At 51.2% G+C, this 139534-nt stretch overlaps 4 protein-coding genes, 1 non-coding gene and 1 pseudogene across 19 annotated transcripts; 3 read left to right on the top strand and 3 right to left on the bottom strand.

Annotated features, from left to right (window-relative positions):
• Positions 1 to 19059: 19059 nt before the first annotated feature.
• Positions 19060 to 46922, top strand: RHBDF2 (rhomboid 5 homolog 2). Of its 11 annotated transcripts, none has more exons than XM_066381286.1 (20): positions 19060 to 19124; positions 20248 to 20344; positions 30318 to 30517; positions 36017 to 36183; positions 37351 to 37475; positions 38171 to 38366; positions 38451 to 38654; positions 39607 to 39735; positions 40078 to 40196; positions 40316 to 40513; positions 41285 to 41396; positions 41603 to 41677; positions 41836 to 41997; positions 42339 to 42448; positions 42583 to 42646; positions 42738 to 42832; positions 43041 to 43116; positions 43685 to 43785; positions 43964 to 44117; positions 45297 to 46922. In XM_066381286.1, the coding sequence occupies exons 4-20, from the start codon at positions 36040 to 36042 to the stop codon at positions 45714 to 45716; spliced, it is 2484 nt and encodes an 827-aa protein (XP_066237383.1). In that variant the 5' UTR covers positions 19060 to 19124; positions 20248 to 20344; positions 30318 to 30517; positions 36017 to 36039; the 3' UTR covers positions 45717 to 46922. The 11 variants fall into 11 exon arrangements, with proteins under 11 accessions (XP_066237383.1, XP_066237388.1, XP_066237389.1 ...); XM_066381287.1 differs by lacking the exon at positions 19060 to 19124 and adding an exon at positions 19131 to 19350; XM_066381291.1 differs by lacking the exon at positions 30318 to 30517.
• A 117-nt stretch (positions 46923 to 47039) lies between these two features.
• On the bottom strand, positions 47040 to 50022 carry AANAT (aralkylamine N-acetyltransferase). 3 transcript variants are annotated; one of them, XM_066381298.1, is made up of 4 exons: positions 49941 to 50022; positions 48864 to 49103; positions 48500 to 48654; positions 47040 to 48122 (listed from the first exon to the last, which is right to left on the bottom strand). In XM_066381298.1, the coding sequence occupies exons 2-4, from the start codon at positions 49048 to 49050 to the stop codon at positions 47820 to 47822; spliced, it is 645 nt and encodes a 214-aa protein (XP_066237395.1). In that variant the 5' UTR covers positions 49051 to 49103; positions 49941 to 50022; the 3' UTR covers positions 47040 to 47819. The 3 variants fall into 3 exon arrangements, with proteins under 3 accessions (XP_066237395.1, XP_066237393.1, XP_066237394.1); XM_066381296.1 differs by lacking the exon at positions 49941 to 50022 and adding an exon at positions 49407 to 49503; XM_066381297.1 differs by lacking the exon at positions 49941 to 50022 and adding an exon at positions 49407 to 49503 and having other exon boundaries at positions 48924 to 49103.
• Positions 50023 to 56781: 6759 nt separating this feature from the next.
• TRNAV-CAC (transfer RNA valine (anticodon CAC)) lies at positions 56782 to 56857 on the bottom strand. The gene has a single exon. It is a non-coding gene; the product is annotated as a tRNA-Val (tRNA).
• Positions 56858 to 69291: 12434 nt separating this feature from the next.
• UBE2O (ubiquitin conjugating enzyme E2 O) lies at positions 69292 to 118965 on the top strand. Its single transcript, XM_066381283.1, has 18 exons — positions 69292 to 69757; positions 104624 to 104683; positions 104796 to 104906; positions 107242 to 107339; positions 107846 to 107909; positions 108537 to 108680; positions 109138 to 109247; positions 109385 to 109535; positions 109799 to 110271; positions 110739 to 110893; positions 111160 to 111272; positions 111365 to 111493; positions 112135 to 112224; positions 113098 to 113794; positions 114081 to 114217; positions 116282 to 116485; positions 116578 to 116635; positions 116782 to 118965. The coding sequence occupies exons 1-18, from the start codon at positions 69341 to 69343 to the stop codon at positions 117450 to 117452; spliced, it is 3882 nt and encodes a 1293-aa protein (XP_066237380.1). The 5' UTR covers positions 69292 to 69340; the 3' UTR covers positions 117453 to 118965.
• Positions 93536 to 94543, top strand: LOC136403307 (charged multivesicular body protein 4b pseudogene; annotated as a pseudogene).
• An 877-nt stretch (positions 118966 to 119842) lies between the features above and the next one.
• Positions 119843 to 126041, bottom strand: SPHK1 (sphingosine kinase 1). Of its 3 annotated transcripts, none has more exons than XM_066381281.1 (6): positions 125473 to 126041; positions 122064 to 122267; positions 121583 to 121735; positions 121401 to 121495; positions 121202 to 121317; positions 119843 to 120940 (listed from the first exon to the last, which is right to left on the bottom strand). In XM_066381281.1, exons 1-6 carry the CDS (start codon positions 125480 to 125482, stop codon positions 120130 to 120132), a joined length of 1389 nt encoding a protein of 462 aa, XP_066237378.1. In that variant the 5' UTR covers positions 125483 to 126041; the 3' UTR covers positions 119843 to 120129. The 3 variants fall into 3 exon arrangements, with proteins under 3 accessions (XP_066237378.1, XP_066237377.1, XP_066237379.1); XM_066381280.1 differs by lacking the exon at positions 125473 to 126041 and adding an exon at positions 124317 to 125084; XM_066381282.1 differs by lacking the exon at positions 125473 to 126041 and adding an exon at positions 123665 to 124295.
• Between the last annotated feature and the right edge of the window lie 13493 nt (positions 126042 to 139534).

Here is a 139534-nt window from a genome sequence, read left to right as displayed (position 1 = left end):
GAATCCTCCACTAGGCTCTTCATCCTCCACAGCTCCCCCAGGTGATGCCCAGCCCTGCCCCCGGCCTGAGCAAAAGATCAAAAGCAAGTGGACTCAGAGAGGAGGTACAGAGGGACACAGAGAGAGGGGGTCCCTTCCAGAGGAGCCAAGCTGGAAGTCCTGAGAACCCAGGGACCTGAGAAACAGTGAGGGAAGAGGCCACCAGGGGGCGCCGACAGCAGGGCAGGGTCCAAGGAAGATGAGAGTTGAAGTAGCTAGCTGCTGGTGGTGGGTGGGAGAAACATGAATAACTCACTGTGTTGATTTCCTGTGGCTGCTGTGAACATCATCACCACGAACGAGGGGGGGGGGGGCTTATTCTCTCACTGTTATAGATTCCCAACCTCTGCAATGCAGGTGTGAGCAGACCTGCTCCCTCTGATAGCTCTAGGGGAAAATCCTTCCATGGACTTATTGTTTGTGCACGGCCCCCCAGCAAATTCCTATGTGACACCTAACCCCAAATGAGATGGTATTTGGAGGTGGGGCTTTGAGAGGTGCTTAGGTCATGAGGGTGGAGTCCTCATGACTGGAATGAGTGCTCTGATACATGAGACCTCTGAGAGCTTGTCCCTCCTGTCCGGTGAGGGCATAGCCACCTCCTGCAATGTGTCCATCCGGCTATAGGGCAAAGCTTCCTCCAAACGTGTCAGCCCCAACTCCAAACTCCCTGTGGCCTCCAGGTCCAAACTGGCAGCAGCTGATGGGGGAGGTTAAGGAAGTCCATGGGGACCTGGGGTCTGAAACTGAGGGAGGAGGCTGAAGGCTTCTCACAGCTTGGGGGAGAGAGCAGGTGTTTGCAGACATAATGTCCTTAGTTCCTGATCCTGCACTGAAATCAAATCCATCCGGGTTGAGGTGAGGGGCCTCTGTGGTCCCTGCTGGGCAGGAGCAGTGGGATCAGCCTGCGCCAGTCAGTTCTGCAGGAGGAGGAGACTGAGCCTGCCAGGCAGAAATACAGACAAGCCTTGGGCAAAGCTCCCTGCACTTCTCCTCAGGGGGTCCAGGCTGGGCCTGTGGGCAGCAGGACTTCAGATCAGTGACAGGAGACCCAGACTGGTTCCAGATCTCCCTGACTTGCTGGGCAATGGTGGGCAAGTCTCACACCCTTTCTGTTAAACCCCAGTTACCACAGCCTAAAGAGAGGAGGCAGATGACTGCTGGGACCCACTGTTTCTTTAAACATATTTTTTTTTTGTATTTTTCTGAAGCTGGAGATGAGGACGCAGTCAGACAGACTCCCACATGCGTCCGACTGGGATCCACCCGGCATGCCCACCTGGGGGCGATGCTCTGCCCATCTGGAGCATTGCTCTGCCGCAACCAGAGCCATTCTAGCGCCTGAGGCAGAGGCCATAGAGCCATCCTCAGTGCCCAGGCCAATGTTGCTCCAATGGAGCCTTGGCTGCGGGAGGGGAAGAGAGAGACAGAGAGGAAGGAGAGGGGGAGGGGTGGGGAAGCAGATGGGCGCTTCTCCTGTGTGCCCTGGCCGGGAATCGAACCCGGGACTCCTACACACCAGGCCGACGCTCTACCACTGAGCCAACTGGCCAGGGCGACCCACTGTTTCTTGAACTGTTCCTTCCTCTGCCAGACCCAGAGTCTCTCCCAGGAGTTATTTCAAGGGGAGCTAAAAATGGGGTGGTCACCAGACCCCACCCCAAAACACACCAGAGATCAGGGCTCCAGGCCACAGTAGAGGGTGGGAGGGAGGGCAAGGACCAGCACCTGGGAAGAAGAAGAACACAGACTAAAGACCTCTTTTTTTTCAATTATAGTATAAGTATACATTTCTAAATTTTCATTGTAAAATATTCCCGAAGTACCTGTGACTATAGTAAAGCATGACAGCCTCCAGGGGCTGTCCAGGGCAGTGCTCAGGTACACAGGCCCCACGTGCCGGCCGCAAGGCCCTGAGCAGGCGCCTTGAATTTTCTGTGCCTCACTTACTCATCCACGCAATGGGCTATTTGGGAGAGTCAAATGAGCGCAGTGTGTTTGAGCACAGAAAGCGTGAGGGCAGCAGCTGGCACAGAGCTGTCATCAGCAGTGCTGTCTGTTTTGTTGTCCCCTAGTTTCCACTCTCACTTCCTTCCCTGGGGCAACCACAAATGCGTAGTTATGTGCCTTTCTAATCCTTTTTCTATGGTTGTGCGTCTGTGTGTGTGCACATGCACGCGCACACACTTCCTTTAGGTAAATGAAATCATACTTTAGGAAATTACCAGTATTCTGCAACTCATCTTTTCTCTCTACGTAGGTTAGCTCGCCTTGGAGATCGTCTTACTCCGTTACTGCTTCTCTAGCAGACTGCCGTTGACAGGAGGGCCTACAGCAGCTGAAGTTACTGCTCACAGCTCTGGAGGCAGGACATCCTAGATCAGGGTGCCAGAGGTCCGGTGCTGGTGAGAGGCCTCTTCCAAGTTGCAGACCTCACCTCTTACTGTCCTCGTAGGGTAGCAGGCGCTAGGGGACTTTCTGGCCTCTCGCATGAGGGCTCAAACCTCATTCATGGGGGCTCTGCCCTTGTGACCTAAGCACCCCCCAAAGGCCTTACCTCTGAAATCATGACCTTGGGGATTAGGTTTCAGCAGATGACCTTTGGCCTATAGCAGAAGATCTTTCCAACTCAGTGAGTGGAGGAAGGCTGTGGGGCAGCTGTGTTAAGCTTGCTCACTGGTTTACCAGCTGCAAGCCCTCTGCCTGATTAGTCCGTGAGCACGTGGTGGTGCCACGTGAGTATGGCCTTTATAAGGCTATGGGTGCTTGTGCTCAGGGGGAATGCCAATGCATGGATTGCCTGCCCGCCACTGTGAGGGGCCATTTTGCTGTTTGTTTGCCTGAGAGGTGGTTTCCCCTGCCTGTGTGCTTGTCCGCAGTTGTGATACTTTATTAAATGGAATGGCCCAACCCTTTCCAGCTCCACAGTTTTTCTACCATCTGCCCGAATCCAATGTGAACCTGCCTGGCCTCAGCCACCGGGCAATACATGCTCCAATTGTTAAATTTGGTCAGTGAGCCCTGGCTAGATAGCTTGGTTGGTTGAAGTGTCATCTGGAAGCACAGAGGTTGCCAGTTCAATTCCCAATAAGGGCATATGCAGGAGCAGATCAATGTTCCTGTCTCTCACTTCCTCTCTCTCTCAAATCAATAAAATAAACATTAAAAACAAACAAACAAAAAAAGAAGCCAAAAAGAAATTAGCCAGCAGGAGTCCTTTCTAGCTAGTCCCTGTGTCTTTTTGACATGACCCCATTAATCTTTAAAAGCCTCCTCTCCTTGCTATCTACCACAAACAAGATGTCCCAGGCTCCCCAAGCACTTTCCCTGCCCCAGGCAGGAGCCAGCCATTTCTTCAGAGGGCCCTGGTTCCTTCTAGAACGTCTGGACGCCAGGGATTGTCATAGGGTTAACTTGCCTTTTCCTAACTACTGTATTTCTCTATATTCATTTTCTACTATATCCATTGACTATTTTCACATACTTTTCTATGAACTACCTATTCATAGCCTTTATCTAATTTTCTGTTAGATTATCTTGTAATTTTAAACTTGATGTGTAGGACCTCTTTTTCAGTTTCAGGATACAGGGGATCCTCGGGTTATGACACAGTTCCATTACTACAACAGTGACGTAACCCGAATTTTGGTGTAAGTTGAAACATACCCTAGCCTAAGTCACTTACCTATCCTAAAACAATTGTAAAATCATAATCTAGAACACAGAAACACAACTAACGCACAGAAAAAGGATAAGAACATAAATATACTGTACCATACACTGTACTCTAGTAACAAAAAAAATAACAAAAAATGAGTGCAAAAAAAATTCCTTATCTTTATTCCTGTGTTTGGCTTGCACCCTGGAAGGGGCATTGCAAGCTGGGAGAGAGTGTCCTATTGAGAAGAGGAAGCTGGAGAGGCAGGAGATCCTGCAGAAGGTGCTGGAGACACTGGGTCAGGTGAATCAGGATTGCCTAAGGAGCATGCAGCAGATGCTGGAGATGATTCTACCAGTACTATAGATATTTCATCTCGAGAACAAAGAGACTTTTAGTAGAACTTACTCTTTCTGAATAGACTCCCTATTCCTGGCCTTGAAGCCAGTGTCCCAGACTGTAGTCTTGGGCTAGCTTTGCAAAGTTGCAGGTGTTCTCAGAATGTTTCTCCCTGAACTAACCTTATAGATAAACATTGTAAGAAAGCTTGTTTCACTGCTTTGTTTTACTGTTATGCTTTCTCTCCTCCCCATTCCTCAATCAGTATGTAATTCTCCCTATAAAACTTAACTCCAAATTGCAATTGGGGTCACATTGATTTGTACGACTTAGGTTACCATGTGGTCCACGTAGCCAACTAATTAAAGACTTCCTAATTTCCTTTTCTTTTTTTTTTTTTTAAAAGTACTTTAGCCCTGGCCGGTTGGCTCAGTGGTAGAGCAGCGGCCTGGCGTGCAGAAGTCCTGGGTTTGATTCCCGGCCAGGGCACACAGGAGAGGCGCCCATCTGCTTCTCCACCCCTCCCCTTCTCCTTCCTCTCTGTCTCTCTCTTCCCCTCCCGCTGCGAGGCTCCATTGGAGCAAAGATGGCCCGGGCACTGGGGATGGCTCCTTGGCCTCTGCCCCAGGCGCTAGAGTGGCTCTGGTTGCGACAGAGCAACGCCCCAGAGGGGCAGAGCATCGCCCCTTGTGGGCAGAGCGTCGCCCCCTGGTGGGCGTGCCGGGTGGATCCCGGTCGGGCACATGCAGGAGTCTGTCTGACTGTCTATCCCCGTTTCCAGCTTCAGAAAAATACAAAAAAAAAAAAAAGTACTTGCCTGACCTGTGGTGGCGCAGTGGATAAAGCGTCGACCTAGAAATGCTGAGGTCGCCGGTTCGAAACCCTGGGCTTGCCTGGTCAAGGCACATATGGGAGTTGATGCTTCCTGCTCCTCCCCCTTCTCTCTCTCTCCCTCTCTGTCTCCTCTCTAAAAATGAATAAATAAAATAAAAAAATAAATAAATTTAAAAAAGTACTTTATTCCATTTTTTCTGAGGAAGGAGAGAGAGAGAGAGGAAAGGAGGGAGAGAAAGAGAGAGAGAGAAGGGGGAGGAGCAGGATGCATCAACTCCCATATGTGCCTTGACCAGGCAAGCCCAGGATTTTGAACCGGCGACCTCAGTGTTCCTGGTTGATGCTTTATCCCACTGCGCCACCACAGGTCAGGCAAGGCTCCTAATTTCTTAATTTGGCTAATTGATTGATTGTGTGGCAACTCGTCACACAATTATCTCTCTGTTCCAATACAACAGAATAACAGCCCAAATCTATTCCCAATAGCCAGTCAGAATGACCAAGCCTTAGCTAAGACTAGGGTGACCCAGAGGAAGGCCAATAAAGGGTTCAGAACAGCACGTGTGTGAAGAGTGGGCTGCTTGGAGGGAGGCAGAGATTTCAAGACCACCATGGGTGAGGGGACAATGACACAGGAGAAGAGAGAGCTAAAAAGTACATACCCTGACTCAGGGGAAAAAAAAAAAAAGTACATACCCTGAGTCCCAGGGGTCTGAGCTCTTCACCCTGGACACTGGATGCCCCAGCATTTCTCTTAGGTGACAGGCAGCTCTCAAGGTGCCTGGGGTCTTGTAGCTCACAAAGACCCAGACAGAATGTCACTGGTACCCCTTCCTAGTCATGTTGTCCTAAAAGGCAGGCAGGCAGAATGGCAGAGACAAGAGTTACATAGGCTTTGGCGTTCTTATTTCTTACACTCTCACAGGCCCTTCTAAGCGTGAACCCGAGGCCTTATGCCAGTAACCCTTAGGCAGGACTACCAAGTTTCCTGGTGAGAAAGTGGGCAGAGAGGGAACAAGAGGAATTGTGGCTTCTCCAGGTTTCCCCTGCCCCCAGGTGGGGTTCCTTGATGCAGTACCCCAGAGACCCACTAGACAGCAACACTGCACCACCAATATCGACTGCTGACATCCAGGAGGTAACTGGTGCCCTTCTCCTGAAAACCCCTCCATTTTATCCTACCCACACAGAATCCTTCCTGACTTTACCTCTGGAGCCTGTGAGTGAGGGGAGGTAAATCTGGAGCATAGATACAGAGGCTATCTGGGGCTTGTGTTGGCCAAATTTTAGAAACAAAGAATGCTTTCTTCACCTGTCCCTTCCAGCCTGCTGCTCTGCCCGTCATTGTCCCATTCCCTAGACCAGTGGTTCTCACACTTTCTGAAGTCGGGGTGCATTTAAAATCCTACAAATACCTGTAGGTGCATTATATACAAATATCTGAGAAATACGTTATAATAATAATTCAAATATAGTAAGTTATAATAAGTCAAATATTAAAGAAAAAAATAAAATCCAAGCATGCTTTTATGATAATTAAACAAAATAAATACAACAAATTAAATATATTCTGACATTAAAAACATTTTTATGTTATATTTTTTGAGTTATGCTTTTTAGAATTCATAAAAAAGAGGGGTTAAAAAATTAAAAAATGGCCTGACCTGTGGTGGCGCAGTGGATAAAGTGTTGACCTGGAAACACTGAGGTTGCCGGTTCGAAACCCTGGGCTTGCCTGGTCAAGGCACATGTGGGAGTTGATGCTTCTAGCTCCTCCTTTCTGTCTGTCTGTCTGTCTGTCTCTCTCTCCTCTCTAAAATGAATAAAAAATATTTTAAAAAAAATAGAGGCTGCCTCTGTCTCTTTAAAAAAAAAAAATTAAAAAATGACAAAAAGTTATCTTTTTATATATATAGATACATTCTTAGTAAGGTTTAGTAAATTCGGCAGGTCCCAGCACAAATGTGTTAAGTTTTTTCATTCTTGTGTTTATGAGAAACATGAGCCTGATGTGTCCTAGCGATTTCTTCAATGTTTGGGCATATGTTTGAAAGGCAAACTCTCATTTCCTTGTCAATACATTGAAGAATTCCTCTCTTTTTACTCTTAGTTGTGTTGAGGGTAGAAAATCCTAATTCACATAAATAGGATGTTAAAAATTGTAGTAAAATGTTCAAAGCTTTTTTAGATATTGCCACATATTCTTCTTTTATAGAAATCCAAAATGCTTCAAGAGACAATTCCTTATGTTTAATCATCAATCCACGATCAGGGGATATAGCTGCCAGTTCTTCTTCTGTTAATGTTAAGCCAAAATCACTTGAAGCTTCCATGAATAGGTTTCTAGTCCAATCAAATTGTTCAGTGCTAAGTGATGGGAAATGCTATAAATTAAATTCTGCGCTCAGTGGTAGAGTGTCGGCCTAACGTGCAGAAGTCCCGGGTTCAATTCCCGGCCAGGGCACACAGGAGAAGCACCCATCTACTTCTCCAACCCTCCCCCTCTCCTTCCTCTCTGTCTCTCTCTTTCCCTCCCTCAGCCAATGCTCCATTGGAGCAAAGCTGGCCCGGGCACTGGGGATGGCTCCATGGCCTCTGCCTCAGGCGCTAGAATGGTTCTGGTTGCAACAGAGCAACGCCCCAGATGGGCAGAGCATCGGCCCCTGGTGGGCGTGCCGGGTGGATCCCGGTCGGGCGCATGCGGGAGTCTGTCTGACTGCCTCCCCGTTTCCAACTTCAGAAAAAAAAAAAAATTCTGCCCGTCAGCCTTCAAGTCCTATTTTATTTACATTTAATTTTTGCCCACTTCCAGAATTGGATTCTTCAATATCACGCTTCTTTTTGAGAAGTCTGTCCATTTTATTTGGGTGTATTTATCTAAAAATAATATAATGATGTGTTAATAATAAATATGATAATGTGTTAAAAAAAAAGAGCGGTATTTCCATAATAAAATGGTATAATAGAGTAACTATGTTTATTTTTATATCTGGGCACATGCCGCGAACCAGCGCAGCTAGTAATTCCAGGTCCCGAGTGGGAACAGTGCAGAATTAAGAAAATACAGGGTCTGGAGGGCCCTGTAATTGCTGCTGGCAAGAACAAAGCGTACCCAAAAACTGCATCTTGTTTTATTTATAGGGCAAAGTGAGGCCATTAGCAAATCAATGGTCTCTGATCACATTTCCAAGGCAACCTAAGAATTTTACCAAGTGCAGAGAACCCCCACCATACATATCATCTTAACTTTACACCAAAAGAGGGTAGAAGAAACTTGCCTCCAGTCTTTCTGGGGAACATGGAGGGTAGTGTAAATAATCCAGTACCACAGTTTAACAGCCTTTTGCAACCTAATCATGCAAGTGAGATGGGGGGTTGGGCAGACTGTCAGTTTACAGCCAGTTCCCCACACCTACCTCTGTCCCCCAAAAATCTAAACTCCAAAACCCTATTGGTTTTTTGGTCCCCAACAGGCACATATTTCTCTGGAATACCATAGGGCGCACCAGTGCGCCCTGGCGCATACTTTGAGAACCAGTGCCCTAGACCCTTAAAGTAGTGGTGGAATTCAAATAATTTTTTTATTTTTTAATTTTTTTTTTTTTTTGTATTCTTCTGAAGCTGGAAACAGGGAGGCAGACAGACTCCCGCATGCGCCCGACCGGGATCCACCTGGCACGCCCACCAGGAGGTGATGCTCTGCCCATCCTGGGCGTCGCTCTGTTGCAACCAGAGCCAGTCTAGCGCCTGAGGCAGAGGCCATGGAGCCATCCCCAGCGCCCGGGCCATCTTTGCTCCAATGGAGCCTTGGCTGCGGGAGGGGAAGAGAGAGACAGGGAGGAAGGAGAGGGGGAGGGGTGGAGAAGCAGATGGGCACTTCTCCTGTGTGCCCTGGCCGGGAATCGAACCCGGGACTCCTACACACCAGGCCGACTCTCTACCACTGAGCCAACCGGCCAGGGCCTTTAAGATTTTATTTACTCGTTGTAAAGCCATTGGCCGCGGCCACCATCACAACAGCCTGGCCCATGCAGGTTCACATTGGATTCAGACAGTCGGTAAAGAAACAATGGAGCCAGAAGATGATGGGCCATCATCTTTAATCCTAGCTTGCACCCAGCGGGCAGGTAAAAACACACACTGGGCTCCAAAACCCACTCATTCAGTGCTCACAAAGCTAGTGACTTATCTGAGTTTCCTAGAATCAAAGGTTTCTAGCTCACCAGACTTATTCACCTCTGTTCCCCATCTCCTTCCTTCTCCCTGCACTAACTCTGCACAAACTGGCTTCTCCCTCAGCACTCCACCATCTTGGCTGTTTCTCCTGGCCTCCTCCACGTGGCCTTTCTCTGCTCTGCTCTCTAATGCTAATCTCAGGAACTGAGAGAGCAAGCTCCCATTCTGCCCTCATTTTATAGTGTAGAAATCAAAACCTTTAATCCAATATACAAAATAGGGAAGTCTCTAATACAAAGTCACTTATCAGGGGCATGATGGGATTGCACCCACATCAAAAAGGGTGGGAAAGGCTTAGTCCTAAAACTAAGCCCCAGGCTACAAGCATCTTGCCTGCCTATAGCCCGCTCCCAACACACATTAATATCATCTGGGTGACGGGCTTCCATGTGGGCAGCGCCATGTTTAACAAAGTGAGCATAATATATTTTATCTACCCAACATTCATTTTTAGAGAGAGGAGATAGAGAGAAAAGCAAGGGAGAATAGCAGGAAACAACTTGTCGTTGATTCTCGCATGTACCTTCCAGTTAAGCGCAAAGCCTCAAACCAGCGACCTCAGCATTCCAGGTTGATGCTTTATCCACTGCACCACCACAGGTCAGGCTGATTCAAATAATTTAACTAGTTCTCTGCCCTAATGACTTTTTTTTTTTTTTTTAATTTTTCCGAAGTTGGAAACGGGGAGGCAGTCAGATAGACTCCCGCATGCACCTGACCGGGATCCACCCGGCATGCCCACCAGGGGGCGATGCTCTGCCCATCTGGGGCATTGATCTGTTGCAATCAGAGCCATTCTAGCGCCTGAGGCAGAGGCCACAGAGCCATCCTCAGCACGAGGGCCAACTTTGCTCCAGTGGAGCCTTGGCTTCAGGAGGGGAAGAGAGAGACAGAAAGGAAGGAGAGGGGGAAGGGTGGAGAAGCAGATGGGTGCTTCTCCTGTATGCCCTGGCTGGGAATCGAACCCTGGTCTCCTGCACACCAACCGACGCTCTACCACTGAGCCAACTAGCCACGGCCCATATTGCTTCTTGACTGGAGTCCTCACTTGCAGTTTTTTTCACTGATGGACAGAATGAACATTACTACAGTGCTTAGAATACGCTGTTGTACCTGACCTGTGGTGGCACAGTGGGATAAAGCGTCGACCTGGAACGCTGAGGTTGCCGGTTTGAAACCTTGGGCTTGCCCAGTCAATGCACATATAGGAGTTGATGCTTCCTGCTCCTTTCCCTTTCTCTCTCTCTCTCTCTCTCTCTCTCTCCCCCCCCTCTAAAAATCAATTAAAAAAAAGAGCATAAAAAAAAAAAAAAAAGGCCCTGGCCGGTTGGCTCAGCGGTAGAGCGTCGGCCTGGCGTGCGGGGGACCCAGGTTCGATTCCCGGCCAGGGCGCATAGGAGAAGCGCCCATTTGCTTCTCCACTCCCACCCCCTCCTTTCTCTCTGTCTCTCTCTTCCCCTCCCGCAGCCAAGGCTCCATTGGAGCAAAGATGGCCCGGGCGCTGGGGATGGCTCCTTGGCCTCTGCCCCAGGTGCTAGAGTGGCTCTGGTCGCAGCAGAGCGACCCCCCGGAGGGGCAGAGCATCGCCCCCTGGTGGGCAGAGCATCGCCCCCTGGTGGGCGTGCCAGGTGGATCCCGGTCGGGCTCATGCAGGAGTCTGTCTGACTGTCTCTCCCCATTTCCAGCTTCAGAAAAATACAAAAAAAAAAAAAAAAAGAATACGCTGTTGTGCAAATGAATATTAAAAAAGAGTAAGGAGCCTGACCTGTGGTGGCGCAGTGGATAAAGCGTCGACCTGGAATGCTGAGGTCGCCGGTTCAAAACCCTGGGATTGCCTGGTTAAGGCACATATGGGAGTTGATGCTTCCTGCTCTTCCCCCCTTTCTCTCTCTCTCTCCTCTAAAATGAATAAACAAATTAAAAGTTAAAAAAAAAAAGAGTAAGGAGCCTGACCAGGTGGTGGCGCAGTGGATAGAGTGTCGGACTGGGATGCGGAGGACCCAGGTTCGAGACCCCGAGGTCACCAGCTTGAGCATGGGCTCATCTGGTTTGAGCAAAAGCTCACCAGCTTGGACCCAAGGTCACTGGCTCAAGCAAGGGGTTACTCCATCTGCTGAAGGCCTGTGGTCAAGGCATATATGAGAGGGTAATCAATGAACAACTAAGGTGTTGCAATGCGCAATGAAAAACTAATGATTGATGCTTCTCATCTCTCCATTCCTGTCTGTCTGTCCCTGTCTATCCCTCTCTCTGACTCTCTCTGTAAAAAAAAAAAAAAAAATAGTGAGTAAACAAGATGGCGATGGAGTAGGCGGACGTAACAACTCCCACCTCCCAGAACCAAAGTGGATTACAAACTAATTTTAAGAACTATCATCTGGAAAAACCAACTTTGGACTAAACTAAGAGGACTCTTCAACCAAGGAACACTGAAGAAGCCACACCGAGACTGCTTAGTGTATCCCAAGGTTCTCTTCACCACGCCACAATTGCAGAGCTCCAGGGAAAAGCAACCTGGTCTCATCTCTCCAGGCAGAGGAGAATAGAGGCTCCATCTCCACACATGCTGCAGATGGCTTTTCCAGTCTACCTGAATCATTACCAGGTAGAAGCAGCGGTCATTGGGACTTGGACGTGAGCTGCAAAGTATAGAATGTGACAACAATTCCAGTGCCATGCGGACTTTTCCTGGATGTGGACTTTTTCTGGACTCCTGCTCCTTGTGACAGCTCCTAACAGACTGAACTGGGGTTGGGTTGCATTTGCAGGGATTTGGAATGGTGTTGGTGCCAACTTGGACTTGGTGAACATGTTAAGGACACTACTCTTTTATGGATTCTTATTGTATTGGCCAAGAGTTTGCTTAAAGGCTTTAATCACTGTAAAAAAAATAAATAAATAAAATAAAATAAAATAAAAAAAATATATATATATAGAAGGCTGGATAAAGAAGATGTGGCACATATACACTATGGTATACTACTCAGCCATAAGAAATGATGACATCAGCCCTGGCCGATTGGCTCAGCGGTAGAGCGTCGGCCTAGCGTGCGGAGGTCCTGGGTTCGATTCCTGACCAGGGCACACAGGAGAAGCGCCCATTTGCTTCTCCACCCCTCCGCCGCGCCTTCCTCTCTGTCTCTCTCTTCCCCTCCCGCAGCCAAGGCTCCACTGGAGCAAAGATGGCCCGGGCGCTGGGGATGGCTCTGTGGCCTCTGCCTCAGGCGCTAGAGTGGCTCTGGTCGCAACATGGCGACGCCCAGGATGGGCAGAGCATCGCCCCCTGGTGGGCAGAGCATCGCCCCTGGTGGGCGTGCCGGGTGGATCCCGGTCGGGCGCATGCGGGAGTCTGTCAGACTGTCTCTCCCTGTTTCCAGCTTCAGAAAAATGAAAAAAAAAAAAAAAAAAAAGAAATGATGACATCAGATCATTTACAAAATGGTGGGATCTTGATAACATTATATATGGAGTGAAATAAGTAAATCAGAAAAAACCAAGAACTGCATTATTCCATACATTGGTGGGACATAAAAAGGAGACTAAGAGGTGGTGCAGTGGATAAAGCATCGACCTGGAATGCTGAGGTTGCCGGTTCAAAACCCTGGGATTATCTGGTCAAGGCACATAGGGGAGTTAATGCTTCCTGCTCCTCCCCTCTTCTCTCTCTCTCTTTCTCTTTCTCTCTCTCTCTCTCTCTCTCTCTCTCTCTCCTCATCTCCTCTCTAAAATGAATATATAAAGTCTTAAAAAACAAAAACAAAAACAAAATAAAAACGAGACTAAGAGACATGGACAAGAGTGTGGTGGTTATGGGGGGGTGGGAAGGAGGGAGAGGGGAAGAGGGAGGGGGAGGGGCACAAAGAAAACTAGATAGAAGGTGACGGAGGACAATCTGACTTTGGGTGATGGGTATGCAACAGAATTGAGTGACAAGATAACCTGGACATGTTTTCTTTGAATATATGTACCCTGATTTATTGATGTCACCCCATTAAAATTAATAAAAATTTAAAAAAAATCCCTAGGCCCTGGCTGGTTGGCTCAGCAGTAGAGCGTCGGCCTGGCGTGCGGGGGACCCGAGTTCGATTCCCGGCCAGGGCACATAGGAGAAGCACCCATTTGCTTCTCCACCCCTGCCCCCCCCTCCTTCCTCTCTGTCTCTCTCTTACCCTCCCGCAGCCAAGGTTCCATTGGAGCAAAGATGGCCCGGCGCTGGGGATGGCTCCTTGGCCTCTGCCCCAGGCGCTAGAGTGGCTCTGGTCTCAGCAGAGCGAAGCCCCAGAAGGGCAGAGCATCGCCCCCTGGTGGGCAGAGCTTCGCCCCTGGTGGGCGTGCCAGGAGGATCCCGGTCGGGTGCATGCAGGAGTCTGTCTGACTGTCTCTCCCCGTTTCCAGCTTCAGCAGAAAAATAAATAAATAAATAAATAAATAAATAAATAATCCCTAAAAAAAAAATAGTAAGGAATGTGAACTTGTGATTTCCACATTGGGCAGCTGCCCAGACACCCACCTTAGGGAGAACCCCGATTATGACTGCCATTTTAACAACCAGTTTGATGAATACAACAAAAAATTAGGTATCAGTTCTGCTGAACTGGTGCGAACTAGCTGAATCCCACCACTGCCTTAAAGTAATTTCTCACTGGCCTCCTACCTTCACCCAAACCAACTTGTCCTAAGTACAGTCAGAATAACCCTTCTGAAATTGGGTGTGGTGGTGTAGTGGATAAAGAGTCAACCTGGAACACTGAGGTCACCGGTTTGACACCCCTGGCTTCTTTGGTCAAGGCACATATGGGAGTTGATGCTTCTTGCCCCTTTTCTCTCTCTCCCCTCTCTAAAATGAATAAATTAAAAAAAAAAAAAAGAAATTGGGTATGGCCCAGGATGGCTGAAAAGTGTGGGCCTTGGGTCCAGCACCAGCTGTGTGGCCTTGGGCACAGCCCTAAACCTCTCTGAACCTTGAGAAGGACCTCAGCATCCCTTCATTCAGTGGAATTTCATTACATGTGTTCTAAAATTTTAAATTTCAGCTAACAAAGAGACCCCTAATACTTTACTCTCCTGGGCAAACATAGGGACACTTCAAAGGCATGTTATCAGAGTCCCCTCTCTCTCCCTCTCTTTTCTTTTGCTAACTTATGACTCAAGTTCCCTTTCCCCTTTTCTCCCGAGGATCACAACCATGTCACATCTTCTTGATCTGAGTGTCACAAGGAAGCCTCGGGATTGCTGTGTTGGGGAGCTGGCCAGGGTTGCTCCCTCTTCCCGTCTTCCTGTAAAACAGGGCTTACAAAGGGCAAAGGCGCTTCCTTTTAAAATTCTTGAGTGTGTGGTCTAGTCCACAGCAGCCTGCTTCCTCGTCCACAGAGCCTGCCCTGCCTACCTTGCAGGATTGCTGTCAAGATTAAATTATGTAAAAAATAAATTTAAGAAATAAATAAATAAAATCTTAAAAAAATATTAAATCATGTAATCATGTTTGAGGAAACACTTTTCAAAAATATTAGGTGCTATTTCCCAGCTTGAAATACAAACCCTTTATCCTGATGGCTCAAGCCTCCAGCACATGCCCACCTGCCTCCGCAGGATTATGGCCCATCACCCTCCCAACACATCCTGTAATGCAGCCAAACTAGGGGCCCAGAATTTCCCTACTGTAACCAGGCCTTCCTTGCTCCTGAGTCTCTGTTCTTTTCTTCCCGCTTGAAACCCCCTTCCTAAGCCCCACCTGTCAAAATTCTCCCAACACCTTTAGGCTCAATAAAATGAAAAATTTGGATGGGGTCCTGGGCAGTTGGCTCAGTGGTAGAGCGTCGGCCTGGTGTGCAGGAGTCCTGGGTTCGATTCCCGGCCAGGGCACACAGGAGAAGCGCCCATCTGCCTCTCCACCCCCCCCCCTTTCCTCTCTGTCTCTCTCTTCCCCTCCCGCAGCCAAGGCTCCTTTGGAGCAAAGTTGGCCCTGGGTGCTGAGGATGGCTCTGTGGCCTCTGCTTCAGGCGCTAGAATGGCTTTGGTTGCAACAGAGCAACGCCCCAGATGGGCAGAACATCGTCCCCTGGTGGGCGTGCCGGGTGGATCCCGGTCGGGCGCATGAGGGAGTCTGTCTGACTGCCTCCCCGTTTCCAACTTCAGAAAAATACAAAAAAAAAAAAAAATTTGGATGGTATTTTTTTTTTTTTTTGTATTTTTCTGAAGCTGGAAACGGAGAGACAGTCAGACAGACTCCCGCATGCGCCCGACCGGGATCCGCCCGGCACGCCCACGGGGGGGGGGGGACGCTCTGCCCACCAGGGGGCGATGCTCTGCCCTCCGGGCGTCGCTCTGTTGCGACCAGAGCCACTCTAGCGCCTGGGGCAGAGGCCAAGGAGCCATCCCCAGCGCCCGGGCCATCTCTGCTCCAATGGAGCCTCGGCTGCGGGAGGGGAAGAGAGAGACAGAGAGAAAGGAGAGGGGGAGGGGTGGAGAAGCAAATGGGCGCTTCTCCTGTGTGCCCTGGCCTGGAATCGAACCCGGGACTTCTGCACGCCAGGCCAATGCTCTACCACTGAGCCAACCGGCCAGGGCCTGGATAGTATTTTTTTGTAAGTTATATAGTAATACCCTCATTTTGTCAAATAAAATGCAAGTTTCTGTCTCCCTCCTCTCCACCCCACAACTCCCCACCATGCTGAGTTACTCCACAAATACACTTTCAAAAAGTGTTTGTGGCTCTACCAGCATATGTACGTATGTGCCTTTAAATGTAGGAAAATGGAATTATACTAAACACACACCTCACTCTTTTCATTTACTGTCTCCTGGATGTATTCCCTGCAGCAGAGAGAATGGCCTCCCTGCTTTTTTTTTTTTTTTTTTTTTTTTTTTACAGAGACAGAGCGAGAGTCATAGAGAAGGATAGATAAGGATAGACAGACAGGAACGGAGAGAGATGAGAAGCATCAATCATTAGTTTTTTGTTATGACACCTTAGTTGCCCACTGACTGCTCTCTCACATGTGCCTCGACCGTGGGCCTTCAGCAGACCGAGTGACCCCCTGCTCAAGACAGCAACCTTGGGGTCCAAGCTGGTGACCTTTGCTCAAACCAGATGAGCCTGCGCCCAAGCTGGCGACCTCGGGGTTCGAACTTGGGTCCTCCGCATCCCAGTCCGACGCTCCATTCACTGCACCACCACCTGGTCAGGTGGCCTCCCTGCTTTTAACAGCTGTGTGACATTACCACAAATTATACCCATGGTCCCCTCAAGGTGGACAGGTGCTTGTTATTGCAGCCAAGGCTGTGATAAGCACCACTGCCCCTCCATTGCTGAGCAGGGTGCCATGTTTTAGAAAAGTCCCTGACATGGACCACCAGCATGAAATGCTCAGGTGTAGAGCGTTTGCTGGAGTGTAATGTCAGACTGTAACTGGGTTCAAACCCCGGCTGTTCCACCTGTGTCTCCCTCTGCCTCAGTTCTCTCATCACTAAAATGGAGATGATAATGGAGCTATCCCAAGGATGACATGAGACAGCATATTATAGCGCTTAGATCCGGGGAAGGGCCCAGAGCTGCTGACCACACTTCTCCCTCCCGTTATAGGGCCTGTGTGCTGCCATCTCCCCTAGACAGTGCCAGCACTATCCATACAGGTCCTGGTCTTGGTCGCCTGTGTGCCCACTGCACCCTGAGTCCCTGTGTTTGTTCTGGCCCATCCTGCAATATGTGCCCACCTGCGGGCAACTGTCTTAGGCTTGCTCGCTGGTTTACCAACTGCAAGCACTGCTTGATTAGTGCGTAAGCACCTGGTAGAGGCACGTGTGCACAGCCTCTATAAGGCTATGGGTGCTTGTGCTCAAGAGAGATAGGGGATTGCAGATGTGCGGATTGCCTGCCCTCCACTGTGGGGGCCATTTTACTGTTTGTTTGCCTGAGAGGTGGTTTCCCCTCCCTGTGTGCTTGTCCACTGTTGTGAGACTTTATTAAACGAAATGGTCCAACCCTTTCCAGCTCCGCAGTTTTTCTACCATCAGCCTGAATCCAATGTGAACCTGTCTGGCCTCGGCCACCAGCTTTACAGCTCCCCAAGGCCCAATAACCAGGGAGGAGAAGGTGAAGTGCTCTTCTTTGGACAGTTCCCACAAGAGCCCTGCCCCCTTGCCATTTCTTAACCTCCCACACCCCTGTCCAGTCAGTGATGGAAAGGGGTGGTGCTGAGGAGCTCTGTGAAGGGCCAAGGTTTTGGCTAGCTCATGAGACCAGTAGGTCTTCACAGGTCCAGACCTCTTCCCCCTTCTCCCAGGCCTGAGTCTTTCTTCAAAATCTGTTTCTCAAGGAGGAGTGAGATGATAGCGGCCCAGCCAGGGCTGGGAAAGGGGCATCCAGACTTTGGAGTTGTCCCAGCCTGCCCTCTGCCACACACAATCCCCCTTCACAGTTGTGTTTGCTAGCTCATTAGGTAAGATTAAGCCAGGTCCTCAGCCACACTATGAGGGAGAAGGGCAAGCAGATCCAAGCCAAGGGTGACCTTGGCACTAGCAGGGTTCCGCCCAGATTCTGCACATTCTGTCTGCTTCAGCCAGAACCCACGGGGGGTGGGGGGCGGATTTGAGTGGGTCCAGTCCCTGCCTTTGGGAGGGAGGTTCACGAATTTTGGCCCTGGCTGCTGGGCAAACAGGAGGTACCCCACAAGAGTGGTTGCTGTGGGGTGGAGTGGAGGAGGGAGCAATAACCAGCCCCAACCCCAGAGGAGCAGCAGTGCTAGGGGAGAAGCTGCAGCAGAAAAAGTCAGGAGCTGTGATTGCCTCAACATTGAGTCCTCACCTGATAACATAACAGTAATAGCAGTAACAATAGCAGCTGCTAACAGTTATAAGCTTGCCAGGTGCCCTTCCAGGGGCTTTTTATAAGAGGCTAGGCCCATTATTACCCTCATTTCACGAGTCAGTTAGGGGAGGCTCCAGAGCGAGCCCTCACTGCCTCTGGTAAGCACCCCAATAGCTAACAACACTGCCTTGTTTCACAGGTGCTTTTTACTGTGTCCCCATCATCAACCACGTGAGAAGGCCTGGCAGGCTTTGCTACTTTGCAAATTAAGAACCGGCTGGAGTGGCCTAGGCAACCCCGAGGCTGACCCCGCCACCATAGCTGAATCGGGCCGAATCTCCGGGCCTCGTCCACTTCAGAAAGGTTGTGTATTGTCGGCCCAGAGGCAATGAGGGTTTTTACGCTATCTGCCTTAAAGGCTTATTCCTATAACTCCCTCCAGAGACCCCCACCGCACATGCAGCAGCCTGCGTGATTGTCCCTGCGGCAAACACCCTGCACCCTGTTGTCAGAGCCTGCTCTGGGCTGGGAGCCGGGGGCGGGTGGTAGCGGGGGAAGTTGAGCAAGACCGGGCTCAGCCTGGGAAGGGGCCTCTGCCCAGGAGGATGCAAAGGAGGGTGCATTCTTTGTAATGGAGCAAAGCGGCCGTGGCCGAGATCAGAAGGCTTCCCGGAGGCGGGAGCTGCAGCAGGATTTGGAGTAGCCGACATGCTCCAAATGTGTTTCAAGGAAAGGGTTAGGACTAAAAGCTTCGGGGTAGTGGGCCCATTTGGCCTGAGAGTGAGGGTGCTGGACGGAGGGGAAAAGGAGGTGGCTGTTATTGGAGTGGGTTTTCCTGGGGGTGACGTGACGTTAGCATTTGAGACCTAGATTATGCGCCTTGTGAGATTATGAGGTGAGGACGGAGCCCGGAAGACACCAGCTCCGGCGCAAAAGAGGGTTCTGCTCAGGCCGAGATACCCCCTGGACGGAGTCGGGTGGGACAGGCGCCACCACTCTGAGGAGCGAAGAACACCACGGGGCGGCTAAAGCCGGCTAGAGCTCGGACTCCGAGAGCCGAGCCCCGCCCCGAGCCCCGCCCCGCCCCGCCCCTGACACTCGCGCGCAGGTAGGGAAGAGGCGGGGCGCTGGAGCCCCGCCCCCAGGAGCCACGGCCCAGCTGCTCAGCTACGCGGCTCGGAACTGAATCCGGGGACGAGGGGCCACAGGGAGGTGAGCAAGGGTGACAGGCGGGGCTGTGCTCCTCATTGCAGAGTCTTTGGCGCCGGAAGGGTCCGCGAGGTCGTGCCCAAGCCCGTCGTGGGGCGACGGTGCGTGAGTGACGACGGTGCCCGCCCTGCGGAGCTCTCGGGTCCCACGTGGGCCAAGCCGGACGCCAGAGGTCGGGCTGGAGTTGGACTGGGCTGTGAGACCAAGTCTTCCAGCCCCTGGGGCTCAGGTGGGACTAGACGCCTACGGGGTCTCTGGGCCAAGGGCTCCCCAATGTGGGGACACATTGATTGGGCAGAAGTTTAAAGCCCCGGGAGGAAGAAAAGGGGACTGCCACAGGGCAGCACCACACAGTTCCGCCTTACCCCAGAAGGGCGTGGAATTCGGATCCTCCCCTCCTCTCTCTGGGATGAGCAGCCCGAGCCAAGGTGGAAACAGGTGTGGGAGTGTGGGCTCGCACAGAAGGGCTGTTCCTGAGCTCAGAACTTGGACACGGGCTTTTTGACTTCTGGATTGAGGGTCTTGGAAAGGTTGGCCACTGTTTTGGGGTTCGTGTAGAGAGGGAAATATGTTCCCACTCCAGGATGGAGGGGGAGCCAGGTTCGCAGCCCCTGCCTGAATGGCTGAAAGACTAAGGGAGCAAATGAAAGGTTCCGATGTCTCAGGAGGGTGAGGCTTGAGGGAGTGAGTCCACATGTGGGCTGGCTGCTGTTTCCCAAGTGGCTAGATTTAGGACCCCTGTGTGTGACATTTGCTGGTAAAATGAGCCCAGCATCTGTGTTATGATTCTGACACTCTGTAGGTAGGGCAGAGGGTGGTGTGGAAACTGAAGCTTGAGGCTCTCAACCACAGGGGTGATTTTGTGGGCCAGGGGATGTTTGGTAATATCTAAGAACGTTTTGATTGTCACAGCTTAGTGTTGTTGCTATTTGACGTTGAGTGTGTAGAGGATAGGGATGCTGCTAAACATCCTACAATGCATGGGACAGCTTCTACAACAAAGAATCATCCAGCTCAAAACATCAGTAGTGCTATGCCAAGGTTGAGAAATCCTGCTGCAGCACCTGGTACATCAAGTGACAGGCACACCTCGTTTTATTGTGATGCGCTTTATTGTGTTTCACAGATGTGTGTTTCACAAATGCAAGGCAAGACCCTCCATCAGTAAAAAGATTATGACTCACTTAATTGTGGTTGGGAACCAAACCTGCAGAATCTCCGAGGTATGCCTGTACTTATCACTGACTTCCCCTCCCTGCCTCAGTTTCTCTTGGGGTTTGTGGAGAAATTTGTAATAAACCTAGATGAGATAAAAGGTAAGGAGATGCGAGGGCAGTTATTCCCCTAGCAAGAGAGGCTGCCTTTGGTGCCGCAAGCCTGCCTCTTCCTGCTCAAACCATGGGCCCTGTAGGAAGTAGGTCTGGGTGGCATGGGGAGGAGCTGAGACCAGGGTCAGGGAACAGTCCTGGAGTAGTTCACCCCAGGGCAGCCTCCCACATAAAAACTCCGATGTCCCCTGGATATCTTTTCTCATAGATGCCCCCAAAGCTGGATTGCTGATGCAGGCATAGATGCCTGATGCCATGTGACCTACTGGAATTTTTCCTTTCAAACTCACACCTAACTCTCTTCCAGTATTTACACCAGAGAAATCACACTCGGGATATAACAAGGCTCCTTATTCCTCGTGGCTCCCCAATCTGCTTCCCTCCTGCGATAGGAAGTTCCATTGTGGTCACACCAGAGTGTTGTGGTGTTGTTAGCTGAGCAACAGTGAGAGATGGAGAATATCCGAGTCACAGAGCAGAGGAATCCCCGGCAGGGATGACTCTGAATTCACAAAGGCAGGTTGGGGTGAAACAGGTGCCCAGGCCACCCCCCTGCCCTCCTTCCCCTTTCCTGGCAGTATCCATTGCCTCTTGTCATGTTCACTTCTGACTTTTGAACCCTGGTAGGATGAGGACAAGTGGCAATTTCTGGTTTGACTTCTGCATTTTGAGTAGGGTATTTTATTTTATTTTTTTGTCATTTAGCTTTAAAATGCTGGAGTGAGACTGCCATCTTTTTAGTAAAACAAAAACCTCAATAGTGGCCTTTTCTATAGTGTGTCCCTTGAAGCACCAGGCAGTGCTCAGACTTACACAAAGCTGTTCAGGAAGTAAGCGGTAGAGCCCAGTATTGAACCTGGGCTGCCCTTTCTCAGGCCCAGCCTTAAATCCTGCGCCACCTGCCTGTAAAGAGACCACTAGGTGACTCCTACCTGAGTTGCTCATTGCTGAGCTGTAGCCCTACCTGCTGTCTCACACACACTCACTGCCCAGGATGGGACTTCTGTTCCTGGTAGAATGACTTGCACCCCCCCCCCATACATTGCAGAGACCATGGGCTCGGAGTCTGGCTCTGGGTCAGCAGTAGTGTTTTTACCATGGCCAGGAGTCTGGACACTCCATGGCTTTTTCTAAGGGTTCCTGTCATCTTGTGTAAACTCTGCTTCACACTAGACACCAGGAAGAAATCGAGGGTATGTCTGTATGTTCATGTCTGAGTGACCTGGTGCTTCCTTTTGGATCAGGATGAGCAATACTGCAGTGAGGTGACCCCGGCCCCTGCCTGCCCCACCATGCAGTATCGGGGAGATGTGCTCCCCTGGCCACCTCTCCTCCCCTGCACATCCCTGTGGGTCCCTGTGCCACCCTCTCTGGAGCAGGCCTTAGTGTTGCCCTGGCCACCCCTAGGGATTTCCAGAGTGAGCTCACACATTCACTCCCAGTTCCCTATCCAGCTGAGCCAGGCTGAGGAAGGACAGGAGGGGACATCAGGGCCCTCTCAGGGTGCAGGCTGACCTGGCTGGTGGGGGGTAGGGGGGACAGCAGAGACTGCCAGGCAAGGCAGCTCCCAGGACACAGGCCAGGAGGCAGTGCCATGCCTGGCCTGTCTTTAGGGAAAACAAGGGCTTTCCCCAGATTGCCCATAAAGTTACTGTTGCTTCTCTGTGGCAGTTAGGTGGGCATAAAGAAAAATTCATCTTGTCTTCTCCAGGGGACTAGAGAGCCATCATGGCCCCATTTCCTCATTCGTGAAATTTATCCAGGGACCCACTTAGAAGCAGGTCATTTGCAGTTTCAAAGCTCTTGGAGGGAAGGTGCCACGGACCAGTGTGGCTAGTAATTGTCCAGGTCCTGAGTGAGAATGGTGCAGAATGAAGAAATAAACTCAGAAAAACGATGGGACAGGGAGGTCTCTGCACAGCAGATAGCTTGCAAGAGTGAGTCTCCATCCCCAAACCACTTTATTTATAGGGCAAAGCAAAAGTTATTTGCAAATCAAAGAGATCTCTGATACAAAGTCCCATTTCCAAGGCAACCCAAGAATTCTCCGAAGCGCAGAAGCCCCTCCACCCTGCATGACATCTTAACTTCACAAAACAAAGGATAAAAAGAAAACTGCCTCAGTCTCTTGGAGGGACATGGGGGATGGGACAAGTAGAAACACTCCAGCATCACAGCTACATGGAGGTGTGGGGAAGAACTTAGCCTTTAGCAACTTAAGCAAGCAAGTGAGGTGGAGGGATGGGCAGCCTCTCAGCTTACTGCCAAACCCCCACATCTCTGTCCTCCAAAAACCAAAACCACAAGGACCCTGTCAGCTTGCAGTCTCCAACAGGAAGGACTGTCCCCCCTCCCCCAGGACGGTGTTTGGAGCTAGGTGGATGGTCTAGAGGCCTGGAGGGTGTGGGGAAGCTGTGGGAGGTCAGATGCAAGGCCCAGAGGCTGGTGGGCACAGTGGTCTAGGAGAGTATGGTGAGTAGGATGAGGGTCCCTGTAAGGCCAGGAGCCACCATCGTGGCCATTCACATGCAGGTTCCCATTGGATTCAGGCAGACGGTAAAGAAATGGCGGAGTCGGAGGATGGTGGGCCATTCTGTTTATTGGTGTCTCACCAAGACAGGCAAACCACAAGAGAAGATAAGGGAAAAGCAGAAAACCAGCTTTTCCCATGAAGGGCAAGGGATCAGGGAGGCCCCTGCAATGGTGATAGCAGGAACCGAGAGAGCAAGCTCCTGGTCTGCCCCACTTATATAGTGTAGAAACCGAAAACCTTTAAACCAATATACAAATAAGGAAGTCTCTGATACAAAGTCACTTATCTGAGGCATAATTGGATTCCTCATGAGAGGGCACCACCCACATCATGCAACAGTCAAGGGTGTGGGGGAAAGCTTAGTCTTGAAACTAAGCCTTAGGCTATAACAACCTGGCCTGCTTACAGCCTGTCCCCCACACCCAATACAAACTATAAGAGAGCAAACATATATCATATTTAAAAACTTATTTGACCAACAGTCACTTAGTCTGTGCCTCATTTCCCCAGCTGTATGGTACCCATACAGGTCACATACGGGTCACAGTAGTCTGTGTGGGAGGGTTGCTGTGAGAATTCCAGCGGTGGTTGGTGTCAAGACTTGGGCCCAGTGCCCAGCCACACTAGGAACATGGCAAGGGAGCTGTCATGATAACGGTATCATGAGTGCTGTTAGTAGCGTGTCTATGTGCCCTTGGCACAGACATGATGACAGAGCCGGTACCTCATGGGATGGTACCGGTACCGGTACTGGATGGAACGTGCTGGGGAATGGCAGTACTACTGTTATTCTATAGCAGTGGCTGGTCTGGGTGGAAGTACTGCAATGCTGTGAAGGCTGAGGGAAATGAGGGTGTGTTTCGATCTTGGAGTGGAGGATCAGGCTGTGAACTGCTGCCTGTGAGCATGTGTGTCATGATAGTGTATGTGTGTGTGTGGGGGGGAGTGTCATGGAGGCAGTGATGCTCAGCTCTGCTCTTGGGCTCTGAGAGCAGGGCAAGCTACCCAGAACCTTGGTTTTCTCCTTTGATTCCTACATATGGCCCCAGAGCCTGTGCTAAAAGCATCCTTAGGTGATCCTGCCCCTGCTGCCCAGCAAAAAGCACCTTTTCCCTGTCTGGATGGCTCTGCGCAGGTCATGCCTCTAGTGTGGCCCCAGAAGGGCTGGAAGAGAAGGTGGGGGGTCTGCTGGAGCAGGACTCGGAACCAAAGTCTGACCTTATCAGCCAAGGAAGACAAGATAAGAACAGAGAGAAGAGAATGTGAGAGCCCTTTGATAAATTGAGAAGTGCTGCCCAAGCCTTGGGTGTTGGCAGTTCTGCTGGAAGGGATGGGGGGCTCATGAGTCAAAGGCCAGACCTGGACTGCTTAGAGTCACCACACTCGGCCTGTTCTTTTTCCACTTTATCTCACTGGTTCAAGGGTGACAGGAGGCTGCAGAATGTGGGCAGATCACAGCCTACCACCTCCTAACTATGGGACCTTGGACAGGCAACTTAACCTATCTGAACCTGTTTCCCCACCTGTCAAATAGAGATCTTTGACCTCTGAGTTCTTGGCTCAAATATAGAGACCCACTGAGTGATGATGGCAGAGGTCAGCCAGGATAGCAGTTACTGGCCATTGACAGGGTACCAGGCGCTGTGCATTCATGATCTCATGTCATCTCTATTGGATTCCGGGGGGCGGGGCATCATCCCATTTCACAGCAGAGAAAACTGAGGCTCAGAGTGATAACATGCCCAAAGACTTCCCCCAGGGTAAGTGATCAAGTCAGTATTTGAGCCTTGTTCCCAGCCCCCCAGCCCTCAGTCTTCAACAAGAGAATCTGTGCTGCCCCAAACAAAGCAAGGTAGGATAGATGAGCAGTGATGAATAGGTAGGTTTTCAAGTCCCCCTGGTGTGGGTGTCCTGGATGGTCCTGTGTCCAAGTGCCCTGAAGCCCTAGCAGCCAAGGGGCTGGGGCCAGCCGCTTCTAGGGAACTAGCAAGCTCCAGGGCAGAATTCTGGGAAATCAGGTTTATTAGCTCTTTAATGACTATTTACAAGCTGAAAAGTATTTGCTTGGCATGCTTCCTTCCTGGTGAGCGGCACCCAGCTCCCTTTCCTGAGTATGTTGTAGCATGGGACCCAGCGCCACTCAGGGCCTGACTTCTGGCTGAGTGACACCGGACCAGGTTCTTGCCTCTCTGTAAACTATGGCAAGACTTTGCCCCTTAGCTGTGTGAGCCCGAGCTAACAGTGACAAGAGCACCTAGATTTTAGGCCCTTGGAAGGCTTCTTAGTCTTTTAAGCATACACAAACTGAGCTCAGAGATGTTAGGTGGCTGGTCCAAGATCACACAGCATTTAGAGCTGAGCCTAAAACTGTCTCCTGACTTGGAAAGTGCTTCTGTGGTCTGGAGTTCGGCTGCCAGTTCCAAAGACCAGTGAAAACCCAACTTTTGGTCCCCCAAGATCCCTAGAGAGGCAAATCTTTGAGTGTTTGGAGCAAAGTCCAATTTATGGTGTCCAGTGGGGCAGACTCCCTCTCCACAAATCCTCCTCTCCTCTGGTATCTGGCCCACAAAGGACCATCACTTTCTGGAACCCCCGGGGGCCACTTAGGTCCCTCCCCTTCACAGCAAAGCTGGGATGGAACATGCCACCCTCCCAAAGGAGGCCATGGCTCATGCGCTCCCTTCTCTATGATGCCCCAGCTGAAGTTGCCTCCAGACCCTGGAGCTGTTGCTGGCCTGCGGTGTGGAAGGGCACTGTTCCCGGCCTCCATCCTGCTCCTGTATCCCTGCCTAGCTGCTTTCCCTTTGTTTGCTTTGACCAGCAGCTTCTAGAGTCCAGAGAGCCCCAGAGGGACCTCTGGGAGGGCCCCATGTGGGTAGGGCCCAACACTGTGTCCAATAGGGACACCCGGAGGCACTCTCATTTCCACTGGTGCCTGCTCCTGTATGTTGTCACCAGCTACATCACCTTAGGTCGTGGGGAACATGTGGCTCGTGTGCTCCCAGCACAGCTGGTTTCCCGACCCAAGGAGCCCCAGAGAGGATGGGGCATTCCCACCTCTGCCAGCCCCACAGCGGGTGTGTGGCACTGAGAAGGCCTGATGGGTGGTACAGAGTGGCCTTGGGGTCTGCAATGCTCTAAGAACATGGCAGCCCCCGCCCCCATGTGCTTACACTCTGTTCTTGCCAGCACCCTGCTAACTCTTTGCAGCTTTCTAAAAATGACTGGTTCCCAGAAGGGCTGTGGGAGGGAAAATCGAGTTTCAGTTTCTGTGGCAGGGAAGTGGGGAGACAGGCCACTTCCTCGGCCCCTCCCCCTATCATCCTTTGAGTCAGCAGGGGACTGGGCAGGGCAGCCCAGCCTGCCTGCTTTCTGGACTATTTGCCAGCCCACAGCTGGGAGTCTGGGCCAGCTGAAACTACAGCAGGAGATCCCCTAAACTTCCGATCATGCCTAGTGGTTAATAATGGGCTGCTACCCCTTGTCCGCTGGCCTCTCTCTCCCTTTTGTCCCCAATTGTGGCCATAGGCAGTTTGGGCCCACCTGTCACCTGCCTGCTTCTGTCCTGGGCCTACCTACTGCTGGCTCTCAAAGTCCTCAGAGTCTGAGGATTATAGAGACCCCACTCACCTTTAGCGAGACCAAGGAGTCTTTTTTTTTTTTTGTATTTTTCTGAAGCTGGAAATGGGGAGAGACAGTCAGACAGACTCCCGCATGCGCCCGACCAGGATCCACCCGGCACGCCCACCAGGGGCGACGCTCTGCCCACCAGGGGCGATGCTCTGCCCCTCGGGGCGTCACTCTGCCGCGACCAGAGCCACTCTAGTGCCTGGGGCAGAGGCCAAGGAGCCATCCCCAGCTCCCGGGCCATCTTTGCTCCAATGGAGCCCTGGCTGCGGGAGGGGAAGAGAGAGACAGAGAGGAAGGAGGGGGTGGGGGTGGAGAAGCAAATGGGCGCTTCTCCTGTGTGCCCTGGCCGGGAATCGAACCCGGGTCCCCCGCACGCCAGGCCGACACTCTACCGCTGAGCCAACCGGCCAGGGCCGAAACCAAGGACTCTTTAGGAACCTGCTAGTATGTACTGGTGGCTGGCAGGTAGAGTAGAGAGAGGAGGAGGGGACTGGAGCCAGACTCCTTGGTGCAGGTGGAACTGGGAACAGGGTGAAGGGATAGGGGTGGGGGCCTTCCCGCATTGTGCCTGGATGGCACAGTGGTGCCTTCGGGGACCTCCCTGGTGGACACCTTGCCTACCCTGGCTCTGTGTCAGGACAGGGCTTCCCTGGCAGTGCCCAGCCCCCCCCTTTATGGGAAGCTGGCTTCTGTGGTGTCAGCAGGTGGGTTCTATCACATGTGCCACGTCCTGTCTGCTGCTCGCTGGCTTAGGTTCCTGGGCATGAGGGTGGTGGGGGAGCAGACTGGGTGGGATGGGGTGCTTTGGTATGATTTGAATGTTGCTCTTCACTTTTTCTTGGATCTGCCCCACTTTTACTCCATGCGGGACCCTAAGCTTCCTCCCTCTTAGGAGTCTCCTAACTACTCTGGGGATGGGGCTGAGGCTGAGGCTGAAGACCAGTTTTGGGGAAGGCCCCATCAAGGCCAGGATCCAGCTTAGGCAGGTGGCAGTGGCTTAGCCGTTAGCCAGGAGGAGCAGGTCCTCAGACATCTCCTTATCCCACTCATGGGCCTGCTGTGGCACGCCAAGGGATCTTAGAGCAGCCTATGTGACTGGGCTGGGCCAGGAGGAAGCCCAGTCCCAGGATGTCACAATTTCCTGCAATGAGCAAGCACTTCTGGGGTGCAGGAGATAAGTGTTGGGCGGGGCACTCCCGAAGTTCGAGCCCTTTTTCTGCCTGATCTCTGCTGCCTGGGCTCCTCCAGGCCCTAGACCAGGTTATTTATGCAGGCATACAGAGGAGGAGTGACCACCCCTGTACTGACACCCCCAACCCTCACTCCTTGAGTCCTAAGGAAGGGGCTGGGCTTCTGATGCACCTGCCCACTGTTTCTGTGCAGGTTGGGGCATGTGGTCACAGGAGCAGCGAGAGGTCACAGAGGAGAGGGGCTGGGGGAAAGTGGTGGTTTTATACCAAATGTGTGGGCTTCCAGGGTATCAAAGCTGAGTCATCATCTTATCCAACTCCCTCACTTAACAGAGAAGGAAACTGAGGCGAAGGGGGAATGGTGCTTATGTGCCAGGACCCAGTACTGCTTTACAAAGATGGGGAAGGTGGCTCTCCCAGGTACTCTACTCCTCCCCAAACCATGTGCCCCCCCCCATGCCTCTGCTCTCTAAGGCCAAGCCACTTCTCAGAGCCCCCAGGATTGCTCTGGGGTCTGTCCTATCTTTCTAGTCCTTCAGCCTGGGGTTTTGTCTGTCTTTTTCCCCATCAGATTGGTGCTGATGCCAGTAGCTCAGTGGGTCCTGGGCCAGGGTCCCAGGCAGGGGTGGTAGGCTGTGGGATAGGAGGGCTGGCTGGGGAGTCTGGTCTGTGCTGGTTGAACAAGAGGCCCACCAGGGACTCACCCTGGGAGTATGAATATCCTACATCCCCAGCCCTGGTCCCAGGCAGCACTCAGTAGAACCTTCCAGAGGAGGCTGCTTCCTGGGCTGGCTACAAGATGGGGAAGGTGACAGTTTCTGTCCAGGGTGGATGTGCACTGACCATCTGCAGCATGTGCCCACCCTCCTACCTGCCTTCCATCTAGTTAGCTATTGATGGGGCTGTCAGACCCAGTGCTGCTCAGGGCTATGGGGACATACTTACATGCAGGTGAGAAAGTGGTTGATTCTGTCTAATGGTGACAGGGCAGGCTTCCTGGAGGAAGTGACATTTTAATTTCTTTAAAGCAACTGGTAGATGTTGACCAGACAGCCGAGGTGGAGTCTGGCATGCCAGGTGCAAGGCCTCAGATAAGAGGAGGTGGGGTGTGTGGGGTGTCTGGTGGGGTATGGGGGCAGGTTTTGAAAAGCCTAGGGTGCTGACTCCCACGGTGGGGGGGGGGGGTCACCTCTGGGTTCCAGAAGGATCCTGCCTGTTTTCTTGACCTTTTTAGAGCTCTGGCCTGGCAGCCCACACTCACCCCAGTCATCCTCTCCTGCCTGCCTGCCTCCCTTCTTGGTGCCAGTTTTCTAGGACAGTGCTTACCTAATGTCCTCTCTCTGCTCCCTGGTCCCAAATGAGGCCAAGCCGGGAACTTTCCATGTAGTTTTCTTGGATGTGTCCCGGGAGTGGGCTCAGAGTGGCATCATCATGTGGCTCCCAAGATTCTGATGAGACAGGCTGCCTTGAGGCATGGGGCCAGGGCTCCAAGCACTTGGCGTATGGAAGGAAGGATGCCTGAGCATTGGTCATGCCTTAAAGAAGCAGGATGTGTCCTGAGCCCCCAGTTCTGCCTGGATGCCTCTGCAGGGGCCCCTCCATACCCAGAGTTCCCTTATCTGTAGTTGGAGGACTAGGCAACAAAGGCTATCATGTAAAACAAAAGGGGTGTTGCCCTGTGTGCTCAGGCAGCTAGATCTGCCGCCCCCCCCCCAGCCTCTGGTTTACCCCATGGCAGTTCCTCAGCACTTCTAGGTGCCCAGGCCCCTGAAGAACATTTTGCAAAAGGTTCAGATGCTGATTAGGTTTCCCTGTGGGCTGGACTCTCCCCTTGGTCCCCTGACAGGGGCCCTTCCAGCCCTGAGTGTGCCCCAGCTTTAGGTAGTGTGTGGGGCACCAGTTTCCCAAGGAGACCTCATGCCCTGGAGCCGGAGTGACTTGAGTCCCAGTGGCTCTGCGCCCCTTTCTGGCTGTGTGAGCTTGAGTGTTACTTGGCTCCTCTGAGCCTTCATTCCCCTCCCACAAAATGGAAGCAATGATGACTTTTGCCCCTGGGTGTTGAGAATAAAGTGGGATAATGCATGGGAAGGGCGGGCAAGGCCTGGGACACCTACAGACTGGACCCTGCCCTGCCCCCTGCAGCCCTTGGAGGTTCTATTCAAGGGCCTGCTCTGTGCCCTGCTGTGACTGCAGGGTATGGCAGGACTTCTTTTAAGTTAAATGTTTCTAGTAAAGTTATACTGAAACAAAAAAAAAATACCATCTTGGTTTTGGGTTCCCAGCTGAGAGTGGAGTTTTGGGTAAACACCCTGAGGCTAGAGCCCCGCTCGCTGCGCTGCCAACCACAGAGACGCTTACTTGGAGGAGGGTGGGGAAGAGGACATGCGTCCTTGAATCCCTCCTCGAGGTTGGAGGAATGACCCTCCACTTTATAGCTGCAGAGACTGAGGTCTGGAAGGTGTCAGGATGCATGGTTCTGACATGCCCTCTTGAGCCCGCCCATCCTTTCTTAAAGGCTTGCAGGCTGTGAGCACAAGGTCACTGCCCTCCTTGACCTGGAGCTACCTGTCCATCTGTCTCTGCATGTGTCTACCTCTCTGCACAGCTGAAGCTTGTCCCCAGAGCATCTGTACAGAGTGAAGAAAGGATTAGAACATGCTCTAAAGACCTCGGTAACAGACCCAGGAAGCTGTAAGCTGAGCCCAAACTCTGAAGGTAGGAAGCTGAGTAGCTGGGAGGGTGGACCCATTTGTTTGGTTGTTTGTTTGTTTTGAGACAGAGGGACAGGGGACAGACAGACAGGAAGGGAGAGAGATCAGAAGCATCAATTCTTCGTTCTGGCATCTTAGTTGTTCATTGATTGCTTTCTCATATGTGCCTTGACAGGGGGGTAGAGGGGGCTGCAGCAGACTAAGTGACCCCTTACTCAAGCCAGTGACCCCTTACTCAAGCTGGTGATCTTGGGTTTTCGAATCTGGGTCCTCCACGTCCCAGTCTGACTCTCTATCCACTGCTCCACCGATGACTGGTCAGGTCATTGTTTGTTTTTCAACAAATAAATAGTGTTGCCATCTGTGGGCCAGCACTCTTCTGGCGGTGGAGATGCAGTAGTGAATACAAGGCAGCTACTTTAGGCAGTTAGGGAGGGCTCCTTAGAGGAGGTGCTGCTCAGACTGGGACTGGAATGATGAGAAAGAGATACCTACTCTATTCTGTGATGTTCTGTGAGGTTCTGATCTGGTGATGGAGGGACCAGCAAAAGCAGAGGCCCAACATTTATGGAGCACCTACTTGAGACATTTTAATTTTTTTTTTTTTTTTGGTATTTTTCTGAAGTGAGAAGCAGGTAGGCAGAGACAGACTCCCACGTGGGCCCAACCGGGATCCAGCTGGCATGCCCACCAGGGGGTGATGCTCTGCCCATCTGGACCATTGCTCCATTGCAACTGGAGCCATTCTAGCACCTTAGGCAGAGGCCATGGAGCCATCCTCAGCACCCGAGCCAACTTTGCTCCAATGGAGCCTTGGCTGTGGGAGGGTAAGAGAAAGACAGAGAGAAAGTAGAGGGGGATGGGTGGAGAAGCAGATGTATGCTTCTCCTGTGTGCCTTGGCTAGGAATTGAACCCAGGACTTACACACACTGGGCTTACGCTTTACCACTGAGCCAACTGGCCAGGGCCTTGAGACATTTTATAAACAGCTTTATTGAGATATAATTCATGCCTGACCAGGTGGTGGCGCAGTGGATAGAGCGTCGGACTGGGATGTGGAAGGACCCAGGTTCAAGACCCCGAGGTCGCCAGCTTGAGCAAAGAGCTCACCAGCTTAGACCCTAGGCCTCTGGCTCCAGCAGGGGGTTACTCGGTCTGCTGAAGGCCCGCGGTCAAGGCACATGTGAGAAAGCAATCAATGAACAACTAAGAAGTCGCAACGCTCAACGAGAAACTGATGATTGATGCTTCTCATCTCTCTCCGTTCCTGTCTGTCTGTCCCTGTCTATCTCTGCCTCTGTAAAAAAAAAAACAAAAAAAAAAAACTCAAGAGATATAATTCACAAAAAAATTCATTCCATTAAAGTAGTAGTTCTCAAACTTTTTGAAGTCGGGGCACATTTAAAATCCTACAAATAATTGTAGGTGCACTATATACAAATTTCTGAGAAATATGTTATAATAATTAAGTAAAATATTAAAGAAAAAAATATAAAGTCCAGACGTGCTTTTATGGTAATTAAACGAAATAAATACAACAAAATTAAATTTATTCTGACATTAAAAAACATTTTTATGTTACATTTTTTGAGTTCTGCTTTCTAGAATTCATAAAAAAGAGAGGTTAAAAATTTTAAAAATGACAAAAAAGTTATCTTTTTATATATATAGATACATTTTTAGTAAGATTTAGTAAATTCTGCAGGTCCCGGTGTGAATGTGTTTTTTCATTCTTTTGTTTATGAGAAACAGCCCGATGTGTCCTAGCGATTTCTTCAATGTTGGGGCATATATTTGAAAGGCAAACTCTCATTTCCTCGTCAATACATTAAAGAATTCCTCTCTTTTTACTCTTATGTTAAGTGCAGAAAACCCCACCATACATATCATCTTAACTTTACACCAAACAAAGGATAGAAGAAACTTGCCTCCAGTCTTTTGGGGAACATGGGGGGTAGTGTAAACAATCCAGCACCACAGTTTAACAGCCTTTTGCAACCTAATCAGGCAAGTGAGGTGGGGGGTTGGGCAGACTGTCAGCTTACAGCCAATTCCCCACACCTCTGTCCTCCAAAAATCTAAACTCCAAAAACCCTGTTGGTTTTTTGGTCCCCAGCAGGCACATATTTCTCGAATACCATAGGGCACACCTGGAAATCTTCTAGGGTGCACACTTTGAGAACCATTGCTTTAAAGTGTGCAACTCAGAGGTTTTTAGTATATTCAGGTATGTATAACCATCATCACATTAACTTCAGAACATTAAAGCAATTGAATTTATTAATTTTAGAGACGGGAAAGGAGAAAGGGAGAGACAGAAACATTGCTCTGTTCTTTATATGTCCTGAGCAGGGATCGAGCCCACAACCTCTGCATATTGGGATAGTGCTCTAACCAACTGAGCTATCTGGCCAGGGCCTTCAGAACATTTCATCACCTCAAAATATCACCCACGCCCTTTAGCTGTCACCTCCCCCCGCCTCCCAGCCCTGAGCAGGACTCATCCTTCTGTCTCTAGAATTTCCTATTTGGACTTTCATGTGAATGGACTCCTGCAGCATGTGTGTGTTCTCTGTGTGTGGCTTCTCTCGCCGAGGACAACGTCCTCCAGGTCCATCCATGTTGCAGCATGTGTTGAGGCTTCTCTTCTGTCAGTGCCTGAGCACCTATCTCGTGTGTGACTGCAGTGCATCCGGGGTGTCCATTTGACTGTCAGTGGCCATTTCTGTCATTTCCCCCCTTTGGCTATTATAAACACATGGCCTTGATAATCCTGAACAAGTTCTGTGTGGACATACTGCCCGAGTGTGTGGCATGGTCACTCATCTGATGCTCAGGAAGGAGGGCGTTATTCCCCTGTCATAGGTGAACATGTGGGTGGCTCGTGTGCAGGTCAGGCCCAGGCTGCCAGGCTTCAGTCTGTGCTTTTTTTTTTTTTTTTTTTTCTGAAGTTGGAAACGGGGAGGCAGTCAGACAGACTCCGGCATGCGCCCGACCCGGATCCACCCAGCATGCCCACCAGGGGGCGATGCTCTGCCCCTCTGGGGCGTCACTCTGTTGCGACCAGAGCCATTCTAGCACCTGAGGCAGAGGCCACAGAGCCATCCTCAGTGCCTGGGCCAACTTTGCTCCAATGGAGCCTTGGCTGCGGGAGGGGAAGAGAGAGACAGAGAGGAAGGAGAGGGGAGGGGTGGAGAAGCAGATGGGCACTTCTCCTGTGTGCCCTGGCCGGGAATCGAATCTGGGACTCCTGCACACCAGGTCGATGCTCTGCCACTGAGCCAACTGGCCAGGGCCTTCAGTCTGTGCTTTTCAACAGGGGTCCACAGCAGCCAGGCAGACAAGAGTGGGCATGGAAGCAACAAAACCATGCAGGGCCCAGAATTCCCAGTGACAAGTCTGGACTTTTATGTGAGAACAGGAAATCCTAGGACAATGTTGAGCAGGGAGTGACATGGTGTGATTTGTGCTCTTTTTTGTTTGTTTGTTTCGTTTTGTCTTTTAGTAAAAGAGAGAGGTTGGGGTGGACAGACAGGGACAGACAGGAAGGGAGAGAGATAAGAAGCATCAACTCATAGTTGTGGCATCTTAGTTGTTCATCAACTGCTTTCTCATATGTGCCTTGACTGGGGGCTCTAGTCGAGCCAGTGATGCCTTACTCAAGCCAGCGACCTTGGGCTTCAGGCCAGTGACCATGGGGCCATGTCTATGACCCCACACTCAAGCCAGTGACCCTGTGCTCAAACCAGCAACCTCAGGGTCTCAAACCTGGGTACTCCGCATCCCAAGCCGACGCTCTTATCTACTGTGCCACCGCCTGGTCAGGTCGATTTGTACTTTTAAAGATGACTTCTGGCCTGACCTGTGGTGGTGCAGTGGATAAAGTGTCGACCTGGAACGCTGAGGTTGTCGGTTCAAAACCTTTCACTTGTCTGGTCAAGTCACATATGGGAGTTGATGCTTCCTGCTCCTCCCCCCTTTCTTTCTCACTCATTCTCACTCTCTCTCCTCTCTAAAATGAATAAATTAAAAAAAAAAAAGATGACTTCTGCTGGCCTGACCAGTGGTGGTGCAGTGGATAAAGCATTCACCTGGGAACGCTGAGGACACCAGTTCAAAACCCTGGACTTGCCTGGTCAAGGCACATAAGGGAGTTGATGTTTTCTGCTCCTCCCCCTTCTCTCTCTCTCTCTCTCTCTCTCTCTCTCTCTTGTTTCTCTAAAAACACTGAGTAACATTAAAAAATATATATATCTAGGCCCTGGCCGGTTGGTTCAGTGGTAGAGATCAGCCTGGTGTGCAGGAGTCCTGGGTTCAATTCCCGGCCAGGGCACACAGGAGAAGCACCCATCTGCTTCTCCTTCCTCTCTGTCTCTCTCTTCCCCTCCCACAGCCAAGGCTCCATTAGAGCAAAGTTGGCCCGGGCACTGGGGATGGCTCCATGGCCTCTGCCTCAGGCGCTAGAATGGCTCTGGTTGCAAGAGCAACGCCCCAGATGGGCAGAGCATCGCCTCCTGGTGGGCATGCCAGGTGGATCCTGGTCGGGCACATGTGGGAGTCTGTCTGACTGCCTCCCCGTTTCCAACTTCAGAAAAATACAAAAAATAAAAAAGTTCTTTAAAAAAAAAACTAACAATATTTTTCCTCCATGGAAAGAAAAAGAGTACCAGACAGGTGGCAGTTTCAGTTACCTTTGAAAAAGGAGCTGAGCAGCCATGGGGGACAGGGACAGATGGCTTTCTAGTCTGAGAATTAGGCTGAGCTACCCCTTCCTCCCTCCCAATCCATTGTGGCACCTTAGTTGCTCATTGGGGGGGGGGGGGGCTACAGCAGACCGAGTGACCCGTTGTTCCAGCCAGCGACCTTTGGGCTCAAGCCAGTGACCATGGGGTTGTGTCTATGATCCCTTGCTCAAGCCAGTGACCCTGTGCTCAAACTGGTGAGTCTGTGCTCAAGCCAGATGAGCCCACACTCAAGCCCGTGACCTCGGGGTTTTGAACCTGGGTCCTCACTGTCCCAGTCCGATGCTCTATCCATTGTGCCACTGCCTGGTCAGGCCAGGGATACCTCCTTTGAGAACCAAGAAGCACCTTCCCTGAGCACAGTATAGTGTGGGGCCGGTGTTTGTGGCCAGGTATACCAGATTGCTCCCCAGCCATTTGTCCTCCCCCAAGCCCTATCCCAGGGTAAAGGCTGGGCTCGGCCACCTGATGGCCAAGACAACCACAGCTGGTGGCCAAGATCTTGGCAGCTCCCCATCCTTTGTCCTTCTTTTCCTTTCTGCATGTGGTCCATGCCTGAGCAGAGACCAGAAATGGACTAAGATGAAGAGATGGGGACTTCCCATTCAGTCTCTGCCACGTGGTTTAGTGTCCAGAGTTAAATTACAACCAACTTTTGGCTGGTTGTTCTCAGTCTGGGCTGCCTGCCCTACGACCTTGGTCCCTCTGACCCCTCCGGTTCTCATCACACCTGTATACCCACTCCCCTTCTCCTTTCCAGCCTTCCTGCCCCCACTGCCCACCATGGCCTCTGCAGACAAGAATGGCGAGAGCATCTCTTCTGTGTCCAGCAGCCGCCTGCAGAGCCGGAAGCCACCCAACCTATCCATCACCATCCCGCCACCTGAGACCCCGGCCCCTGATGAACAGACCAGCATGCTGCCACAGGTGATTAATGTGCCCACATACCTTTTGGGCAGTTTCACTTCCTGGAAGAAACTTTCAAATCCTTCTTCATGAGCACTGGTGCCTGTGTAGCCCCTGGCTTAGACCTGTACCCCTTTTTCCTGGTCCCAGACATCACAGGAAGTAGACCCTGAACTCAGGAGCTCCATCTCACAGTGGTCCAGGAAAACTAGGAAATGCTGTCCCTGAGAATGGCCTTGTCGGTCCCACTTGGGACTTGGCTGTTTCCACCTCCTCCCCCTGGCCTTTCTGAGGGGTGTGGGCTGTCTTGGACTGGGGTGACCGGGGCATGTGTGTCTTCGGCATCAGCATCCTGACCACATGGCGCCCGGTCCCTCTGAGAAAGGGGGAATGAATCAACGTTTCCAGCAGGCTGGACCATTGGTCCATAAAAAGCTCATTGAAAACTGGCTCGAAACAGCGTGGGCTCCCACACAGCCCTGGACATAAAGGGGACCTGTGTTGGTGCCGCCCACTCACCCCAAGGGCTCTTTCAAACATACAGAAACAGACCAGGACATCATGGTGTGACAAGGGAGCACTGAATAACGAGTCAGGGAAATGCATGCTCAAGTTTTTTGGAAAATGGTGATTGATTGTTGATTGAGTGATTGATTATTTTAGTGAGAGGAGAGGCAGAGAGAGACTCCTGCATGTGCCTTGACTGGGATTCACCCGGCAAACCTACTAGGGGGCAATGCTCTGCATCTGGGGCCCTTGCTCTGTTGCAACCAGAGCCATTTTTTTAGTGCCTGAGGCAGAGGCCATGGAACCATCCTCAGTGCCCAGGTCCAACTCGCTCTAAATGAGCCTTGACTGCAGGAGGGGAGGAGATGAGAAAGAGAGAGAGAGCGAGAGCAGCTAGAGGGGGAGGGTGGAGAAGCAGATGGGAGCTTCTCCTGTGTGCCCTGGTCGGGAATCGAACCCATGACATCTACATACCGGGCTGACAATCTACCACTGAGACAACTGGCCAGGGCTGAAAATGGTGATTTTTATATTGAGAATGAAAACAGCTCGAGGGTACAAACTGGTTTTGAGGGTTTTTTCTCGTAAGGTTTTCATGGTGGGTGACAAAGAAGGCATAGCCCATGAAGTCACTGTGTGTGCGCACGCCTACCCTCTGTGCTCCCCCCCACCCACCCACAGAGACCCAGGAATCCAGCCTACTTGAAGAGTGTCAGCCTCCAGGAGCCACGAGCACGATGGCAGGAAGGCTCAGAGAAGCGCCCTGGCTTCCGCCGCCAGGCCTCCCTGTCTCAGAGCATCCGCAAGTGAGCACGCTGCCTGCTCCACCTGGCCACCCCCCAGCGGCCCTGTAGGTTCACACAGGGCCTGTCTTGTGTCCACATTCCAGAGGGTGTGGGCAGGCATTAATGAGCAGCCTCTCTCTGCAGGGGTGAACCTGGGATTCTAACACCAAGTTACAGTTGTGGAAGCTGAGGCCCAGGGGGATATGTCCTTTGCATAAGTCACAGGTGGATTCTGAGGGGGTTCAAGGAACTGGGGCGGGCCCCTACTGCTCAGATTGGCTCCCAGAGACCATCTCAGCCCAGCTCCTTGGTCTCTAGACTTTATTCTGCCTCTGCACATCTGGCTGTCTAGTACTGAACCAGGGAAGCTGAAATGCCCCTGTTACTGCACACACATGTGCCCAGTCACTTCTCATCACCTCCTGCGTGTTTACATGCACCAACTCTCACATCACCTCCCCTGCACATGTGCACAGTCATTTCTTGCCATCCTCCTGCCCATGCATGTGCCCTGTCACCTCTCATCACCCCCTGCATGCACACACGCACCGTCAACTCTTAAATCACCTCCTCTGTGCACAACATGCCCTGTCACCCCCCCCCCCCCCCGTACACATGCACAGTCACCTCAAGTCATCCCCCTGCACATGCGTGTGCCCTGTCACACTCCTCGTAGCTGCATGTGTACACACACACACACCCTTCTCTGTTCGCAGGGGCACCGCACAGTGGTTTGGGGTCAGCGGCGACTGGGAGCTGGAGCGGCAGCAGTGGCAGCGCCGGAGCCTGCACCACTGCAGCGTGCGCTACGGTCGCCTCAAAGCCTCGTGCCAGCGTGACCTGGAACTCCCCAGCCAGGATGTGCCTTCCTTCCAGGGCATCGATTCTCCAAAGCCCTGCAAGATGCCCAAGGTGAGCTCCACTGGGGGCCAAAGGGTGGCAGATGACTGCGCCCAGGGGCCCTTCAGTTCTGCTCACCACCTCCCTCCCTTCCAGATTGTGGACCCGTTGGCCAGAGGCCGGGCATTCCGCAACCCCGACGAGGTGGACCGGCCCCATGCCCCACACCCACCACTGACCCCAGGGGTCCTGTCCCTCACCTCCTTTACCAGTATCCGCTCTGGCTATTCCCACCTGCCTCGCCGGAAGAGGATGTCTGTGGCACACATGAGCTTTCAAGCTGCCTCTGCCCTCCTCAAGGTGAGGTGCTTCCCCCCTCTCCTCAAAGCAGCCCTCAAGGCTCACCCAGGCACCTCCCTCTATGCGTAGGCAATGGATGCCTGGGATCCCTGGGCAGAAAGGGGGCCCACAGTCCAGCAGCCAGGCTCATGTCCTAGCCCCAGTTCCCTCCTGAGCTCATGCTGGCTCTCTAGTTTGGGAAACTGGTTTTGCACTGATACAGAGGCTGGGAACGTGGGAAGTAGAACGTTAGTCAGCACCCATCACCCATGCATACTGAGCCCATCATTCGTGCTCGGTGAAGGGGCTGCAGAGTGAAATAAGTCAGTGTCACTACCCTGAAAGAGCCCCTAGCCCAGGTGAGGGTGGATGTCACTACTTGGTATGATAAGTGTAGGGGCAGCCCAGAGGAGATGCTGCTTCATCTCGCCCAGGAGTGGGGCTGATGTCAGGGAAGACACTTGAACTGAGCCCAGAAAAATAAGGAAAAGTTTGCTAGGAAAGAAAGGAAGGGAACAGCATTCTCAGCAGAGGGAATGGACTGTGCAAAGGCCTAGAGGTAGAAGGAGGCGTGGCCCTTTGGGGAGCAGCAGGCCGGTTTATGTAGTTTTAGTTACAATGTCAGGAGATGGGGTCAAAAAGGTGGCAGGGACCTATCGTGCTGTGCCAAGAAGCCAGGAATGGGGGATATGGCCCAAGTCTCAGGAATAAGGGTGCATGATGAGTGGTGGAGTACCGGCTGCCCAAGCCAAAGGGCAGGGTGTTGCCAGGGAGAAGACAACAGCAAACCATGGAGGAAGGGATGATACATTCAGGGCTGTGGAGAAGCTGGTGCCTTGTTCCTGGCCCTCTATGCTCTGGGCAGGGCCCCACCTCCCAAGGTATTATCCCCAGGAGGGTGGGCTTGACAATTTCTTTGGTATTGGGGGCACCTGAACTGGGCCTGATGCCCGTGCCTCCACCTTGTGCACAGGGGCGCCCGGTGCTGGATGCCACTGGACACAGGTGCCGAGCGGTCAAACGCAGCTTTGCTTACCCCAGCTTTCTGGAGGAGGACGCAGTCGACGGAGCAGACACATTTGACTCCTCATTTTTTAGTAAGGCAAGCACGGAGTGTGGGCCCTCAGGGCAGGTGACATAAGAGAGGTGACCTGGCTGTGACCAGTCCCTGCCAGGAGCCCCTGGGAGAGCCACAGGTCCATTGATGGGATGGAGTGTGCCACCTTGTGGATCTCCTGGATCCTGTTGAACAAAGCAAGGACCCAGGTGTGGGGCAGGATGCCAGCCAGGAAAGTCACCATCAGGGCCCACATACAGGAGCCCTTCACTTCCTTCTCAAAGAGCCTGCTTGTCCTTCCTTGTCCTGCCCTTGAATTGAGCTACAGGGGGACCAGTATCAGGGACAGTGACTCCTCACTGTCGCTTCTTGTGTTCCCCACCCTAGGAAGAAATGAGCTCCGTGCCTGACGATGTGTTTGAGTCTCCCCCGCTCTCTGCCAGCTGCTTCCGGGGGGTACCACATTCAGCCTCACCTGTCTCCCCCGACGGGGTACAGGTCTCTCTGTGAGTTCTGGGGAGGCCCTCCTGCTGGAGGAAGGTGGCATAATGAGGAAGGTGCTCCCCAAACCAGTCTTTCCTGGGTTATGTGAGGTGGGCATCAGACTGAGAGCCTCCGTTCCCAGCAGGAAAGAGTATGGCCATGCCCCGGTGCCTGCAGCCAAGCGAGGCAAGCGCATCGCCTCCAAAGTGAAGCACTTTGCCTTTGACCAGCAGAGGCGGCACTACGGCCTGGGTGTGGTGGGCAACTGGCTCAACCGCAGCTACCGCCGCAGCATCAGCAGCATGGTGCAGCGGCAGCTGGAGAGCTTCGACAGCCACCGGTGAGCAGGCAGGGTGCCGTCCTGGGACCCCTCCACTCTGTGAGCACCTGCGGAGGTTCCTTGGGCTTTCGTTGCCCCTTCCCCACCCTCCCCACTTTTTGGGTTCCCAGGCAGCAGTCAGTCAACAAGCATCCATTGAGTGCCAGCACACAGGCCCTGTGACAGAGCCTGAGAGAGTGGAGCATGGAGGGCCGGGTGGATCAGAGGGACATTGGAAGCTATGACCATTAGTTGAGGGGACTCTGGAGCAGGACACATACAAAGACATTGGGAGAAGCCAGAGAATTGGTGAGGGGCAGTTCTCACAGAGTGGACCATTGATAGTGACCCAGTAGACATTAGACCTCAAATTAGTAGTAACAGATGTGGTGAGTGTCCTAAGGAGGATGACAGAGAGTGGGAGTGAATAGCTGGAGGAGGCGCAGGGTGCAGTCATGATGGGCAGCAGTTAGCTGGCTGGAGAGAAATGGGAAGAGCATTCCTTACAAAGGAAGCAGCATGTGCAAAGGCCCTGTGGCTGTAAGGAACTGGAAGAGGAGAGTCAGGAGACTAAGGAGGTGGGTGAGTGCAGCAGGGCCTTGCTGTGAGAGGAGGCTGATACTAGACTATCCCAAGTGCAACAGGAAGCCATCCAAAGGTTTCAAGCTGGGAAACATATAGAGGTGCCTTTTAGAAGTCACTGGTAAAGGATGAGTTGAAGGGAATAGAAGTGGAGCCTAGGGAGCAGGTGAGAGCTAGGTGTCCAGGTGCTGACCCTGGCCTCTACCCCAGGCCCTACTTCACCTATTGGCTGACTTTCGTCCATATCATCATCACACTGCTGGTGATCTGCACGTATGGCATCGCGCCTGTGGGCTTTGCCCAGCACATCACCACCCAGCTGGTGAGTTGGGCTGTGGAAGTGGGGCTCTACCATGAGGGATCCCAGCTTCCCGAGCAGCTTCAGTATTGTGAATCCCTTCCAGAGCAACATCCTGGCCTTGGTGGGATGGTGTGCTAGGCAACCAGTGCTTTGCTTCTCGGTCCCTTCCTGGGGGCCCAACCCTGGGATAGAAACCCCTGACCCCCTCTTTTCCACCTCTGCACCAGGTGCTCAGGAACAAAGGTGTGTACGAGAGCGTGAAGTACCTTCAGCAGGAGAACTTCTGGATTGGCCCCAGCTCGGTGAGGACCCAGGAGATAGCATCTTAATCAGGAAACTCTGGGCCCTATCTCCCCCAGCTGGGCAGGGTGGGGGTCAGTTTGCCCAGTAGCCGTCTTCATCGGGGGAGACTCACTAGAGCAGGCAGGTCAGAACTGATCTCACTCCCTTTCCCCCACAGATTGACTTGATCCACCTGGGAGCCAAGTTCTCACCTTGCATCCGGAAGGACCAGCAGATTGAGCAGTTGGTGTTACGGGAGAGAGACCTAGAGCGGGACTCGGGCTGCTGCGTCCAGAACGACCACTCGGGCTGCATCCAGACGCAGCGGAAGGACTGCTCGGTGAGGGAAGAGGCTGCCATCCACCCTGGGCCCCCACACCGCATCTATTTGCTCTGGCCTGGGGAAGGGACACTTCAAGGACAGTGACCACATTTCCTCTTGCTTCCTCTGCCTTCCTTGGCCTCACACACCCTGTACGTGGCCCAGCAGGGGAGGATACTGACCTCCCCAACCCAAGCAAGTGAAAGCCCGGTCTTAAGAGTGTCACCCAGGGGTAAGGGTCTGAGAGATGAGACCGAGCCCTGGAAAAGAGGGGAAGAGTCTTTACCCTGGAGGCTCCCTTGACCACTTTGATGGGTGTGGCCCTGTCCTAGCATGACCTGCTCACCTCCATCCTCCAGGAGACTTTGGCTACTTTTGTCAAGTGGCAGGATGATACAGGACCCCCCATAGACAAGTCCGATCTGGGCCAGAAGCGGACGTCAGGGGCTGTGTGCCACCAGGATCCCAGGTACAGTCCCAGGGTGGCTGTCTGAGATGGGGTCAAAGATTATGTCTGCCGCGAAAAGGGACATTGGCATTTTGGTGTGGCAGGCTAGGGGACTCACAGCCCCTCATTTTTCCCACTCTGACCTTTGCTTCCAGAACGTGTGAGGAGCCAGCCTCCAGTGGTGCCCACATCTGGCCTGATGACATTACCAAGTGGCCAGTGAGTATTCAGGGCAGAGAGTAGTCTGGGAAGGGCAAGGAGGAGGCTCCTGCCACACAGGCCCACCTCCACCCCCATTCGTGCCCCACAGATCTGCACAGAGCAGCCCAGGAGTAACCGCACAGGCTTCTTGCACATGGACTGCCAGATCAAGGGCCGCCCCTGCTGCATCGGCACCAAGGGCAGGTGAGCCAGCCCCTCTGCTCCTCCACCCACGCTAGGCTGATATTCTCCCTTTCTACTCTGGGGCCACTTGTGGTGGGAGCAGAACAAAGGGGCAGGTCTGTAGAGGGGTACCACCTTCCCACTGGATAGTGCTGGCGGTGGCTAGGCACTGGCTCCAGGCAAGGTGGGCATTGGTACGAGAGGCCTTGACAAACCCTCTGTCCTCCAGCTGTGAAATCACCACTCGGGAATACTGCGAATTCATGCATGGCTATTTCCATGAAGAGGCAACACTCTGCTCCCAGGTGAGATGGGGCCCTGATCATACATAAGAAGCTGGGCAGGCCCTGGCCAGCTGGCTCAGTGATAGAGCGTCGGCCTGGCTTGCAGAGGTCCCGGGTTTGATTCCCGGCCAGGGCACACAGGGGAAGCGCCCATCTGCTTCTCCACCCCTCCCCCTTTCCTTCCTCTCTGTCTCTCTCTTCCCCTCCTGCAGCCGAGGCTCCATTGGAGCAAAGATGCGCTGGGGATGGCTCTGTGGCCTCTGCCCCAGGCGCTAGAGTGGCTCTGGTCGCGACAGAGCGACGCCCCGGATGGGCAGAGCATCACCCCCTGGTGGGCAGAGCCTCGCCCCTGGTGGGCGTGCTGGGTGGATCCCGGTCGGGCGCATGCGGCAGTCTGTCTGACAGTCTCTCCCTGTTTCTAGCTTCAAAAAAATACAAAAAAAAAAAAAGAAAAAAAGAAGCTGGGCATGGCAGCGACTAGAGCTGGCTTCATGGGTGCCCTCCTGCACTGGGTATCAGCTCTGTCCTTCATATCAGGGCCTCCAGCCCAGCTGGATCCCAGAGACTGACCTCCATGCACTCGCCCCAGGTGCACTGCTTGGACGAGGTGTGTGGGCTGCTGCCCTTTCTCAACCCTGAAGTCCCAGATCAAATCTACAGGCTCTGGCTATCTCTGTTCCTCCATGCCGGGTAAGGCTCCTCAATGATCACCCCCCCTAGGCCCTTGTGGTGGCTGTTCACCTGGACTCCCAACAGAGGGGCCTTAGCACCAGGCACAGCCAGCACAATCCTTGGGATTCCATAGCTCCTGAAGTGCCTGCTGGTGGGCAGACGTGAAGGCTGATGCTGCTGTGTCCCCCCACCCTAGCCTGGTGCACTGCTTTGTGTCTGTGGTCTTCCAAATGACCATCCTGCGGGACTTAGAGAAGCTGGCTGGCTGGCACCGCATCTCCATCATCTTTATCCTCAGCGGCATCACAGGCAACCTCGCCAGTGCCATCTTCCTCCCCTACCGGGCAGAGGTAGGGACTCAAGCGGGGCAGGAGAGTGGGGAGGGCAAGCTCTGATGCTCCCTACCCCTCTCACCCGGTCTGCCAGAGGGACACACGGCCTCTCCCAAGCCAAGCTCAACAGCAGATGGACTGCTAAGCTGGAGGCTTATTGGTCGATCCTTTAATCCTGGGTGCAAGGGAGCATATCCCTGAGTCATGCTTAAATGGCACTTTTCTAGATGCTGTTCTGTTTCTCTGCTTCATGACCATGACCACGACCACTGCGTACCACCATGTCACATATATCTATAGGTTGAGCCATAGGAAAGTGCCAGTGTGTGAATGTTCTTGACCCATAAGAATGACAATTTTTGCCTGACCAGGTGGTGGCGCAGTGGATAGAGCTTCAGACTGGGATGCGGAGGACCCAGGTTCGAGACCCTGAGGTCACCAGCTTGAGCGCCGGCTCATCTGGTTTGAGCAAAGCTCACCAGCTTGGACCCAAGTCGCTGGCTCGAGCAAGGGGTTACTCGGTCTGCTGAAGGCCCACGGTCAAGGCACATATGAAAGAGCAATCAATGAACAACTAAGGTGTCGCAATGAAAAACTGATGATTGATGCTTCTCATCTCTCTCCGTTCCTGTCTGTCTGTCCCCATCTATCCCTCTCTCTGACTCTCTCTCTGTCCCTGTAAAAAAAAAAAAAAAAAAAAAAAATGACAATTTTTCCCCATTGGTAGGCCTGAGAGGAAGAGGGGGGATCAGTTCATTGTTCCACTTAGTTGTCCATTTAGTTGTGTACTCATTGATTGCTTCTCGTACATGCCTTGACTGGGGATTAAACCAGAGATCTCGGTGCACTAGATGAACCTTATCCACTGAGCCACCTGGCCAGGGCAGGAATGGCAGTTTTTAATCTGTTCACCCTAATGCTGTTGCCCTGTTCAGCATCTGACCCCTCTCCAGGAGCACTGGGCACAAATAGAGCACTTAGAAGGTTTCCACCTTTGCTAAAAGGGTGGGTGGAAACAGCCCAGCCTTGTCCTGTAGCTCCAGCTGTCCCCTGAGCCCTGGGGCCTCCACACTGGCAGGGACTCCCAGATAGGATGACCCAGGTCATCCCATCCAGTTCCCAAGCCCAGCTGTGACCAGGGCTCCCTTGCACACCTGGTACCTGGAAGTGACTCGTCTCCCTGCCCACTCTGCCCAGGTGGGCCCGGCGGGGTCCCAGTTTGGCCTCCTCGCCTGCCTCTTCGTGGAGCTCTTCCAGAGCTGGCAGCTGCTGGAGCGGCCCTGGAAGGCCTTTCTGAAACTGTCAGCCATTGTGCTCTTCCTGTTCGTGTGCGGCCTGCTGCCCTGGATCGACAACATCGCCCACATCTTCGGCTTCCTCAGTGGCTTGCTGCTGGCCTTCGCCTTCCTGCCCTATATCACCTTTGGCACCAGCGACAAGTACCGCAAGCGTGCCCTCATCCTTGTGTCGCTGCTGGTCTTTGCTGGCCTCTTTGCCTCGCTGGTCATCTGGCTCTACGTTTACCCCATCCACTGGCCCTGGATCGAGTACCTCACTTGCTTCCCCTTCACCAGCCGCTTCTGCGAGAAGTATGAGCTGGACCAGGTGCTGCACTGACCACTTGCCCAGCAGAGCCGGGCAAGGCTGCTACCCACAGCACTGCCGCTGACACAGGGACCATACTCGGGACAGGCTGCCTGCCTGCCTGCAGAGCACTCTGCCCGCACTCTGGAAACCCACCAACAGGGTGCCCAGGCCTTGGTCCCTGGTTCAGAGACGGCCATAAAGGCAAGTTCCTTGAAGGACTGAGGTCCACCATCTCATGTGTTCCTGTCCCTGGCTGGGGAGCACTCTGTGTACCTGCTTCTCTACAGCTCAGGGCTCACACTCTGACTCACTCTGCTGTCGGGACCACCTCCTGGGGTGGGTTTCTTTCTTCCCAGGGACATCAGGCTGCTGCCACCTCCCACCCCAGCCTCTGCTGGTGCCTCCTCTCCCACTGTTAACTGTGAGCGTGCCCTTTCCGGGGACATGGCTAGGCATCCTACCAGGTTCCCACTCTTGCCTCACCGCAGCCCCCTCCCTGTTCCTCCTCCCTTCTCTGCCCTATGAGCCTGTTCACCAGTGGCCTGCTGAATCTGCCCATAAGGTAACCACATATTGGGGAGAAGCTTTGGCCGTACTCTGGGCAGAGAAGCAGCATGGAGATGCAGACTAGGAAGCCAAGAACCTTCGCTTGTTTGTAACAAGCAGAGGCTGTGAGCCCTGCCCTCCTCTGCTCCCGACCCAGTCGCTGCTCTGCCTCCTGGGGCTGGCTCTGACCACAGCCAGCCTGTCACCCTCTGCCTTACTCCTGTCCAAGCTGGGGCTAGAGTGGGGGCTGGCCACCCTGAGGACCCATTCCCAGGGCTTACCCAAGACACAGTCACGCCTGTTTTTTACTGGTTTATAATATGGTTCTAATTTTTAAAAGGAACGCTAACTTTGTATGGATGATATTTCAAATGTATTAAACAATATTCTTTAGGCAACATCTTCTGACCTGAGGCCTCAGGGAGACTGAAAGCTAGAGCCAAAATGGGGGAGGGGGGGACTCGGGGACATGGGCTTGGCTGAAAGGGACAGTGAAAAACTTGTGGGACTATGACTGGAACAGAAACCACGTTGGGATCACATGGAGAGCCTTAGGGGGGTCCCTTGAGGGGTTGGACTTAAATTTTTAGACCTCTGGCATCCTCTATCCCAGGGGTCAGGAACCTATGGCTCGTGGGCCAGATGTGGCTCTTTTGATGGCTGCATCTGGCTTGCAGACAAAATCTTTAATAAAAAATTAATAACATTAAAAATATAAAACATTCTCATGTATTACAATCCATTCATTTCCTACCGCTCATGTTCATGGTTGCGGGTGGCTGGAGCCAATCACAACTGTCCTCCAGGTCAACACCAAATTTTTATTAGATAATGCATAACGTACACAGGCCGTTGTATGGCTGTCATGGAATTATATTTTAAAATATGTGGCGTTCATGGCTCTCTCAGCCAAAAAGGTTCCCGACCCCTGCTCTAGCCCCACCTGCTTGTAAGGGCCATGAGAGGGTCGGCAGGGCCAGGGGGCGGGCCACAATGGACAACTCCATTCACTGTACCTGTGCCTTACCCAACCCTTTGCCCCATGCACCAGAGCCACCCAGGATGTGATGGGCACAGCTACTTTATTACTGTGGGTAGAGGACCTGGGCTAGCTTAGCTGGAAGGAGAGGCAGCCTGCACTTTTCTGCTCCCAGCTATTCTCCCCGCCCAGTTCATCTCAGGGCTGAGATTGAAGAAGGGATATCCTTGGGCCTGGGAAGACAAGAGCAGGGCCCTGGTACTGAGCCTTCATGCCTCCCTGGGGAGCCACCCATTGGTTCCTGTAACACGAAGGGATCTGAGGCAGGGCTGCAGGACACCTCCCACTCTCCCAGTTGCCACCCCCATCTCAGGCACAGTTTGGAGTGCAGGAGATTCGAAGGGTCTCATGAGGACAGACTGCAGAACACATCAACTGGGAGAACTGACCTGTTCTGTTTATTTCACCCCTCCACCCTGCTTGGGACTCATAGCCTCCTTTCAGGCCCAGCTCAGCCAAGCTGGGGGAAGCCAGCTGGGAGAGGCTGGGCTGGAGAGGAGCCCACAGCCTGCCTTTCCAGGTCTCCCGCCCGGCCTCGGGCAGCCAGCTCAGCAGCTGCACCTCCTCATGGAGGTGTGGTGCCGCAGGGAGCAATGGAGCTCCGTGAAGGCCAGTGAGCCCACAGTGACCGCACATGGGCCCACAGGGTAGAAGCCAAACTTCTCGTAGAAGGGCACCAGAGCATCCTCACACATGAGCACGGCCTGGTGCACATCCAGCTGGCCACCCAGGTGGTCCAGGTACCGCCACAGCAGGACGGAGCCCTTGCCCTGCTGCCGGAAGGTGCGGTGCACAGCTAGCACGTGCAGGTGAACCATGTGGCCCCCGGGCCTGTGCAGCACTAGTGACTCCTGAGGGCAAGTGAGAGGCATGAGTCCAAGTCACCTCTGCGGACACCTGTCTCCCACATCACCCCCCCACACACATGAGTAGGTGCCTCCTGAATGCCTCCAGTCAGGGCTCCCTCCCCCCAAGGAGGGCCCCAAATTGGGTTGATACCCCAACCTCATGGCAAAGCCTTCATGAGGGCTTTTGACCCCAAAGAGCCAAGGCCTCTTGCTCCAGAAGAGAACCTGTGGCCTGGAATCATGTCTGTTTGGAGGAAGAAACCCATTCTGGGCCCCTCCCCTCGTCCGGTTGGCTGTATAAGGAGCCAGGGCCAGGGGTGGGGGGCTGTTTTGCAGAGACCTTCTGGGAGCTGGCCATTACAGCCTAGCTGTGCCCTCACCTGAGTTAGTCTTGCCTTGTCCCAAAGCGAGCCAATGATGAAAGCCACGAGGCGGCCCTCCTGGAACCAGCCCAGGGATAGCTCTGGACACAGGGTCAGGAAGTGCTGGATCTCGTTAAGATAAAGGGGGCACATGCCCGAGACGGAGATGAAGGCTGCAGCAGGAGGCAGAGGTGGTTGCTCAGTGGTAACCACACCGCATTCCCATCCCCCAGCCCCCCTCAGGAAAGCAGGGGATTCAAGGCTAAACACAGAAACAGTCTGATATTCTAAGGTCCCAGCGACAAGGACAGGAGATGCAAGGTGCTTCTCCCCGCAGGGCAGCTGCAGCACTGCAGGACCGGGTCCTGTGTGGGTGGCTCACCTTCACGCTCAATCTCAAACACACCAGCAGCGTCCTGAGGGGTAAGGCAGCGAAACTCACTGGCAGGGAGTGTGTGGCGCCGCTGGCAGCTTGGGGACCCTGGCATCCCAGGTGGCAGGTGCAGGGGGGCCACAGGTGTTGGGTAGTAAATGCTCTGCATGGACAACCTTGCCGTTGGTGTTACCATTAGGCACCCAGGCTCAGGAATTGGCCTCTGCAGCAGAGAAGGGTGCCCAGTGCCTGTTGGAGAGCAGTGCGGGTCAGAGGTCTTGTCCTTTTCTCCAGGAGGGACAGGCAGAGTGATGGTGTGTCTTGCCATGAGGCTAGCATACCAGATATCCCCTGCTTCGCCCTTGCTCACTGGCCGAGGCCTTTGACACTTTTTGTTTCTCCCCTGATACGTAGACATACGGTTCTTAGAGGAAGCCAACCCCCCTTAAAAAGCCCAGGGCTTTCAAATTCGCCCTTCTTTTTCTCCCCATGCCCCAAGCAAGGTACTCTTGTTCCTCAAAGCTGGGAGCCAGGGGTAGGAGTCCCACTTACCATGATGTGGGCCCCCCCGTTCACACGAAAGAGCCATTCACCCTGGGCACGCCCCACAGGTGCAGGAACCAGGAAAATCTGAGACACTAGGTGCACTGCTGTAGTAGCAGGTATAGCCTAGCCTCATGTGACTTTCTCAGAGTTCTAATCCCCCCCCAGCCCCGCCTCCAAATTATACCAGGCAGGGCTAAGCCAGCAGGGCTCCTTCCCCATGGGCCAGGATCAAATGTCAGCATGGCCGATGGACTAGGAGGGGATTACAGTGGCAGACAGAGGCCCCACGGTTTGGGGAAGAGCATGGGACTAATCCCTTCTGTGGTGCAACAGAACAGGTATTCACCCTCTGTCCCCTGGAGGCCAGGGCAAGCCCCTCCTGAGGGTCCCTCCAGCTCTGGCCACCAAAGAGTGTTACCACGTAAATTCTTGCTTGGTGCTAAGCCCCAGCAAAAAGTCTCCTTTAATCTGCATGACAGACTGGCCCAGTGAGTATTAACCCCATTTTATAGAGAAGAAAATGGACTCAAGTTAAATAACCTCAGTGAAACGGGAACAGCAAGCCCACATCTGCTTCCCCATTACACGCTGTTTCCGCCTGAGCCACTGGGCCCAGTGATTTCCCAAATGGCCAGTTGACATCTTCATGGTTCTTCTGGTCATCAGACATGTCCTCAAGTCAGAAGTCTACCAAAGCAAAGGAGGAAATTCCAAGTCTGGTACCAGGATGTACAGGTAGGTATTACTGGTGAGCCTGAAGAGGAAGGGGCTTGTTTGCTGTGTAGACAGTGGCAAAGCCACTGAAAGGGTTTGATCACTGGACCAAACCTTTCTGTCCTACCCTTGTAAACCACCCCCTCCATCATTATGTATGTAACCAAAATCTGATTCCGTAAGTGTGACTCTTTTGGTTGCACTCTGTGGAAAGATCCCCAGATCCAGGGGTATGGGTCAATGCTCATGCTTCCCCTCTCCATCACATCTCCCATCATCACTCTCCAGCTGTCACAAAGAACAACTCAAACAAGCAAAAGGCCCTTTGAGATTTATGCCCTCCTGCCATCCCCAATACCATGCCTTGCCTCCCATGCCTGCCATCTTCCTGAGGGACTAAAATAACCCCGACGTGGTGTGGCCACCACTCTGGAAGATTGGGCAGCACCTACTAAAGCTGGACACACACACACTCACTCTCTCTCTATCTCTCTCAGACCCACAATCTCACTCCACGTACCCACCGAACATTAAAGGAGCAAGAATACTCTCAAACTGGAATCAACCCTAAACAACCATCAATCATAGGAGGGACTGTGGGATATGCACAAAACAGAAAATCACCCAGCAGTGAGAGCGAACAAACCGATGCCACACACAGCACCATGGACGATGCTCACCAATGCCCCAGCGAGTGAAAGAAGCCAGAACACGAGTGGTAGGTACCGCATAGCCCCATGGTTTCTGTTCTGTTTCGTGTATTACAATCAAGAGAACAGCTGCCCAAGAGGAGCTTTGGGGTGCTGGATAAACTGAATGCTGACTGCTTGGGGGATGGCAAAGACTCATCAGGCTGGATACCTGTGCACTTTTGTGTCTGTATGGTCTATTGTTTACTTAAATATTAGGGAGATTGCTCTAATCTAACAAGTCCACCCCAAAGTTCCTTGACTACAAGTGACCTTGGCTCCACCCCATTCCCAGCGCTGCCTCCCCTCCTTCGATCTTGTCAGCACCAAGCGAGCTTTACCTCTGGACCCCAACAAGCTGCCCCCTACTCTTCGATTCCCTCCTCACCACAGACACCCCTCTCAGTCCTGAAGACTGCCCTGGCATCCTTTCACCCCTTCATCTCACACCCCTCCCTCAACCTTAGCTCTTCCCCTACCAGTACCCACTCCTGTCCTCTGCCATATACACCCCATGCTCCACCAGAGCCTACCTTCTACACCTGAACAGCAATGCTGACTCCCAGCCCCCCATCTCAGGACATCCTGTTGTCTCACCTGTAATCTGGGAAGGACCATGGTGCCCGCCCAGCCTGGTACTGCTGGGCCCATGTGGTACTGACACTGCGGTGAACCTGAACCAGCTCAGATGCCCCCAAATTCATCCCTTTCTCCCAGTGTCCCTTTGCTGTCTGAGGCCCAGCAGGACCCCCTCTGACTGCCACCAAGCAGCTCCAACCCACAACAGACCTCTCAGAATTGACTAGAAAACCTCATCAGGCTTCGCCTTCAAGCCCACCAGGAAGAACATGTCCAAGACCTAGGCTGGCACCTTGTAAAGCCAGTAGCCACGGCCACCATCACAGCCGCCTGGCCCATGCAGGTTTGTATTTTTTTTTTTTTTTTGTAGGATTTTATTATTTATCCTAGAGAAGAGAGAGAGAAGGGAGTGGGGCAGGAAGCATCAACTCCCATATGTGCCCTGAGCAGGGAAGCCAGAGTTTCGAACCGGCAACCTCAGCACTCCAGGTCAGTGCTTCATCCACTGAACCACCACAGGCCAGGCTGTTCGCATTTGATTCGGACAGTCAGTAATGAAACAATGGAGCCAAGAACTGGTGGGCCATTACCTTTAATCTTAGCTTGCACTTGGTGGGCAAGTAAAAACACACACTGGGCTCCAAAACCCACTCATCCAGTGCTCACAAAGCTACTGACTTATCCGAGTTTCCTAGACTCAAAGGTTTCTAATTCACCAGCCTTATTCACCTCTGTTCCCCATCTCCTTCTCTCTGCACAAACTGCACAAACTGGCTTCTCCCTCAGCACTCCACCATCTTGGCTGCTTCTCCTGGCCTCCTCCACGTGGCCTCTCTCTGCTTTCCTACAGCATGGTCTCCTCCTATAAAGTAATCCCTCTTCTCCCAGAACAATGGGATCTCTCTTCCTTTTAAAACCTTTTGGCACAAAAGCCCTCCCCCAACACATATTAATATAATCACACCCATCCCAAGCAGTCACCTGGGCAATGGGCTTCCATGTGGGCAGTGCCATCTTTAACAAAGTGAGCATAATATATTTTATCTGCCCAACACACCTCCAACCTCAAGATCCCAGAAAAGGCCTCTGTCTTAGACTCTTTGGCTCCCTTGCACCCCCTAGGGGCCCAACACCACCACCTGGCAAGGGAGGCTGGTCTTATTCTCTCTAGAAAATACCTCTCTACACACAGGCAATCCCAGAGAACAAGACAGTATAAACATGGCAAAAGTGCAGTGGCAGCATAGGTGAGTGGAGGGTGACCACGGGGCCTCTCTGGTCAGCTGGAAGAACATCCACCATCGAGAGAGGATTATGGGCACAGAGATAAGTATATCTTCTTCATTAAAACTAAGGGAAACATCAAAACATTGGCATCAGGAGTAACAGCATTTGTCTCTAGTACTATTCTAGTCTTGGTGAGTGACAATCTGCTGAGGTATTTCGAAACACCCAACCACCTTAGACACCAGGGTGTCCTCCCCACAGGAGCTATAATCAAATCCATCTGACCAACACATTGGTCTCAGGAGATGTACATTATGAGTAAGGCTCCTAGATTTAGCAAATAAAAATGCAGACTGCCTGGTAAAACTTGAATTTCAGATAGGCAACAAGTAATTGTTAAGTATGTCTTGTGCAACATTTGGGGCATACACTAAAATACTGTTTATCCAAAATTCTGATTTCACAGAGTGTCCTGTTGTTGGTCAAATAAGTTTGCAAATTGATATATATCTTTGCTCGCTTATAGTTTGCACTGTGTGTGGGGGACAGGCTGTAAGCAGGCCGGGTCGTTATAACCAGAGGTTTATTTTTATTTTTATTTTATTTTTTTCCCACAGAGACAGAGTCAGAGATTGGGACAGACAGACAGGAACAGAGAGAGATGAGAAGCATCAATCATCAGTCCCTCATTGCAACACCTTAGTTGTTCATCGATCGCTCTCCCACATGTGCCCCGACTGCGGGCCCCCAGCAGACCAAGCAACCCCCCACCCACTCGAGCCAGCGACCCTGGGTCCAAGCTGGTGAGCCCTGCTCAAACCAGATGAGCCCACGCTCAAACCAGCAACCCCGGGGTCTCGAACCGGGGCCCTCGGCATCCCAGTCCGACGCTCCATCCACTGCGTCACCACCTGGTCAGGCCTGAGGCTTAGTTTTAAGACTAAGCTTTTCCCCACATCCTTGACTGATTGTATGATGTGGGATGGTGCACTCTCGTGAGGAATCCCATTATTCCTCAGATAAGTGACTTTGTATCAGAGACTTTCTTGTTTGTATATTGGATTAAAGTTTTGATTTCTACACTATAAAGTGGGGCAGACTGGGAGCTTGCTCTCTCGGTTCCTGAGATTAGCATTAGAGAGGAGAGCAGAGAAAGGCCACATGGAGGAAGCCAGGAGAAGCAGCCAAGATGGCAGAATGCTAAAGGAGAAGCCAGTTTGTGCAGAGTTTGTACAGAGAGAAGGAGATGGAGAACAGAGGCGAATAAGGCTAGTGAGCTAGAAACCTTTGATTCTAGGAAACTCGCTTAAGTCAGTAGCTTTGTGAGCACTGAATGAGTAGGTTTTGGAGCCCAGTGTGTGTTTTTACTTGCCTGCCAGGTGCAAGCTAGGATTAAAGGTAATGGCCCACCAGTTCTTGGCTCCATTGTTTCATTACCATCTGTCCAAATCTAATGTGAACCTGCATGGGCCAGGTGGCTGTGATGGTGGCTGTGGCTACTGGCATTACACCTGTGTTTTATCTGGAAATCAAATTTGTGAGGTCTGAGAGAGAGGGGTGGTCAGCAAAGGCCCAGGGAAGGGCAGTGAGAGCCAGGAAGAATGGCACCATGGCATGGCGAGATCTAAGCCTAAGTAGATTGGAGCCCTTGGCCTCTAAACCTCTATAATGTACATTCTGGTTTGAGGCCACTGGTCATTACTGTCACCTATTCAACCCTTCTTGCTTCAAACCAGCTGTTCTCACTCCTGGCTGCACATTGGAATCACCTGGAAGCCTCAAAAAATGCTAACAACCTTCCTCACCCTCAAGCTTCTGGTTTTAACTTTTTTTTTTTTTAGATTTTATTTATTCATTATAGAGAGGGGAGAGAGAGAGAGAGAGAAGGGGGGAGGAGCAGGAAGCATCAACTCCCATATGTGCCTTGACCAGGCAAGCCCAGGGTTTTGAACCGGCAACCTCAGTGTTTCCAGGTTGATGCTTTATCCACTGCGCCACTACAGGTCAGGCCAAGCTTCTGGTTTTAAAGTTCTTGGGGAGAATGTTAGGAGTGCAGCCCCCCTTCCCCCAAGGATTCTAACATCCAGCTGGGGCTGAGAACCACTGCTCCAAGTGCACATTCTCCAAGCAGCCTTATGGCCATAACTGTTATAGAGTACTGCAAAGCCAGAGGCCAGGCCACTACTACAGCCACCCGGCCCATGCAGGTTCGCATTGGATCCGGACAGTCGGTAAAGAAACAACGGAGCCACAAACTGGTGGGCCATAGTCTTTAATTCTCACTTGCACCCGGCGGGCAAGTAAAAACATACACTGGGCTCCAAAACCCACTCACATTCAGTGCTCACAAAGCCACTGACTTATCCGAGTTTCCTAGAATCAAAGGTTTCTAGCTCACCAGCCTTATTCTCCTCAGTTCCCCATCTCCTTCCTTATCCCAGATACAAACTCTGCACAAACTGGCATCTCACTCAGCACTCCGTCATCTTGGCTGCTTCTCCTGGCCTCTTCCATGTGGCCTTTCTCTGCTCTCTGCTCTGCTCTCTCCTCTAATGGTAATCTCCGGAACCAAGAGCCCAAGCTCCCGCTCCGTCCCCATTTTATAGTGTAGAAATCCAAACTCTTAATCCAATATACAAAATAGGGAAGTCTCTAATACAAAGTCACTTCTCTGAGGCATGATTGGATTGTACCGCCCTACAGCAAAAAGGGTAGGAAAGGCTTAATCCCAAAACCAAGCCGCAGGCTACAACGATCCTGCCTGCCCAGAGACACACATTAATATCACCTGGGTAACTCCATCTTTAACAAAGTGAGCATAATACATTTTATCTGCCCAACAAGTACCGTACCCTAGATTCTGAAAGGCACCATACCTCACTTCATCGAGTCCATGTAGAGACACCCAGTCCAGATGAACTTTGAAGAGTTATTGAAGGAAGAAATTTGTTAAATATGCTGGCCGCATATGGCTGTCACAGGGCATAACAGGCCCAAATCGTGTGCGCCGAGTATATTTCAGGGGCTGGTTATATACCCTTTGACCATATACAGGTTTGGGGGCATGATAGCATGACACAATCATTAACAAGATTATAACATTTGTCTAGGGGATTTACAAGAAACGTTAACTTTCAAGGTAATACAATCAAAGACATTCACAAATCCTTTTAGTATCCATCTCTCCTCCTTTGCCCAGAGGTACACGTTAATCTCAGGATTCCAGGAAGGGAGGGAGAGCTAAAAATAAGTGTAGGTATGTCGTTAATTTTGTCTCTTATTGAAGGAGAAAGGGAGTTCTTCAGATAACCTTAATCCTTTCAGAGAACTTAAAACCAAAGGATCTTAGTTGTTCTTGTAAATCAGGAGACTTCTATATTATTTTTCCTCCATTTTCCAAAGAAAGGACAGGAAAGCCTGACCTTTTCTCCCAGAATATTAATATTAATTTGCAGCTTTTTGGTACCTTACAACTCTTAGCTTTCATTTCTTTTTTTTTCTTTAATTTTTAATTTTTTAATTTTTTATTTTTTTTACAGAGACAGAGAGAGAATCAGAGTGAGGAATAGACAGGGACAGACAGGAACAGAGAGATGAGAAGCATCAATCATTAGTTTTTCGTTGCGCATTGCGACACCTTAGTTGTTCATTGATTGCTTTCTCACATGTGCCTTGACCGCGGGCCCTCAGCAGACTGAGTAACCCCTTGCTTGAGCCAGCGACCTTGGGTCCAAGCTGGTGAATTTTTGCTCAAACCAGATGAGCCCATGCTCAAGCTGGCGACCTCGGGGTCTCGAACCTGAGTCTTCCACATCCCAGTCCGATGCTCTATCCACTGTGCCACCGCCTGGTCAGGCTAGCTTTCATTTCTTTTTTTTCTTGTTGTTGTATTTTTCTGAAGCTGGAAATGAGGAGGCAGTCAGACAGACTCCTGCATGCACCCGACCGGGATCCACCTGGCACGCACACCAGGGGGCGATGCTCTGCCCATCCAGGGCGTCGCTCTGTCGGTACCAGAGCCACTCTAGCGCCTGGGGCAGAGGCCAAGGAGCCATCCCCAGCGCCCGGACCATCTTTTGCTCCAATGGAGCCTCGGCTGCGGGAGGGGAAGAGAGAGACAGAGAGGAAGGAGAGGGGGAGGGGTGGAGAAGCAGATGGGCGCTTCTCCTGTGTGCCCTGGCCGGGAATCAAACCCGGGACTTCTGCACGTGAGGCCGACGGTCTACCACTGAGCCAGCCGGCCAGGGCTAGCTTTCATTTCTTTAACCCTGCCAGTAAGTCTCCTTTCAGGGCTTGCAGCAAATGACTAATCACAAAGGAATGTCTGATGTCACAAGCCGAAAAGTCCTGGCAAACTTCCATAAAAGACCCTCCTGCCCTGGCCGGTTGGCTCAGCGGTAGAGCGTCGGCCTGGCGTGCGGGGGACCCAGGTTCGATTCCCGGCCAGGGCACATAGGAGAAGCGCCCATTTGCTCTCCCCCCCTTCTTCCTCTCTGTCTCTCTCTTCCCCTCCCGCAGCCAAGGCTCCATTGGAGCAAAGATGGCCCGGGCGCTGGGGATGGCTCCTTGGCCTCTGCCCCAAGCACTAGAGTGGCTCTGGTTGCGGCAGAGCGATGCCCCGGAGGGGCAAAGCATCGCCCCCTGGTGGGCAGAGCATTGCCCCTGGTGGGCGTGCCGGGTGGATCCTGGTCGGGCGCATGCGGGAGTCTGTCTGACTGTCTCTCCCCGTTTCCAGCTTCAGAAAAATACAAAAAAAAAAAAAAAAAAAAAAAAAAGACCCTCCTTGGTCCAGCAGCCAATGTGCTAAATGCCCATGACCCATCTCACTCCTCCTCCCCAAAACCCTTAGAACCCAAGTCCCAGGCTGGGCCTGGCTCAACTCTCCTTGCAAGTCATCCCAGCAGGGTTCCTTTCTTCCTTTCAATAAAGCCTGTTACTCTGGTCTTTTAGGACTCCCATGGATTCCAACAACAACATAACTTTTCATCCTATTTGTCTTTACTGTGGGGAAGGCGTGCCAGAGCAGGGGGCATTCAAATCTCTGTAGCCTCAGAACTTCAAGTGGAGGCTTCGGCAGAGGTCTAGAATGTAAAACAGCAAGAGCTACCTGGCTGGAACTGCGGCAAACTACATGAGGGTCCCCAGAGGGCCCTGCTGGGACAAGGTGGATGCCATTGTGGGCCCCAATGAGGACGCCTAGAGGGAAACGGAATTCCTGTAGAGGCACAGACCCAGAGCACCCTGTCCTGCAAGCTCCTTGGATCAACATCCCCACACACATTTCTTTCCTGGTCGTGTCTCTTGGGCCCTTGGCTGCCTAGAGGTTCTGCCCAGGCTCAGGTGGGTGTCAAGAGAGAAGTGGCTCTAGCTGAGAGGCAGTCAGTCACAGGTGACATCGCCAGTACTCTAACTACAGAACCAGAGATGAGAGGACACCACACGCTCTAACAGTGTGTATCAACTCCGGTAATGTGGAAAAGTGTACCCATAACCACACATTCTGCTTATCCATGTATATATGCTACCTCCCACGATCTGGCACTGTCCGATTCCCATACACGTCCAGCATGTCAGCACCATTGGCAAGGATCTGCAGCCCCTTCCAGGCTCAGCCTTCCCACTCTTGGGTGGCCCAGCACTTCACCAGCCCAGTGAGGTTGTGATTTAAATCTAATTATTGATCTGGTGCAAAGAGGGGAGGTGGAGTAGGTCCTCGGGGCAAGGGAGCAGCAGCACATGTCTTACAAGAAAGAGTCATCATCTTTGAGCAAAAAGAAAGCACTAGCCCTGGCCAGTTGGCTTAGTGGTAGAGCGTCGGCCTGGCGTGCAGAAGTCCTGGGTTCGATTCTGGCCAGGGCACACAGGAGAAGCGCCCATCTGCTTCTCCACCCCTCCCCCTCTCCTTCCTCTCTGTCTCTCTCTTCCCCTCCTGCAGCCAAGGCTCCATTGGAGCAAAGTTGGCCCGGGGGCTGAGGATGGCTCTGTGGCCTCTGCCTCAGGCGCTAGAGTGGCTCTGGTCGCCACAGAGCAACGCCCCGGATGGACAGAGCATCGCCCCCTGGTGGGCATGCCAGGTGGATCCCGTTCGGGCGCATGCAGGAGTCTGTCTGACTGCCTCCCCATTTCCAACTTCAGAAAAATACAAAAGAAAAACAAAACAAAAGAAAGCACTAACCTCTAATGGGCTGGAGGGGCCACACCTGTGAGCATCCAGAAGGCTTGAGGAGAACCTGCTGCTTTGAGATTTTTGAGTGCAGCCACCCAGATATCCCCAGATATCTCAGGGTCCTGCTTCTTCCCAATCAGGATCCTCCTTGGCATAGCAGACTCACTAAGGTTGAGAATTCAATTTCCTTCGGAGCCCGGCTACTTTTATTAAGTATAGTCTTCTCTGTCTTCAGATGAGTTTCCTTGGATACTGACAAGGAGAACCTCTGGCTTTTGTACTGATCCTTTGATTGGTGACTCCTCACCCACAGCCTTTCACTTTCTCCAGTGCAACTACTACCCTCAAGTACGGCCATGGGCTTCCATATCCTTATGCTGCTCCCCTAACCACTCAAAACCCTGAGATGTTTCACCATCACTGCTTGTCTTTCCACTGGTATTCCATCTGTGGGGAAGCTGGTCTTCCCAGAATTGATAAACAGCCTGTACAAGATGGACTCAGTGTGGACAGGTCCAGGCGTCAGATCTATCCATGCATGACTAAGGGAAACAGGCTGGGAATAGTACACATGCGTGCCTGCCTTACATAACTGAAAATGTTACTGGAAGGTCGGTGGATAATGGGGAAAGGTCAGACCCGCAAACTTTGGCTGAGACCACCCACAACCAAGCGTGCCAAAAGAAACTTCCCTGGAGCCCCTTGGAAAACAGCGACTATCTACCAGCCAGTGAGATTTCACCACGTCATATTAGCCCGACTTCCCTAGAGGACCCCTTTAAATATCTCCCACGCGGTTTAATCCTTGTGACTTCCCTGGCCTCCATCTTTCCTCGGGGCCAGGGAACATCGCCAGGGATGCGTGCTCTGTACTCAACAAAGCCTTTTGTTATTCCACACTTTGTGGCTCCGGCCCCTCCCTTTCTTCTCAGCAGGGGAAAAATACCTTACAGTTACCCCCACTTTTTTTTTCTGAAGTGAGAAGCAGGGAGGCAGAGAGACAGACTCCCGCATGCACCCGACCCGGAACCACTGGCATGCCCACTAGGGGGCGATGCTCTGCCCATCTGGGCCATTGCTCTGTTGCAACCGAAGCCATTCTAGCACCTGAAGTGGAGACCATGGAGCCATCCTCAGCGCCCGGGCCAACCTTGCTCCAGTGGAGCCTTGGCTGTGGGAGGGGAAGAGAGAGACAGAGAGGAAGGAGAGGAGGAAGGATGGAGAAGCAGATGGGTGCTTCTGTTTGCCCTGGCTGGGGATCAAACCCAGGACTTCCACACGCAGGGCTGACGCTCTATCGTTGAGCTAGCCAGCCAGGGCACCCCCACTTTTTGTAATCATGGATTGGTGACACTTTTGAGTGATTTTACTATAAAATGCCTGTGCACTATGTCAGGCGGCTGCTGGTTGCTGTTGTCACTGCCATACTGCATTAGGCTGCCGCTGCCAATAAAATATATCCTATCTGCCTAAAGTTCCATGCGTTTTTTTTCCAGCTACCAGTTCTTCACAGCCTTCCATCCCCTGCCTCCGACCTCGGACCTGACACCATCCCAGTTCACTGCCCAGGAAAGTTTTTGTGTGTGTGTGTGTGTGTGTGTGTGTGTGTGTGTGTGTGTGAGAGAGAGAGAGAGACAGAGAGAGGGACAGACAGACAGGAAGGGAGAGAGATGAGAAACATCAATTCTTTGTTGCGGTTCCTTAGTTGCTCATTGATTGCATTCTCATATGTGCCTTGACTGGGGGGGGGGTGCTACAGCAGACCGAGTGACCCGTTGCTCGAGCCAGCGACCTTGGGCTCAAGCTGATGACCTCGGGGTCTTGAACCTGAGTCCTCCACATTCCAGTCCGACGCTCTATCCACTGTGCCACTGCCTGGTCAGGCTGCCCGGGAAAGTTTAACAGTTCCATCACCACAGCCTGCCAAGGTGCAGGAGATTCCACCCACCGCCAATTAGCAGGCAGGTGTCCAGCCCCAGAATTCTCTTTTTAGAGTCCATTCTCTACAATCACACCTGGCACCAATGGTTGTTACAGGCAAGATTCCCCAGGAAATAGACTTTCTGACCCTGAGTTCTGAGTGAAGATGTGTAGTTGGAGTGTGCTCAGGCCAACACCTGTGAGGGAGTGAGGTCAGCAGATGTGGCAGGGAGGAAGTTAAACAGTGAGGATGCAGTTGTAGCAGAGGCTTCAGTTGACCCCAGGAGGAGCTCTGAGGCTGGGTTGGCCCTTCCCAGAGGTCCTGAATGAAGGCGAGAGGGCAGGCTTTATTTCCCCATAGGAGGTCATTGGTGGGGTGAGGCATCCTCTTCCAGTTAAGGGCAATCCTTGGAGAGGGATACAGCTGTGAACCTTGGCAACCACAATTCGGCGACTGGGGAAAGGAGGTCCTCAGACCTGAAGGTGGACTTCAGCCCGAATCCCACAGTACCCACTGCACGCCATCTCCCCAGAGGCTGTCAGCACCCACATTGTAGCAGCCTATCAGCTGAGTGCTGACTCTTCTGCTGAAGATGACACTTAGCTGCTTGACTTCCTGGGGTTTATTTTTAAGCCTACTTTGCATAGATAGGCTGCTTCCCTGCTGGGCTCAGTGGGGCCCATCCTTATTTGGAGTTCAATATCTGCCATTGTACAGAAAAGCATTTCCTCAGGAACCTTCCAGACCTTTCTGGAATGATGTCAAAGGCAAGAAGACATCGCCACCTTCTGGAGAAAGAAGGGACCTACAGTTCCCTGAGCTACTGGAGTCCCTCTGTCCACCCAATAGAAAGATCATGTAAATCCCATGTGTGATTTTCAATTTTCTAATAGCTACAAAGAAACAAGTAAACTTGATCTAAATAATATATTTTATTTAACCTAATATACTATATTGTCATTTCAAAAAATAATCAATATAAAATTATTAATAAGAGTCTGACCAGGCGATGGTGCAGTGGATAGAGCATCAGACTGTGATGCGGAAGAGCCAGGTTCAAAACCCCGAGGTCACTGGCTTGAGCGTGGGCTCATCTGGCTTGAACATGGGCTCACCAGCTTGAGTGTGGGGTCGCTGGCTTGAGCATGGGATCATAGACATGACCCCATAGTCACTGGCTTGAGACCAAGGTTGCTGGCTTTGAGCAAGGGGTCACTCGCTCTGCTGTAGCCCCCCAGTCAAGGCACATATGAGAAAGCAATCAATGAACAACTAAGGAGCTGCAACGAAGAATTGATGCTTCTCATCTCTCTCCCTTCCTGTCTGTCCCTACCTATCCCTCTCTCTGACTCTGTCTCTTTCTAAAATAAAATAATTATTAATAAGATATTTTATAGGCCCTGGCCGGTTGGCTCAGCGGTAGAGCGTCGGCCTGGCGTGCGGGGGACCCAGGTTCGATTCCCGGCCAGGGCACATAGGAGAAGCGCCCATTTGCTTCTCCACCCCCCCCTCCTTCCTCTCTGTCTCTCTCTTCCCCTCCCGCAGCCAAGGCTCCATTGGAGCAAAGATGGCCCGGGCGCTGGGGATGGCTCCTTGGCCTCTGCCCCAGGCGCTAGAGTGGCTCTGGTCGCGGCAGAGCGACGCCCCAGAGGGGCAGAGCATCGCCCCCTGGTGGGCAGAGAGTCGCCCCTGGTGGGCGTGCCGGGTGGATCCCGGTCAGGGGCATGCGGGAGTCTGTCTGACTGTCTCTCCCCGTTTCCAGCTTCAGAAAAATACACAAAAAAAAGATATTTTATATATTTTTTTCACCAAGTCTTCAAAATCCAGTGTATTTTATACTTACAGTACATGTCAATTCAGACCAGCCACAGGTCAAGTGCTCAACAGGCACATGTGGTTAGAGGTCACTGTGATGAGCAGCAAAGATCTAGATGCTAACGGCTAAGAAGAGAGCAACAGTATGTGTGCAGAATAAGTGTTGGTGTATGAGTGATGTGAGCGTGCACATGTGGGTTGAGCTTTCATACCTAAAAAAATGGAGAGCTGGGGACTTGAGGAAAGACAGAGGCATCCCAAAGACTTGATGCACTGAGGGCCACTGGGAGAGGTTGCTTGTTTTGTTCAATCATTCAACAAAACTCTTTTGAGGACTTACTATAATTTAGACCTGTGCTGGCTGCTAGGAATCAAAGATGGAGACACAGTTTTGTCCTCAAGGTTCACAGTCCCATGGGGAGAGACAGGAGTAGAAAAATGGTTGTAATAGAGGATAAGAAATACAATCAGGTTCGATTCCCGGCCAGGGCACACAGGAGAAGTGCCCATCTGCTTCTCCACCCCTCCCCCTCTCTTTCCTCTCTGTCTCTCTCTTCCCCTCCCGCAGCCAAGGCTCCATTGGGGCAAAGTTGGCCCTGGGCGCTGAGGATGGCTCTGTGGCCTCTGCCTCAGAAGCTAGAATGGCTCTGATTGCAGCAGAGCGTCGGCCCCAGATGGGCGGAGCGTCGCCCCCTGGTGGGCAGCCGGGTGGATCCCAGTCGGGCGCATGCGGGAGTCTTGTCTAACTGCCTCCCCGTTTCCAGCTTCAGAAAAAAAATAAATTAAAAGAAATACAATCAGACAGGTATTACTAGGTAGGGGGAAGTGGGGGGATGGGGGAATGGGGCACTTGGAAGACTTCATAGCTAAGAAGGTTCATTCATTATTCATGAACAAACCACAGCTGGAGACTCAGAGGCATTTCTCCAGCTAGACACTAAGGGTACGGGAGAGCTCTCCAGGGTAGCTCCCCTCCCATCCCTCCTTTCTAACTGAAGTCCCAGTGCTGAAAGCACCCTAGAGCCCCCATACATCAGCTCCAGGGTGGAAGGAATTCTCTGGGCCCATCTGGATTTGCTCACACAGGGCGGCTTGGAGAGGCCAAACAGTCTGGGCTCCCCCAGGGAACAGTGTAGGGCCAGTGCCCATTTTACGTGGGTCTGGAGAGATGGCCCAGTGGTGGGTTAAGAAAGGGACAAAACAGCCTGACCTGTGGTGGCGCAGTGGATAAAGCGTCAACCTGGAAATGCTGAGGTTGCTGGTTCGAAACCCTGGGCTTGCCTGGTCAAGGCACATATGGGAGTTGATGCTTCCAGCTCCTCCCCCCTTCTCTCTCTCTGTCTCTCTCTCCCCTCTCTCCCTCTCTCTCTCTCTCCCTCTCTCTCTCCTCTCTAAAAATAAATAAATAAAATAAAATAAATTAAGGCCCTGGCCGGTTGGCTCAGCGGTAGAGCGTCGGCCTGGTGTGTGGGGGACCCGGGTTCGATTCCCGGCCAGGGCACATAGGAGAAGCGCCCATTTGCTTTCCACCCCCCCTTCCTTCCTCTCTGTCTCTCTCTTCCCCTCCCGCAGCCAAGGCTCCATTGGAGCAAAGATGGCCCGGGCGCTGGGGACGGCTCCTTGGCCTCTGCCCCAGGCGCTAGAGTGGCTCTGGTCGCGGCAGAGCGACGCCCCAAGGGGCAGAGCATCGCCCCCTGGTGGGCGTGCCGGGTGGATCCCAGTCGGGCACATGAGGGAGTCTGTCTGACTGTCTCTCCCTGTCTCCAGCTTCAGAAAAATACAAAAAAAAAAAAAAAAAAAAAAGATAGGGACAAGACAGAGCCTGCTTCCCCCAGATTAGTTCATGTTGCTGCCTTCTCTGCTACCCCCTCAACTACGCCAATTCCTTAGCAAGGCTGGCACATTTGTAAAGAAGAGAAATTCTCCCAAGAAGCATCCCCAAGAAGGACTGGGTATTGGGGCCATGAGAGGAAGGTGTTTCTCCACTGGGATGAAGATTTTTTCCCAGTATCCAACAATTTTGAAAATAAAAACTAAGCAGAAACTTCCATCCAGGATCATCCCACTTGCCAGCCTGTGTTCAAAGAGACTATGGCTGGGGGCTCGAAGTCTGGGAAGGAATCAAGCCTCAAACCAGGTCCAGAGAATCTCAACTGAATGAGGTCACTGAAGGACACCATGGGGTGGGGAGGGATGTACTGAGCCTTCCTCTCTAAAAGGGCTCAGATGCAGCTCAAAATGGGGGCAACTGAAAGGACTTAGAGATAACAGCAGTTCCCTGGCATAAGGGTGGGGGAGAAGAACTAAACAAATGGAGAAACTCAGCCTCTGACATCCATCAATATGGTACATTATTGAGCTCAAACACTGTGCCAGGCACCAGGGTTACACACATAGATACAATATGATCTACATTTTTTTTTTAAGATTTTTATCCATTTTTTTAGAGAGGAGAGAGAGAGAGAGAGAGAGAGCAAGGAGGAGCAGGAAGCATCAACTCTTATATGTGCCTTGACCAGGCAAGCCCGGGGATTCGAACCAGGAGACCTCAGCATTCCAGGTTGATGCTTTTAACCACTGTACCACCATAGGTCAGGCTGATCCACATTTTTTTTTGTGTGTATTTTTCTGAAGTTGGAAACGGGGAGGCAGTCAGACAGACTCCCGCATGCACCCGACCGGGATCCACCCAGCATGCCCACCAAGGAGCGATGCTCTGCCCATTTGGGGTGTTGCTCTGCTGCAACCAGAGCCATTCTAGCGCCTGAGGCAGAGGCCTCAGCGCTGGGGCCAACTTTGCTCCAATGGAGCCTCGGCTGCGGGAGGGGAAGAGAGAGACAGAGAGGAAGGAGAGGGGGAAGGGTGGAGAAGCAGATGGGCGCTTCTCCTGTGTGCCTTGGCTAGGAATCGAACCTGGGACTCCTGCACGCCAGGCCGACGCTCTACCACTGAGCCAACTCTTTTTTTAAAAGAGTTTAGTAAGGGAGAGAGAAGCATTTGAAATCAATGGCTCTTACCGACAACCTAGTAGGTTCCTGGTGGTGGGGAGAGAGCACAGTGTGGCATGATGCTTCACAAAAGGGGGGTTCATACTTCCTCCTTCACAAGCGAATTATCCACATAAAGCACCTGGTGTAGTACCTGGCATTAAGTTATTGCTCAATAAATGGTTGCTAATATTAGCCATTATTAGAAGAAGTTGCAGAATAAACATGGCACATCTTCCCGTAGTGCCAATTTTATTCAACTATTAGGGAGGAAAGGATATTATTTTTATATTTTAACAAACACAGGCATAAGCTGATGTAGAATGCAAAACTCATTTGGATTCTTGACATCAAAGATTTTGAGCGGCCCTGGCCGGTTGGCTCAGCGGTAGAGCGTCGGCCTAGCGTGCGGAGGACCCGGGTTCGATTCCCGGCCAGGGCACACAGGAGAAGCGCCCATTTGCTTCTCCACCCCTCCGCCGCACTTTCCTCTCTGTCTCTCTCTTCCCCTCCCGCAGCCAAGGCTCCATTGGAGCAAAGATGGCCCGGGCGCTGGGGATGGCTCTGTGGCCTCTGCCCCAGGCGCTAGAGTGGCTCTGGTCGCAATATGGCGACGCCCAGGATGGGCAGAGCATCGCCCCCTGGTGGGCAGAGCGTCGCCCCATGGTGGGCGTGCCGGGTGGATCCCGGTCGGGCGCATGCGGGAGTCTGTCTGACTGTCTCTCCCCGTTTCCAGCTTCAGAAAAATGAAAAAAAAAAAAAAAAAAAAAAAAAAAAAAAAAAAAAAAGATTTTGAGCGTGCATTGCCTTGCCCCTTCGGCCTCCTTGCACATTCTCCAATGGACACAGGAACTAGAAAAGCTTGGAGCCAGGAAACCTGGGGTTCAATTTGCATCTGCCAGTTACCACCTTGTGACCTTAGTCACTGAATTAGTATAATTACTTTATTTTAAAATTAATTTTAATGGTGTGACATTGATAAATCAGGGTACATATGTTCAGAGAAAACATCTCTAGGTTATTTTGACATTTGATTATGCTGCATTCTCATCACCCAAAGTCTAATTGTCTTCCATCACCTTCTAACTGGTTTTCTTTGTGCCCTTCCCTTCCCCCAACCCCCTCCCCCTCCCCCCCCACCCTGTAACCCCCACATTCTTGTCCATGTCTCTGAGTCTCATTTTTATGCCCGACCTATGTATGGAATCATATAGTTCTTAGATTTTTCTGATTTACTTATTTCGCTCAGTATAATGTTATCAAGGTCCATCCATGTTGTAAATGACCCGATGTTTATTACTTTTTTTTTTTTTTTGGTATTTTTCTGAAGTTGGAAACGGGGAGGCAATCAGACAGACTCCCCTCATGTGCCCGACCCGGATCCACCCGGCATGCCCACCAGGGGGCGATGCTCTGCCCATCTGGGGCGTTGCTCTGTTGCAACCAGGGCCATTCTAGTGCCTGAGGCAGAGGCCACAGAGCCATCCTCAGCACCCGAGCCAACTTTGCTCCAATGGAGCCTTGGCTGCGGGAGGGGAAGAGAGAGACAGAGAGGAAGGAGAGGGGGAGAGGTGGAGAAGCAGATGGGCGCTTCTCCTGTGTGCCCTGGCCGGGAATCGAATCTGGGACTCCTGCACGCGAGGCCAACATTCTACCACTGAGCCAACCGGCCAGGGCCTATAATTACTTTTTATTTTATTTTATTTAGAGAGAGACAGAAAGACAGGAACATCGAACTATTCCTGTATGTGACTTGACTGGGGATCATACTGGCAACCTGTGCAGTATGACAGGTTGGGACGATGCTCCAACCAACCGAGCTATCCGGCCAGGGCATAATTACTTTTAATATTTTTAAATAGAAATATGAAGCAGACTATAAGTATAATAGTTCTGCCAATCTAAAATTTTAGCCTAGCTGCAGGTGGGATGGTTGAAAAATTAAAATAGTTAAGCTTTATTGAGGGAACTGTACGCCAAGCACTGCTCCATTTCATTTAATTTTCCCAATCGCCTAATGAAACAGATACTGCTATTATCAACCTTTTTTACAGATTAGAAAAGTAAGGTGAAAAGAAGTTTAGCCCTGGCCGGATAGCCCAATTGGTTAGAACATTGTCCTGATACATAAAGGTTGAGGGTTTAATCTCCATTCAGGGCAAATACAGGAACAGATGGATGTTTCTGACTCTGTTTCTCTCTCCAAAAACTCAACAAATAAAATTTAGAAAAGAAGTTCTCATTTAAAAACGTTTGCCTGACAAGGTAGTGACGCAGTGGATAGAGCAAAAGACTGGGATGCAGAGGAGCCAGTCAAAACCCCGAGGTTGATGGCTTGAGCACAGGCTTACCAGCTTGAGTGTGGGGTCCCTGGCTTGAGCGTGGGATCATAGACATGACCCCATGGTCACTAGCTTGAGCCCAAAGGTCGCTGGCTTGAGTGAGGTCTCTGGCTTGAGCAAGGGGTCACTTGCTCTGTTGTAGCCCCCCCCATTAAGGCATACATGAGAAAGCAGTCAACGAACAACTAAGGTGCTGCAGCAAAGAATTAATGCTTCTCACCTCCCTTCCTGTTTGCCTGTCCCTATCTGTCCCTCTCTCTGTTTCTGTCACACACACACACACACACACACACACACAAAGTTTATCAAGATTGCCTACCTTTATAAGATTAGTAAGTGGCAGTGCCGAATATTGGAATCTATGACTCCACTTTTTTTTTTTTTTTTTACAGAGGCAAAGATAGACAGGGACAGACAGACAGGAACAGAGAGAGATGAGAAGCATCAATCATTAGTTTTTCGTTGCGCGTTGCGACTTCTTAGTTGTTCATTGATTGCTTTCTCATATGTGCCTTGACCGCGGGCCTTCAGCAGACCGAGTAACCCCTCACTGGAGCCAGCAACCTTGGGTCCAAGCTGGTGAGCTTTTTGCTCAAGCCAGATGAGACCGCGCTCAAGCTGGCACCTTTGGGGTCTCCAACCTGGGTCCTTCCGCATCCCAGTCCAATGCTCTATTCACTGCGCCACCACCTGGTCAGGCTATGACTCCACTTTTAACTATCTGGCTATTTTACTTCTTGCCATGCATAACAAGCCTCATGGAACTTTGACTTCATCTAGATAGATTTAAAGGCAAACTATAGGGGTAAATAATACCTGCTGATCTCTTCTGATCTTTCTCTAGACCTTCTTAACCAACGCCTTAACTAACCCCTAAGGAGTCATTACTTCAAGTTTTGTATGTATATTTCCTAATACAATATAGTCTAGATACACTCTATACATACCTACTTATAGCCTTGTTATAGCCTTGCTTGCAAGCTGACATGGAGTCTCTTTTTAGCTATTTAATGTGTGTATGTTTTGTTTCTCCAACTAGATTGTAAACACCTAGAGGACAAGGACTGTGTCTTGCTCTTTCCGTATCCCTCAGACGCCAAGGACCTCATTAACAGCTGTTGACAGTCTCCGGGCTATCCTCCGTCCCACCTCCGCCACTCCCTTTTTCCTTGGTGACTACACCATTTCTTCCACCTCAGTCGGCCACACCTTCCTGTTCCCTCTAGTACTTTTATCTCCTCTGGCTCCGCCCCCCCACAATGAGCCCTTGCTGTACCCACCTCTCTCAGCAGCATTCTCCAGCGTCCCCTAGCGACGAGGCGGTAGCTCCTAGCAACCGCATCTCTGTTCCCTGACGACGGCGGCACGTAGAGCTACGTCAGCGCGCCGTGGCCTCGCCTCCGGCGCGGGCTGGCCCCGCCTCCCCGTGTCTTGGCTGCCGTTGCCGCCGCCGTCGCCGCTGCCGTCGCCGTCGCCGCCCGAGACTCGCACAGAGCAGTTATGGCGGATCCCGCAGCGCCCGTGCCTGAAGCTCCGGCTCCCGCCCAGGCCCCGGCTGCAGCCCCGGAATTGGCCTTGGCCCCGGACACAGCCCCCGTCCCGGCCTCGGCGCCCGCCCCGGACTCGGCCTCCGGGCGGTCCTCGGACTCCGGCCCCGAAGCCGGCTCTCAGCGTCTACTGTTTTCTCACGACCTGGTGTCGGGCCGTTACCGCGGCTCGGTGCACTTCGGGCTGGTGCGCCTTATCCATGGCGAGGACTCGGACTCGGAGGGCGAGGAGGAGGGCCGCGGGAGCTCCGGCTGCTCCGAGGCAGGGGGCGCGGGCCACGAGGAGGGCCGGGCCAGCCCGCTGCGCCGGGGCTACGTGCGCGTCCAGTGGTACCCGGAGGGCGTCAAGCAGCACGTGAAGGAGACCAAGGTGCGGCGGGCCGGCGGGGAGATGGAGGGGCAGTTATCTGCTAGAGTCCTAGGCTGGGAGGGGAGGCGTGTGAGGCGCTGCCCGGAATGGTGCTGCTGCAGTGGGCCGAGGTGGGAGGACAAACCTCAGCGGAGCGGACGCTCCCGTGCAGAGTCATTGCACCAGTCCTGGGCCACCGGGCCCAGGGCTTCCCCACGCGAAGGGACTTCGAAGCTGTGGTATGGTGTGATGTGGGCCGCAAGGTTATGTACGTGGATTCACCACCTTGGGGAACTCCTCGTGCTCTCAGGCACCAATGCGGGTGTTTTGCTGACCCCCGAGGAGCTACATACAGCGTTGTGCATCCCGAAAGTAAGGCCGTGCTGGGTCGGTGCAGGGATGGGTTGTGGGCATTCCAAAACAGAGGTAGAGGTGAAAACCCAAGAAGTTCACTAGATTGCAGAAGGCGTTATTGTGGGTGAAGAAACCTAACCCCTTTTTGCTTTACCTTGTTGCCTCATTTTAATTGCTGCGGGGAACTTTGTGAGTAAAATTACTGATAATCAGAGCCGTGATATTAGTAGTACTGGGAGAAGGGGATGTGACAGCTGTGTCTGGGATTGATGACTCCTAAGTGCAGTTGGACTTCTTGAAAGAAAAAAGTACTATAGAACGAGGGATGGAGGAGAGCCGCCCATTTGGAAACCTGATGAGATTTTTTTTTTTTTTTTTTTTACCTGAGGCTGTGAAGCAAACATCAGATTCCCATATGGTATTCCAATGAGGCTGATGAATATTGCAGTTTTACCATACCAAGGTGTTTATCATCAGAAACCTGAGACCTTAAATCGGGATTGGTTTGGTGGCTTTTCCTGTCTTGTTTTCCTGAGTGTGAATTCCTATCAGTGATTCACAGGCACGTACAACCCTGTATCTTTCACCAGTTCTTCATGTCCTCCTCCCTCTCCGTTCAAGAAAACATTTCTCAGCAAGAATCAGGTCTGGGTTTTAGCTGCCTGGGACTGAAGAGGTCTGCTTTCAGGGGAGGGCACTTTAGAAGTTAATCTGGGTTTCTCACACACTGGGAGACAAAGGCAACAGGAATAGGGCTTTATGCCACACTACAGAGGGTTGGTGATTAGGGCTTGGGCAGGGAAAAAAGCCTCATTCCCATAAAGAGCCTGTGATCCACTTCCTAGTGACTGCTGATACCAGCGGGATCTTTTTTCCTCCCTCGCCAGTGCACATACACCCACAGATACAGAAATCCACACACAGGACCTCAGCTTCCCCTCAGGGAACTTTATAAGTTCATGTATAAAACTACATGGAAAATACTACTTTTTGCAGCAGAGTAATTGTTAAAAGTTATCATCAGTATTTAATTGGGAAGAGATTTTTGCTCTAAGTTTGGTTTATGCATTGTCTTACTAGCAAATGATTCCTGTGTCTTTCTGTGGGATTTTTTTTTATTTTTATTTTTTATTTTTCTGAAGTTGGAAACCAGGAGGCAGTCAGACACCCGACATGCCCACCAGGGGGCGATGCTCTGCCCATCTGGGGCGTTGCTCTGTTGCAACCAGAGCCATTCTAGCTCCTGAGGCAGAGGTCATGGAGCCATCCTCAGTGCCCGGGCCAACTTTGCTCCAATGGAGCCTTGGCTGCGGGAGGGGAAGAGAGAGTCAGAGAGGGAGGAGAGGGGGAAGGGTGGAGAAGCAGATGGGCGCTTCTCCTGTGTGCCCTGGCCGGGAATCGAACCTGGGACTCCTACACGCCAGGCCAACGCTCTACCACTGAGCCAACCGGCCAGGGCTTCAGTGGGATTTTTTTTTTTTTTTTTTTTACAGAGACAGAGAGTCAGAGAGAGGGATAGAGAGGGACAGACAGACAGGAATGGAGGGAGATGAGAAGCATCAATCATTAGCTTTTCGTTGTGACACCTTAGTTGTTCATTGATTGCTCTCTCATACGTGCCTTGACTGCGGGCCTTCAGCAGACTGAGTAACCCCTTGCTTGAGCCAGCGACCTTGGGCTCAAGCCGGTGAGCTTTTTGCTCAAGCTAGATGAGCCCGCGCTCAAGCTGGCTACCTCGGAGGTCTCGAACCTGGGTCTTCCGTATCCCAGTCCGATGCTCTATCCACTGCGCCACCGCCTGGTCAGGCATCCTGTTCATCTTTGGTGGTTAACTTTGTTTACAGTTATGTTCCCTCTCCCTCCGGAGCCCCACCACATATAGTTGTACAAAATTTGATTTAAAATACCAATTTTGGAACTAAACAGAAAATACCTTTAAGGCAGTAGTTCAGATATATTTTGAAGCTGCCCTCTTGTAACTTGCTTCAAACTGGTTGAAATCCTTTGTGCCTCCATTAGTGATGTATTCTTCTGGACTTAGCAAAAGCTAAGGGGCTTAGTAATTTTAGGAAAGGGTGGCATGTAGTGCCCATCTATGGATGGCAGGACCCAGTTCTTTTAAGACTTGAGAATAAATTTGTGTGGGGAGTAAATTTTATACCTGATAAGGCAGCTCTCTGTTACCATTAGCCACAGACACATGGCCCTGGTCAGCTGAACATGTCTTCTGCTTTGCTCTTGGCTGACTAAGGTGGTAGGGTGGGTCCTTTCTTGCAGCTCTGTGGTTTGGGAAGATTTTTCTTCTTACCTTCCACTCCTTGTAAGTCCATCAAGGTGGCATTCTGTAAAGGAAAGACCAGGAGACTGAGACATTTAGGTTCTGATGTCTCCCCCATCACTAATCTGGTTATTCTGTTGGTAGAATAAGATAGTGATAGTCTTGGGAAACATTTCTTTTTGAAGTTTTCACTCTTGGATTTTTTTTTTTTTTTTTTTCCCCCTGAAGCTGGAAACGGGGAGAGACAGTCAGACAGACTCCTGCTTGCGCCCGACTGGGATCCACCCGGCACGCCCACCAGGGGGCGACGCTCTGCCCCTCCGGGGCGTGGCTCTGCCGCGACCAGAGCCACTCTAGCGCCTGGGGCAGAGGCCAAGGAGCCATCCCCAGCGCCCAGGCCATCTTTGCTCCAATGAAGCCTTGGCTGCAGGAGGGGAAGAGAGAGACAGAGAGGAAGGGGGGGGGGGTGGAGAAGCAAATGGGCGCTTCTCCTATGTGCCCTGGCCGGGAATCAAACCCGGGTCCCCCGCACGCCAGGCCGATGCGCTATGCTGAGCCAACCGGCCAGGGCCCACTCTTGGAATTTTTAAAATAGTGTCCTTTAATGTGGAATGGTAGGCTGTGGAGTTTTTATGTTTGTTTGTTTTATTTTATTGATTTTAGAGAGTGGAAGGGAGAAAAAGAGAAAGAGAAAAACATTGATTTGTTCCACTTATTTCTGCATTTATTGGTTGATTCTTGTATATGCCCTGATGGGGGATTGAGCCTATAACCTTGGCATATTGGGATGATGCTCTAACCAATTGAGCTACCTGGGCAGGGCCTGGCTGTGGAGTATTTTTGTAGTTTTTATGTCAGTTTGGTGGGCAGTGAGTAAAGGCTTAATACCAGTCTTTTAACTTTTTTTTTTTTTTTTTTTTTTTACAGAGACAGAGTCAGAAAGAGGAATAGATAGGGACAGACAGACAGGAACGGAGAGAGATGAGAAGCATCAATCATCAGTTTTTTGTTGGGATACCTTAGTTATTCATCTTTTAACTTTTTGATGAACAAATTTGTGTGTGTGTGTGTGTGTGTTTTTCCTAAGCTGGAAATGGGGAGGTAGTCAGACAGACTCCTGCATGCTCCCGACCGGGATCCACCCGGCATGCCCACCAGGGGGCGATGTTCTGCCCATCCGGGGCGTTGCTCTGCTGCAACCAGAGCCATTCTAGTGCCTGAGGCAGAGGCCACAGAGCCGTCCTCGGCGCCTGGGCCAACTTTGCTCCAGTGGAGCCTTGGCTGCGGGAGGGGAAGAGAGGAAGGAGAGGAGGAGGGGTGGAGAAGCAGATGGGCGCTTCTCCTGTGTGCCCTGGCCAGGAATCGAATCCAGGACTCCTGCATGCCAGGCCGACGCTCTACCATTGAGCCAACTGGCCAGGGCTGATGAACAAATTTTAAAAAGAGAGATGGAGACATTGGCCAACTAGTCCTACCCCCATCTGGCCACTTCCATAAATTTGATCAACTGAAATAAAATAAGTAGTTTTTAGGGGTTTTTTTTAGATTTTATTTATTCATTTCAGAGAGAGAGAAAGGGGAAGGAGCAGGAAGCATCAACTCCCATATGTGCCTTGACTAGGCAAGCCCGGGGTTTTGAACTGGTGACTTCAGCATTCCAGGTCGATGCTTTACCCATTGTGCCACCACAGATCAGGCTTGTGTTTTTTTGTGTGTGTGACAGAGACAGAGAGACGGAGAGAGGGACAGATAGGGACAGACGGACAGGAAGTGAGAGAGATGAGAAGCATCAATTCTTCGTTGCAGCACCTTAGTTGTTCATTGATTGCTTTCTCATAATGTGCCTTGAGGGGGGTGCTACATCAGATCGAGTGACCCCTTGCTCAAGCCAGTGACCCTAGGCTCAAGCTGGTGAGCCTTGCTCAAACCAGATGAGCCCATGCTCAAGCTGGCGACCTCGGAGTTTCGAACCTAGGTCCTCTGCATCCCAGTCCAGTGCTCTATCCACTGTGCCACCACCTGGTCAGGCAAGTAGTTTTTTCTTAAAATTGCGGGCTTTATGGTCCAGTTCTTAAGGCTTCCAGCTGCAGAGGCTAAGCTTCTTTAGGACTTGAAAGAAGCCCACAGCTCCTTCCTTCATCACTCTCCTGGCTCCCTTAGCATGGTAGCTGATTTCTCCATTGGCAACCTTTCCCATTTGGCTAAATCTCTCCTTTGTGGAGATTTGCTCCTTCCTCATCAGTGGTCATCCCTTGAGTAAAATTTCTGAATAAAGCCATATGCCAACAGCCTCTTTGCCTTCTTGAGCATTGGGTAGCCAAGGTGAGTCTTTCTGGCCTTCACCTGTCATGGGGGCAGAATGGCCCTGCCCCTGCGGGGAAGAGAGCAGACTGCTGTGTGGTTTGTGGGTTCCTGTTCGTGCTTTAGTTCTCCCTTCTCTTGTGTGTTCTTTTGCTATAAGTTGCCACAACATTTAAATTTCATCCTGGTTTGAGATTTAATGTCTCAATTAAATCTGTGTCTGTAATCACCCTGCTTTTTGTGAGGTGGTGTGTATGTAACATCTCTGATGACAAGTCCCTCAGGAATTGTCTTTTTGGTTTATTTTTGGCTCCTACTCAGACCAGTGTTTCCATGGGGAAAGCTATTTAGATGTAGCATCATAGCATGTGAAGTTGGCTTGCCTCGTCTGCCCAGGTGCTGGACCCATTAAAAGCAATTGTTCTTAATGAAATAATAGGAAGGAGTTATATAAGGTTACCCAAGATGCAGGACTAAGTGCATCTAATTCTATTTTATTCAGATAGGATCACAGCATTTACAGACTCTTAGAGCTGTTCCCTGATTTTATTCTTTGTCCTTGGGTTTTCTCCCTTCCAGTTCCTGGGACTTGATGCCATTGTGGTGCTCTGTCTGGCTTGTCGCCTGACTCGAGGGCACTTTCATTAGGTGAGGAGCATGTATTTGTGTCCTGTGATTGGAAATCAAAACCCTTGGGTGCTCCTCTTGGCTGTCACCTACTCTGAATGACCTTGGCCTACTCACTGCCTCATTTTCTCTCTGCAATAAAACACGAGGTCTGTCATTCTAGCCCCTGAAGTGAGTCAGTATAGGTGGATAGCCAGAGTGTAGGTGGCTTGTGCCTGGGCGGCCACTTGGTTATTAGCAGATACCATCCTGATGTCCATCAGACAAAACCACTCCCTTCCCTTCAGAAGATCACTTCCGTGTGTCCCAGGGTGGTGCTGCACCAAAGAGGCACCTTGGGAAGCAAAAGGTCTATGGAGAAGTCTGTTTCAGTGGTGTAAGAATTTCTAATTGATTGTGTTGTTGGTTGTGACCTGGTAGATTACAGATTTGAGTTCTTTATTACGCCTCTTCTATAAATACTCATGAACTTCACTCCTCTATTACTTTATTAGAAATTCAATAATGCACATTTAAAATAACACCTGCTAAAGTCTACCAACCTCCAGGAGGTGTGATGGAACGAATATATAAGTATGTGTATATACCAGAATCTGGAGGACATTTTTTGAAATTCATGAAAAACAGGTAATGATATTATGAATTAAAAGGATGGTAGAATACAGTTATTGCTTTTGTCTTTCAAGATAATAAGAACAAGTATTATATAGTGTTACTATGTGCCAGGTACTCTTAAGTGCTTTATGTATATTAATACCCACAACAACCCTGTGAATTAGGTACCATTCCTATGTTTCAGAGGAGGAAATTGAGGAACAGAGAGGTTAAATAACTTGTCCAGTGTCACACTGCTAACTAACAAGTAGAGTAACCTGAATACAAAAAGGAGTAAATCTAGTTTGCCTTCACCTGAGAATGTTTTCTGTGTTTTTTTGTTTGTTTGTTTGTTTTTCAGAGAGAGAGAGGGATAGACAGGGACAGACAGACAGGAACGGAGAGAGATGAGAAGGATCAGTCATTAGTTTTTCATTGCGCGTTGCAACACCTTAGTTGTTCATTGATTGCTTTCTCATATGTGCCTTGACTGCAGGCCTTCAGCAGACCGAGTAACCCCTTGCTGAAGCCAGCGACCTTGGGTTCAAGCTGGTGGGCTTTTTGCTCAAACCAGATGAGCCTGCGCTCAATCTGGCGACCTCGAGGTCTTGAACCTGGGTCCTCTGCATCCCAGTCCAATGCTCTACCCACTGCGCCACTGCCTAGTCAGGCTCACCTGAGAATGTTTTAAGTTCAGGATTTATAGATCATTTCTATGTCTGAATACCCTGATCAACCATGAGTCACAAACTCTGTGGTTGGCATGAATCATCTGGTCTTTCAACATTTAAAAATCTTAATGGAGTAGGAGTAACCACAGGTGAGGAGAGAGGGAGGAGCAGGGTGTTGGGATGAGTGTGAGATAGTGGCTGGGAGGTAAGGCGGTCAGGCTGTACAGCAGTGTGGGAGAAAGTGTATTTGCACTTGCTATGCTTCTGTTTGTCCCCTCAGCCATTTTCAAAATAAGTGTCAAAAGTACATTTTATTTCTGGAGAATCTGTAAATGCCCCTAGATGTTGAATGAAAGTAACCTCTGTGAGTCTGATTCATTCCAATACTGGTTTATTCCCACCACCTCCTGGAGCAAAATAAGTCCGAGTAACTGGCATTTCTATGTTGTCTTAGAAATGGCCAGTGTTAGGGAATCTACCTTGACTTCCTGCCTCCAGAGACCTCGTGTCTCCTCTCTGGCACCTGTTGTCACCCTCCTGCTGAGAATGCTGAGTCATGAGACAGGTTCAGAAGGACTCCATGGAGAGAGGGTGTCCTGCTCAGTTCCAGTTCCCTTCCCTTCAGTTATCCTGAACTTGACTGTGTGTGCTCTCTGGGTTTTTGTTTTGTGTTTTGTTTTGTTTTGTTTTTGAAAGAGAGAGGCAGGAAGGCAGAGAGATGGGAAGCATCAACTCATAGTTGTAGCACTTTAGTTGTTCATTGATTGCTTCTTATATATGCCTTGTTGGGGGATGGGGTGCTCCAACCAAGCCAGTGACTCCTGACTCAAGCCAGCGACCTTGGGCTTCAAGCCAGCGACCAGGGGATCATGTTGATGATCCCACATTCAAGCTGGTGACCTCTGGGTCTTGAACCTAAGCAATGTCCCAGGTGGACACTATCCAGTACACCACCACCAGTCAGACCCTACCTATATATATATTTTTTCATTGACTTTAGAGAGACAGAGAGGAATGGGGGGGGGAGCATTCATTTGTTGTTCTACTTAGTTATGCATTCATTGGTTGCTTCCTATATAAGCCCTCACAGAGGATTGAACCCACAACTGACTGAGGTAACTGGCCAGAGCTCTCTCCATCTATTTTTTTTTTAAGATTTTTTATTTATTCATTTTAGAGAAGGGGGGAGAGAGAGGAGGGGGAGAGCAGGAAGCATCAACTCCCATATGTGCCTTGACCAGGCAAGCCCAGGGTTTCGAACCAGCAACCTCAGCATTTCAGGTCGACACTTTATCCACTGTGCCACCACAGGTCAGGCCTGTCCACCTATTTTTGCTGTAGGACATTAAAGGTCTTTCTGCATCCTCCCCATCCTGCTTCACTGTTATCCCTGTCTTTCTCCTTTCCATTTTCTTTTTGTAGCAAAAGGAACATTTTTTCTTTTTTTACTATTTTACCTACAGGCCTCTTGGAATGACGTGGAACCTCTCTGGGGCTGTGGTTGGAGTGTGTAATGTGAATTGCCATCAGGACAGCACTAGGCCCATGATTAGAGTCGGCTATTCCTTGGTCCCCTCAGAATTAGATTGAGGGTGATTTCTCTGATGAGTGGGTTCTCTATTAAAGAGCCATCCTGTAGCTTTAACCTGGGAGGACATCTGTGCTCCTGTTCTGAGTGACAGAAGCTTTTGGAGTTTCTCTACCCGGAGATTAGCCTGTTTCTGGATGGGGGTGGGAGGGTGCTAATTTAAATGGATACTCAAAGGGGGAAAATGGCAATCAGAACTGTCTGTGTATAAAGTGCTTTTTCATTTACAAGATGTCATTTGTGTTTTGTAGCATTTAGCTGTTTTAACACAAGCCCCTCCTTTGAGGTTCTGCTCGCCAAGCTCTGAGAAGGTCGTGGTTTTAATGCTGCCTCATCCACATTTGCAGCTCTTACTGAGCAGGAATGCACATTGCCAGTTGCTTGTTTCTGACATTTCCGCCAGCCTCAGAGGGATCTATTAGGAGCCACCTGACATATATGTGGTTACAGACAGGGAGGAACAAAATGCTTACTGAAATGTTTTGTAGTTCAGAGTAAAATTGAATCATGTTAATGGATAAAGCTCTGGATTTATTCACTCCAAGGTTTATTTGCCCTTGTTGCGCTCTCAGCTCGGTGCTGCGGTTGAGGATTTTGTGGCCTTCCACTCAGACTGATTGTGCTGCATGGATCTTTTGGTCAGTTTTGCCCACAGGCATACTGTGTTCTTCTGAAGCAGGATGGTGAAATACAAATTTTTATGATTTAAAGATTGAGGCAGCCTGACCTGTGGTGGTGCAGTGGATAAAGCTTTGACCTGGAACGCTGAGGTCACTGGTTCAAAACCCTGGGCTTGCCTGGTCAAGGCACATATGGGAGTTGATGCTTTCTGCTCCTCCCTTCCTTCTCTCTCTCTCTCTCTCTCTCTCTTCTCTAAAATGAATAAATAAAGTTTAAAAAAAAAAGATTGAGGCAAATGATATATGGTTTGGAAGTATTCAGTTAGGCAATAAGTACTAGACTGAATGTCCTTTTTTATTTTTAATTTTAGTGAGAGGAGGGGAGGCAGAGACAGACTCCCGCATGCGCACTGACTGGGATCCACCTGGCAAGCCCACTATGGGGCAGTGCTCTGCCTATTAGTGCCCTTGCTCTGTTGCAGCTGTGGCCATGTTTTAGCACCTGAGGCAAAGGCCATGGAACCATCCTCATTGCTGGGGGCCAACTCACTCTAACTGAGCCATGGCTGTAGGAGGGGAGGAGAAGAGAGGAAGAGAAGAGGGGGAAGGGTGGAGAAGCAGATGGGTGCTTCTCCTGTGTGCCCTGACTGGGAATCAAACCTGGGACTTCCATATGTCAGGCCAGTGCTCTACCACTGAGCCAGCCATCCACGGCCTGGAATGAATGTCCTTTTGGGCTAAATCTTGAATATTTGGTTGAGGGGTTTTGGTTTGTTTGCATATTTTGAGAGACCTAAACATGTAATTTTCTGCAGTTCTGTCAAAGTAATAAGACACTTACTGGGTTACTTTTGGTTTAAATTAATAGCATATGCCTGACCAGGTGGTGGTGCAGTGGATAAAGCGTCAGACTGGGATGCGGAGGACCCAGGATCGAAACCTGAGTTCAGGCCTGACCAGGTGGTGGCACAGTGAATAGAGTGTCGGACTGGGATGAGGAGGTCCCAGGTTCAAGACCCCGAGGTTGCCAGCTTGAGCGCGGGCTCATCTGGCTTGAGCAAAAAGCTCACCAGCTTGGACCCAAGGTTGCTGGCTCGAGCAAGGGGTTACTCGGTCTGCTGAAGGCCCATGGTCATGGCACATATGAGAAAGCAATCAATGAACAATTAAGGTGTCGCAATGAAAAACTGATGATTGATGCTTCTCATCTCTTTCCATTCCTGTCTGTCTGTCCCTATCTATCCCTCTCTCTGACTGTCTCTCTGTCCCTGTTAAAAAAAAAAAAAAAGAAACCCGAGCTTACCAGCTTGAGCCCAAGGTCGCTGGCTTGAGCAAGGGGTCACTCCACCTGCTATAGCCCCCAGTTAAGGCAAATATGAGAAAGCAATCCATGAACAACTAAGGTGCCGCAGTGAAAAATTGATGCTTCTCATCTCTCTCCCTTCCTGTCTGTCCCTTATCTGTCTCTCTCTCTGTGTCACACACACAAAAAATAATAATAATAAAATAGCATAGCTATATCTGGTGAAGACTCATTCTAACTATGACAATTTAAAATTAAAATCTAAGATAGTGAGTGCTGCTAAAAAGGGGGGGGGGGCGGCAGGCAGTCCTATCCAACAATAAAATTAAAATCTTCAGCTAGCAGGAAAAAATCCTAGTCTTAAAAAAGAGCCTTCATTTGCATCCTGCAAGTGAGAGCTGTTCTTTCATGCTCCACAGCTCTGATGAAGTTTCTCCTCCTTGTTTTAATTTTTATCCTTTTTGTGGGAGAGGCTGCTGTGATGAGGGCTGGGGAAGTGATCAGGATAGGCATATCTGTAGCACTGTACCGGCCAGCCCCCTTCAGTGTAGATGAGGAGTATTCACAACACATAACTGTGTCTCTTGTGTGGCTTCTGGGAGCATCAGGACCTGACATATTTGGTGCTGAAAGCAGCCCCATATTTGTCTGCTGTGACTGTATAATTACTTAAGAGAGTCTGAGGACCCTGAAGGTTGATACCATCTTCAAGCCAAAGAAGAAAGAGCATCTCCCCACACACAGTGTTCTTGATGGGGAAGGGCCGTTCCAGCAACCTGCTGGTCGGAGGGATGTCTGCCTACATTTCCTCATGACCTATGCATCCCCCGTGGCCTCTTGCACCACTGGGCATATAAAATAGCTCTCCTAAAGGTCACAAAAGACTGCTGATTTCGCCTGACTAGGCGGTGGCCCAGTGGATGGAGTGTTGGACTGGGATGCAGAAGACCCAGGTTCGAGACCCCAAGGTTGCCAGCTTGAGTGCACGCTCATCTGGTTTGAGCAAAATCCCACCAGCTTGGACCCAAGGTCTCTGGCTTGAGCAAGGGGTTACTCGGTCTGCTGAAGGCCCATGGTCAAGGCACATATGAGAAAGCAATCAGTGAACAACTATGGTGTCACAACGAAAAACTGATGATTGATGCTTCTCATCTCTCTCTGTCCCTGTCTGTCCCTCTCTCTCTCTGACTCTCTTCGTCTCTCTGTAAAAAAAAAAAAAAAAAAAAAAAGACCGGTGATTTTGTGGTCACTGCGTTTCGTGACTTTTTTTAGTCTTTATTCTTTGGCCCATCAGCCAGGTTAATAGGGTTGATCATCTCTCACAAGGGAGACTTTCTTTTTTTTTTTCAGACAGAGAGAGAGTTAGAGGGATAGACAGGGACAGACAGGAACAGAGAGATGAGAAGCATCAATCATTAGTTTTTCATTGCGTGTTGCAACACCTTAGTTGTTCATTGCTTGCTTTCTCATATGTGCCTTAACCGCGGGTCTTCAGCAGACCGAGTAACCCCTTGCTCAAGCCAGTGACCTTGAGTCCAAGCTGGTGAGCTTTTGCTCAAACCAGATGAGCCCGTGCTCAAACCAGATAAGCCCGTGCTCAAACTGGCAACCTCGGGGTCTCGAACCTGGGTCCTCTGCATCCCAGTCCGACGCTCTATCCACTGCGCCACCGCCTGGTCAGGCACAAGGGAGACTTTCTTAAGTTGAGTTCCGTTTACCAGGCTGTACTGAATTTTTCTCTCTTGCCTTTTGTTTTTTTCCCTTCACCCCTCACTGTGAGACTTTTCCAAAAGTCCGAGCTTTCTTGTCCTCTCCCTTCCTATCTTCTTCAGTGCTCTCTAGTCCACTCCTGTGGCCACAGCTGGTGTCTGCATTTAGACGACCTTCACAGCTCCATCACATTCCCAGTGCTTCCTTCGTGGTCCCATCTTGTCTTCCAGAGCCTCAGACTATGCTGTGAAGTCTGAGGAGTGCAAAGGCTCTCCCCAGGCTGAGGCTGTGGAACCTTTTTTTTGTGTGTATTTTTCCGAAGTTGGAAACGAGGAGGCAGTCAGGCAGACTCCCGCATGCGCCTGACCGGGATCCACTCGGCATGCCCACCAGGGGGCGATGCTCTGCCCATCTGGGGCGTCACTCTGCTGCAATCAGAGCCATTCTAGCGCCTTAGGCAGAGGCCACAGAGCCATCCTCAGCGCCCGGGCAAACTTTGCTCCATTGGAGCCTCTGCTGCGGGAGGGGAAGAGAGAGACAGAGAAGAAGGAGAGGGGGAGGAGTGGAGAAGCAGATGGACGCTTCTCCTGTGTGCCCTGACCAGGAATCGAACCTGGGACTCCTGCATGCCAGGCCGACGCTCTGCCACTGAGCCAACTGGCCAGGGCGCAATTTCAGTTTTTCAAAGACAAACTATACTGTCTACTTTCTATGGCTCTGTCTCATAGTCTGGATTATAATATCTTTTCTGCAGTCGGAATGAAATGGTTGTTGATTGACATGAATGTACTTTGGTAACTGAGTCATTTCTGTAGCCGCTTGGCAGGTGATTGTGCTAAGAAGTGTGAGAGGATGCCTTGTGTGTGCTTGGTGATAGAAGCCGTGGGTTTTCTGAGTGTATCTTGGCTACTGTTGCTTCACAGATCCTCCATCCTTAAGCAGGGTGGCTGTCTGCTAAGGGGCACATGTATTGCTATTTATGTTTTGTGACTTTCTCAGTGATTGTTTTTAGTTTAGCATTTAAGAGTCTAATTTAATTTTGTAAGTGTGTAAAGTGTTGATCACTCACGCTGGCCACATGACATTGACAGTCTCTTCCTCCAGAGCCCAGTTCTGTCTTGGATCAGTTCTGCCTGTCATGGTTCAGTCACAGCAATCTATGGTAATCATAATTTATTTGACATTTGGAACCAAAAGCCATTTGTGGGAGCAGTTAGGTGGCCCTTTCAGATGATTGAGAGTTTCCCATGGGGCTGAGCTTTCCTTTCCCATCAGCTCTTAGAATAGCAGTGCTGGAAGAGCCCTCAGAAGACGAGCCTCTCTCTTACAAGTGGGTGAATATCAAAACTAAGGATTTCTAATTATTAAATTTGTGGATCCTTGTTTGTTGTTGACTTACTGTTATCTCTCCATCTTCAAACATGTCCCACGGTTGTATGTATGCACTTTGCAAAATTAAGGTCAGAGATTTCTAGGTGGCATACTTTAGGTAAACATGGTAGGTTGAAACATTCACTTTTCTTCACTTCCTCCAGAAACCCTGCTAAAATGACAGTAAAATATTTATTTTAAAGTGTAAAGCTGTGAGGACAAAGGATGGGAGAGAAGACAATAATAGTCAAAAGATTTCAAGTTTTGGAAATAGGAAGTTGGGCAAAGACTGAGTGCAGCGGAGCAGAGCAAGCTGAAGAGTTGGTGCCACAGAGAACCAGGAGAAGTGTTCTGGAAACAGAACCTCAGGAATTAGAGGCGGTGGGTGTCACTCAAGGTGGTGGTGAGGTTTGGGCCTGCAGATAGAGGATTAGTTGAGAGTCTATAGGGAGAAATTAAACTCCCCAAGTTACTCCTTTATTTTTGCAAGCCAGAGAATACTCATCTCCTGCCTATTAGAGAAAACATAGGTTTATGCTCTGGAGAAACTGACCCAGAGGGACTACAGATTGAAGTGCCCCAGGCATGACAAAGGGCAGCACAACACTGAGCTGAAAGAGGGATTCCTGAAAGTCTGTACACTAAAAAGGGAACCCTAGCGTGTCCCCTGCCTGCTCCCAACATGCTGAGACCAGTCCTGCAGCTGCTTGCATTTGACATCGCCTCAGAGCAGAAGCTAGATTCCACCCCAGCTAGTGGGAGCCTTCCAGTCCAGCCTTGCTTGTGTTCACAAAGCTTGTCATTCTTTTTACTGCCTTATTTTAAATTTTTTATTATGGAATAATCATAGATTCACAGAAAGTTGCAAAAATGGTATAGAGTTGTCCCCTGTGTCCTTCATCCTGTTTGCCCCAATGATTACATCTCACATAACCACAGGAAGCACCAGACCTGGGAAACTGACATTGGTACACAATGTGTGTGCACAGTTCTGTGCCATTTGATCACGTGTAGTTTCGTGTAACGGCCATAGCAATCAAGATACAGAACTGTTCCATCACCACAAAGATATTTTATTGACTCACTTTTTTTTTTTTTTTTTTTTTTTTTTTTTTTTTTTTTTTCATTTTTCTGAAGCTGGAAACGGGGAGAGACAGTCAGACAGACTCCCGCATGCGCCCGACCGGGATCCACCCGGCACGCCCACCATGGGGCGACGCTCTGCCCACCAGGGGGCGATGCTCTGCCCATCCTGGGCGTCGCCATATTGCGACCAGAGCCACTCTAGCGCCTGAGGCAGAGGCCACAGAGCCATCCCCAGCGCCCGGGCCATCCTTGCTCCAATGGAGCCTTGGCTGCGGGAGGGGAAGAGAGAGACAGAGAAGAAAGTGCGGCGGAGGGGTGGAGAAGCAAATGGGCGCTTCTCCTGTGTGCCCTGGCCGGGAATCGAACCCGGGTCCTCCGCACGCTAGGCCGACGCTCTACCGCTGAGCCAACCGGCCAGGGCTATTGACTCACTTTTAAGTAGAAATGGATAGCCAAGGATCACTGAATGTATTCCGAAAACTCCCAACATGTATGAATGGTAGAGGCTGGAACAAACAAAGAGAAAACATGTCCAAGTGATATTGCAGACAGAAGAAACCCTCAAAACAAAGAATGAATGTCCTCAGAGAATTAAGAGCCAATATTTTGTCAATGAAATAGAACAGGATACATTAAAAATTAGAACAAGAAAGAATTCTTGGAAAGTAATATTGTGGGGGATGAGTTGACAAAGACCCCCAGGAAATAGAATAAACACATCTGACATCTAGGCAGTCTGTAAAGAGAGAAAGGGAAAATGAAGGACAGAAATAATGTCAAAGAAATCAGAAATGTTCCCAGAATTGAAGATCATAGGGTTCCAGGATGGTACATGGAAAAAGTTCTGATTGGCACATTGTATAATTCCAGAACAGTGGGGATAAAGCTTCCAAAGAGAGAAACAGGTTGCATACAAAAATATTGGGAATGGAAATTTTCAACCTTTTGGGAAGCCAGAGGGCAATGGAGTAGATTTCCAATCTTAACATTATAGCTGAGCAAATGTAGAACCACTCCTATAACCACTTAGAAATGCTGTGTAAAATATGACAAAGGGTTTAAATGCGTAACTGATCTTACAGGAAAGAAAAGGGATAGCGAGAAACTAAAATCAAAGATAGAACCTAAAGTCAGAGCAGAGTAGGTTTAGTGATGTGGCAACTGTGGGGGGTGTTGGACTCCAAAACATGCCCTAGAATAATAGGATTTTAACAACACATAAAATACAGAATTGAGCCTGACCAGGCGGTGGCGCAGTGGATAGAGCATCGGACTGGGATGCAGAGGACCCGGGTTCGAGACCCCGAGGTCGCCAGCTTGAGTGCGGACTCATTTGGTTTGAGGAAAAGCCCACCAGCTTGAACCCAAGGTCGCTGGCACCAGCAAGGGGTTACTCAGTCTGCTGTAGGCCCGCAGTCAAGGCACATATGAGAGAGCAATCAATGAACAACTAAGGTGTTGCAACGCACAATGAAAAACTAATGATTGATGCTTCTCATCTCTCTCCGTTCCTGTCTGTCTGTCCCTGTGTATCCCTCTCTCTGACTCACTCTCTGTCTCTGTAAAAAATAAAAAAAATACAGAATTGAAATACAAATCCCCTCAATGGGGTTATTTCCTGGTAAAGGGACGTGAGAAACTTTTCTCTGTGGAACAAGGGAGGTTTCATTGCCCCACACTCTGAAGTGTTGGGGAAGTCTCCTGTTCATCCAAGTCTGAGGTCTGTATTTATAATTTCTGTGTTTCAGGACTCCCCATGGCTCCTTGCAGAAGGAGAAGCAAGACTTTTTTGTAAAATGACCCTTTAAGGTCTCCACAAATGATGAATGCTTGCAAGGAAATTGTTAAGCATTCAGAAATTATGAGCAGGAGCCAACCAACTGTCACAGCAAAAAAGATTTCCAGCATTTAAAAACTTCAGATAATAGCCTGACCAGGCAGTGGCGCAGTGGATAGAGTGTAGGACTAGTACATGGTGGACTCAGGTTTGAAACCCCAAGGTCGGCCTGACCTGTGGTGGCGCAGTGGATAAAGCGTGGACCTGGAAATGCTGAGGTCTCCGGTTCAAAACCCTGGGCTTGCCTGGTCAAGGCACATATGGGAGTCGATGCTTCCAGCTCCTCTCCACCTTCTCTCTCTGTCTCTCTCTCCTCTCTCTCTCCCTTTCTCTCTCCTCTCTAAAATGAATAAAAAAAAAAGAAACCCCAAGGTCGCTGGCTTGAGCAAAGGGTTACTTGCTCTGCTGTAGCCCCCCGTCAAGGCACATATGAGAAAGCAATCAATGAACAACTAAGGTGCCACAACAAAGAATTGATGCTTCTCATCTCCCTTCCTGTTTGTCCCTATCCATCCCTCTCTCTGTCTCTGTCACACACAAAAAAAACTTCAGATAATAGGAGAGATTATAAAATATAAATGTTTAAAATGATTGAAGGGCTAAAAGAAAGAATAGAAATGAAAGAAAAAAATAAGATAATTTTAAAGATAAGTTTAAAAGAGTTATACGGGCCCAGGCCGGTTGGCTCAGCGGTAGAGCGTCGGCCTGGCATGCGGGGGACCCGGGTTCAATTCCCGGCCAGGGCACATAGGAGAAGCGCCCATTTGCTTCTCCACCCCCCCCCCTTCCTCTCTGTCTCTCTCTTCCCCTCCCGCAGCCAAGGCTCCATCGGAGCAAAGATGGCCCGGGCGCTGGGGATGGCTTCTTGGCCTCTGCCCCAGGCGCTAGAGTGGCTCTGGTCGCGGCAGAGCGATGCCCCGGAGGGGCAGAGCATCGCCCCCTGGTGGGCAGAACGTCGCCCCTGGTGGGCGTGCCGGGTAGATCCCGGTTGGGCGCATGCGGGAGTCTGTCTGACTGTCTCTCCCTGTTTCCAGCTTCAGAAAAATACAAAAAAAAAAAAAAATAATAAGTTATACGAACCAGAAAATATATCCAAGGTAGTTATGTAGAATTCACAGATAAAGGAAGAGAAATAAGGAATGTATAGGACAGGATGAGAAGGCCCAATCTATGTCTAACAAGAGTTTCCAAAGGGAGAGCGGCATCTTAAAAGCAACTTGGGAGAAAGACATTATTACTTCGAAGTTTCAACAGTGAAACAGCAAATTTCTTTTTTTTTTTTTTCATTTTTCTGAAGCTGGAAACAGGGAGAGACAGTCAGACAGACTCCCGCATGCGCCCAACCGGGATCCACCCGGCACGCCCACCAGGGGCGACGCTCTGCCCATCCTGGGCGTCGCCATGTTGTGACCACAGCCACTCTAGCGCCTGAGGCAGAGGCCACAGAGCCATCCCCAGCGCCCGGGCCATCTTTGCTCCAATGGAGCCTTGGCTGCGGGAGGGGAAGAGAGAGACAGAGAGGAAAGCGCGGCGGAGGGGTGGAGAAGCAAATGGGCGCTTCTCCTGTGTGCCCTGGCCGGGAATCGAACCCGGATCCTCCGCACGCTAGGCCGACGCTCTACCGCTGAGCCAACCGGCCAGGGCGAAACAGCAAATTTCTAAGTAACAGTAGAGGCCGGATCACAATGGGATAAATCTTGAGCATGCTAAGGAAAACAATTATTGGCTTAGTTTTCAGTAACCAGCTTAAGTTATAATTTGATAGTGAGAACAAAATAAAGGCATTTTTATAGAAGAGACTGAGTTTATTCACTAATGGACCTTGACTGTGCTTCAGGTAGAGGGAACTAAACCCAGGAGAAAGGAGAAAGGCAAAAGGAGTAGTGTGGACATCAGAAATGTGTAGGGAGGTCTAGATAAGCATTGACTTATGAAACAATGGTGATTACCAATTTAAGGAGAATTAAAAATACTGCTTGACCTGTGGTGACGCTTTGGATGAAGCGTTGACCTGGTCATTGGTTCAAAACCCCAAGCTTGCCTGGTCAAGGCACATATGAGAAGTATGCAGAATTATAAAACCTAGGTCATTGTTCTAGAAAAAAGAAAACAAAGAAAAAGTATGGTAGGTGTGGTCCTGGCCAGTTAGCTCAGTCAGTTAAGAGTGTTGTCCTGAAACAGCTAGGTTATGTGTTAGGTTCCCAGTTAGGCCTCATACGGGAAGCAACCAAAAAATGCATGACTGAGTGGAACAACAAATGCTTCCCTTCCACCTCCCCTCTCTCTCCCTTCCTCTTTCTGTCTTTCTAAAAAGTTGATAAAAATTAAGCCCTGGCTGGATAGCTCAGTTAGTAGGAGCATCGTCCCAGAGCAAGGAGGTTGCCTATTCGATTTCCTGGTTAGGGCACATACAGAAACAGCTTGATGCTCCTGTCTCTCTTTCTCTCTCTTTTTCTCTCTCTACCTCTCAAAAGTAAAAAAAGTATGGTAGGTAGAAAGTCCCGAAGGTACTAGAATTAAATCCATGTGATCGCAATCATTGTAAGCAGTGACAGTTGCTGCAGAAGTTCTCTGGATGGAAGATAGTGCTAGATAGAGCAAAGCCCTCAACACTTGGAGGGAATTTCATATCCAGCCAAATTACTTGACAAGTAAATCTTTTCAGGCATGCACAGACTGTAAAAAATGTGCCTTCCATGGACCCTTTTCCAGAAGCTGGTGGGAGATGTGCTTTACCCAAACAATGGTGTTTTCTGGGATCCGGAAAACAAGCCTTCCACACAGGCAGGCTGCAGTGGGAAGTCCATGTTGGAGAGGCAGGGTGGGAGCCTGCAGGAGGAGAGCTCGAAGAAAGAGCTCCCAGAAAACACCTGATGGATTATTTGAGCATGTTAGGAAGTTATGAGTACGCATTTGACAGAATTCTCACGGTGTGCACAGGTTGTGTGCATTCACAGAGCGCCACTTGGTTCAGCTATGAGCTCTGTATACTTTATGACAATGCATTGTTTTAGTCAGTGCAATAGAACTCTTGGGTGGGCTCAAGGTAAAGGGTTGTCATGGGGGCAAGTATAAAATAAAGGCAATAGATAATGTCTACACTAATTAAATTAGGAGTTAGAGGTGCGAACATATTGTTTATATATATAGGTAAATATTCAAACTACTAATACCTCACAAACATGTAGAATTGTTCAGCATCCTCATGGAAGTCACCTACCCTTGTGGGTTCACATTCTGATGGGGCTGACAGACGTCACTGATTCAAGGAATGATTAGGTCTATGGAGAAAAATAAAATTGGGGGGCGTAGAGAATGAGTACAAGTAATCCTAGATGGGCAGTCTTGAGAAGGCCCATCAGAGGAGGTGAGCAAAGACTTAGTGCAGCTGTCTGGGGCAGATGTGAAAGGCACAATTGTTCCCTGTCGCAGTTCTGACTTTCCCCAGTGTGAGGGAATAGCGCACATCAGTGTGGAGCTACCTATTGAACTCCCTGTCCTACACACCCTTCTCTTGGCTCTGTGCAGGCTCAGTCTCTTGTTTCCCAGTGTTTCCTTAGCATTAAGCACAGCGTCTGTCATCCTAGTAGGTATTTAAGTTGTTGGCTGAGTGGATGGATAGATGGTTGGTCAGCAGTTGGTCAATGAGCAGCATGTAATAAATGTCAAAACCCAGACTTTCCTACAGGGCAGGCTCTGTCCCTACCCAGCCCCTGGTAGATCAGACAGGACTGGTGCTCAGGCCTGAAGAAAGTCAGGTTGATATAAGATGCTTTCTGTCACACACTCTCCCTTTGTTCACTTAATAGCTTCTGTACATCATCTGTTTCAGGACAGTTCAGACTACTGATGAGTGAAGTAAACTCGGAAATAATTGGAGAAGCATTAAGGAGGCAGGAGGTTTGTGGGAGGGCAAGAAAACTAACACTTTTGATTGATTACTTACTACATGTTGCACATATCCTTGTGCTTAGATCTCAAAACTTTCACTGCAGACCTGCTTTCACCCTCATGTGGTTGGTCGGCCCTTAAAGGAAGGACCATAGCAGAGCCCTTGAGACATCATCTGTCCACATCTTCCTCCACTTCGGATTGGTGGTCCTTAAGAAGATCTGGGTACAACCTACTGGAAATGAGAAGGGTTCTTCAGATGCCAGTCTGTTGCTGCCTTCTTCAGACTTTTGGTCCAGCCCTCTGGTGGCCCATATTTAGGACCTAGGGATTAAGGGATATAGAGCCAGCTCAGATAGGAGAGATAGAAAAACTGAGATGTTTATTCCATAAAAGGTGTGGCATACCCCAGAAGGTTTCCAGCCCTTTTCAATGAGGAGTTCTGACACCCAAAAATATCCATTGTAATTCATTAATGCACCTCAATAGTGCTTATTACTACCGCTTTTGGGAGAACAGAATATAGTTGCCCAAGTCATGTTCCATGCTCTGGTGGCTTAGATGAGGATGACACTGGTGTTTCAATCTCTAGAGGGGGTGGTGACAATGTAGAGTCAGCCACAAACTGATGGCAGACTGTGACTTTATTTTGCAGTGTTTTCTTACAGTTGGGTTGAGCTGTAAGAAATATCTCCATGGCTGTAATATTTCCCATTTCTTGTTAAAGGACCAAAGGGCCCATTGGAGATAAATTTATAGCACCAGTAGGTATTTTCTTCTTGCCACTTATTCCACTGGGTGGTGATGCATCCTTTCCATTTTCCCAGCCATACCAGTTACCACAAACACAGTCTAGAAATGGCCTGCTAAATGTGGTTAATTTTGCTAGAAATCTTTGCTCAGAGGCAGGCTACCTGATCTTGTCCTGACCTAGTTTTAGTGACATGAGGTACTGAGGAAAGGAAGATGTTACTGTCAAGGTTGGCACTGGAGAGTGTTGAGGCCGTGTCTGCTGACCCCCAGTGGCGTCAGCCTGCCTGTGGACTCCTCTGTCTGTGACATGGAGGGTATGATCAGGCCCAATGACAACCTAAAAATGAAGGCTGTCAGAACCATCACCAAATGATGCAAGACCCAGCTAGCTGTTGATCTCAGGGTTTTGTGTCTCTTCCACCTTGGTTTTCTTTTTTTTTTTTTTTTCTTTTTTTTTTTACAGAGGCAGAGATAGACAGGGACAGACAGGAACGGAGAGAGATGAGAAGCATCAATCATCAGTTTCTCCTTGTGCGTTGCGACTTCTTAGTTGTTCATTGATTGCTTTCTCACATGTGCCTTGACCGGGGGCCTTCAGCAGACCGAGTAACCCCCCGCTGGAGCCAGCGACATTGGGTCTAAGCTGGTGAGCTCTTTGCTCAAGCCAGATGAGCCCGCGCTCAAGCTGGTGACCTCGGGGTCTCGAACCTGGGTCCTTCTGCATCCCAGTCCAACGCTCTATCCACTGCGCCACCACCTGGTCAGGCCCACCTTGGTTTTCTGCACCTTTACCAAGCCCCTGCTTCCCTGAGGAAGGAGGTGCTTGCAGCACCCACCCCAGTCTGTCTGGGAAAGATATAGTGCTGGAATCAAGGAAGGCGAAAAACCAACACAGCCATTCGGGAAAGATGGTGACACCTGCATGCCCCTCTGGCGTGGAGTCCCCTTACCTGCCTGTCTGCCTACAGGGTAGCTCAGCCGTGTGTCAGGGATAGTGTGTGGGTGTGTGGGAGGGTTCTATACAGTCCGCCCTGTGCTCACAGGATAAAAACAAAGTTCCATAGGAAGACCAGCTCCCTGCTCCCCAGCTCCACCACTACCTTCAGTGAGAACCTGGCCCCCCCGAGGAAAGAGTCGGCCTTGGATTAGGGCTTTGGTATGTTATTTTTACATATAGCCTTTTTCTACCATTATTTGCATTCTTTTTTTTTTTTTGATTTTTAGAGAGGGGAGAGAGAGAGAGAGAGAAGGGGGAGGAGCAGGAAGCATCAACTCCCATATGTGCCTTGACCAGGCAAGCCCAGGGTTTTGAACCGGCAACCTCAGTGTTCCAGATCGACGCTTTATCCCACTGCGCCACCACAGGTCAGGCCCATTATTTGCATTCTTAAAAACAGCAGTGCCGAGTTCCTTTCCATCTTAGTCTGCTTCGGAAGGTAGGATGCATTTTGCAGAGTGTGGCAATTGATTGATCCTCAGCATTGGGTGCATGGACCTAAGGTGCCACGGATGCACTGCGTGGAAGTGAGGCTGGTTATCATGAGCCACTGCCGGAAGCAGTGAGACCTCAGCTCTTTGCTGACCAAAGATTACGTCATTTTGAAGATTGTGTCATTTCTCTGAGGGTTCGCAGTGGGGAAAAGTGAGTGGGAACAGGAACATCAGTAAGCCGAGGCCCTGGTGGCCATCTTCGAGGATTTGGAGCAGTCAGTGAATGAGTGCCCTTCCTGCCAGGTTGGGTCTTTCTCAGACTTGGATTTCTTAGGTGCTGGGAGAGCCAGATTTTAAGCACTAGCTCATTCCCATCCAGTAACCCAGCTCTAAAAATCAAGTTCTTGCAGTCACAGTGTAGGCCCAGAAACCACCTTCTGCCTGGAAGTCTTTAAGGCAGCACTGTCCCCCAGTTGTCTGTGGAAGCATGCTGGCAGAATCTGCTTTGCCACCTTGGCAACAGCTGGCCTGAATCAGGTTCCTTGCCTCTTGATCAGTGTGGTGCTAAAAGCTGCCTTAGAGTCCTTGGCGTCTGTCTGGGAACTGGCCTCGACCTGGGGCTGGACCACCTTAGCAGAGAGCCCAAAGTTGGGACCACATTCTTTTGAGGATCTGGTGCCTGTGCATCTGTTCAAGGATGAATAACAGCACATCAGGGTATACCGAGGGGTGGTATCAATTCGATCCCACTTTGTTAATTATTTTAATCCACCTTGCTTTTGCATCTTGAGCCCCAGATTTATGCTTTTATAATTTTCTAAAATTAAAAACAAATGGTCTAGCCTGACCAGGCGGTGGCGCAGTGGATGGAGCGTTGGACTGGGATGCTGAGGACCCAGGTTCAAGACCCCAAGGTCGCCAGCTTGAGCGCAGGCTCATCTGATTTGAGCAGAAAAAGCCCACCAGATTGAACCCAAGGTCGCTGGCTCCAGCAAGGGGTTACTCGGTCTGCTGAAGGCCCACGGTCAAGGCACATATGAGAAAGCAATCAGTGAACAACTAAGGTGTTGCAACGTGCAATGGAGAACTAATGATTGATGCTTCTCATCTCTCTTCGTTCCTGTCTGTCTGTCCCTGTCTATCCCTCTCTCTGACTCACTCCCTGTCTCTGTAAAAAATAAAAAATTAAAAAATAAAAAAACCCACAAATGGTCTAAGTAGTTGGGGTTTGGGGTTCTATTTTGTTTTAAAAGAAAAGGAAATTTACTGGTTGAAGTAGACCATTTTAACCAAGGTGACTATTGGACTTGCCGAGAAACGTTAAGAAACCCCGTATTTGGGGGAGTTGTAGTAGGCGGCGCGTTGCCCTGATGCCGGCCCGGCCATGGGGGCCTGTGGGAGGTGGCGTGGCCTGGCCCAGCTGTGGGGCGGAGGCGGCGGAGAGGCCTGTGGTGGCTGGGAGCGGCTGGGCCGGGAGCGGGTGCCAAAGCCGTGCCAGAACCGACAGCGCAGGCAGGCGTGGCGAGCAGCACCATTGTCGGTGTTCGGGAAGCTGTTTGGGGCAGGAGGGGGAAAGGCTGGCAAGGGCAGCCCAACCCCCCCAGAAGGCCATCCAGCGGCTGCAGGACACGGAGGAGATGCTAAGTAAGAAACAAGAATTCCTGGAGAAGAAGATGGAGCAGGAGCTGACGGCCGCCAAGAAGCATGGCACCACAAACAAGCGCGTGACCCTCCAGGCCCTGAAGCACAAGAAGAGGTATGAGAAGCAGGTGGCGCAGATTGATGGCACCCTGTCGACCATCGAGTTCCAGCGTGAGGCCCTGGAGAATGCCAACACCAACACTGAGATGCTCAAGAACATGGGCTATGCTGCCAAGGCTATGAAAGCTGCCCACGACAACATGGACATCGATAAAGTGGATGAGTTAATGCAGGACATTGCTGACCAGCAAGAGCTTGCAGAGGAGATTTCAACAGCTATTTCAAAACCTGTAGAGTTTGGAGAAGAGTTTGAGGAGGATGAGCTCATGGCAGAATTAGAAGAACTAGAACAGGAGGAACTAGACAAGAATTTGCTGGAAATCAGTGGACCTGAAACAGTCCCTCTACCAAATGTTCCCTCCATAGCTCTACCGTCAAAACCCACCAAGAAGGAGGGAGAGGAAGAGGAAGACAAAGACATGGCGGAATTGGAGACCTTAGCTGGAACCATTTAACTGGCCTGGTGCAAGCTGGGCCCAGACAGACTCTGGTGGCTTGTGAGCGGCAGGCGTGTGCGTGTGCGCATGTGTGTGCAGGGCAGGCAGGACCCGATGTGGGCAAGTTCATCGCTCTCGCTCTCTCCAAAGCAGTAGGGCCGCGTCACTGCTCACTCTGCAAGGCGTGGTCTGCACCCAGCAGGGCGGGTGGGGGTGGGGTGGCGGGGGGAGGTGCCTGCTGTTTATAATGTTGAATTTCTGTAAAATAAACTGTATTTGCAAATCCAAAAAAAAGCTTTGGAAATCTTACAATAGAATGCTCCCAGAGCAGTGTTTTTCAAACTATGGGTTATGATCCACTAATGAGTTACAAGTTCAATTTAGTGGATCATGGCCCAGCATTGGGAAAAAAATAAATAAGAAGTTATCTGAATGTATCCCACATAATAAGCCTAGGTACTGCTTTGAGGAAACTTTTCCAGTTGCATATATAACATACATGCAAAATGTGTATTCTACAGTGGGCCACTTTTAGGAAGTCTGAGTGCCTGCACCCCACAGATCTGCCCTGTGCCCAGCTCTGCTGCCTCTCTCTGGCTAGGGTTTTGGCCCGTTACATCAAGGAGAAAGACATCTCCTCTCATCAGCAGCTGGTCTGGAGTCAAAAAACAAGCAAACAAACAAAGATCCAAGATCTATATGTTTACACATAGACACTGTGGGGTGGAGAACTAACTCTTTCTGACATTACTTAAAATGTCAATAAATTGGCTTTCAGAGCATTAGGATTTGGAGAGGCAGGAAATGGAACTGATTGTAGGTTGGAGTTGGGCTCTTCTTCAAGCTTCTTCCTAAGCCCAGTTTCCAGTTCCAGCTGGATGTAGGGATATGACCAGTCAGTGACTCTCGACTGTATTTCCCCATGTATAAGACACACCTTTTTTCCGAAAAATTTGGCATCTAAAAACTGGGTGCGTCTTATACAGTGGTTGTGTCATTTCAAATGCCATAGAACTGAGGACGAGGTAATATATGAAGACAGTGACTCATCAAGATGAGAAGCATCAATTATTAGTTTTTCATTGCGCGTTGCAACACCTTAGTTGTTCATTGATTGCTTTCTCATATGTGCCTTGACCGCGGGCCTTCAGCAGACCGAATAACCCCTTGCTGGAGCCAATGACCTTGGGTTCAAGCTGGTGGGCTTTTTGCTCAAACCAGATGAGCCCGCGCTCAAGCTGGCAATCTCGGGTCTTGAAACCGGGTCCTCTGCATCCCAGTCCGACGCTCCATCCACTGTGCCACCGCCTGGTCAGGCTTATTATTTTTTTTCCCCAATGCTGGGCCTTGATCCACTAAATTGAACTTGTAACCCATTAGTGGATCATAACCCATAGTTTGAAAAACACTGCTCTGGGAGCATTCTATTATAAGATTTCCAAAGCTTTTTCATAAGTCCACACTCTGGGGTAAATTTCCCAATCTGGCATAAGTAGTTTCTCTGGCCTCTGAAGTTGTATTTGCATCAGAGAGAGAGGTTAATGTCTTTGGGCCTGCCCTTCCCCCGCCCCTCCCAACTCAATGCCACTTCCTTAGAAATTCTTTAAAGACAGCATATACTTCTTATTTTACATTGTATTTTTCTCCAACCTTGAATCTATAGGAAGCACTAAAAAAGTTGCATTTACCTTAATCCTGGGTTTGAATCAAGTTCCTCCTACTACATCGTTTCTTCTAGCCCCATTCCCAAAACTGAGTTGGGCTTCTCAGCCAGTGAAGCATCTGTTTGTGCACTCACAGGTGTGGCCGCACTCAGTCTCCCTGCAGGTGAGGTGAGGGTGCTCGTGGGCCTATGGCCATCGTGCCTGGGCCCTTCAAGCTCAGGAGCAACATCAGAATTTGGGGGGGGGATATAGGTCAGTTAGGAGGCCCTGGGGTCCCCAACACAATTTGGCAGCTCAATTGGCCATAAAAGGCCGGTGGCTGTCGCCATGGCCATGCAGATTCACATTGAATTCGAGCAGACAGTAAAGGAACTGTGGAGCCAGAATATGGTGAGCCACTCCATTTATTAAAGTCTTCTAACAGTGGACGGGCAAACAGGCAGGAAAGACCACTTCCCTTTCTCCCATCTCAGGACCCCACCAGTCTCAGCACTCCCCAGCCAAATAGGCCGGGCAGAAATCAGGGCTCCCAAGCCCTGCCTTGGTCTCCAGTTCCACAACCCGGACTCATTCTCCGGACTCTCCCTGAACTCACCCTTTGGACTCTTTCTGCTCTCTCTAGCAAAACAGACCCTCCCAAGAAGGAAGGCAATCTGCCGCCCTGAGGACAGGCACCTGACTATACACACAAGGCACTGCCCCAATACAAGCAAGCAAACTTAAAAAACATTTGTTTAGGGCCCTGGCCGGTTGGCTCAGTGGTAGAGCGTCGGCCTGGCGTGCAGAAGTCCCGGGTTCGATTCCCGGCCAGGGCACACAGGAGAAGCGCCCATCTGCTTCTCCACCCCTCCCCCTCTCCTTCCTCTTTGTCTCTCTCTTCCCCTCCCGCAGCCGAGGCTCCATTGGAGCAAAGATGGCCCAGGCGCTGGGGATGGCTCCTTGGCTTCTGCCCCAGGCGCTGGAGTGGCTCTGGTCGCAACAGAGCGACACCCCGGAGGGGCAGAGCATCACCCCCTGGTGGGCAGAGCATAGCCCCCTGGTGGGCATGCCGGGTGGATCCCGGTCGGGTGCATGCGGGAGTCTGTCTGACTGTCTCCATTTCCAGCTTCGGAAAAATACAAAAAAAAAGGAAAAAGAAAAAACATTTGTTTAGGCTTGACCTGTGGTGGCGCAGTGGATGAAGCGTCGACGTGGAACACTGAGGTTGCCAGTTCGAAACCCTGGGCTTGCCTGGTCAAGGCACATATGGGAGTTGATGCTTTCTGCTCTTCCCCCCTTCTCTCTCTCTCTCTCTCTCTCTCTCTCTCTCTCTCTCCTCTCTAAAATGAATAAATAAAATCTTTAAAAACAAAACAAAACAAAAACATTTGTTTACCCAACAACCACTGTCCTGTTTCACCCTTTTTCTCTGTATGTCTAGGACTGAGACTCAGCTCAAGTGTATGTGGGCAGGAGAGATGATGTTTCTCAGATTATTTTTACCCCTTGGGAAGTAGCAAGCCTTTAGAAATTTTCAGGCCCTGGCTGGTTTGCTCAGTGGTAGAGCGGTCAACCCGGCATGTGGATGTCTCAGGTTCGATTCTCAGTCAGGGCACATGGGAGAAGCAACCATCTGCTTCTCCATTTCCCCACCCCCTCTTCCCACAGCCTTGGCTCAGTTGGTTCAAGTGAGTTGGCCTCTGGCGCTGAGGATGGCTTCTTGACCTCTGCCCCAGGCACTAAAAAAAAAAAAAGGCTCGCTGCTAGGCAGCGAAGCAGTGGGCTCAGTTGGGTAGGACATTGTGCCATAGTGGGCTTGCAAGGTGGATCCTGGTTGGGGCACATGCAGGAATCTGTCTCTCTGCCTCTCCTGCTCTCACTTAAAAAAAATAAAATAGCCCTGGCTGGTTGGCTCAGCGGTAGAGCGTCGGCCTAGCATATGGAGGACCCGGGTTCGATTCCCGGCCAGGGCACACAGGAGAAGCGCCCATTTGCTTCTCCACCCCTCCGCCGCGCTTTCCTCTCTGTCTCTCTCTTCCCCTCCTGCAGCCAAGGCTCCATTGGAGCAAAGATGGCCCGGGCGCTGGGGATGGCTCTGTGGCCTCTGCCTCAGGCGCTAGAGTGGCTCTGGTCGCAATATGGCGATGCCCAGGATGGGCAGAGCATCGCCCCCTGGTGGGCAGAGCGTCGCCCCATGGTGGGCGTGCCGGGTGGATCCCGGTCGGGCGCATGCGGGAGTCTGTCTGACTGTCTCTCCCCGTTTCCAGCTTCAGAAAAATGGAAAAAATAAAATAAAATAACTTTTTTTTTTTTCAGTGTGTATCTGACTTTATATTCCTTTTAGGAGTTTGCTCTTTGAGTCCTGACCTCGGTTAACAGCCTAATTCCTATATGTGCCTGCTAGGTCCTGCCTCTTTCCCCACCTCCTCTCCCTCGCTAAGAGAAGCAGCATGGCCAGCTTGGTTTTCTTTCCCAAAGAAAGATTGTTTTCCTTGCTGAGAGCATTGTGAGGCTTCCAGAGATCTGGGGCCTGGCTCTGTCCAGCAAAAGTAATGCCTTACTGAATACAAATCAAAGCAGGGGCCACTACAAGCTGTCCCTAGTTTTCACCAGGGGCATAGTGTGGGCCTGACAGTGCACTTGTCCTTGTGATCTGAAGCTGTTTACTAAGCCCTAGTGGGTGCTTGGCACAGTGCTTTTGTTTGAAGCTACTCCCATTTGTCTGTGAAGACCGGGTATTGATAACATCACTAACCCCCAGAAAAGGCTGGGCTGGTTTACTTCCTGTGGGACTGAAGGAGAACACCCACACCATCTCGATATTTTGGTCTTCCCTAGCATTTGTTTGACAAGAGATGACAGTGATAGGTTGGTGGCTTCAAGCCTTGACACAAAGTCTTAGACACCTTTAAGGCCCCTCCTTTGCCTTTGGCTGGACTTGTTGCAGCTTCCCTTCTTATACTGGGAGCCCCGTTATTATTCTGGGTCCAGGTACCAGCGACCAGACATGAAGCCACCTTTTTTCCTAGGGCTTGAGCTTGGCCTCCACTGAGCAGGTCAGTCCTTAGGGACACCCAGTCCTACAGGATGTGACCTTGCTTCAAGTTCACTTGAAATTAGTAGCTTCTGTGTCACTTCTTTCATTTTCAGCCTGTTAATCAGTTTGCCTTTATCTGTTCTTGGAACATTTTTATACAGTGAACTTGAGTTCTTCCTGGTCAGTCAAGAGCAGTGTTAGAGTTATGGTAGCAGTTCAGTATGCTGTTGTCAGTGGTGGGCCTCTGCAGCCCAGAGGAGCTACGTGGCCCTCTGTGGTTGGTCAGGGGAACGGGAGGAGAATGGTCCTCCTGGCCAGGCAAAGCTCCTTGGAACTCCAATGGGGGTGGGCCAGAAGTACCTAGCCTCCTTGCCATGTTGCCTTCTCCCTGTGATTGTCCTTTATTCCCCTTGCCATTGTATTGCTTTCCAGCTGGAAGCACCTCATTAGCTGTACCTTGAAAATGTATTATTTCTCCTCAGCACCACCCTCCTGGAAGCAGCCTCAGGACTTCTCAACTCCACTTGTGCAGTGCTTTGGGCTGCATCATTCTTTGTTGTGGGGACTGGCTTGTGTGCTGTTGGATGTTTAGCAGCATCCCTGGCCTTTCCCCACTACACAGCAGAAGCCCCTTCTCCCAGAGGTGACAAGCAAAAATGTCCTCTGGGGAGCAAAGTTGCTCCTGTTTGAGAAGCACTAGGCTATCTGGTCTCCCTCCCCCTCTCTACAGCAAGTTCTCTAATAGCCGTGTGCTCCTTTAATAGGATGGCAGGCAGGTCCTCTGCTCAGATCCCTGCAGTGGCTTCCATCTCTCTCAGGTAGACTATCAAGTCCCTCTGTGGTTCTCTGTAAGGCCTGAAGCACTTGCCTGGGCGTCTTGTACTCTCTTGGGAGCTTGCTCTGCACGGTCCTACTGACCTCTGCTGATCATCATGGATCATTCAAGGCACACGCCACCCAGTGTCTTTACAACAATCCTCTGTTTGGACAGCTCCCTCCCTCATTGTTCTTTGAAATGGCCTTTTCTGACCACCCATTTAAAATAAGTCACTGGTGCACTCCTCCTTCAGCAGTCTCTCACTCACAACTGTATTGTCTTGTTTTTCTGTGTGACACTGAGCACTGCTGGCCTAGGTGTATGTACCTCAGTCTCCCCCACTGCACTAGAAGATAAGCTTTGTAAGAGCAGGAACTTGTGTCCCCATGTGCCTGGCACATAGAAGGTGTCATCATCATCACTCAGCTGAGCAAACTCTGGAAAGCAGGTGCTGGGATTCCTCTCCAAGGAGGGTGGCTGTCTCTGAAGCTCCCACTTCCAGAGGAGGCAGAGAGAAAGATTCTGTTCTCGGGTTCCAGCAGGCACAGCCCATGGACACGTTACGAAGGTATCCAGAGTAATGCGCGTTCATTTTTAATTTTTTAAAAATTTATTCATTTTAGAGAGATGGCAGGAGAGAGAAGGGAGAGGAGCAGGAACCATCAACTCCCATATGTGTCTTGACCGGGCAAGCCCAGGGTTTCAAACCCGCAACCTCAGCATTCCAGGTTAACGCTTTATCCACTGCGCCACCCACAGGGCAGGCCGCGTGTTCGTTTTTAAAACCTCCTCACTCAGAGATACATTTTGGTGTGTTATCATGTCTTTTTTTTTTTATGTTTAGAAACCTCTGATGGCTTCAGCTTTAATTCACCATGTCAGAGGTTGTTTAGAATCTTAGAACCTATAGTGACAGTTGAAATCTGTCCCACCTCAGATATCACCCTGGCAACAATTTTTTTTTTTGTTGTTAGAGAGAGAAACAGAAACAGACAGGAAGGGAGAGAGATGAGAGGCATCAACTCGTAGTTGTGGCACCTTAGCTGTTCATTGATTGCTTCTCATATGTGCCTTGACCAGTGGGCGCCATCTGAGCCAGTGACCCCTTGCTGAAGCCAGCAACCTTGGGGTCATGTTGATGATCCCATGCTCAAGCCGCAACCCTGCACTCAAACTGGTGAGCCCCGGCTCAGACAAGATGAGCCCTCACTCAAGTTGACCACCTCGGGGTTTTGAACCTGGGACCTCAGTGTCCCAGATCGGCACTTTCTCCACTGTGTCATCAGTGGCGAGGCGGTAACCATTTAAAAAAAACAAAAAACTATGTTACAGGTGCACTTAAAACAAATATGGTTCTGTTTCATGGCTTAGTTTTGGTTGGGAAACTGGCATTAATCATAGAGCAGATATAGCACCCTCTAGTGTTAGCCTCTGGTGCATCTGGTGCTTGTGATCCGGTGCATCTGACTTGATCACAAGTGGGATGAGGAGTTCAAACTGCTGAACCCTGTGGCTTCTTCTACCTGAGCTCTCGGCCAGTGCTATGGGCCTTGATAACATCCTGCAGCCAGAGGCCGCAGCACTAGCCTTCCACAGGCCCAGAAGTCAGTAGAGCATTTATTGCCTTTTTTTTTTTTTTTTTTTTTGTATTTTTCTGAAGTTGGCAACTGGGAGGCAGTCAGACAGACTCCCGCATGCGCCCGACCGGGATCCACCCGGCATGCCCCCCAGGGGGCGATGCTCTGCCCATCTGGGGTGTTGCTCTGTTGTAACCAGAGCCATTCTAGCGCCTGAGGCAGAGGCCATAGAGCCATCCTCAGCGCCAGGGCCAACTTTGCTCCAATGGAGCCTTGGCTGCGGGAGGGGAAGGAGAGGAGGAGGGGTGGAGAAGCAGATGGGTGCTTCTCCTGTGTGCCCTGGCCGGGAATCGAGCCCGGGACTCCTGCACGCCAGGCCGACGCTCTACCACTGAGCCATCTGGCCAGGGCCCATTTATTGCTTTTATAAGCAGGAGAATCACTGTGTTTTAGAATGTGTGGGCTTGCCAGAAATACGTTTTACTCTGTTCTTATCACTGCAGTTCTGGGGCAGGACGGCTTCTGGAGCTATACTGCCTAGGTTCAAGTTCTGGCTCTGGCACTCAGGAGCTATGGGACTGTGACCAAGTTATTTATTTTCTGTCTCAGTTTACTTATTTATAAAATGAGAATGAGAATAATAGTACACTTACTCCATGGAATCGTGGAGGATTTCACAGGTTAAGAGACAGAGAGAGTGCCTAGAAAGCTGCCAGGAGTGTAGTAAGCACCAGTTATGCTGTTACTACAAGGCAGAGGGCTTGAGAGCTGAGTCCTGGGAGCTCAGAGGTCCCTTCCAGAATGGGGATGCAGGGAGCATGTGGCAGGTGCAGGTGAGGAAAGGTGGGCCGCTGGAAGGACTGCTCAGTAGAGGCACACAGATAGGAGAATGAGGCTTCTGTGGAGAAAGATAGTGCCCAGGGTGGGGGACATGGGGATGGGAGGGAAAGTTATGAGCCCTTCCAGACACCTGGTTCTCATTTTCTGGAATTCCCAAGGGAAAGAAATATTGTCAGGATAGTGGCCACCACACCTCTATCCTCCTGCCACTTCCACTCTGCTTCTAGCCTAGTCCTGAAAGACTAGGAGAGCCTGGAGACCAGCGTCACTGTGGAGTCATGCGCAGGTCAGGAGAGCCAGGTGGAAAGGCTGACACTGGCTTACCAGGCTCCCTGTCCCCAGGAACGCTGTGGCCGAGGCAGAGGTTCAGCAAAGGAGGGCAGGAAAAAGCCCACCCTGGCCTTGCGGTGATGCCAGCTTCCACTGGCTGTGTTGTTCCTGCTTTGGCCTCAGAGCAGGAGCCTCCGTTTCACCTGTACCTTTAGGAGCAGTGTCCCATCAGTGACTACACTGATTCAGGATCCACTTCCTGTCCTCAAAGCTCTCTCAGGTACCAACACAACCACCAAGGTGGGGACATAATCTGCCAACTCAAGTTGAGTCTCTTCTCAGGGATCTCTGAGCTGATGAGGTAGCCTGTGCCAGCTGCCCCAGCTCACACCAAAAGTGACATTCCCTCCCACCCCACACAGCGCCATCTCTCTCCTAATGAGTTTCCTGGGGCTGCAACTTCTGGTTTCTATGACAACTTAGAAAGACCTGCAATTGTGGTTTTTTTGAAGTCTAAAATGAGAGCAGAGGTTTGAGATAGGGTGGGAGAGCATGGAAAATACTATGTTCCAGACTGGAGACATGGCACAGAGGGTTACAGGATAGGGTAGAAGTGGCACCATCATACCACCACACCCTTAGCAGAGTCCCACGTGGCCCCTGGCAGTCTCCTGGCATCTTTGAGCAAATATAAGAGCCTAGGACCAGAAGAGCTGACACCTGGTGACAGTGGAGTCAAGCAGAGTGATGATAGCCAGCATTTGCTGAGCACTTACTGAGTACCAGACACCCTGCACCCCCATCTGTGCTTTCATTGTCTTGTTAATCCCCTCTGCCACACTGAGATGGCTGCTCTCAGCTCATTTTATACATGTGGACACAGCGATTTGCCTGAGGTTACAGAGCTGCCACATCTGTGTGTCTGGTTCAAGGACCCCAGATTTAATACCTGGGCTCAGTCTCATTGCGTCATGGGCTTGTGTTTCCTGTAGGAAAGTCTTTACTGCTTGTATTTGGTGGAGCCCATTGTTCCCCCTTTACCTTTTTGTAAGTCATATCTAGTTATAATGGAGTTGGTATTAGTCATCATAGCTAACAATTTGGTAACCTTGAGCCAGTATCTTCATTTTCAAGTGTCTCAGTTCTCCTTCCATGAAGGTCACCTTTCCATGCCCCAGGGCTTGAGAGTAGAGAGAGTGTTATTTGAGGGAATAGCTCGTCCATCCCTGTGGTTTGAGGTCTTGGAGATTCCCGTCCAAAGGATATGGGTAGTCACAGAGATGGCCCTCCCATTATCACTATTTGATGAACTGCATGCAGAGTGGCCATAGGTTGGAGGAACCAATAAAGACTTGCTGGCCTGGTGGAGCGCTGTCTTGTACCTGAGCTGTTGGAGGGGGATCCAGTGTCCAGCAGAGGGGGAGGGGGAGTCCAGTCTCCCAAGGCCCTGGCTGTCCTCTCAGAGGAGGGCGGCTGCGGCTGGGTGTTCGTGGAGGGATAGGTCAGGTGCTCACTGTGTGGTTGGCCAGGCTCCCAAAGCTGGTGGTCCCGAGTTACTCAGCAGCCTGCAGGACTCCACAGCACACTAGATAAGTAGCATGCTGTGGCTGGTCAGGAAGGATAGCCCAGATTAGAAGGTGGTGTTGGGTGATAGCCGGCTTCAGGGTGATCCACACAGCCGTGTCATGCTCCTCCTCCATCCTGCTCTACTCGGCACTTATCACAGGGTTGAAGGGCAGGCACTTGCAGAAAGTAGAAAAAGGATTTCACTCCTCACAAAATGTTACACTCTCTTTAGAACAGGCTCTTATATCTTTAATTTAAATGCTGTCTTATGTGATCTGTCGTTTAGCCACACTGATCAAAATGACTTCTGTAAGCCTAGTTTTTTTTGCCTTTGGTGGGGGAGGTGTCTGGAGTTCTTCATCTTGCTCTGGGTACAGTGAGAAGGATGTTCCTGGAGTTTATGAAAACCGAGCTCAACATTTAGGGTTTGTGCACTTTGCTGTATCGTGTCACCCTTCCCCAGGAAGCATGTACCCTGTGGTGACTTCTAAGGCCATTCTCTCATACTCATGTTTCTTGTTCAGCTGAAACTAGAGGACCGCTCCGTGGTGCCCCGGGACGTTGTCCGGCACATGCGAACCACCGTGAGTCCTGGATCCCACTCCTGGTGGGCAGTTGCTTGGGGGTTATCTGGCCTGGGTCTCCCATGGTGGCTGGTGCTGGATACCTGCTCAGGCCTGGATGCCCTCTCCACAGGACAGCCAGTGCGGCACCGTGATAGATGTCAGCATCGACTGCGCAGTCAAGCTCATCGGCACCAACTGTATTATTTACCCCGTCAACAGCAAGGACCTGCAGCACATCTGGGTGAGCCTCCTGCTCGCTTCTCATTTTCCTCTCACTCTTTGGTTCCTGTCACTGAACATGAGTGCTACCCCTTCCCAGGTCAGAAGGCCAAGCACAGGGTCCTCCTGCTCCCTTGGAGCCTGCCTGCACCTTGTCAGCAAGCCACTCAGACAGAGGTCAGGACTCAGCCTTATGTCTCCAACCCCAGCGTAGGCTGCAGGTGTGGTTCTCTTTGCCTAGTTTCCTTTCTCCTCTAACACGTCTGCTTTAAAAAGGGGGGGGGAGGGTATTATTTATTTATTATTAAGTGAGAGGTGGGGAGGCAGAGAGACAGACTCCTGCATGCACCCTGACCAAGATCCACCCAGCATGGCCCTTACTGGGCAATGCTCTGCCCATCTGGGGCCATTGCTCCGTTGCTCGACAACTGAGCTATTTTAGTTCCTGAGGTGGAGGCCATGGAGCCATCCTCAGTGCCCAGGGCCAACTTGCTCAGACCATTTGAGCCATGGCTGTGGGAAGTGAGGAGAGGGGGGAGGGTGAAGAAGCAGATGGTCGTTTCTTCTGTGTGCCCTGACCAGGAATCAAACCCAGGACTTCCACACACCAGGCCAACACTCTCCCACTGAGCCAACTGGCCAAGGAGATTATTTTTTAAATGATTTCAGACTTCCTGAAAAGTTGTGAATGTTTGTATTCCCCGCATCACCCAGATTCCTCAGCTGTTAACATTTCACTCTGTTTGCTCCATCACCTGGCCTTCCCTCCCCCACATCTCCTTTCTCCTTAGCTTTTCTCCCTGAAATTCTTTTTCCTCAAACATTCAAGAGCAAGCTACAGATGCCCTATGGCCCCTAAGTACTAGAATGTATATTTCCCAAATTCAGGAACATTCTCTTATATAACCACCTTTTCCCCATTCAGTTGTGCCAACAACATTCTTTCCCTTTTTCTGATCCCGAATTCCATTCAGGAGCACACTTTGCGTTTACCTGTCAACTCTTGATCTCTACCACCCTGGCTCTGTTCCCCAGCCTTGCCCTGTCTTCCATATCCTGATATATCTATTGCTAGATTCAGCATGGAGCTATCTGACATTCACTTCAGACCAGCCTCAGGCCCTCCATCCTTGGCAGAACCGCCCCAGGAATTCCCAAGCTCTTCCCTGGCTCATAACGTCCAATGGCAGCACCATGGCAATATTCACTATGATCCCTGGTCGCATTGGAGTCTGCCATGCCTCCCCACCATAGAGTTGCCATTTATCCCTTCGCAAATAACTGTTTTGTAGGGAGATTCTGGGATTATGTCAACAACCTGTTGCACATCAAACCCCAGCCTGCCAGCCTTAGCCTCCATTAACAGTTCCCACCTGGACTGGCCAGCGCTCTGATGATTGCTAAATGTTGATTTTTATGACCCCCCTGTTCCCTTGTCATTTTTATTAGTTGGCCTCTCCCTTATGGAAGAAGAGCCTTACCTTCTGCCCTGTTTATTTATTCATTCCTTTCTTACATCAGTGCAGACTTACGCATTCCTTTTTTATTCAGTTGGTTGTGATCCATTACCACCATTGTTTGTTTTGTTCCTTTAATGACCCCAGGTTTGGCCAATAGGAGCCCCTTCAAGCTGGCATGTATGACCTTTTGACTGTCTCCATCCCCCCACCCCCCTTCTTAGCTTTCCTACTTTCCATCTTGGACTTTTTTCTGATCCAGCCCTGGAATCAGCCATTCCTCCAGGGAGCCCTGGTTCCTTTCAGAGGAGAAAACCAAGTTTCAAAAAACAAGATCTGGATGTACGTTGGGTGTGCTAATTGCTGTCAGGCCCTTTCAGGACAGAACTAAGACATCCATGTATGTGTATACATTTTTATAGACACACATCTAAACTTGTCAATACCTGTTCCCTGTATACATTAAAATATGAATTCGTCTTGATACTTCCAATTCCAGTCCAGTGCCTCAGATTCTTTCTCTTCCTCCTCCTGTGTATTAGTAAGTACCTTCCCCAAACTTGAGGAACTTGATATCCTCCATTTATTTGTTTACTTGCTTAAATCGCTTTACTTCCTTGTCCTTGTAGCTGTCCTTGTAGCCCAGTTCCACCCAAGAGTCCTGTGTTCTTGAATGCCACAGGTATCTGCCACCTCCTCTCCACACAGGGAAGGGAAGTTGGGTACAGCTTAGACCCTGGGGGAAGCGTGCTGCAGCAGTTACTTAGGTGTAGTAATGACCAGTCCAGGCAATAAGCTGTCTAGATCCTTCCTCCCCATCTCAGTGGGATAAAGAGGCATTGATGCACTGGACACTAGTGTCATCTGCCATCTCTCACTCCCCTGTGCCCTGGTCTGCAGCCCTTCATGTATGGAGACTACATTGCCTATGACTGCTGGCTGGGGAAAGTCTACGACTTGAAGAACCAGATCATCCTAAAGCTGTCCAATGGTGCCAGGTATGCTCATCACAGAGGAGCCATCCACTTAGTGGGGCAGCCACTGGATGGCAGGGAGGGGGCTTTTTCCATGGGCCTGTGAAGACAGGCTTCATTAAGAGCCATGACAGGTGCTGTGAGCATTCAGGTCCTGACCCTGGGCAGGTCTCCTTAGTACCAAAGCCTAATTCTCTCACTTAGTTTCTGGCCTTTGCCCTCTCTTGGTTCAGGGGAGAAGCATTGTTACTTAGGATGTCTGCTAGGAGTGGATGCTTTAGGCACTTTAATGGTGCTGAGCACTCAGATACTGGGCTAGGGTCTTATTCATTTTAGGAGAGTTACTTGTACCAATTCAGAGATTGAGCTGTGGAAGGAGGAGGAATCACTTCATTTTAGGGCATGCAACATATGCCTTTGGATAATTCCTTTTGATGCTGATCAGCACCACACGTGGTCCCGGCTCCACGCCTCCTCTGAGACTCAGTCATTGTGCTGTGTGGACACCAAGTCCATGTTCCCTGTTTCAGGTGCTCCATGAACACAGAAGATGGTGCCAAGCTCTATGATGTCTGCCCACATGTCAGCGACTCAGTAGGTTTGGGGGTAGAGTGGGGGGGGGGGGTTCTTATTCCTTGGTACACTGGGCTGTGCAGGGAAAAGGACTCCTTAGCTTAGAGCTTGTAGCTGGCCCAGTCTAAACACGGCTTCTAAGCAAAGTGGTTTCCTAGAAAAGGGCAGAAAATATTAAAACTTTCCTTTATATTTTGTTAACTTTTATCTCATCCTTTTAAAATCTCCAATTTTTTTGTCTTCAAGCGTATACAGTGTTTTAGTGCAGTGTGACATTTTAAAATGGTAGTTTACCATACAGTTTGTAAATAAGTATACTGGGCAGTGTGTGTGATCAAACAGGCAAAGTCTTAGTTCTCAAAGTGTCTCCCCAACCAAAAACATTGGCATGGCCTGAGAGCTTGTTAGAAATGGAATGAGTCAAATGTGCATTTTAATAAGATTCTGGGTGCTTTATTGCTCCATATCTTTGAGAGGTGCTGCTCTGGAGACTTCGAGTTTTAGGGAGTATGGAGGCCTGTGGTGGGAGGCGTGTGCTAGGCAAGGAGGGGGCAGGCAAGGAAAGGGGGTTGAGAGTGGCATGGAAAGCACCATCCCCCCGAGGAAGCGCTGCTCACAAGGACTTTTCTCTGGCTCCAAATCCTGTAGGGTCTCTTCTTTGACGATTCCTATGGCTTCTACCCGGGCCAAGTGCTTATTGGCCCCGCGAAGATCTTCTCTAGTGTACAGTGGCTGTCAGGAGTCAAGCCCGTGCTCAGCACCAAGAGCAAGTTCCGGGTCGTGGTAGAAGAGGTAGGGGCTGGGGGCTGGTTGGGAGGTCAGGGTGGGACCTTAACCTCCACACCCTGGGCCTGAGCTGCTGCCCACCCCTTCCTTTTCTCCTCTAAAAGCTAAGCCCCACTTGTTGGTCTCTGGACTCTGTTGTCAGAAAGGGCTTTGAGGATAAGGGGAACCCAGGCTGTGGTCATGGGATGATCAATACACAGGTGTCTCCTGGTCGGATCCAGGCTGAGCAAGGTGGGAGAGTAGAAATGGCAGGTCCACTGAGCCCTGACTGGTGGTAAAGAGGTGACAGGGATCCCTGGTAAGGCTGAGGTGACGGTGAGGGTGGCCTGGGGGTGTTCGTATTTGGCACAACACAGTGAAGACCTGCTTCCTGCCCAGAGGTCAGGTGGACTTTGGGCAGTTGCTTAAAGAGAGAGCTATTAGAACCTGCTGACCATGGCGCTGTTCCACTCACCATCCTCAGGTACAGGTTGTAGAACTGAAAGTCACGTGGATTACCAAGAGTTTCTGTCCAGGGGGCACTGACAGCGTCAGCCCCCCACCCTCTGTCATCACCCAGGAAAACCTAGGCAGGTGAGCAGCTCCAGCATGCCATCCACTCAACAGCCCCAGAGATGGGCCCTGAGCAAGTCTCTGGGCACAGTCACAGATGTGGGGGGCTAAGAACTGCTGGCCCAGCCCCCACTTCTCTCCCCCCTCCCCCCTCCCAGGGTGAAGCGTCTTGGATGCTTTGACCATGCTCAGCGGCAGCTGGGGGAGCGCTGTCTGTTTGTCTTCCCAGCCAAGGTAGAGCTGGCCAAGATTGCCTGTGAATGTCCAGAAAAACACTGCGCCCAGGGGGAGGGCTCTATGGCCAAGAAGGTATGTCCTCGGGGTTGGGGTTGGTGGGCATTTGAGGAACTGGCCTTGAGCTATTTCCACAGTCAGGAAGGATGATCTGTGCTTCAAGCTTTAGGGGGCAGCCCTGATGACTCTTACAGGCCACTTAGGTGTGTATAGCTGTCACCCCCGCCCCCAGACCAAGCTGCCTGGGGTCCGGCATGCCTGGGCATCCTGCATTCCCAGGACAGGGCTGTATCAGCCCTGCTCGCCTCAGCTCCCTCCTCCCTGCTCTGCCTTTGCAGGTGAAGCGCCTGTTGAAGAAGCAGGTTGTGAGGATCATGTCTTGCTCTCCGGACACCCAGTGCTCTAGGGAACATTCTACAGAGGACCCAGGCAAGAAGGGTGGGGGCAAAGCCAGGAGTGAAATGGGGTCTGCCAGCCCTGAGGAGACCCCTGATGGGTCTACCAGCCCAGTGGAGATGCAGGATGATGTCCCAGAGGAGACCCCGGAGGTTGGTGAGCAGCTGCCCCCCTTCCTATTGAAGGAAGGCAGAGACGACAGGTTGCACTCAGCAGAGCAGGATGCAGATGATGAGGCTGCAGATGATACGGATGACACCAGCTCAGTTACCTCCTCCACCAGCTCCACCACTTCCTCCCAGAGTGGCAGTGGTACCAATCGCAAAAAGAGTATCCCCTTGTCTATCAAGAACTTAAAGCGAAAACATAAGAGGAAGAAGAATAAAATCACCCGTGACTTCAAGCCAGGCGACAGGTAAACCCAGAGAGTGCCCTTCCTCCTGGCTGAGTGTCCAGCCTGAGACTATCCCCTTGACCTCACACATACGTGCACACTCAGGCTCACACACACATGGTCTGCTGCCCTGTAATGTAACGGCCTAGGGTACCCAGCTGACATAGTGTAAGTGCCTGGGGTTGACCCAAGTGGAAAGGAGAGACTGGGGAGTAAGACAGAAGGTGGGACAGTGGCCTCGACCCCGAGTCTGGCCTTTGGGACCACATTCTCTTGAACTCTCCCAAGCGGGGCTGTTCTCAGAAGAGATCACAGGGCATGAAAACTGTAGGTGAGCATCCACTGCCTGTTTGTCTTCCTTCTGACCTGGGATTAAGAATTTCAGGTCACCATGCCCCACAAGGATGGGGGGGTGGGTAGGAGTACCTACCTGCCCTTTCTTCCAGGAAACCTTTTGCATGGCCTGGCTCACTGGTCTCATCCTGCAGGGTGGCGGTGGAGGTAGTGACCACGATGACCTCAGCAGACGTGATGTGGCAAGATGGCTCCGTGGAATGCAACATCCGCTCCAATGACCTCTTCCCTGTGCACCACCTGGACAACAACGAGTTCTGCCCTGGAGACTTCGTGGTGGACAAGCGAGGTAGTGCTGGCTCCAGAAGGCCATCCTTGCTGAGGGCCTGGGTGGGCCTGGGAAGAAGAGGTGAGAGGTCTCAGGGTCAGGAATAGGCTCCCCTTTGAAGGTGGCTCGCTCTTGAGGACTGGGGGAGCCTTTTCTGGCCTCTACTGACCTAGCCAGATAACAGGTGGGTTCTGTGCTGCTAAGCACAACATGTAGTGGGTGGGTGGATGAGTGGCATTAGTTCCACCAGGGCTCCTTAGTTAGTCATGTGCTCTCTGATTCCCTAGTCCAGAGCTGCCCAGACCCCGCTGTCTATGGTGTGGTGCAGTCTGGGGACCACGTGGGCCGCACCTGCATGGTGAAGTGGTTCAAGCTGCGGCCAAGTGGGGATGACGTGGAGGTGAGTGTGCAGCTCTGCTTCTTTCTTCATGGTGGGTTCTGATGAGCTGGGTATAGGGCCCTGAGCTCATGACAACCCATCCTGTGCCCCAGCTGATTGGAGAAGAGGAAGATGTGAGCGTTTATGACATTGCTGACCACCCTGACTTCCGGTTCCGCACAACTGATATCGTCATCCGCATTGGCAATACTGAGGATGGAGTTCCTCACAGGGAGGATGAGGTATGCCCCCCTAAGTTCCCACAGCTGCAATGCCTGGTCATGCCACCAGGTGGCTTCAGGAGACCAGACCTGCAAATTCCTGGCTTGTTCAAGGTGCCAATCAGCCTGACCACCTGCATAAGGACACGCCTGCCTGCCTACCAGGGTCAGATGGCATTCACGCAGTTGCTCCCAGAACCCCGCTGCTTGGGTTATTAGGGAAACTCTGCTCCTTATCTTAAGCACCCTGATCATGATGCTGAATGCTGCAGGAACATGGCGAAGGCTTGCAGAGGGGGTGGAGGGGCTGGGCAAATTCCAGCAGAGGAAGAGTAGGAACAAAAGTCCAGAGGCTAGAACACCATCCTTGGGAATGACAGGAAGCCTGGAAAGACCAGATGCTGTGAGAAGAAGGGAGTTAGTGGGTACTGTGTACTCAGCAGGCAGCCAGGTGGAGAGTGAGCTCAGGAGGGCACGTTGGAGGTGTTTGGATGAGAGGGTCCTATGCTTGAGTTACTGTGGCTCCTCTGCCGGTGCCCACGTCCCTCCTGTTTTTATGGCCTTACCCTTGCCACCACTGCTGGCGCTCCCTTTCAGAGGTGCTCCAGCCCTTGCCCCTCCTGGGGGACTGCACCCTTGACCCTGTCCCGTTTGCCCAACAGCCATCAGTTGGCCAGGTGGCCCGTGTGGACATCAGCAGCAAGGTGGAGGTGGTATGGGCTGACAATTCAAAAACCATCATCCTGCCCCAGGTAAGGGCCTTCCGAGCCAGTGGCAGCTGGTCAGGAAGCCATAGCCTGGCTCCTCTCCCTGCTCAAGGAACAGGAAGATGGCTCTCAGATCTTCCTGGTGAGGGGTTGTCTTTTGGGTGACAGGGTCTTAGAGAAGCATGAGAGGGAGAGTGGCATTACTTTCAAGCTCCACAGTCTCATTCCACCTAGCAGCCACCCTAGATTGCCAGATGTGTGTGGATTTCACAAGCCCCCCCAGATTTGCCTGGACCCCCGTCTCACTGTGCTAAAAAAATGCAGGTTACTTCCTGTAGGTGATAGAGCTACCAACATTTCTAGGAAAACTTGCACAGAGTAATAAGAGGTAGGAGACAGGCTGGCCACAGCCCTAGCACCTGCTAGTGACTTCTGAGCTGCAAGGCTCTTCTCAGTACCATTCTTTTGTCTCCTTGTTTGAGCCGTCCTCAGGTCCCAGCTCTCCTCTCCTGGCACCCATAGGGGAGGTGCAAGGGAATAGCTTGCCCCTCCTCCAGGGATGGGAACACATGTGACGGAGGCCAACTGTCTCATACGTCCCTCTCCTCTGGCATGTTCCATCTCCCAGAGTAGCCCCACAGAGGCCTCTGACCTGTGTCCTCTGGGGCTGGGGCTGGATTTGCCCCCAAGGGCAAAGGCTGACTGAGTTCACACAGGAGGAAGAAAAGCCTGTTGCTGGAGTGGAGCAGGCAGAGGCACATCCCAGGGACATAGGTACCACCTAGCACAGAGAAGCTACTTTCAGAGTCCAGAGCAGGAAAGGGGAAAGAGTGCGGCGGGCTGTCAGGGCCTCTGGGTTCTGAGGGTCGGGGTCCCTGGAGCCCAGTGAGCTCTTCTGAGTCAACCATCTACCCCTAGCACTTGTACAACATCGAGTCTGAGATCGAGGAGTCGGACTATGACTCAGTGGAAGGCAGCACCAGTGGGGCATCCTCTGATGAGTGGGAGGATGACAGTGACAGCTGGGAGACAGACAATGGGCTGGTAGAGGACGAGCACCCCAAGATAGAGGAGCCGCCCATCCCACCCACTGAACAGCAGGCAGCCCCTGAGGAGGACAAGGGAGTGGTGATCAGTGAAGAGGCTGCCACTGCCGCCATTCAAGGGGCTGTGGCCATGGCCGCCCCGGTGGCTGGGCTGATGGAGAAGGCTGGCAAGGATGGGCCCCCAAAGAGCTTCCGGGAGTTGAAAGAGGCAATCAAGATACTGGAGAGCCTCAAGAACATGACTGTGGAGCAGCTTCTGACGGGCTCCCCCACCTCCCCCACGGTGGAGCCTGAGAAACCAACTTGGGAGAAAAAGTTTCTAGATGACATCAAAAAACTGCAGGAAAACCTCAAGAAGACCCTGGACAATGTGGCCATCGCAGAGGAGGAGAAGATGGAGGCCATGCCTGACATGGAGTGCAAGGAGGACAAGCCCGAGGCGCAGTCTCCCGTGAGGGCTGAGTGGCCCAGCGAGACCCCGGTGCTGTGCCAGCAGTGTGGTGGCAAGCCTGGGGTCACCTTCACCAGCGCCAAAGGCGAGGTCTTCTCAGTGCTGGAGTTTGCGCCCTGTAAGTTAGCCCTGTGCTTATGCCCCATCCAGCCCTACTGCTGCTCCAATGTTGGGGGTAGGGGCAGAAGGTTTTCCTGGTATGGTCACCGGTCCTGATGCCAGGAAAGATGGGTGGAATGAATGGGGGTTGATTCACCCATCTGGGGAATACACCCAGCCTTCCTCTGGGCCAAGCATCCCAGGGGCTGCAGCTACCTTCCTGGACGGGGCTCTCAGGGCCTTGCCATTAGGGGTTGAGAAGCTACCTGAACTCTGAAGGTGGCATTCTCTTTCCGACCCTCTAGCAAATCACTCCTTCAAGAAAATTGAGTTCCAGCCTCCAGAAGCCAAGAAGTTCTTTAGTACAGTGCGGAAAGAGATGGCACTGCTGGCTACATCACTACCCGATGGCATCATGGTCAAGACTTTTGAGGACAGAATGGCAAGTAGCTTGGCATGGGCTGGCGTGGGCAGGTGCAGGTGTGCTCTGTGGCACCTGAGAGGCCACCCATACTCCTGAAAGGCAGGAAACAGGCTCAGTCAGGTGAGGGGAAAAGTCCAACACCAGTGTCTAGACCAAATGGCTCATTCTTTCCTCCCTGTTTTAAAGTTGGTTGTAAATCATATAATTATGGTTTACAAGTCCAGTCTTCTTTTTGAAAAATTAGAACATTACAGAAAAAACTGAAGTTGCCTTTGACCAATCTTCAGCCCACCTTTGATAAGTTTGGTGTATCTTCTTGCGGATGATGTTTTTTATATTTTTACATCTTCGTGTCTCATCATGAACACATACTATTTTGTATCATTTGTTTTACACAAATAGCATGCCGTTATACACATCACCTGTAATTTCCTTTTCTCACTTGGGGTAATTTTGAGACCAACCAGTGTTGATTCATATTGGTCTAGTCCATCCCTTTTTTAGCTACAGAATAGCACTCCTCATGTGACAGCATCACATTCTTTCTCTCCTGTTACGGTGGCCCGTGGCCAGGGCCTGGAGTTTGAGTCCTGCAGCCTGAGGTGGCGTCACTACATCCTTATTTGTTTCAGGAATGGACAGGCCTCTTTCACCTTCTACCTTACTTATTCAACAAACCTCTCCTGGGCCCCTCTGTGTGCCAGGCACCAGAAGCAAGACACTGAGTTAGAGTCTGATTGACGTCCCAGCTCTGGCCCAGCCCTGGAGCAAGGGACCAAAGAAGGGACCACAGAGGGGTGCTGTTAGGTGGCCCGCAGTGGCCAGAAACCACAGGGCAGAGCTGGGAACACGCAGAGACCGCTGCTGCTCTAGGTTCTAAATACTTTGGGTTTTCTTGGGTTTTAGTGAATTTCTCTTTAAAAATTCCACTCTTGCCTGACCTGTGGTAGTGCAGTAGATAGAGTGTCGACCTGTAATGCTGAGGTCACTGGTTCAAAATCCTGGGCTTGCCTGGTCAGGGCACAAACAGGAAGCAACTACTACGAGTTGATGCTTCCTGCTTCTCCCCTCTCTTTCTCTCTCTCTCCTCTAAAAATCAATTTTTAAAAAAATTTCATCTCTTGCTCAGAGGGAAAGGGAAGCAGTGCAGGAACTTGAGGCCCCCAGATGGCCCCGTGAGGCTATGCATGAGAGGATTCTGTCATCTTGCCTGGTGTGTGCCCTCATCGTCCCTCCAGCTCACCATCCCTCGGCCCTGGCAGCTGACACCCCTCTCACCCCAACACACACAGATTCCAAGGATCTGTGGAGAGACTCCCTAATGACTTAATGACATGAGTTTCTTTGGTGGTCTCCCAGCATTTTCTCCTGGAGTTCAGCATTTCCTCTTTCCTAAAAGCAAATGCAGCCTTGCCATTCTGGAATGCCTTTTCATCTTCTCTTGCTTGCCTTGTTGGGGCTGGGGTAAGGACAAGTATTTTTAACTTTTAGTGGGAGGAAGGGAGGCAGAGAGACAGACTCCTGCATGTGCCCCTACCAGGATCCACCCAGCAAACCCACTAGGGGGCGATGTTCTGCCTCTCTGGGGCCACTGCTCTGTTGCATCCAGAGATATTTTTTAGCACCTGAGATGGATGCCATGGAACCATCCTCAGCACCCGGGCCAACTCAAGCCATGGCTGCAGGAGGGTAGGAGGAGAGAGAAGCAAGGGGGTGGTGGTGGTGAAGAAGATGGGTGCTTCTCTTGTGTGCCCTAACTGGGAATTGAACCCAGGGCTTCCACATGTTGAGCCGACGCTCTACTGCTGCACCAACCAGCCAGGGCCTAGGACAAGTGTTTTTAAGGAATAATTATTTATGAGGAACAAAACCTGGAGAATAAAAACCAGTTTGGAAAATTCTTTTTATGTCAGTAGTTAAAAGATGCCAAGTGTTCAAAGAAGTTTACATTTAGCTTCTCAGTCACTGGCAGTGTGTTGAGTGCCTGGTGCTGCTCTTCTGCCCGCAGCGCCCTGGAATAGTGCAACACTATACCCCCGTGTGTGGAAGCCCCTGCCAACCACAGCTTTCCTCCTTCTCTAGGACCTTTTCTCAGCCCTGATCAAGGGCCCCACTCGTACCCCATACGAGGACGGCCTCTACCTGTTTGACATCCAGCTCCCCAACATCTACCCGGCTGTGCCCCCCCACTTCTGCTACCTCTCCCAGTGCAGTGGTCGTCTGAATCCCAACCTGTATGACAATGGGAAGGTGTGTGTCAGCCTCCTGGGCACCTGGATTGGAAAGGTGAGGACCATACCTGCACCCAGTGGGGAGGAAGTACAGCCTATCAGGAGTGGGTGTCTGGGACAAAGTTGATCATGCTGTTTGTGTTTCAGGGGACAGAGAGGTGGACAAGCAAATCCAGCCTTCTCCAGGTGCTCATTTCCATACAAGGTACAGTGGACAAGGCTGAGGGGCAGTGATTGGGAGGGCTGCGGAAAGGTATAGCAATTGGCCATTGTGTCCCCTCCCCGCTTTAGGTCTGGCTAACCCCTTGGGAGTTGAGGTCAGGCTGGCTCTGAGGGTCTTCTCCCTTGCAGGTCTGATCCTGGTAAATGAACCATACTACAATGAAGCCGGCTTTGACAGTGACCGGGGCCTGCAGGAGGGCTACGAGAACAGCCGCTGCTATAATGAGATGGCGCTGATCCGTGTGGTGCAGTCCATGACCCAACTGGTGCGGCGGCCCCCTGAGGTCTTCGAGCAGGAGATCCGGCAGCACTTCAGTTCTGGCGGCTGGCGGCTAGTGAGCCGCATTGAGTCCTGGCTGGAAACCCATGTGCTGCTAGAGAGGGGCCAGGCATTGCCCAATGGGGACTCCAAGGACAACAACTCTCCAGGGCCAGCTGCCACAGCTGAGCTCCCAGACTCCAGCCGAGAAGAACCTGAGGACAGTGGGCTGGCCCATGGTGAAGCCTCCCAGGGCTCAGATTCAGAGGGTGGCTCCCAAGGCCTGGCCACAGCCTGCAGGGACCACACAGACCAGACTTCGGAGGCTGCGCCGGACGCCTCAGTGCCACCTAGTGTCAAACCAAAGAAGCGGAGAAAGAGCTACCGGAGCTTCTTGCCTGAGAAGAGCGGCTACCCTGACATTGGCTTTCCCCTCTTCCCACTTTCTAAGGGTTTCATCAAGAGCATCCGTGGGGTCCTGGCGCAGTTCCGGGCCGCTCTGATTGAGGCAGGCATGCCTGAGAGCACAGATGACAAATAGCCACCAGCCCTCTAGGAAGGAGAATGATGGTGGGAAAGGCCAGCAGCTGCCTGCTCATTCCTTCCCCTGGACCCTCCCCTCTTCCCGTTTTCTCTTCTGTCCCAAATGCAAGTCCCCACTCCCTTCTTCTTCCCAAAGTGAGTTTGATGCTGATGTGCAAGAAGTTTCTTGAGATGCTGCCATTTCTATTCTGAAGCAATCTTTCAACAGGTGACCCTGTGCAAAGCAAATCTGAACCCTGTCACTGACTTCCCACTTGTCACCCCAGGCAGACTGTCCCAACACTTGCCCCCTTGCCACGTCCATCTTAGGTTGGAGGTGAGTTTTGAGGGCCTGGCAGGAGGCTCCAGTGCCGCAAAGCTGTGCAGAGCAGCAGCAGGACGAGTGGCGGCGCCTTGCATGAAGTGTGGGTTGCTCCAGCAATTTCCCTGATCCCTTTCATCCTCTTCAGTTCCAGTGTAGTTTCCCCATATCCCAGGCCACTGCCACCAGGTCTTCCCTTGACCCCCAGCATAAACACTCTCCCCTGGGAGTTGTAGCCACTGTCACCGACTCCTGGCTCTGTTCTGGCCCATTAACTGCAGGACAGTCCTCAATTCCTGTTGAACTTGCTCTCTTGAGAGACCAGACTGGGTTCAGGGTGACACCCAGAAGAGGTGGTGGCCCTCACAGGCTAACCTGGAGTGAGGACCAGGGAGCTGCTGGGAAAGAAACAGCTGAAGGTGCCTTGCTCTTCCTGTCCCACGTGGCAGTGGTTGGGCAGTTCTGGCTTCAAGGCCTTGCCCACTTGAGCCAAAGCCAACATCTGCTCCCTGCTCAGTCCCATCCCAGGACCCCAGGAGGGGGGAACAGCATCACATCCAGGGCCTGGACATATGCTGGGGCCTTTCCCATGGACTCTGCCCCTCCCACTAACAATGCTTATGCTGGGAGATGGCCTGTAGCTCACAGCACAGAGCCAGACTTCTCTCCCACAAGCATGAGGCCTCCTGTCAGCCCTTTGCTTACAGACTCCGTGGGCTTTAGTCTGGGGAGAGAGAAGTGGCCGGCATGGGGCCCACTCTCTTGCAGAGACAGGCCTAGAGGTTTACAGTTTTCTAAGCTTTTGATAATGTGAAGCTCCAGGTTAAGAGGATGCTGTTGAGCACATTGCAGGTATGTAATTTTTGATGTATGTATGTAATATTTAAGGTTGAAAGAAAATAAATTTCAAAAGCAAAGATATTAACTCTTACTAGGAAAAAAAAGAAGCCAAAGCATGATGCATCTTGTCCGCCTTAAGCTGGCTCCTCACCTCAGCTATGCCATATCCCCCCAGTGGGTGGCAGCCGCAGGGAGGGACGGGGCCAGACCACGGGCTGCAGCATCTGGAGCCGAATGGGTATCTTGTGTGGGAACATCCAGAGTGACTGGCGCTGAGCTTCCCAGTGCATTGTTATGTGGAGATGTGAATGCCTACTGCTTACGATATCTGTATAAAGTGCTGTGTGATTAAACCTTTTTTTTACTTGCATTTTTTGTTTGTTTGGCTCATTACAATGTACAAAGAAGACAAGGTGGCACCATTAAACCTGCCTCTGCCATGCATTTGGGCTCTGTCGCCTTTCTTCTCTGGCACCTCACGTGCCCCCCCCCGCCCCCCCCCCCCCCCCCCCCCCCCCGCACTGCCTAGCCATCTGCACTTCCAGTCGTAGGATTCATGGGGCTGGGACCAGGAAAACAAGACCTCAGGTTTCAGTGCAGCAGGCAGCTCCTGCCCTTGTGCAGGGTTGTTTGTTCCTCAAGAGCCAGTTTTTAGCGATGTTGGCCACATTCCACATGCTGGGGAGCTGACATTCAAGTGCACCTGGCCTGGGCTGTGAACCAAAATGGTTGCCCAGTTTGGGAGACTGGCATCTGCCCCTCCTCCCTGCTGCTTCCTTCTAACTGCTGCCCAACAGTCCCCCACAAGGACCAGAAGGCTCAGTGGGGCAGGGCAGAGTGGGCAGAGGAAGCTGGGGAGGCTGAGACAGCAGCACTAGAGCCCTCAGTGAGGGTATGACACACTTCCTTTTTAAGGGACCAGCTACCTGCCATTTTGGATTCTGTTGCTCTTTTGTTTCCCCACTGCTTCTTACTAGAGGCATTTTCCCTTTTTGTTGAGTCCTGGCTTCTATGGATGGGGTGAGGCAGGTTGCTGAGTTCCCTGGCTCCTTATAAGGCAGAAGGGGGGGTATAATCAGCTTCTGGGTAGGGCCCTACTCCCTGCAAAAGAAGCCTGGACCGGCTCTGGTCCTGTGCACACCACAGTGACTACCCAATCCAGGAAGCACCACTGGGCATCATGTTAAATACTAGAACCTAGCAGGAGCAAGACCCAGCTCCTATTTCAACCCCTAAGATAAGACCAGTAAGCTCAGAATGTCACTTTATTTGGATTTGATTCATGGAGTGGGACTCCCAGAGCAATGCACAGGCAGTGGAGTCCAACCTCCTGGCCCAGGGCCCACTGGCCTTTGGTTGGCAGAGCAGGTCCTTCTGAAGCACAGTCTCTACCCAGCTATCCACAGGAGTCCCCTTCCCTCCCCATGGGAGCTGGAGGAGCTGGAACAGGCCCTCCAGTCCTGGGGAAGGTAGGACAGTCCTGAGCTCAGATTACATTAAGGAGACTACTTAAGGCACAGGAAGGTCCAAGAAATCAAAAGGGATCTAGAGGTGGCGTCTGTGGAGGCTTCTGGCTGGGTGGCAGTGGCTGTGGGTCCAGAGAGCGTTGCGGCTCCATGCAGCCACTGACCATCCAGAAGTAGTTTGGATGCACCTGGCCCTGCACAGCCTCACTGACCACCAATTCCCCGTCTACAGCAAACATCCCCTTCCCATCCTTGGGCTCCAGGCGGAAGGCAACCACAGGCACATATACCAAATAGGGACAGTGACACTCCATGTGCCTGCCCTTCTCCATGGCCAGAAAGAGGCGCAGCAGCATGGCCCGAGACACACCTGCCCGCACATAGAACAAATGCATAGCACCAGCTGCACAGTGACCCATGGGTGCAGCAAACATCTCGCTGCCCAGGTGTGAGTGTAGCAGTGCTAGCACTAGCACAAAGTCCTGCTCTGGCACCACAGTCCAGTGAGCAGGCACTGGCTCCTCCAGGGGTACGAGGTGGGCATCTACTGGACCCTGCTGGTCCTGTTGACCCAGAGCAGGGGAGGGCACCTTGGAGACCACCCGTTCTACAGGGAGGTAAGCCAGTTGGCCCCGGTAGACACGCAGGGCTGCCAGGCGCAAGATGGTGCCTAGAGTGAAGCGCATCTCCCCCAGGCGCCGAAACTTCTCACTTTCGATGTCCACATCAGCAATGAAGCCCCAGGCCAGGCTGAGCACAGAGTAGACTCGCAGCCCTGAGACCATCTGCAGTGACAGCAGGTTCATAGGAGCCAGCTGCCTTCGGCACAGCAACAGCGTGCAGTTGGTCAGGAGGTCTTCATTAGTCACCTGCTCATAGCTGCAGGGGAAAAAGTCCTCATGCACCTCCCCTTCCTCCTGGGGAGTGGGGCCAGGCAAGGCCACACTGGGTCCCTAGGGAAATGGAGCAGGTAAAGGCAGCCAGCTGGGGTCACCAGGAGAGGGACCCAGAACTGAAGGTGGAAGCTCCAGCAAAGAGGGAATGGAGGTCACCCCAGCAAACAGAAATTTCTAATAGAAAACCAGACAGTGGGGCAGAACTGAGGGGAAACGGAGACCCACTCCAGTCCTGGTTTCTCACCCGGCATAATGGTTCAAAGAAGCTGCCAGTGCATTTCCGGAACCCGCGGGGAGGCTACACAGGGGCTTCCGGATGGCAGTCTCCCAGTCAGGCCGCTCCATGAGCCCATTCACCACCTGATGGAAAACAGGTGGCTTCAGCCTGAGAACACCCCAGCCCCACCACCCAAGCCCAGCCTCCTGGTGCAAGCCTCACTTACCTCATGCATCAGTCCATCTCCAGACATGACCACCAGTGCATCCCAGCGTCCCAGCTCCTCCACCCGCACCAGCTCCCGGGCATGGTTCCGCCGTTCTGCAAGGGGAGAGAAAGGGTGGATATAGAGGGGGGCCCTAGGCAGTGGATGCTCCCTGCACCCCATCCCCTCAGGAAAACACTCACCAGTGAGCATAAGCCGAAAGAAGACATCAGCTTGGGCCAGTAGGGGCTGCACGTGGCTCTTGAAGAGCTGCAGGGCCTTGCCCTTGCCGCCGCGCGGGTTGAGCAGCACCAGCACGCGGCAGGGCCGTGGGAGCAGGTTCCGGAGGCCACCCACTGCAAAAACAAACCCGAAACGGCCGCGTCCTCAACAGGCCACTAGAGGGCGCAGGGTCACAGCGGCACTGGGATGGAAACTGGTGCCTAAACTGCCCGGGTAAGTGATGAGAGGCAGCGGCCTCCAGGAGGGAGATTCAGGGCGGGGTAGGGCACCCTTGACAGCCCCATTCTTGGTTCAGGCCCAGCCACTTTCTGACCTCATCGGGGCAGTGTTTCTTTCCAGCGTCTCCAGTCCCTCTCTTTTGTCCAGCTGACTCTGGCCAACATTCTGACCAGGAAAAGTAGTGATCCCCCTTTAGCCCTTCTCGGCGGGGCTACCACAAACCTGGGTCCATAACCTCGACCGGTGGCTCCCGCTGCCTAGGGATCCCCAGCCCTGTCAGGACGCTGCCCTTGGCGGTGGCTCCTGCCTTCAGCTCCTTATCGGTGGTGCCCAGGCGGGCGTCACGGTGCCGGCTGTAGGGCTCGCCCTCCTTGCCCGGAGCCTGGGTTGTGGAGTCACCCGAGTCATTCCCTCCGGCTGCCGGATCTGAGGGAGAGGAGACAGAGCTGGTGGAGTCCAGAGCGGCTCCCTGAGGTGAGGGGCGCCCAGGCAAATAAATCCTCGGACAACGCGCGGGGAGCAGCGTGCTCCGGCATTGCCGGAAGTTTGGGGGTTTGGGACTTAGCTTTCGGAGAGGTTCAAAGCACCGAAGTCCAGTGACACCAAGGGCGCTCCCTTCTTGAAACTGAGCCACCACCCCCAGTAGTGAAGGGACTCTTCCTGGGGCCTCGGGTTCCAGCCCGACGGATGAGTCAGAGCCCCGTAGCTCTCTCCGTGGAACCAGACCCTCACCCCTCTATCCAGGGGCTGCCTGAGGAAGGGGAGTCCAGGTGCGTGAAAATCCCAGAACTTGAGCGGACATGGCGGGCCACGAAGTTTGGGGCCAGCGATCCCAGCCCTGAGCCATCCCGGCCATTAGGTTCCCTACCCTGAGCTCCAGAGCAGCCGGGGTAGCCGCGCACGCCTTCAACGGCCCGGCTCTGCCGGGACGCGCGCGCTGGGATCCTGGGGCAGTGCCGGGATCGCGCAAGGACTGAACCCAAAGCAGGCCTCCAGTTGCCACCTCTGTCAGCGGAGTGCTGAGTGGGCGCAGAGTCCACGGGGTGCGTGGCCCAGTTCTCCGGGCTGCCTAAGAGCCACGAGCCTAGGGAGGGTAGGGCGGGCGGCCAGCCCTACCCAGTTGGTCCGGTTTGCTGAGAAGGCGTCACCTCGGTTCCCTACAATGGCTTAGGGCGGAACGCAGCCCCCCATATGAGCCACAACTGTGGTGCCAAATACCGACTCCACGGCTCCGCTGCCTCCGGTCTCAAACTTTTCGCTCAACTTGGCCGCCACTTGTCAGGGTGTGGGGAGGGCGCTGAGCCTTTGTGCCCGACCTGGCCACGCCCAGCGCCCTGCACGCTCGCCAGGGTGGAACCCGCGCCACTGGGGCCCGCGAGTCCCCAGCTTTACTGGGTTGTCTCTGGCAGGATCCGCGCCTGCGCTCCGCCACAAATAGGCCCTCGGCAGGGTCCCGGGGTGTGACTACGCACCCTGCCGCTAGGAGTAGGCGACCTGCGAAAAGCTGGCGCCGCGGCCCGCCGGGGGCAGAGGTGAAAGGTAGTTCGCTAGGCGCGGGTCCCTAGGTCCGCCCACGAGCTGAGCTCCGAGAGCTCAGCTTCCAGAGCATACGAAGGTGAACGTACAGCACAGATCTCGCGCGCTCAAAACTCATCGCGGAGCTCAAAGTCATAGCGGCCCAGGACACGGTGCCAGGTGCGCAAGGCACGGGGCACACCTTCGGCTGCCCCTGGAGGCTGCGACCTCCCGCCCTGGGGTCTTCCCGCTTCACATGCCTAACTCCAGCCCACCCAGAAGTCGAGACCTTGACCCTCCGCCCGTACCCGGACGTCTCTCCTGTCGTGTCGCCCCAGTTCTTCCCTAGAGGGTTGTTTTTAGTTTCTTGACACTGCAGCAGCTACCGAGCCCGAAGGAGCCAAACATGTCGTCCCGGGGAGGGCGGGAGACCAGACAGGGAACTGCAGTCCGGAGGAGGAGGCCTTGTTAAAAACTTCAAAAGTTGAATTTGTTGTCTCCAGAGGACATCCTTGGCCAAATAAGCTACCCCTGCAGCAGGCGATTAGACCTACGGCCCCTCGACACCCGAATGGAGTCTGGTGGTGTAAACAGGCCTAGGGGTCCGCATCGGGATTGGAGAGCCAAGCATTAGGAGGCGTGTCCTTCGTCCTCTTGGTCCTCCCGGTCCTCCCCAGCTCAACCGGAAAATGCACAAGTGCCTGGAAGATTCCATTTCAACGGAGGCAAACGGGGATGCGTGTGGTAGTATGCGTGATATATATAATCACCGGCGCAACGTGTCCGCGACCAACTCCAGTTCATCCCGGGGGGGGGGGGGGGGGGTGTCTGCGGAGACACGGAAGAAGTTGCCCAGACCTGACCGAGTAGGGCCAAAGTTAGAGAAAAAACAACCCTGTAGGGGGCTGAGGTGGTCCAATCCCACGCGCCCAAACCTCTTCCCACCCGACCCCCACACACCTCTCTTCATTGCCCCTTAAAGTCAAGAGACAGGTCTGGTCAGCGTCGGTAACCCAGGCACGCCTCAATGGTGGCGCTTCCCAACACCTGGGGGCGGGCCCCGGGGGTCCCCGGATAGGGGGAAGCAGAGGCTGGGTTGCTCGGGTACAAGGGCCCGCGGCTTCGCGCGCGTCGTGGTGGTGCGCGCCTCCGCCCTGCGCGGCCCCGGAGCAGCCCTGGCTGGGTCCTGAACGGCCTGAGCACATTCCGGGAAGGTGACTCAGCGACGCGCTCATAGACTGGGAAACTCCGGCAAAGAACGAGGGGAGGGATCTGGTGCGTCATCACCCGATAGCAGCGTCATGGCACGCATCCGCCCAGGTCTGCTCTAGAATCTCTCGGCCTCCCACTTCCACCTCCCACCCCCCGGAATCCGTGCAGGGAAGGGAGGGCAGCGCTGCAGCTGCAGTGCCGCGGTCACGCGATGCGAGGACGGGAGCGGCAGCGGGAGGAAGGGGGTTTGTCTGCACGGGATCCGGGAGGGCCAGATTCCGCCCTCCTCTCCCCTCCCCACCTCTCCCTTAGGGGCTGGAGGTTGGGCTTTGGCGCCTAGAGGTTGTAGGCTCGCGGGATGATGCTCCCTAAGATCACAACCTTGGAGGGAGGTGGCTGCACAGACGGCCACCTTTCTTTTCCCTTGCTTGTGAGGGCACTTACATCAGGCCTGAAGTGCCGCTGCCTTAAACCTTGTAGTCTGATAGAAACTGAGGCACTGGAAAGGGAAGTTTGGCTGTGCCCTAGTCCGTGATGAGAAACCCGCCTACCTCAGGGTCCCTCTATTCGTTCCGGCACCCCAAGCTGAAGCCCCAGGACTCGCAGGGCGGGTTGGGGGTGGAGTTGACTGGAAACCCAGCGGGGGGGAGGGGGGGACACGGGGCAGCCTGCTGGGTTCTTTATCTTGCCAGGGGACCCAGTGGGAGGGAGGTGAAGGACAATGCCCTCTGACCCCGGTTCTGATCCACACAATGACTCCTCTGTCTTCTCTGCTGCCTCTCCCCTGCCCTTCTCACCTCTGGCCTCTGCTTTGTCCCCCTCATTCTTGTCATTCAACTTCCCCCTCCCATGCTGCTTCTCTTCAGCCCCTCTAAAGAACTCTGTCTCATCTTCGGAAACTCACCCATCAGCATCCCTGGCTGAAGAGACAGGATTGGGCAAGAACAAGATGCTTCCCCCTTTTGACAGTTGGGAGAACCAAAACTCTGTGAGGTTAACGGTCTTGTCCAAGCTGCCAAACCACTTGCCTGCAGAGCTGAGACGACGCAAACCCAAAAAGCCTGACCCTCAGCCTGGGAGGTTGAGCTTCCTCCAGGCTTCTCACTGATGTTTGGGTATCCCTTGGCCTTATGGGTTGCTTGTCACAGATCTCCCCAGGGAACACCGCTGCTCAGTCTCCCCGTGAAAGAGGAAGCATCTTCAAAGCCCTCTCCAAGCTTCATTGTGTCCCTCAGGTTCTGTCTGATTAAGCACCTAGCCACTGTGCCCAGCAGCCTCACCATGGGCCTGGCATCAGGTTTGATCTGACCTGATTGCCAACCCAGCCCTTGGCTCGCAGGTAATACCAGTCTCACAGGTGAAAGAAACTGCCTTTTCATCTCTCCCAGCCACCCCCATTCCTGCTTGTGGGCAGCCTCCCCAGGGAGACACACCTGAGAACCCCCCCTTTTTTTCTTCAGTTTAAGAAAGTAGGCATTCAGTGAGAAGCAACTACTACCTTCATACTCCTCATCTCTTTCTCTCTCTCTCTAAAATCAATCAATAAAAAAATCTGAAAAAAATTAAAAATTTGTGTTCTAGGATGGTCCCAGGTGTGGTTTGAGTTTCCTAGATGCTGGTGACTGTCCTAGGCTGGGGGTGATGGGCCATCCAGGAGAGCAGACAGTCACTTGGGATTCTTAGCTGCTTACAGAGTTTCAGCTACTCTGGGTGTGTGGTGGGGTAAGCTTAGCTCTACTCTTTTTTTTTTTTTTTTTAAAGAGACAGAGTGAGTCAGAGAGAGGGATAGACAGGGACAGACAGACAGGAACGAAGAGAGCTGAGAAGCATCAATCATTAGTTTTTCGTTGCGCACCTTAGTTATTCATTGATTGCTTCTTCATATGTGCCTTGACTGTGGACCTTTAGCAGACTGAGTAACCCCTTGCTGGAGCCAGTGACCTTGGGTCCAAGCTGGTGGGCTTTTTGCTCAAACCAGATGATCCCGTGCTCAAACTGGCAACCTCGGGGTCTTGAACTCGGGTCCTCTGCATCCTAGTCCAACGCACTATCCACTGTGCCACTGCCTGGTCAGGCAGCTTAGCTCAACTCTTTAGTGGCCTCCTCGTTGACATGGGTGTCCAAGCTGAGGTTGGGGACCTAGGTCTCTTATTTTTTTATGACTAACATTTTTGAGTCCCTACTTATTTAATTATTTATTTATTTATTTTGTATTTTTCTGAAGCTGGAGACGGGGAGGCAGTCAGAGAGACTCCCGCATATGCCTGACCGGGATCCACCCGGCATGCCCACCAGGAGGCAATGCTCTGCCCATCTGGGCCATTGCTCTGCTGCAACCAGAGCCATTCTAGCGCCTGAGGCAGAGGCCATAGAGCCACCCCCAGCGCCCGGGCCAACTTTGCTCCAATGGAGCCTTGGCTAGGGGAGGGGAAGAGAGAGACAGAGAGGAAGGAGAGGGGGAGGGGTGGAGAAGCAGATGGGCGCTTCTCCTGTGTGCCCTGGCCTGGAATCGAACCTGGGACTCCTGCACGCCAGGCTGACGCTCTACCACTGAGCCAACCGGCCAGGGCCCATAGGTCTCTTATCTGCCTGTGGGCTCTGCCTCCCACACATAGTCAGGAAGCCAGAAGTCTCAGATCAAGGTGTTGGCAGGATCAGTTCCTTCTGAGACTGAGGGGAGACTTCCATGCCTCTCCCCTAGCTTTTTTGGTGGTTGTTGGCAGTCTTTGGAATTTCTTGGCTTGCAGATGCATCACCCCAACTTCTGCCTTCATCTTCAGTGGTCTTCCTGAAAGATTTAGCTGAGATTTTTCCTTTAGAGCAGGCATCCCCAAACTACAGCCCGCAGGCTGCATGCAGCTCCCTGAGGCCATTTATCTGGCCCCCCTGCCACACTTCTGCAAGGGGCACCTCTTTCATTGGTGGTCAGTGAGAGGAGTACTATATATGGCGGCCCTCCAATGGTCTGAGGGACAGTGAACTGGCCCCCTGTGTAAAAAGTTTGGGGACCTCTGCTTTAGAGTCTGCGTTGTCTTCTGTGGGCATGTTCTTTTTCAAATGCAAATTATCCTGCAAGGGGAAAAACTATTAAGGACTCTAGTGTGAATTAGTCACATATTAGTCAAAACTATAACAGCCTGACCAGGCGGTGGCGCAGTGGATAGAGTGTCGGACTGGGACACAGAGGACCCAGGTTCGAAACCCCAAGGTCACTGGCTTGAGCGCAGGCTCATCTGGTTTAAACAAGGTTCACCAGCTTGAGCCCCAGGTCGCTGGCTTGAGCAAGGGGTCACTCGGTCTGCTGTAGCCCCCCGATCAAGGCACATATGAGAAATAAATCAATGAACAACTAAGGAACTGCAACGAAGAATTGATGCTTCTCATCTCTCTTCATTCCTGTGTCTGTCCCTCTCTCTGTCTCTGTCTCTATCACACACAAGAAAACTATTACAATATTAGTTGTCTTGAAAAAGGGAAATAGTGTGTGTTTAGTGTTCCCCATGGGTGTCAGAGGAAAGAGGGTCTGGAAGCTGGACCACCTCCCAGCTCTGTCTGTGCTGGCCCAGGCTGGCCCAGACTTGCCTTTTGCTCTGCTCCCTGAGCTTTCAGACCTTACCTCATACCATGGCTTATGGCAAATTTGGCCTCTGAGCTGATAGGTTTGTCCCCAGTCCCTGGAAGAACAAACCTAAGTTTTGTGTTGGTGTAGTAGGTTCTTATTATTGCAGAAACTTATTCTCTTACAGTTTTGTTTTTTGTTTTTGTTTTTTTTTTGTTTTTTTTGTTTTTATCTTTCTTGAAGCTGGAAACGAGGAGAGACAGTCAGACAGACTCCCGCATGCGCCCGACCGGGATTCACCCGGCACGCCCACCAGGGGCAGACACTCTGCCCACCAAGGGGCGATGCTCTGCCCCTCCGGGGCATCGCTCTGCCACGACCAGAGCCACTCCAGCGCCTGGGGCAGAGGCCAAGGAGCCATCCCCAGCGCCCGGGCCATCTTTGCTCCAATGGAGCCTTGGCTGTGGGAGGGGAAGAGAGAGACAGAGAGGAAGGAGGGGGGTGGGGTGGAGAAGCAAATGGGCGCTTCTCCCATGTGCCCTGGCCGGGAATCGAACCCGGGTCCCCCACACGCCAGGCCAACACTCTACCGCTGAGCCAACCGGCCAGGGCCTTCTCTTACAGTTTTGAAGCTCAAGTTTAAAATGGATGGCCATCAGTGGTAGAGTGTCGGCCTGGCGTGTGAAAGTCTCGGGTTCAATTCCTGGCCAGGGCACACAGGAGAAGCGCCCATCTGCTTCTCCACCCTTCCCCCTCTCCTTCTCTCTCTATCTCTCTCTTCCCCTCCCATAGCCGGGGCTCCATTGGAGCAAAGTTGGCCCAGGTGCTGGGGATAGCTCCATGGCCTCCACCTCAGGTGCTAGAATGGCTCCGGTTGCAACGAAGCAATGGCCCAGATGGGCAAAGCATCGCCCCCTGGTGGGCTTTCCGGGTGGATCACAGTCGGGTGCATGTCGGAGTCTGTCTGCCTCCCTGCTTCTCATCTCAGAAAAAAAAAGAAAAGATGAATCACCAGGGCTGTGTTCCATCACCTAGTCTAGATTCTGGAGGCCATCTGCCTTCCTTGGCTCGGGACCCTTTCCTTCACCTCCAAAGCTAACAGCATAGCGTCTTCAAATCTCTGTCTGACTTTTGCTTCTGTTCTCATATCTTCTCTAACTCCTGCCTCCATCTACAGGGCCCTTGTGATTACACTGGGCCCACTCAAATAGCCCAGGATAATCTCCCCATCTCAAGAGGCTTAACTTAAATCACAGCTGCACAGTTTCTTCTGCTATATGAGGTAATATATTGGTAGGTTCAAAGATTATGACATGGACATCTATGAGGGGATGGAGGATGCGTTATTCTGCCAACCACCAAAGGGTAGGGAGATAGTCTGGGAACTGTGTCCTTATTTGGCGATAGAACCTTCTAACATTCCTCACCTCCCCAGCACTACTAAGGTGAACACAACCAGGAACTTGCTGTCCCCCAAATAAGCATTTGTCCTGTGGGACTGAAAACACTTGCTTGGATCAGCACATGATTTTGTAGACTTCACAGTCTTTGGCTCATCAGGCAGAAGTCCCGACAAAGGAAACTAACTGGTTTCCATTTTTACAAATTACCCAAGAGAGAGAAACTGACATCCTTGCTAAAGCAATTACAGGATTGCAAAACACTGACTTTTAACCAGAGGAAGGGGTGGGAAGCAGGCCAGCCCATCATTTTCAGCTCGGGAAAATTTCCCACTTGGCTTTGCAGGAAGGGCTTGCTTGCCACAGGACACAGCACCCCTGGGGACCAAACTGAAGTGTGTGGCCCTTTCAGATCCTGTTGTGTGACTTCATCCAGCCTGCCATGGATGAAGTCTGTGGTGAGGCTGGACCAGACCTGCCAATTGGAGCCCTCAGGCTAGTGACATTCCAAAGGGTCCTACTTACATCAGCCCTGACCTGGTCTCCAAACCCAACCCCACATCTTCAGAGGTGGATTAAGGTTGGTTGAGGCCCTGGGCACAGAAGAAAATATTGGGACCCTTAAAAAAATAGAGAGAGAGAGGGAAAATAAAAATACATGCTAACCATAATATAAAGAAATATTATGTACTATTAATGTTAAAATGCACATATGAAACCAAACTTAGTGTCATTAGAAGAAAGTGTGAAGTTGGGGTTTTGTGGGGCTCTTCAGAAGTCGGAGCCCAGGGCAAGTGCCTGGAGCGCCCGCTGTTAAATCTGCCTCTGCGCAACTTAGATGCTTGTGAGGGGAGAGATAGTCCCCTTCTGCAGCTGCAGCCAGCCCCTTACCCCACCCAACCGTGCTTTGTGCTCACTTGCACATTTATACTGGTTCTGAACCTTAGGCAACTGGTAAAAATCCTCATTCAAGGAAAGAGAGTCCCCAGCCATATGTCTAATCTCGTTGGGCAATCCCAAAAGGAAGACTGGGAATCATGTAGAGCAGGGGTAGTCAACCTTTTTATACCTACCGCCCACTTTTGTATCTCTGTTAAGTAAAATTTTCTAACCACCCACTGGTTCCACAGTAATGGTGATTTATAAAGTAGGGAATTAACTTTACTTTATAAAATTTATAAAGCAGAGTTACAGCAAGTTAAAGCATATAATAATAATTACTTACCAAGTACTTTGTCGGATTTTCGCTAAGTGTGGCAGAATAAATTTTTATAAAACAACTTACTATAGTTAAATCTATCTTTTTATCTATACTTTGGTTGCTCCGCTACCGCCCACCATGAAAGCTGGAACGCCCACTAGGGGGCGGTAGGGACCAGGTTGACGACCACTGATGTAGAGGGAACGGGCTCTTTGGCCATTAGGGAGCAGCAGGCCCAGCTGCTTTTATCTTTCAGCAGCCACAAAACTTCCGGGAGTTTTTGTTTTGCAATGTTTTTCACTTTCACATTTCTCTAAAACTGTGTCCTTGGCTTGTACCCAAAGCAAACGGATAGTGAGCTGGACACTACTGCCAGCTGGGCTGGGCCCTGCTTTTGAGCGAATGATCTGGGGCTGTTTGCTCCCACCAGAGTGAACACCCCTCTGTGCCCAAGGGGAGGTGAAGTCCTTTCTCACCCACCCGGGAAGCGCACGCTGCCTCTGGGAACACCACGCGAGGTGCCCTACTGGCCCCTGGTGTCCACTCAGGGATGTGTCACTCTTGTCTTTTACCCAATCTGTGCAGCTACTCGGGATTCCAACACAGAAGCCAATTTGGAGGTGGGTGGAAGAGAGCCGTGGCATCCTACTCCACCAAGCACGGAAGCAACACAGAATTTAAAATGGGACTTGCCTTGCCGGGTCGATCCCAGTCCGGGCGCATGTAGGAGTCTGTCTCTCTGCCTCTCCCTTCTCTCACCCTCTTACTTAGTAAAAAAAAAAAGGAAAGGAAGAAAGGAAGGAAGGAAAGAAAGAAAGAAGGAAGGAAGAAAGGGAGGGAGGGAGGGAGGAAAGAGGGAGAGAGAGAAAGGAAGAAAGAAATGGGGCTTTCCTACTCCTGATGACTTTTACCCACATCCTGAAAATAGAAATGACCTTTCCTGGAGACTCACCTGTTGAAGGGCAAACCTTTCAGTTCTTTTCCAGACACAAACAACCCTGGTAATTTAAGTAGTTATTATACAGGATGGCTGAACAGCTGGGGCAGAGGAAAGGAGCTAGGGGCAAGGTAGGGACAAGGGATGCCATAACCTAATGCCATACCATGTGCCCCGAAGCCTTAGTGAATGGAAGGAATGACACGTGTTGATCCGACAGGAGGGCCATTTCCCAAAGCAGAATCCCTAGTCCTCTCTGGCTCACTGCCCTGGAGTACTGGCCAAGGCAACACGGCTAACTTCTTGAGACTGAGATGAGATGTCATTTCTCCTTCAAGGCATCATCACATCATCCCAACAGCCTTCCTGAAACTCACTGTTTTAAAACAGAATGGGGTAGGGGACAAGTGATTACCTGTCAAAGCTTACAAACTAATTTGCTAGTGAAATTATTATTATTATTATTGCTTTTTAGCGAGAGAGACAGAGAGAGGGACAGATAAGGACAGACAGACAGAAAGGGAGAGAGATGAGAAACATCAATTCTTCATGCTGCACCTTAGTTCATTGATTGTTTTATCACATGTGCCTTAACTGGGGAGCTCCAGCAGAGCGAGTGACCCCTTGATCATGCCAGTGACCTTGGGCTCAAGCCAGTGACCATGAGATCATGTCTATGATTCCACATTCAAGCCAGCAACCCCACGCTCAGGCTGGTGAGCCCGTGCTCAAGCCAGATGAGTCTGTGCTCAAACTGGCGACCTCAGGTTTTGAACCTGGGTCCTCTGCATCCCAGTTCAATGCTCTATCCACTGCCACAGCCTGGTCAAGCAAATTTTTTTTAAACAAAAATGGATTGGGACTGGAGAGTGATCCTAAGAAGTGAGGAGCTTATAAGTGTTGGCTGGAGAACATTTCTCTTTTTGTCTCTTTCCTAGGACCAAAGTCAGAATGTTTCTGTACACAGAAGTCCTCAAGAAATACTATGGGCTGACCTCTCCCAATTGCATCCCTCGGGCAGATGTAGTAGAGCTGAGTGCCCAGGGTAGGGAGCTGCATCTGAGTGCCAGGTGGCCACTGCAGAGAGCCCAAGAAGGGCATTGTCCCACACCCCACCTCCTGGCTCTGAATAACAGACTGATGGGTCCCCAGAAAGGAACAGAGGACTTCCTGTTCCTGACTTGGTATGTTCTGGAAAAATCAATAGCATCAGAATTTGGCATTTGCAAACAATCACAAAGATCCTACCATTTTAGGCTGAGTTCCAGTTGCCATGTGACTACATCATTCTCAGATAGAAATCTCTGAGCAGGGAAGGAGGAAGACACTCAGTAACTGCAAAATTTGATCAGACCTGCTGCCTTCATCTCCTGGCACCAGGTGCAATTCCTAAGGGGAGAAGCATGTTGAGTTCTCAGGGGTAGATGTGTTAGCCCAATTTGCAGCCTTTAGAGGTGGCTTATGGTGCCTTACGGGAGCCATGTGGGCAGGGAAAAGGCTGAGTGGCAGCCTGGGAACCATAGCAAACCCCCAGACACCAAGGGCCATGTGAGGTCTCAGGTACTTGTGAAGTGCTGGGGACCTTGAGTGGAACAGTAGGAGCCTAATTCTTTTTTTTTTTTTTTTTTACAGAGACAGAGAGAGTCAGAGAGAGGGATAGATAGGGACAGACAGACAGGAACGGAGAGAGATGAGAAGCATCAATCATTAGTTTTTCGTTGCAACACCTTAGTTGTTCATTAATTGCTTTCTCATATGTGCCTTGACCATGGGCCTTCAGCAGACCAAGTAACCCCTTTTTCAAGCCAGTGACCTTGGGTCCAAGCTGGTGAGCTTTGCTCAAACCAGATGAGCCCGCGATCAAACTGGCGACCTCAGGGTCTCGAACCTGGGTCCTCCGCATTCCAGTCTGACTCTCTATCTACTGCGCCACCGCCTGGTCGGGCAGTAGGAGCCTAATTCTAATTCTAAACCAAGACCTGCATATTGTGAGTACTCAACAAAGACTAGCCAGTCAACCATGAAAAACTGGTCCTAATAGATGTGAAAAAAAAACTAGGATTACCACCAGCCCTTGAGAAAAGAAAAACTGTCTTAAAAACAGCAACACCTCACAAAATTAAAATGGAGTTACTACGTGGCCCAGGAATTCCACTCCTAGAAATATACCCCAGAGAAATGAAAACATATGTCCACACAAAAACTCATGTGTTTATAGCAGTTCTAGTCACAAAAACCAAAAGGTGGAAACAACCCAGTGTTCATCAATAGATGAATGCCTAAACAAACTCATATTATGGAATAGTTTTGGGGCAGAAATAGGAATGGAATACTACAGTGTGGATGGACCTCCAGTATATTATATGAAAGAAGCCAGATGCAAAAGGCCACATACTGTATTTTAGCATTTATCTGAAATGTCTAGTATAGGTACATCTAGAGCAGCGGTTCTCAACCTGTGGGTCGTGACCCCGGCAGGGGTCGAACGACCAAAACACAGGGGTCGCCTAAAGCCATCGGAAATACATATTTTAAAAATGTATTGTATAATAATTGAGAACCGCTGATCTATAGAGACAGAAGGCAGATTGGTGGTTGCCAGGGGCTGGGGAAAAGGGTATGAAGAATAACTGCAGAATGGATGTGGGTTTTATTCTGGGGTGACAACAGTGTTTTAGAAGGAGATACAGGTGGTTGCACAGAGTTGTGAATGCAGTAAATAGCACTGAGTTGTTCCTTTTATGTTTGGTGCATTTTTCCTCAAAAAAAAATTTTTTTTTTTTAAATAAGGAACTTAAAGTAACAAGCAATGTCCCTTTCAGGATAGTTGTTTTGTGATATACAACATGTCCATGTCCATTTCTAGCCTGACCAGGCAGTGGCGCAGTGGATAGAGCATCGAACTAGGATGCAGAGGACCCAGGTTCAAAACCTTGAGGTCACCAGCTTGAGTGCAGGCTCATCTGGTTTGAGCAAGGCTCACCACCTGGAGCCCAAGGTCGCTAGCTTGAGCAAGAGGTCACACAGTCTGCTGTAGCCCCCTGGCACATATGATAAGCAATCAATTAACTAAGGTGCTGCAACGAAGAATTGATGCTTCTAGGCCCTGACCAGTTTGCTCAGTGGTAGAGCATCGACCCGGCGTGTGGAAGTCTCAGGTTCAATTCCTGGCCAGGGCATACAGGAGAGGTGCCCATCTGCTTCTCTACCCTTCCCCCTTTCCTTTCTCACTCTCTCTTCCCCTCCCACAGTGAAGGCTCACTGGAGCAAAGTTAGCCTGGGAGCTAAGGATGGCTCCATGGCCTCTGCCTCAGGTGCTAGAATGACTCCGTTTGCAATGGAGCATTGCCCCAGATGGGCAGAGCATCGCCCTCTAGTGGGCTTTCCAGGTGGATCCTGGTTGGGTGCTTTCAGGAGTCTGTCTCTCTGCCTCCTCACTTCTCACTTCAGAAAAATAAATAAATAGCCTGACCTGTGGTGGTGCAGTGGATAAGGGTGCCGACTTGAGGTCGCCAGTTTGAAACCCTGTGCTTGCCTGGTCAAGGCGCATATGAGGGTTGATGCTCTCTGCTCCTCCCCTTCTCTCTCCTCTCTCTCTGAAAATGAATAAATAAAATATTTTTTAAAAAATAAATAAATAAATGAAATAAAAAGAATTGATGCTTCTCATCTCTCCTGTGTCTGTCTCTGTCACAAAATAAAACAACAAATAAACAAAAACATGTCCATTTCTTTTCTCTTTTTTATTATTATTTACAGAGACAGAGAGAGGAATAGATAGGGACAGACAGACAGGAACGGAGAGAGATGAGAAGCATCAATCATTAATTTTTCGTTGCGACACCTTAGTTGTTCATTGATTGCTTTCTCATATGTGCCTTGACCGTGGAGCTATAGCAGCGACCTTACTCAAGCCCACGACCTTGGGTCCAAGCTGGTGAGCTCTGCTCAAACCAGATGAGCCTGTGCTCAAGCTGGTGACCTTCGGCGTCTCGAACCTGGGTCCTCCTCATCTCAGTCCAACGCTCTATCCACTGCGCCACTGCCTGGTCAGGCAAAAAATATGTCCATTTCTAAGGCTGAAGTTGAAATTCTGATTTGAGTGGTGCTAAAGAAAAAATTATTTAAGACACTTGTTAAAGGAGGCAGGTTTTATTTTTTTATTTTTTTAGATTTTATTCATTTTTATTGGAGAGAGAGGGAGAGAGAGAGAGAAAGGAAAGAGATAGAGAGAACAGGGGGAGGAGCAGGAAGCATCAATTTCCATATGTGCCTTGACCAGGCAAGCCCGGGGCCCCAAATTGGCAACTTCAGCATTCCGGGTCAACGCTTCATCCACTGCATCACCACAGGTCAGGCCAGGAGGCAGTTTTTATTCAGAATCATCTTGATAAGTGCAGGGACCACTGCAGTGTTCAGAGTAGAGATTGGTCTAAACTCTGAATGCAAGAAAAAGTAGGAATTTATAGTCAGGGAGCAGGGTGTGGGTCAATGAATTGAAAATTACTAAGAAACATCAGGGGTCAGGGATGGGGGGCCCTGGCTACATTGAGCTAGCAGAACTTGCTGAAGGTGGGCCAGGGTGATCAGCCAATGGCTGGGGGAAGGTAGAGGATGAGAAACCGGAGCAGATCAGACATGGAAGTGATCAGACATGGGGGATGGGGAAGTCTAGCTAAACTCACTTCAATCCTTACTAGAACTAGACTCTATAAGGAAGGACACAGAAGCCCAGGGTTTGTCGAAAAGAGAGCTCAGATGCATCTGATTAGATCAAGGAGATGGTCCTTGTCACTGGGAAACTGTGGCGGTCCCACCTGCTTCTCCAAGCAGTTTCTCCACAGCCCTAAAATGCTTGGAATCCAGTGTTTTAGACTCAGGTGACTTTCTTCCCTTATAAGGCAGAGAAATGCAGTGGCATTATTAGGAGGGTCTATACTTGGTTTAAAAAATGGTGTCACTGTGGAGGCCTTAGATGCCAACTTGGTTGTCACTGTTTTCTTTTTACTTTTCTGTGACTTCCTCCGTAGCTATGTATGCCATATGGTTTTTTCCCCACTGATTTGAGAGAGAGAGGAAGGAGAGAGAGAGGAATGGGGGAATGGGGTGGGGAAAGAGAGAGAAGCATCAACTCATCAACTCATTGTTCCACTTTATTTTTTATTTTTTTTATTTTTATTTTTTGCATTTTTCTGAAGCTGGAAACAGGGAGAGACAGTCAGACAGACTCCCGCATGCGCCCGACCGGGATCCACCTGGCACGCCCACCAGGGGGCGATGCTCTGCCCATCCTGGGTGTCGCCATGTTGAGACCAGAGCTACTCTAGTGCCTGAGGCAGAGGCCACAGAGCCATCCCCAGCGCCCGGGCCATCTTTGCTCCAATGGAGCCTTGGCTGCAGGAAGGGAAGAGAGAGACAGAGAGGAAGGCGCGGCGGAGGGGTGGAGAAGCAAATGGGCGCTTCTCCTGTGTGCCCTGGCCGGGAATCGAACCTGGGTCCTCCACACGCTAGGCCGACACTCTACCGCTGAGCCAACCGGCCAGGGCTCACTTTATTATTATTATTATTATTATTATTATTATTATTGTATTTTTCCAAAGTTGGAAACAGGGAGGCAGTCAGACAGACTCCCGCATGTGCCCAACCAGGATCCACCTGGCACGCCCACCAGGGTGCGATGCTCTGCCCATCTGGGCCATCGCTCTGTTGCAACCAGAGCCATTCTAGCGCCTGAGGCAGAGGCCACAGAGCCATCCTCAGCGCCCGGGCCAACTTTGCTCCAATGGAGCCTTGGCTAGGGGAGGGGAAGAGAGAGACAGAGAGGAAGGAGAGGGGGAGGGGTGGAGAAGCAGATGGGCGCTTCTCCTGTGTGCCCTGGCCGGGAATTGATCCCGGGACTCCTGCACGCCAGGCCGACGCTATACCACTGAGCCAACCGGGCAGGGCTCATTGTTCCACTTTAGTTGTTCCTCTTTGTTGTACACTCATTGATTGCTTCTCATATGTGCCCTGACCAGGGATCGAATCCATGACCTTGGTGAGCTGGAACGACACTTTATCCACCGAAGCACCAAGGCAGGACCTGCAATGTGGGTTTTTAATTGAAGTATAAATACATACAGAAAAGCATACCAGTCATCAACTATGAATTTATGAAAAAAAAATGACATCCCCACAGACAATACTATGAGGATTACAAGAGGGAAAGAGTGGTTGGGTGAGGTAAAAAATAAAAAAATTGTGGTAAAATAAACATAACATATTGGCGCAGTGGATAAAGTGTTGACCTGGAATGCTGAGGTCGCCTGTTTGAAACCCTGGGCTTGCCTGGTCAAGGCACATGTGGGAGTTGATGCTTCCTGCTCCTCCCCTCTTCTCTTATTCTCTCTCTCTCTCTCTTTCTCTATTCTCTAAAATAAATAAAATATATATGTATACATAACATAATTTACCATTTTTAAGGAAAAAACCCCAGGACATCCTAGAAAGCCTTGAGGTCCCCTTACAACCTGTGCCTTCTACATCCCACCCAAAGGTAACCACTCATGGAGTATATTTCTATATTTGGGAAAAAATACTTAACACTTAAAGTAAAAATACATTACAGGTGGAAACTTTTTAATCCAGTCTTTTTCTTTGTGAAGGATCTACCCAATGGCTCAGACACAGCAAGTGCTAAAAGGGCACGAAGTGGGTTTGGCCCTGGGATGTTCCTGAAGGAAAGCAGCTCTCTCAATGGGGGTGACAGGACACAGCCACAGTATGGCCTGAGCTACTGATCTATTTACCAGGCCACTTAAGCACCGTGACTCCCAGACCAGGAAGCACACTGCAACCCCTGAGGACCTTCAACACTCCAGATGTCTGGGTCCCACCCTCCGAAATGGTGATTGAACTGGGCTAGCGTGTGGCCTGGCTTTAGAATTTTCCAAAGATCCTCAGTGATTCTAATATGTAGACAAATTTGGGAACCAGTGACTTAGCATAAAAACAGAGGCTGAAGCCTGTTTTCCAAGCAGGCACGCAAACTCAAAGGACTCCCAGAGATTTCTATACATGCCACAGAAAATTCCTTCTTGAAGGGCATCATGAATTGTCATGATCCTGATGACCATTTTATGTCTGGAAATGAATCAGCCATAGCGCAAAAATGACACATACGATTAGAGGCTCTCTCCACATCCTGCCAGACACCAGCATAGGAATGTGGGAAGGGTGACAGAGCTGGCTGCCACCCAGGTCTAGGAAAAGGGGGAGTCTCTCCAGTTATTACAGTCTCTCCTGCTAGGTGATGTCAAAGCAGGTGCCTTCATGGCTTCAAAAGCTCAATGAGGCCGTGGCCAGTTGGCTCAGTGGTAGAGCGTCGGCCTGGCGTGCAGAAGTCCCGGGTTTGATTCCCGGCCAGGGCACACAGGAGAAGCGCCCATCTGCTTCTCCCCCCCCTCCCCCCCTCCTTCCTCTCTGTCTCTCTCTTCCCCTCTCGCAGCTGAGGCTCCATTGGAGCAAAGATGGCCCGGGCTTTGGGGATGGCTCCTTGGCCTCTACCCCGGGCGCTAGAGTGGCTCTGGTCACGACAGAGCAACCCCCCGGAGGGGCAGAGCATCGCCCCCTGGTGGGCAGAACTTCGCCCCTGGTGGGCATGCCGGGTGGATCCCGGTCGGGCGCATGCGGGAGTCTGTCTGACTGTCTCTCCCCGTTTCCAGCTTCAGAAAAATACAAAAAAAAACAAAAAAAAACAAAACCTCAATGAACTCCTATTTCCCTGTTGAGTGGTAATAAAATTTTGGAAATGCTTTTTCTTAATTTCTCATTGGTATTCATTAACAGGGGTTCTATTTTCCCTTGTGTGTAAAAGGAAGATAAAGTGAC

This window comes from Saccopteryx leptura, chromosome 4 (assembly GCF_036850995.1).
Source record: "Saccopteryx leptura isolate mSacLep1 chromosome 4, mSacLep1_pri_phased_curated, whole genome shotgun sequence".
In the NCBI taxonomy this organism is placed as follows: Eukaryota; Metazoa; Chordata; class Mammalia; order Chiroptera; family Emballonuridae; genus Saccopteryx; species Saccopteryx leptura.
Note: the sequence above shows the minus strand (reverse complement) of the source record. Positions and strands in the feature narration are given on the sequence as shown.

Bases quoted from the DNA above. Each gene is read 5' to 3' on its own strand.
- RHBDF2 (XM_066381291.1), top strand. From the start codon at position 36,040: ATGGCCTCTGCAGACAAGAATGGCGAGAGCATCTCTTCTGTGTCCAGC. The intron at 37,476-38,170 runs GTGAGCACGCTG...CTCTGTTCGCAG, and splicing joins CTGTCTCAGAGCATCCGCAA to GGGCACCGCACAGTGGTTTG. The intron at 42,449-42,582 runs GTACAGTCCCAG...CTTTGCTTCCAG, and splicing joins GTGTGCCACCAGGATCCCAG to AACGTGTGAGGAGCCAGCCT.
- AANAT (XM_066381296.1), bottom strand. From the start codon at position 49,443: ATGGCTCTTTCGTGTGAACGGGGGGGCCCACATCATG. The intron at 48,655-48,863 runs GTGAGCCACCCA...CTCCTGCTGCAG, and splicing joins GTTTGAGATTGAGCGTGAAG to CCTTCATCTCCGTCTCGGGC. The intron at 48,123-48,499 runs GTGAGGGCACAG...ACTTGCCCTCAG, and splicing joins ACAAGGCAAGACTAACTCAG to GAGTCACTAGTGCTGCACAG.
- UBE2O (XM_066381283.1), top strand. From the start codon at position 69,341: ATGGCGGATCCCGCAGCGCCCGTGCCTGAAGCTCCGGCTCCCGCCCAG. The intron at 111,273-111,364 runs GTGAGTGTGCAG...CCTGTGCCCCAG, and splicing joins CAAGTGGGGATGACGTGGAG to CTGATTGGAGAAGAGGAAGA. The intron at 112,225-113,097 runs GTAAGGGCCTTC...ATCTACCCCTAG, and splicing joins AAACCATCATCCTGCCCCAG to CACTTGTACAACATCGAGTC.
- SPHK1 (XM_066381281.1), bottom strand. The intron at 121,318-121,400 runs GTAAGTGAGGCT...GTTTTCCATCAG, and splicing joins GAGATGGACTGATGCATGAG to GTGGTGAATGGGCTCATGGA. The intron at 120,941-121,201 runs GTGAGAAACCAG...TTTCCCCTGCAG, and splicing joins TCTTTGAACCATTATGCCGG to CTATGAGCAGGTGACTAATG.